Source organism: Macrobrachium rosenbergii, chromosome 52 (genome assembly GCF_040412425.1).
Source record: "Macrobrachium rosenbergii isolate ZJJX-2024 chromosome 52, ASM4041242v1, whole genome shotgun sequence".
In the NCBI taxonomy this organism is placed as follows: domain Eukaryota; kingdom Metazoa; phylum Arthropoda; class Malacostraca; order Decapoda; family Palaemonidae; genus Macrobrachium; species Macrobrachium rosenbergii.
The window spans coordinates 26,000,379-26,134,599 of NC_089792.1; the positions used below are offsets into that span (position 1 = coordinate 26,000,379).

The 134,221-nt window shown below is 36.7% G+C and overlaps 1 protein-coding gene across 3 annotated transcripts; it reads left to right on the forward strand.

Moving 5' to 3' along the window:
* The first annotated feature begins 38,716 nt into the window (after positions 1 to 38,716).
* LOC136833761 (potassium voltage-gated channel protein Shaw-like) lies at positions 38,717 to 121,055 on the forward strand. Of its 3 annotated transcripts, none has more exons than XM_067095993.1 (6): positions 38,717 to 38,981; positions 40,472 to 40,588; positions 46,786 to 46,920; positions 54,232 to 54,426; positions 67,684 to 68,566; positions 120,495 to 121,055. In XM_067095993.1, the coding sequence occupies exons 1-6, from the start codon at positions 38,922 to 38,924 to the stop codon at positions 120,908 to 120,910; spliced, it is 1,806 nt and encodes a 601-aa protein (XP_066952094.1). In that variant the 5' UTR covers positions 38,717 to 38,921; the 3' UTR covers positions 120,911 to 121,055. The 3 variants fall into 3 exon arrangements, with proteins under 3 accessions (XP_066952094.1, XP_066952095.1, XP_066952093.1); XM_067095994.1 differs by lacking the exon at positions 120,495 to 121,055 and adding an exon at positions 115,000 to 119,246; XM_067095992.1 differs by lacking the exon at positions 120,495 to 121,055 and adding an exon at positions 112,716 to 113,427.
* Positions 121,056 to 134,221: the final 13,166 nt, after the last annotated feature.

The following is a 134,221-nucleotide window of genomic DNA, read 5'->3' on the forward strand; positions in this document are numbered from 1 at the left end:
GCGTATTAAGTGCCTAATGTTGTGAAAGTTTCAGGCACAGGAGGCTCATCCGCGATTACTGTAGTTTAATTATGACTGTGACAGTGACTGTTGTATTATTTTTCTCTGAGATGTGACAGTGACTTTATATTGTATTATCAGTTATTCAGTGGATAATAAATATATAACGAAAACAGTTTGACTTTAGATTGTAAATGAGCCGTTTATAGAAACCATTCGAAATAATCCCCCAAAAATTCAAGATAACAGGACAACAGACAAAAAGAAAACTAGACGATCAGAGCTGTACGGTGGTACTTCGCGTTGCCTCCTTTGTCACAGAGCACCAGTGGACGCAGTTGATGGCGGTTTTATTGCATCAGATCCCATGCTATTTAAGCCTTTTATTATGCTCGCTCTAAAGCTGCGGACATTTTCTGTTCGTTTCACGTTTTTGAAAAGGGGGAATTGGGGAGCGGTGGGCCTTGATTCATGAGCCGTGAACTCGTTTTCCCCGCCATTAATATTTGGGACCAAAGAGAGTAACGGAACCCGCCGACTCTTTTTTTTTTTTTTTTTTTCCAATCACATTTTGGGTTCATTTAGAAAAAGTATATCTAGTTATTTTGCCATGGTGTTCATATTAAGAGTAATCTTTTTCCATTAATTTTTCAGTATGACTTTTTCTTTGATCTCCCATATTTTTTTTAATCACTTTTAAACTTCATAACTTCTTACCAGAGAAGGAAGGGACCATTTTTGCTGATTGGGAGGTTTAAAGTCACATAAAAAAATGTAATCTTGACGTAAATGGCTTGAATTTTTCGTTCGAGAATTCTTAACCCTTTGACTTACTTCGTTATTCAAACCCTTTCTATGTTAATTTCTATGACAGTTTGTGGTTTTGATTAGTTCTGTTTATATTGTGATCTGTCTCCTTCATACGCAGCACATACAATTTTTAAAATCTTTTATTTTGTTACTCTTAATTCCCCTTGTTTTATTTATTTTTCATTAATATTCTTCTTTATCTGCCATGATTTATGACAAAAGATATAGTATTTAAAGAGCTTAACATACTGTAAGACATCAGATGCCTTAAGATAAAGAAAACAGCTGGACGGGGCAATACTAGTACAGTAGAGGACTGCTGTCAGCAAACACAGCTGTTAATAAGTGTCTTGCCGGGGCAATTTTGTTTGATTAAGGCAGTCTTTCACGATGTGAGAGATTAGAAAATACTGAATTTTTTTTAACAACCTTTGCTACTTTCTCGCATGGCCTGGTCTTCTTTTGATTATTTAAATCTTTTGAATTTACAAGAATCATTAGTAAGCGAAAACTGATGAGCGGATATTTTAGTTCCTTATTTTTCTTCCGAGATATTGTCTCTATTCTCGTGTCATCGGCAGGGTCGCAAAGATGTGACGTTGCGGGGTTGCATAGAAGTGGTGTTGCGGGGTTTCGTAGATGTGGATATTATGGTGTGTTCAACCAAGAAGGAGTGCCACAAGGAAGTGTTCTAAGTGTAACCTTTTTCGCCTTAGTAATCAATGGGGTATCAAAACAATTCCCGAGATGTAACTTATATTCTTTTTGTTGATGATCATTTCGATATCTTTTGCGGCAACAAGGATGGCAGTAGTTGAACGTCGCCTTCAGCTCTGCATTGATGATATAGTAAAGGAGGCTGAGATGAATGGTTTCAGCTTTTCAGCTGAAAAACGGTAATCATGCACTTTTGCCGCATAAGAGGATTCTGTCCTAATCCAGGTTTGGTCTTACATGGGCAGAGAATTCCATATGTTGGTGAAATAAGGCTTCTTGTGTTGATTTTTGATAGCAAGCTGACTTGGATTCCACATCTGAAGTATATCAAGACAAAATGCTTGAAAGCAATGAAAGTGCTGTTCTGTCCCACACTTCGTAGAGTGCAGACCGAACTCAGATGTTGAGATTATACAAACCCTTGGTCTTTTCCAAATTAATTTATTTTTGTGAAGTGTATCCCTCAGCAAAGCCTAATAGCCTTTAAATGCTTAATTCAGTCCATCATGGAGGAGTAGGATTAGCTAAATTGCATTTACATCATCTCCCACTGAGAGCATGCTTGTTGATGCTGTTGAGATGCCTCTGGATCTACATTTCCAACGTCTGCTGGTTCGGAACTGGTACAGATTTCAGAGGCTCCCCAAGTCCTTGACGAGCATTTGTATCAGAAATGAAAGACATTGGCATTTTTATGAAAATCACCCCAAGCAACCTCAACCATTTGCTTTTAGAGTAAAATGTATAACCAGGCAATTAAACATGTCAAGGATTGAGATTTTACCAGCTAGGTATTCGGTTAGCCACCCCTGAAACTTTCCAGAGGAAAAATGGTGTAGAAATGTCCAGCGAGGCAGTGCATTCAATATTTTTAGATCATTCCTCCCAACATGATAAATCCTTAACAGTTTTCACGGATAACTCAAAGTCAGATGCTGGCGTTGGCTTTTGAGTGGCCGTCCCTGTTGCAGAGAGAAGCGAGAAATTATCATCGGTTGCATCTATTTTTACAGCAGAACTACAGGCCTTGAAGGAAATTTTAACTTAGAATGGAAATAGTTTTACTCTATATTGTGACTTTAAGAAGTGTTCTTCAGTCTTTAGAATATTTCAGCTCTTTAAATCCACCGATTTTAGGGACATTGGAATGGCTGCGTTTAGTGAAAAGAAGGTAAAGTTTTGCTGGACCCCTTCCCATGTTGGAGTTCTGGGGAACGAGCAAGCTGATCAACTTTCTAAGTCAGCAGACACCTCCCCAGAACCCAGAAGATGCCTACTACCATCGGGATGTATATCCTCTTGTAGGTCTGAAAATGAAGAACCTTTGGCAGTCCGTTTGGGAAATTATTTTAACGAATCAAAAATGCACAGCATTACGTCATCAGGGTCCCCTTGGTCATCTCCCTATATTCCAGGGAGACAAGACACGATGTTGTGCAGGCCAAGGATGGGACTTACAAGACTCACGGTTGAGTTCTTGATGCCAGGGAAAATCCCCCATTCTTCGATGACTGCATTGTGCCCTTGGCTGTGGGACATTTGCTGGTCGAGTGTCCCAGTCTTGGAAATCTGAGACGTAGGTTCCTCTCTGGATGACGTGACAGAAATGGACATTTTACCTTTGCAACGATTCTCGGTGAGGATTGTAATTTAGAGCAGCTATATATTTTTGTTAGGAAGGCGGGCCTCCTCAACAAAATTTAGATCACATGCATATACAGTATGTGTGTATGTATATTATATATGGATTTACAGATAGATTGTTCCAATTTGGGACTCCTTTTAAACTTATTTGTCTATTTATATTTTAAATTTCCTATTTAATTTTATTATGGCGTTAATAACTAAATGTTGTGACGCCAGTTTTAAAAGCCACAAATCAGTCAATTTTATAATTATTGTTACTTTTCTTCAGTTATAGTTATAGTTCCTCGTTGGACGAGTCGGTACAGTTGTCGCCTAGCGCTCGCTAGGCCCGAGCTCGAGTTTTCGACCGGCTAATGAAGAATTATTTATTTCTGGTGATAGAAATTCATTTCTCGGTATAATGTGCCAAGCTGTAGGTCCCTTTGCTAGGTAACCAATTGGTTTTAGCCACGTTAAATAAGTCTAATCCTTCGGGCCATTAGGAGAGCTGTTAATCAGCTCAGTGATCTGTAAAACTAAGATATACTTAATTTTTTTCCAGTTACAGCCTTAAAGTGCCAACTCCTACGTTTGCTTACGCCATTTGTTTTATATTCTTTAGTTCTTATTATCTTACACTTTGTGTCCGGTTGAATGGCAATTTTACTCTGATCTTTTGTATAACTTCTTCTCTCCCGGACGCCCCTCTCATCAAGATATAATAAATGGCAGCTCATAAGATTACTCGCATTATTTGAAATTATTGTTATGCGGTCACGAAGAAATAAACTGCAGATCTCGTGAAATGTCGTTGTTGACGTTTTCCAACTGGATTAATTTAATATGCCGAATTATCTTCAATTTGACAATCGCGTTTTTGTTTGACATGTGATAAAAGTTTTGAAAGGGATACTTGCGAAGAAAGTTTTAAAAGGAGGTATTACGGTGAAGTTCTCTCACTTATTCCGTCAAGTGGGTATTTTTGTGCCGGATATGTTGACATCTCAGTCGTTTAATAACATGGAGTCTCTCTCTTTCTTTCATATTTTCCAAAATCTATTTTCCAAGACCACCGTCAAGTATTTTTCTATCCCAAGACCGATGCAGCGTTTCTCCTACTCCTCCTCCTCCTCCACCTCCTCCTCCCCCTGTGCAATCCTTCACATTTCACTTACCCCAGTTATTGCATTTCCTTCCCTCGTTTCTTAGGTGTATTTTATATCGTCATTTATATACTTCGTCATTCCCGTCCCTTCCTTTCTCTCCTGACCCTGCACTGCAGCCATCTTTCCTTTATTTTGTTTTGTCTAAACAAGTTTTCCTGGTCTCCGAATCTGAGATGTGACACACACACAAGTTCTGCTAAAACTCCTTTTGAGTTATACTTTCATGCTTTATATCATGAAATTCTCTTTGTTTCAACAATTAAATTTTATTCTGTTTTTTCTTTTATCTTTGTTCTCTTATGTTTCCATACCGTTATTCTTCTACCGCTTTCTTATTTTCTTTGACTTACTATCCAGGCTTTCCAGTGTCCAAGATTTTCCGAGTGTGTACCTTTGTGCCCAAGTTTTCGCAAAGGCAGCCTGGGTATTTTGGTCATCAAACTTTTCCTCATTACTTTTTCTTAACTCATAACCAGAGTACTTTAAGGTACTATTTCTCAACCAACATATTTTACACGTCTTATAATTATATAGCCAAGAGACGTAAAGCTCATGAGATCGTCGTATGATTACATTTATCTCAAATTCATCTCCAGCGCTTGGTCTGTTATAATTACTGTTTTTATCAGATAGTTACTCAGCAAGTACACATTGCTCTGTTCTGTTTTTCTTTACTTCGCAATTTCATTTTCTGTATTGGGTTATTTTCTCTATTGGGTCCCTTAAACTTGAAGCCTCTTGCTTTTCCAACTAGGGTTGCAACTTTGCTTATGATAACAATAATAGTGGTACATTTTCAACATTTTATCCATCCAGCATAGGATATATGATGTTCCATCAACTATTCCTCGTCCAACTCCATGTGCTAAACTTGAGTGTGATCCACATTATTCTCCAACCTTGTTAATGCCCACCTCATGTAATGTCAACTTATGGTGGTTTGACCATTGCATATTCAGTTCTTAAGTAAGTCGCACGCAACAACATTCACTTAATTCATGTCTTCATTTAACGGTATCTTTCATATGACATTCTACGTTGCATTAGTTGTGGATCGTCATCTGCACAACCAGCATGAGGCCCAGTACAGTTATAAATAGAAAGCCTTACAGCTTTCAGACGGCATTGTCATTTAAATTAATAGGTATTATGTTGATGTGCATTTTCATCTTCAATATATATGTAGTCACTTTTTCAACCTCCACATTGCCTGTAACACTTAACTGGAAAACATATTTCTCCACATACTCTTAACCAATTGCTTTACCTAGCACATTTAAAAGTTAGCCATCAGACACCGCACTGTCATTAGTCAGTCACCCGTAATTATTTGGATTTTTATGTTTTCTTATTTCATTTGTTTGATATTTGTCTCCAGTTAGTTTTGTCGTTGTTTTGCCAACTGCGGTTACCTTCATCCATACATAACCACGAATTTTAAATAAAAGAGATAACAGAACTAAAAAATAAAAGGCATGAATTTCTTTCCTAACGATGTGCCTCTTGGTATGTGTATTTCTTCTTCATTGGCATCAATACCTACCTCAAGGTCACACCTATTCTTCCCTTTGTTCTCCCTTCAGCCTTAGTGGCTTCCCCTCCTCATGATTATAATTTTTAGACTCTCTCTCTCTCTCTCTCTCTCTCTCTCTCTCTCTCTCTCTCTCTCTCTCTCTCTCTCTCTCTCTCTCTGTTTATTTTTTTTTAGTTGCTTTTCCGATGGCACTCTTGCTTTTTCTTTTCTCTTTGAACTCTCTCTCTCTCTCTCTCTCTCTCTCTCTCTCTCTCTCTCTCTCTCTCTCTCTGACTCTGACAATAAAGAGAGTTTCTGGCGTCCGACTAAACCCAAAGGAAAACAAGAAACCGCTGACGAAGCACTCGAGGAAAGGAAGAGAATGTTTGTTTGGACTACAGTGAGTCGCTGATGTCGCTGATTCCTTCCCCGGATAATCCTGATGTTTCGATTATGGTGATATGACGGATCACACAATCAAGTCAAATTTTGACGGATTTGGAGTGGCCCCTTTAACCCTTCAGATGAATGGGCTTTTGAAAAAAAAAAAGAGTTCTCTCATCTTGGCGGTACGAGTGGATACTTCTCTCTCTCTCTCTCTCTCTCTCTCTCTCTCTCTCTCTCTCTCTCTCTCATACACATACACACACACACAGACGCTCGCGCGATGTACAATAGCCATGACCACTGATATATAAATACTCGCATTGCACATGAGAATACGAATATTTCTGGAAATGGGGGAAGAAATGTGGACGGGATATTTCTCTCGTTTAGGCGACCTGTTTTGCGGCCTGTTGACATTCCGCTATTTAAAGGATATCGAGAGTTTCCGCTAAAGCTGGAGTAAAGGGGAGAGGTTGCGTCTTTTAGTGTGGGAATGTGGGGAGGATCTGGAGGTTTCTTTGTTGCACAATTGAACGCGAGGAGCAAATAGACCTTGGCTGTGAGAGTGTGTTTGGGTAGATAGGTAAGAATGTAGGTTGGCGACGGGGAAGGGGTTTAGGGCCGTCAGTACCTTCGTCCCTCAGTCTGGCGTCAATAATCGATAAGGCTAATAACGGTAGGTAATAGTGAATGCCAGCTAAATGATAGGTCTTTCCACATTTCTTATAGTGCGCCTCAAAAAGAAAAGGGAAGGGAAGGGAAACACTACAGCACCTGCAATTCAGTCAATGATTATTGGTCGATGAATTACCTTTGAATGCCTCCGACACATGTCGTACCAACGACGGCTCCCATTTTCTTCCCCCGGCGTGTCAGGGTTTGTTTCATTTGGTTGTTGTTGACATGCACCTCCTCTTCGTATTGTCTGTGCAAAGGCCAGTGGGAAGGGTAACATAATGCCTTTATCTTGCCCAGGCATGAATGAAATGGGAAAAATACGAGTATGAAAAAAAAGAGGGGAGTCAGAACTCGAGGAAAGTGGATAGACTGTCTCTAGAATGAACGAAGATTATGGGAATTTGAGACACTGAAGCAGTAGGATAATAAAGAAATATATACGTGTTTAAATCTTATGTTAAGATAATCTCCCCATTACAGTTACCCATTATTTTTTGTTTCCATCCCAATCCAGATCATTTTTTTAAGGAGGGCATCATAGAAACACACGGAGCTCATTATTTCAGATTGTTTTCTCCCATCCTCCTCCTTAACTTTGGTGGGTTTTCTTCTGACTGAGGAGTTTTATGAAAATTTGGTTTTCATCATACTTCAAAAGTTATTCTTTGCCATGGGATGAAAAAGACTGCCGGTACAGCCCATCATAAATCTCCTAATCAGTTAACCCTTAAGGGAACAGCATTGTGATCAGGTTTCCAATTATACCTTTCCCTACCTCCAAAAAAGATTTTTCGTTTTAAAAATTTTTCTCTCTCTCTCTCTCTCTCTCTCTCTCTCTCTCTCTCTCTCTCTCTCTCTCTCTCTCTCTCTCTCGACATAAAGCTATTCTGGAATAAGCAAAGACGGGAGAAGAGTGGCCAGTTTTTGCCAAAACTTCGTCAACTTTTAAGATGCCGAAATTTTATTTTTGAAATAAATTATTCCTTAATAAACAGCACCGTTTATATATTTGTGATTATGAACAACGTTGGAGACGAGGCTGTGTTTTTGAAAGTGAACAGTGAGAAATTTACTGCATGGGTAGTTTTATTTAAGTCAGATGTGAAAATACCATCTTTAGGCTTTATACACAGCTTCACTTTTAATTGTTTGAGAATTAAATTCATAATGATACTTATCAACACATGCAGCTCGATCTGATGCAACGTATTCTAACATATAAAAATCCACTTTGTTACATTTCTCAAATATATTTTCTATGATACATCCGTAAAAAAAAAGTTTGCTAGCGTGCGCTGATGACATATTTTCTTTTGACATCAAAGCGCAGTCGAAAGTGTTGAAGTTATGATTGGAAGAGGTTTATGGATTCATGTTTATAAATATTTTTTCGTTTGAGAACAAGTCGTTTTCCACTGGCGACCTCTTATGGTCATGGGTGATTTTCCTCCTCCCTCCCACCCAGCCCTCTCCCCCTCCCTCCCCTCCCTTGCCCCTCCTTTCTCTTTCCCCTCAGGGAGGACTGTTCTCTTAACTTGCGCTAAGACGTTCTGATAGATTTGGCCATTTGCTAAAATTGCTTGATGTCCATTGAGGCTGCTTTGGGATGTGACAACTCATTTTATGATGTTGTAAAGGTTTATATTTTGATGGGTTTTCTGAACTCTGAAATCTGTACCTCCTTTAATAGTTAATTTGCTCTAGTCGTTACTTTATAGTTTTCCGCTGTATTATTTCTTCCATTGCCACGAAGGCTGTTCATTAAATCAGTTCAGTGGGATGGTTTTTTATTCTTTCCCTCTTTTGGGCTCATTTTTATTTCTTTCGTCGCCTTCGAGGATATTAGTTTTCATTCAGTGGAAGGGCTTTTCAATTTCATCTTCTGTATTTGCCATTCTAAATAGTAGTCTGTACGCTTGTGCTTCGTTTTTATACTTTCATTGCCATTGGGAATACAGTATTTTGCATTTTAATGAATAAGGACAGGATTTAAAATCATAAAACAAAGGAAAAGTTTTTAAAACACTCGTGAAAAATATTGTCAGTTTGACACAGTTAAAACACTCGTATGAAATATAAAGTCATTGTTAAAAGGTACGTGTACACTGTAGGCATTGCTCTACATAGAACTCTCTAAATAGTGTAAAGAGCAGTGAGAGTGGTCCAGCTAGACTTAATCTCCGATTTTGGTAGAGTTCTTGTAGTCTAGCTCTAGTGCTTTAGTGGACAAGAGGTGGAGAGCACTGCTCTAGATCTATTTGTGAACTAAAATAGATTTTTTTTTATCCAGGGAGAGAACTGCTGTTCAACGTGAGTGAAATGACGTCCAATGAAAAATGGAAATAGGATAGTGATCAGACAGTGTCATTCATACAGCAATATAAAAGGTTCTCACAGCTGGAATGTGTCGTTGATGCAGTACCGCAATAACGAAAAGAAGGCAACTCCTATAAAACAAATAGGAAAGACATTAAATATTCCTGAATCAGAAATCACACGAAAATTTGGCATGTGCTCCATCTTCATTTCGCCTGACTATCCGTTTTCTGACTCAATCACTTCTCTTTCTCTTCCTTTTTGCAGCACCTTCGTGACTAATGTCGCAGGTGCAGCAGACATATAGGTGCCTGGACCGCGACATCTCACCACTGAGTCTCTCAAGTCTGACTGAGACTTCCTGGTCAAACACACTCCAATGTACACTAACGGCGGCTGCGATATTAGTCATGAAGGCGTTGAAAAAAGAAGGGAAAGAGAAGTGATTGGGTCAGAAAATGGATAGTCATAGAGCTGGTTGAATTGCTTTATGTTCCTAATTTCCATTGGTGTTAACGTAGTATTGTTTTTAATTGCATTTGTGGATGCATAGATCAGCAATTGAATACCAATTTTGTAAGCTAAAGATTAGAAGTTAAAAGAAAGGAAGTCCTTCGTACGCACCTCACTCTCTCTTTCTCATGTCTCCTGATGATGAATGAGAAACGACTTGTCATATCAGCTTAATATCATTTCCACACGCCTGCCGTGAAAATTGAAAGCAAAACTGTTGGCATAGCTGTCGGAGGTATGGCTTTGTCACGCAAACAGATATTAACGTTCTTGTTGGATGTTAAACCCAAGATATATAAATGATATATATACATATATATATATATATATATATATATATATATATATATATATATATATATATATATATATATATATATATATATATATATATATATCCTCCTATAATTTTTGACATATTTACTCTTCTATTTATCATGTATTATGTGTAATGATGATGATTGTTGAAATGTTGTATGTAGTGTAGTATCAGATCTCAAAAGAGTTAGTGATTTAGATAGCCTAACAGCATAATTTAGAATTAATAATTTCTTTCCTGATAAAAGTGTATTAACAGGAGAGAGAGATTCGAGTTTTAGACCAGATGTGCCATCTGTCACCAGAAAGATCAAGCGAAGGGTTTGTTTCACTTCAGTTGTCATCAGTTCAGATAAAAGAGCACTTTTTTTTAATTCACGTGTTGACAGGTCAGGACTAACAATTGCCATCTGTTTGATCATGTTAGGGTTTCTGTAAAAGCTTTTTCTCATACGAGAAGAAGACAAATGATTTCGTAATGTTAATGTTACAAACATGATTTTCTTGTCGAAGGTTTTGTAATGCATATATGCCCTTTTGAAAACAAGTATTGCAAAGAACACATGGCAGTTGCGTCATGTTTTGTAAGATTGCATTCAAAACGTTTTGCCGGAAGTGACGTCACCTTCCTTTTTCTAGAAGTTTCCTTGTGTCTCACACCCAAAATGTCTTAATGACGTAACTTGAGTATTTCATGTGCTACTGGAATCCTCAGATTAAATCTATTCATTCTGATTTTCAAGACCAATCAGTTTGGTTCCCTTTATCTCTCTCTCAGTCTTAAAAAGAGAGTTATTATTAACGTAAAATATTTGTGGCCACTGGTATTAGTATTAACTTTTGAGATTTGAATTTAGTTAAATTGTTTAATTTGTAAGCGCCATATAAAGTGTGTTTCGTGAATCGAAAGCAGCTGCATATTCTGGGATTTTACAAAGGTTTTCACAAGCTTGTGTAAGGTAAAGTGAATTTTACTTATTATTACCATTGTATAATAAGGTATATTAGGGAAATTTTTGCCTTAGTGAAATTATTATTGTTAAAACTGTCGTGTATATTGTGTGTTCTTGTGTTTGCAATCTCTTGATTTTTGTTTTTAATTTTATATTTTGGTGAATTAACATTTATTCACTCGAATTAAATATTTCTTGGTGATTTACTATTGCATACTTGACTTAATTTTCATTTATTAAGATTTTCTTTTCAAATCTTGTGTAATTATTGATAGTTTAAATTTTGCTTGATTAATTTAAGTTCTTGATAAATTAAAGTTTTATGATTTAGTTTTGTTTAATATTTTAACTCAAGACTTAATTCATTTTTATGTTGTTTTCAAGTAATAGTAAATTTTTCAAATTGTGAATTCTAATTATAAATTTTGAATTTAAAAATAAATTTTTCTATTTGAAATTTTTAAAAACAGTGTTTCATTTATTGACCACCAGTGAATAGGATTAATTATGTGTGCATAAGGCAAAGTGATAAAAAACATGTCTTGTTCCTTTAGTTTTGCTGAAGTGAATTAAGACCAGGGAAACAGTTAAAGCTGTTTGATGGAGTGATGCCCTTTTATTCTAGTATGTTTCTTGTTTAATTGTAGATACCTCACAATTCTCTTGATAAACTTAGTTTGATTTTTCATGTGATTAATGAGTTTTTCAAGGGATCACTGTTACCTTTAGAATACTCAGTCGTAATTCTTATTGTTATGAGAGTTCAGGTATCTGGCTGAAGTGAGGTTTTTGAAATCTGTGATTAGTTGTGTAATAACCAGGTACCTGGTACACATCGTGACATATTATATATACATATGTAGATATAGATATATACATACACATATATACATACATACATACATACATACATACATACATACATACATATATATATATATATATATATATATATATATATATATATATATATATATATATATATATATATATATATACACACACACACACACATACACACATTTTTCACATAATTTCCATATTGAATCAAAATAATGATGAATTCCTCAAAGATATGTCGAGATTGTTTTCCCGAAATAAAACTGCTGTTGATCCTGTTTTTCAATCAAGTCTGTCAAGGGTGCAAAACATGATTGCACCCTGTTTACTTCATGAGCCACAGTTTATCTTGTCGATTTCAACGGGTAAAATGTATTTTGTTATCTTCGTCAATTATTCGTAACTCATAACAGTGATTGCAAAGTAAAACAAGTCTTATGACCAAATATCGTTCTTATTATGACGTTTATTTGTACTTTAAATAAATGATTGTTTCTTTCTTCCTCCGTCTCTTTTTTCCTTCATGGCTTTCAGAAAGTGATGTGGAAGACGTCTCCCTCACCTCGACCCCAACTTAAAATTGGACGTGTGATTTTGTGAGATTTATTTCGGTCCTTAGATCTGGCTTCTCGGGGGCGATTGTTATCATCAGGCATTATTTCCCAATCTTATTCTTTCCTTCTTTAATTGCTTTCATTCTCTTCTTCTTCCGTTCTCTTCGCCGCCTGCAGGGACTTTCCTGAGATCCTCTTCCGATGCATCGCTTCAACTTGGATTTAAAATGAGGTTATTTTACGGTTGCTGGGAGACGCGGAATGTCCTTGCGATGGCTATTATGGCGATTGCCCACCCAACCCCTTTCCACGGACGCCGACGAAGTTAGACCATAGCAGCTCTGCCATTTGAGCGAGGCCTTCTCTTCCTCTTCTCCCACGCCTGCCGTCGGGGACTCCGAGCCCCCAAAATGGTTATCGAGGCCGTTATACCCTGGCCCTCCGAGGTCGGGACCTGCATCTTAAGAAGGCCCAAATCGGTCTGGGTTTCTTGGTAGGAACTGATGATCGTAAGGTGCAATGGCTGGTCCTTTGAGTCACAGCCTGAGCTGGGGAAGGAGAACTTTCCTTATTGTCAAGTCATTTTACCCGGAAATTTTGTTGGGTCTAAATAATTCGTCCCTCGAGATGTTATTACTCGAAACAAGGTTCTGCTTTTCTGGGATGGGGATGTTTTGAACGCTTATTAAAAGCTTTTTGGCGAACTAGATAGGACATTGTATTTATTCCGAGAACGTTACGAATGCATGTCATTGTAGTGGACTTGCTTAATAGCAGTAGAAATTCATTTATGTATATACATATATGTGTGTGTGTGTGTGTGTGTGTGGTAGAGAGAGAGAGAGGGGGCGGGGTGGGGGTGTGGGGAGATTTATGTAGTTATGAAATTTCATTTGAACTGTATTTTACGTGTGATTAGATAAAATGTTTAGCTCTTGACAACTTTTGATGGAAACAGAAGAAGTTCCTACACCGCTTTACGTTCTCTTTATGTTTCCCGACATTTACGAAAGACCAAGAATATGTTGTCTTTAAATATTTGATTTTGATCCTTCTGCTGCCAGGCTTTTGATCTCTCCTTACTCCCTCAATTTTGCCAAATTTACATGAGACATCACTCGTGGTTAAATCTCACTCCTTTCCTTGCCTTTCTTTTCTTCAGGTCAGACTTACAAAAGGACATCGGGCTCCCCTTGTCGTTGGACTCTCCCGTAAAGCAATTTGAATGGGAGGCTTGAGATGTTGCTGCCGAGGCCTCATGGGCGCGTGCGCATTTGTGTGTATGTTTATGTGTGTGTGTGTGTGTGTGTGTTTGCGTGAAGCGGTTTAGACGATAAGAAAGTTTTTGCCCTCGCAGTTTTTTTAGTTGATTCAGTCGCGAGAGAATGAGTAAGCCTGTCACTGTTATTTTATTAAATGAGGTAATGGATGGATGGAGTCTAATTATTCTTGCAGACTATTCACTCCCAGAATGGGGAAATCTCTCCATTTCTCCTTTACTTGATTTATTTGATGGTCTTATATTTCAAGAGGCGCCTGTGTCTTCATGTTAGACGCGAAATTCATTAACACATACACGTCCTTCTTGCAGTAGCCGTGATAGATTTGGTTACCTGTCCCTGCCTAGATGAAATAGATAAATGTATATCCAGCTATACAGGATTGCATTTCCATACGTGTAATGATAAGGCATCTGTACTTTTTTATAATTTGAGATATAATGTAAATCAACCATTGCAGCATATTCGAACAAAATTGGTTTACGAAGTCAATGTCCATCTGCTTCAGTTGGCTAGTATTATGCAGACGTTCGATTTTCATTATCAGGGGACTGAAATAAGTAACTAGATTCACGTACGATTGGGTTCTTGGCAGGGCTGACCTTAATTTATAGCTTTCCCTCCTCCACACGGGTCTTATGGATTGTCTGGACTGAGATTTTCTTTTACAACGTAATGATCATCGCTCTTGACTGACATTAAAGTGAAAGCACGGACGCTTGATTTTCCAACCCTGCAGTATTAGGATTGAACTTGATTATTCTGCACTGAAATAAAAGTTCTCAGTGAATTTATAGGATGGTTTTGGTGATTCATTCGTAGTGTGAATTGTTTCAAGAATTAAAACAGCAGTGTTGGTTGCATAGTCCCTCCACACAACACCCAAGTAGACAGTTACTCATAAATTACTCAAAAGATTAGACTTGAAATAACGAAAGTTTTGGAAAGATTGGGCAGTGTTAGGAAGAACCGTCGAAAGGTTTTGTGATAAAATATATTTTGGAAGCTTTGAGAAAAAGAATTGGATGAGACAGCCATCCTTGAGGGATCGATTGAAAATTGGAGGCGAGATTATAGAGCTGGGGGAATCGAGGACGGGAGACGGCGACGACAATGACTTGATGATAAGTTTTTCCGTCAGCCAGTCTTAGCTTTTCAGTGCTCCGTCTCCGAAGGCCTAAATTCGAAGCTCCTCTCTCCTCTCTCTCTCTCTCTCTCTCTCTCTCTCTCTCTCTTGTATGATCCTGGCTGTTATCACTTGCTATTAATTGTTAACATCAGGCGAGCACTTCGCTTCGCACCTGCATGGTCAGGTTTATGATATTCATCTTACCACGTAAACTGATACGAAACGTTTTAAACATTCAAATCACAACTCAATCTGATTCTTAATTTTGATTTCATGGCATTAGCTGTATAAAGAAATGTTCGGGCTAATGGTGATGAGCGTTAGTTCGTCGACGACGAGGGTTTCATGCACAGTACATTGCCATGAAGGGTTTTCATGATTGTCCCTGTTATTTGGTATATTCGCCGTTAATTACCACAGTCTTCTCTCACCAGTCATATGGGTACACAGTTGCCGATATTTACCATTGCTGTCGTTACTCAGTAAATGTCATTACTCAGTAAGTCGTCGTTAATCTATGAATATCATTACTCACCAACGTTGTTGTTTATGAACAATAATGTCATTCCTTTTTGTCGTATTCACTGTGTCTTCGTTATTGTTATAATGTTATTCAGTGGCGTTATATCAGATTTTTCTTGCTGGGTGGAGGCGGGGTGCGCCAAAGGTTTAGAACTTATAGTATAGGTGTGGTGGCGAGCGAAGCGAGCCCTATGAGCTGGGGTTACGTAAGGTGGTCGCTGTGAGGCCCCCGAGGAAATTTCTGGAAATTTGTGCGCATTTTGAAGCCTTATAAAAGCTGTACTGAGTTAATAAAGCAGCAAACAGGTGTGCTACACCTGTTATTATTATTATTATTATTATTATTATTATTATTATTATTATTATTATTATTATTATTATTTCAAAGGCTAGAGGGGCAAACCAAGTCTTGGGGGCGGCCATCAGTGTTTTGAGGGGCCAAGTGCCCCCAGCCCCAAATGACACCCTGATGTTATTGTGTCAGTTCCCATCGTTATTTAACAGTAGTGTGTTATACATTAAAGACATCATCGAATATTAGGTTATGATTATTTCAAACATTATTTCTTTCCTGCACATTCCGTGATCATATGTTCCAGTTTGCTCTGGTTTTAATCAAGTACTGCAGTTAGAAACTCGCGTCATAATGTTCTCTTCTTGTTAGCTTGATTCGTTCATGTGTTGAAAATGTTTTGTTTTCATTCGAAAAGTTAGCCTTCTGTCTTACTTTATCCAGTCTTCCTCGTCGTGTTTTTGGTCCTCGTTTGAAGTGCTGTTCTTCTTGTAAGTCGTTCGTCTTACCTTGGCAAAATTGTACTTCGGTGGGACTCGTCCAGCCTCAAATGGAATGTTGTACTCTAGTTCGTTCATTCTTGTTTGATATATAGTTCGCTGCTGGAACTTATCCAGCCTTCTTTAAAATGCTGATGTTTATTGTGACTGGTCTAACTGTGCACGAGTGGCTCTTCAGCAAAGTTCGCCCAGCCATTCTTAGAGTTCTTCATTCGGAGCGGTCCGGCCTCACTCAAAATGTTGTTCTTCTTTTGAACACTTCCAGCCTTGCTCGCAGTTGGTCTTTAATGCCACTCATCCAGTCTTGTCTGACATGTTATGTAGTTTATGCGAGCTGAGAGTTCATATGTTAATTATGTTGGAAATCATATCGTCAGAGAAGCAAATTGTAAAGCCCAATTCGATCTTGTGATTTTTAAACTATTTTTATTCACAGTTTCTTTTTCTATTCGAGTGTAATAATGAGCGCAATGAGAGAGACAACCAGCGACAACCAGCTGCCCGCCCGACCACTGGGATATCCCAGATGGCTGCAGGTAGCACGCGATCGAGTCATTCGATCCACAGGTTAATGGTAACGTGGCGTGTTTTGGGGGAGGGTGAGGCTAGGGGCACAAGTTAAAAAGGGAATAAAGACTAACGAAAAACCTAGAAACCGCTCGGTAAGGGCCAGCATCATGATTTACGTGGGTGTGTGCGCGCGCGTGCACGTGAGCGGCCGTGGAAAGTGGAAACAGGCAGTAATAAAATATGAAAAAAGGTTCTGAGATAGACAGGTAGCATACAGTTACAACATACAAGCTAAATCAGCTTTACTTTGCGAAGGTGAGATAGACGGGTGTTACAGTATCATGAAAGTGGCGTTAAAACTGACGTAATGAAGACTTGGAAGTGGAATATTAGAGAGAAATGACAGTAGTCAATAGAAGTTTTTTTAGCCACGACATGTTTTTACGGGAAAACAAACTGTAGGTAGGTTTTATATATAAAATATCCCCATTCATCGATATGTCTCCCTCTTGCGTCCTCGGTATTTACATGAAGCGTACATGCCGATTGCCCCCTGCTTCACCCTTTGGCTCTCTCTCTCTCGTTGCCTCTTCAGCGTGTGTGTGTACATGTAGTGCACAGTACACACCTTCCCTTGTCAACGCTCGTCCTGCAGTTCATCTTGCTTCCCATCCCCCTCCACCCCCTCCCTTTCCATTGACTAATGTGCGCTGTCCGTCTTGTGACGCTCCTCCCACCCCCATAACCCCTCAGAGAAGAACGTTTCCAGCGCTGCGTCATTTCGGTCCCCTAATTAAGTCTTCCTTGACAGTTTCTTGATGAAAGATAAGGCATATAATGTAGAGAAATTTCCTGTCGTTTACTTGGCTGTCGGTTGGTATATTTGTCAGCCGCTTCCCTTGCTTATGTTTGTTGGGGCTTTGCGCCTCGCTGTGTTCTTTGTATTATTTTGTTCTCCGTCTTATACGTTAATTTTTCGTCAGGTCAAATAGTTTCGGAGATACGTTAATTTTTCGTCAGGTCAAATAGTTTCGGAGATACGTTAATTTTTCGTCAGGTCAAATAGTTTCGGAGATACGTTAATTTTTCGTCAGGTCAAATAGTTTCGGAGATACGTTAATTTTTCGTCAGGTCAAATAGTTTCGAGCACTGTCACTCTTACTTCTTTAATTTAAAGTATACTTTTGATAGAACATATTCTTCCAAAAAGTATACTGACAATCTCGTTTTTCATCTGTAACTCAGGAATTATATGTTCCTACATGATTTAAACAAAATGTAAATATCAAGTTGCTACATTAAGAAACCCAGTATCGTCGTGATTGTCACTAGAAAAGTATGAAGTGCGCGTTGTATAGAATAATTAGAAAGCGCATCGGATTTTTAAACTGTGGCATATAATGATCACCATTATTACTATATATGCTTCATGATTTGTAAGCTCTTACAAAGTTTCTTTCTTCTTTACAGGTATGGAGGAGAATGGTGGAGACAAAACTCCATTTTTAGGCCCAAGGAATTTTGGTAAGTGTCATGATTTCAAAATAAATGGAAGAGATTTTATTACATTTTAAGCAAGTTTTTTTTTTTATCGGGGAAAACAGCCTTGGCATCCCGTATCAGTGTTATGAATTAAAGTGTATTGTATTTTTATATAAATATATATATGTATATGTATATATATATATATATATATATATATATATATATATATATATATATATATATATATATATATATATATATATTTTATAGAATAACAAATAAACTATTATTTAATTATCATCTCCATCCACATGAAATCTTGAAGAACCAACGACAGAGTGCCGGGTACTTTCGTATAATTCGGTACTCCTAAGATATATTTAATATGCGAAAGTTCTTGTTACTCTGCCTTTTTCCTTTTCAAGGTATCTTGTGGCTGAAACTGATATGTATATATAAATATATATATATATATACATATATATATATATAAATATATATATATATATTTATATATATTTATATATACACTTTTATATATATATATATATATATATATATATATATATATATATATATATATTTTATATACATACACACATATTTATATATATATACATACACAAATACATATATTTACATATACACATTCATACATACATAATTTGTATATACACTTTTTATCCTAACAGGGGAGGCTTTAGAGAAATTGCAGCACAGTCATCACTGCTACATTCTTGCTTTAATTGCTGAGTCATGGGTGGAAAATTCCATAATATTACATCTACATCTAGGCATATGCATTGCTCACCTCTGTTTAACACTCACACTCTCACTCCTTAGGTATTATGACCCTGTGTTTCCAATGCCTCTTATCATTCCGTCTACCCAGTCCTTTCTAGGCCCTCGCCTCTTCCTTCCAAGTAATAAATACATTTACCCAACGTATTGTCTTCTATTTTTTCCACATGACCAGACTTTCTCAAAACATTGGGACCTGTTCTTCCACTTACACTAACCATTGTACCGCTCCTGTATATTTCCACATTTCATTCCCTTTCAATTCCTATTTTGCCACATACTAACCAAGCAGCTTATCTCAAAAAATCTTAGCAACTGCGCACTTTTTCTCTTTCATTTGCATTCATCATCCAGACTTCACTTCAGTAACATAGAGTTAAATCATCTGTCTCTTCATAACTCTGAGTTCCACCTTGGGTTCCAGAGACAATCCTTTACTCATCCCAGTCTAATGTAGAAACCCTGCAACCCTTTTGCTTCGTATAATATGTGGTGTATCTTTTCTTTTGTCCTGCCATTATCCTTATATTTACCCCTTAATACCAGTGCGAATCAGCTCATTTCAATCTTCTAAAATCCATCTCCTGTGTCCATTTGCCCTCATGACTTTATAACTGCTCACTTTAATATCAGCTTTCTCATCTTGCAGATGTTTGCTTACTCTTTTACTGGCTTTTAAAGTTTTTCTTCACTATCTCCTTACCAGTATGATCTGCAAACATCAACCAGTCAGTGCTCTGTTCACGACTCATTTTCTTATTCTGCAAATTTGTGCCTACATCTTTTACCCTTTCTCTGACATCTTGTATCACTCCATCCGTTAAGATATTTTGAGCTGCCTTCAGAACAGAACACACCTATGTGTCAGACCCACATTTACAACAGACCAACCACTCTCCCACTTATGCATCCTAGGATATGCTTCTATTTGCACATACACTTCCAGTTGCTCTCAAAAGCTGATCTTCTGTACCATGCATCCCCAGAATCTTACACATTGCCTGTATTAGTTTTGTCAACAGGTTTTTCTAGTTCCACAAATGGAACATACAGCTTTTTCCCTTTCAACATTTCACATATCGTCCATGACAAGCACTTAATCCACACGCCATCTTCTTTGTCTTAACCATCACCGTTCTTCCCCTGTGAATCCTTCTTCAGTCTGTCTTTCTCTCTGTACGAAAGTCTTACCATACATCTTCCCTAGTGTATGAAGTAAAGTTTTTCCCCTTAAACTCTTTACGCATATAAAGTGGAATAATTATTCTTTCCAGCCATTCTGTTAGATCCTTTCCCTCGTCTAGACCTACTTTATAAACTCTCGACAATCACGACCCTAATATAGCATCCCACATTTAATCTCATCAAATGCTTGTGCTTTTCTACCGTAACACCTTTTAATTGCCATCTTTATGTCAGCAGTAGTCACTTTCACAAGTTTTTTCTTAAGTTACACTAACCTTTTCCAGTAGTGTGGCATTCAACTCTGTCTTCCATCTTCACATGTAAAACCTTGTCAAAATACTCACTCCACTGACAGACTTCCACTAACCTTTTCCACTATTGCAGCATTCACCAAGAATCTTCAGATTCTCATTTGATTGACCCAGAGTTCATTCTCTCTCCATTTGCATCATTTATTATTAGATATATTTTTAAATCTTACTGTATGCGTTTCTCTCTCTCTCTCTCTCTCTCTCTCTCTTCCATATTCAAGAATCTTCAGATTACTCATTGATTGACCCAGAGTTGCATTGACTCAGACAACAGCTCTCCATTTGCATCATTTATTATTAGATACATTTTTCATTAATCTTTCTGTATGCATTTCCTTTATTACAGAACAACTTATTCTCCCTAACTATACTGATCACTTTCTCCCCTTTGTTTTTATCTCTTGCCTTTTTCGTTTTTCACTTGTTTCAAGCTGATCGACTCCTTCCAACCTCATGTCTTTAACCATAGTCCATATTTCATCCTTTTTTTTTCTTTATATGCCTATCTTATCTTCTTTCGATCAAACTCACTAGTCAATAGAGCTTTGGGAAAGCTTACTGTCAAGCTTTTTTTTTTATCGGGTACAGGGGTTCCTTTTGGCTGATGTAATAGCTACCCTTTTGGCTGATACAGAAAGCAAGTACATCCACCAAAATGGTTGCCAAAGGCTTTATGCAGTAACTTTAAGCAGAGGAGGAGCTGCTGTGTCTACACCATAGAGTGCTGGTTGGAAAATAGCCCACCATTTTTATTCCAAGCAAAGCTCCACAAGACTTTCTTGGTCTTATTCACCGTTGGAACCCCCATATCTCCCAACATCACCAATACTCTCTGTCGCTTAGCTTTGTGTTTAAATCTTGTAGTACGCCACCGTTTTATGTTGTCCAAATCTAGCTAGTCACAGATTCAGACTCCCAAAGATCTGCTGTACTACCACTTCCCTTCATTCTCCACCATGCAGCCAACCCACACAAAATAACTTTTTGTCTCTCACATTCCTACACGCACTTATCTTTCAATTATGCCCCCACTAAGTATCAGAAGTTCTAACTATTCTCCAAACAGATCAGCTATTATACATTTTTTCTTTTATCATCATTTGATGTGCATATTTAAAGCCCCATGATTTATTTTGTAGTTAGTACTGACATGAAAAAGGAGTGGCCAGTCGGAGTTACAATTCAAAGGAGTAACCTGACTATTGTGCCATTAGTGCATGAATATTGAGCTAGTACTCCTTGTAGGGAGACAGACTAAACAGGCCTATATTACAGAGTCATACCTTAACCGTCATACATACATAGCATATATATATATATATATATATATATATATATATATATATATATATATATGTATATATTGTTTGTCAATTGTGTATTTTCTCCAGCTGTCCAGTATCATAAATTCTGTTGGTGATTATGGTACCACAACACAATAATGCATCTCTGACTCAAGTTCCTCTGAGTCGAATATGCACCACCATAGTTCTTACTTACAGTATATTCTTTCCTTTCCATACTGGCCCAATATGTCATATTTTCTTTGTCCATCCAATGGAATTCATCTGTACCTCATTTTTATCAGTTATACCCTCCGTCACAGTGTACAATCTTCCGATATGGTTTCTCTCTCCTTATTAATATCTTTCCTTTTACCTTGAGAACATTTTCAGTGGCGCATTTGTAGCCTCTTTTTTTGTAGCTAATTCAACTGTTTAACATCGTATATCGTGTGTACGAGAACAGTCCACCTAGGTGGGTATTATTCTTGGATATAGCTACTGCTTTTAAAAGCTACTTGAGCTCTTCATGGAAATACAGTAGTCACTTTTTTTTGTCACTGGATGACTTTATATCATCTGTTGCTGAAGAAACGCTATTCAAGTCCTACTCTAGCCAATATTCAGGTGAGCAAAACAACTGATGGACTGGGCAAGTTTAAACAGTCAATTATTTTTTTTAGAATGATCTCTTGCTGAGTTTCTTCCGTTGCATGCTGGACTAGTGGGTAGTGCTCAAGGTGCTAAGAATATGAAACATTTCATGGCAGCACTTATGTTTCGTGAATGAGAGAAAAATTCCTCATTGCATCCTCATAATTTTACCCTTGGATACCCAATTTTCTAATGCTGAATCTAACGAATTTGACTCACTCTGAAGGGGGCTCTTTTAGGATGAAAATGTTTATGGCAGTCGCATCCCCTTACACTTTTTTTTTTTTTTTAGAGGACGCAATGAAGTTTATTGCTCTGCTCTTGTGGAATCGTCATACATTTAATTTCAGTGGGATGATGAGTCTAATATTCAAATTTTGTGGCGACAGACACAGACCCAGAGAGCTTGAAGGTTGTTGATGAAGAGAAGTAATGTTGCTCTAATGCCGCAAGTTTTGAGCCAGCGTACGTAAGATGATCAAATTTGAGTAGGCATATTATTTCAGTGAAGTAACCATAATGATTTGAGCCTTAACGCTCGTGTCACTATCCTTGGGACAGCAGATCAGTAATTTAAATCATGTATTTCACCTCAAAACTTGAGTAGTGTTTCACCCAGAACATCTACGATTAAGCTACAAAATATTGCATCAGTTCACCACCCTTAGTGAAGCGAACTGTACTTAGTTTAAAAAAGGAAGTTATATAATATTTTTTATAATCATCTTATTTGCTAACTTAAATTAACTTTCTTTATTTTAACAGAAAGATCTTTGAACAGATGATAATCGGATAATGTTAGATATGCCAAACTTGACCAACTTATGTTTTATTTGCGTAAAATAACATACTTTCAGGAGAAAGCTCTCTTTACAGATGATACGTTGATACCACAGTTGGTAAAACTGTTTATATCTAAACAAAATGAAATATTTCATAATGATTCGGACAAAATACTTAAAAACTGACATAAAACAATGAATTTTCTTGCAGTTTTATTTTGATTTTTTTCATTGATTGTAATTTTCATATAAAAAAATTCTCAAACTAACTAACATAAGGACTAAGATCTGAACGATGTATTTCGTAAAGTGATGCAGTATTTATGCATCGTGATTGTCCCATCTCTTCACTGACCAAGTTAGAATTAATAGAGCTGATTTTTACCATAAGTGTGCAACTGATATACCAAGAAATTCCGGATTGATTTTTACAAAGATTCTTTTGGAGAACAAAGACTCTTACTTCAAGGTGTTGCTGTCACTCTCAGGTTAGCAGGTCTTTAGTGTGATTTGTAAAAGGAAGTGTTGTGCTTCGGAACTTCCTATTTTTGTGTTAAATTACAACCTTCCGGATACAAGTTTTAATTTTGGGTGTCACATCTCTGCTATCACTTTGCATTTTTTCTGTCGGCAGAGATTTCTAATGAATATCAAATGAATATCCTAACCCAAGCATCGCTATCCATTTTACTTGTTCCTTTAATTTGTTGTGGAGGCTGGTCATTTCCACTCTTACAAATAATTTTGAGACATTTTCAGTCATTCACTTGTCTTGTTTAATAACTCTCTTTCCCGAAAGATGTAGAGAGAACTCTAAGGTCTCTAATATTCATGTAGTTTTATGTACGTTCCTGTCACGTTCGTCTGGAGATGCACACAGGTATGTGCATGTGGCTCGAAGCATTGAGAATGATTGATTTGTTTATGGAGAAGCAAACGAAAGTTCACTTTTGCCATCACCTACGTTTATCCAGTGGGCGTTGGCGTTGCTGCCATCCCTTTTGGCCATTGAATATTATCGCCTCTTTCGACAGTGTTTACCGTATCCAGAGAAGAATTGAGGGTCGTTGAGGTAAACAAGGTCCCCTATACTAAAACAAACATCGATTGTTTATCTCTCTCTCTCTCTCTCTCTCTCTCTCTCTCTCTCTCTCTCTCTCTCTCTCTCGCTGTAATTTTATAGCAGGGTCTTACCTTCAGTAATTCATTTCAATAATCTGGTGTGTAAATTATTATAATTCACTCCAGTTTATCCATATTTATTTTCATTGCGTAAGGCTAATTCCGTGATCTTGTAAAAAATAAATCTATTGATTTTATGGAAGCATAAATTTAATCATATGGGATGTTCTTAAGACGGAAGCCAGTGAAAAAAAAAATTATTTAAAAAAACTGGGCTAGAGAGCGATGTCAGATAATGAAAGTAAATAAATAAACAAAGAAAACAAGTAATAACATCGCTTAATACGGAGAAGTGGGAGTGTCTGCTGATCTCAGAAACTGAGTTGAAAATCATTGATTCATATACATAGGTAGATATTACCGAACCTTTAGAAGCACGTGAAGTTCTCTGCCTCATTTTCTTTCTTAAGACTGGTTCCTGTCGAGAAGCGCAATGCACATCATGTACCCTCCGGCACACTGCTTTCATTATGTTTTTCGATAGGTACCATTACCTAAAATAAATGTATAAATGAATGAATGGATCAATAGATAGATAGCTAAAAGTGGAGACTGATAACATGCCACTTCTTCAGGTTCGGTAGTATATGTCTGTATATAAGAATCAGTGGATTTCGACTCAGTTTCTGATTTCAGCAGCGGACATGCTAGCACTCTCCATGTTCAGCCATGCTAGTTATTTTTTTTTTATTTATGTAGTTGTTAATAGAGGGTACTATTAGGCGTTTTTAGCAGACGTCATCCAGTTGACTAAAAAGCAAATAAAATCGAAACTAACATCAGAAATGTCTAGACGGTGGCTGTCCTGGGAAAATTGTCTGCCTTTGCCCATCAGATACAAAAGACCGGGGAATCGATTAACGAAAGATATTTCTGTTTTTAGTAGAACTTTCTGCATCTTGTACTTAATTAGAATGTTCTCCTCAGCAATTTTCGAATGTAAAAACCATAGTTTGAGGGTAAATGTCTCCATTCCAATGTGTGTGTACGTGTGGAGAGCGAGGGTAGGAAAAGCCTTGCAAAGTCGAAAGAGGCTTTAATCTGCCGGTCGTCTCTTCGGAAACTTTTCCAATAAGATGACGCACCACAAGATGACCTAAATGACGTGTAACGCCAGTTCGACTGCACTTAATGGTATCCGAACATGGTGGGCGGTCGTTCACGTCAGCGAGTCTTCTGAGTGTTTCTGTGAATTCGGCGACGTTGACAGGTGTAGAGCAAGTGTCAGATGTCTTTGCAGTTCAGTCTGCTGTCCATTGTTGTGATTCCCTTGAGGGTAAAGGAAATTATGTTGGTCTAACCATTGCAGCCTCGTCTCTGTGTTTTGGTCAAATCGATTTCGCGGGAATACCAGAGTTCGTCGTTTGACAAGAAGAGATTTCCTGATGTGACCACTGGCACTACATCAGCGACATTTAATGGTGTAGTGACTTTCACCTTTCCCAGTGATGAATTAACTTCCCTTACTTTAGCAAAGAACGTTCAAGATCATTCCAAATGGAATTCTCTCTCTCTCTCTCTCTCTCTCTCTCTCTCTCTCTCTCTCTCTCTCTCTCTCTCTCTTCATTTCCAGATTCTGTAAAAGTGATTGCTCATTTTATCTGGGATGATAGAGAGTATATCTGATAAAACACATTTTATATACACGATTTCCATTGTTATAAGTTTCAAGCCAACGAGAAGACGAGGTATGATGATTTTAATAAAAGAGATGGAAAATTACTGCTATTTTGTTGGCCAAACTGAGTAAAATGTCAGAGTAAGTTTATGAAAACTGTAATCGTATCACTCACAGTAAAAACTGTATAGTTTGTATCATAAATAAAGGATGAGGTGAAAATGAAAAGTAAATAAAATCCAGTTTTAGAAGAAAGAGTGATATGGAATCCGGGACACGTATAGTTAAGAAATGGTAGTGTTATATCCTCCCTTTTTCACGGGTTATTCATTGCATCTCTTTGTCTTTCCTTAGGATATTCACACTTAAGGTTCCAACCGCAAAGCCCATTCCTAATACATCTGACCTGTCTTCGACTTAAGGGCATTTTATGATAGATTTATTTGCTATGAGAAAATTGACATTACAACTATCATGACCATCGACCTCGAAAAAAAAAAATAGAAAACTTACCAGTAGAATATATGTAAAAAATCTAAATGATGAAAATTCTCACATATGAACATTGTGAAACTCCTGGAAAGCTGTCATTATCCTTTTGCGATTACATACAAAAACCTAGTCATATCAGCGGTAAAAAAAAATAAAATTGATAGCAAGGCTTTAAATCTATTGAAGTGGCATTACTTGTAAAACTGGCTTCCTGAGAAATTCTCTCTGATTATCAACCTCTTCTTTTGAGATCTGGTTGATTCGTACTTCTTTTTTTTTTTTTTTTCCAGGGGAAGTTCGTTCTGTTAAATCTTTTCTTGAGTTTCGTTTAGATCCGCTTTCACTTCGTCTCGTGAAACTCTTCTGAAGACGGTAGAATGTTTGCAAGTGATTGTCCTTTTATTTCGTTCGGATCTTTGTATCTCTTGGTACTGTGACGTATGAAATAATATTTTCTTGGGAAATATAATCAGCTGATATGTCTCTAGTTGTTTATATACTGCAGTATTTCTTTCATGGTCGTATTCCCAAGACATTCTGTGTCAGACTTCTTTTTTTTTTTATATGGAGATTCGTGAAGCTGGCTTATGTTATATTATGTTCTGCCATATTCCTAAGCCTTTTATTTTATGAATAGAACTCATAAATCATTGGCTAGATTGTGATAATGATTTTAGTTATACTTTTGTAGAGACCGAAGTTTGATGTTATTGCTGCAAGCTGTTATGCGCACGAAACAATAGTAAGAATTTGAAATATATTTGGCATTCTTGTCACGCTTAGAAATTCGCAAAACAGCATGAAAAGGAAAGGTTTAAGTCGGCAAGTAAATATGACAGGTAATCAAGTGGAAAAAGGACAAATGGAAAAACGTGGCTCTCGGCCTGACATGGAGAGACGCGTAGACAGAATTAAGGAGATCGCGAGGAGAAGAGACAAAGAGGCGGAAATGGAAACGCTGTGAGATAACGTATGTCAAGATACTATCAAATAACTCCCCCCTCTCAAAAAAATGAAGTCATAATTGCGAAATTTCGGCCAGTTTCCACTACGTGTCTTCTTGCTGGTCGCTCTTGGCTAATTAAGAACAGTGTCAACACGTCAAGAAGGGGAAGCGACACATCACGAAAAGTTCTCCACCAATCTCAGCATTAGATTGCCGATGACGTCACTTTTTCCTTTTGGATCGGTCATTTCTGTGTGTGTGTGCACGCGCGCGCGCGGCCGTGTTTGTGCGTGTCAGAGAGTAGAGGGAAGGAGGAGGGACAAATGAGCAAGACTTATGTGCACATGAGATTTCTGAGATCAGGTTGCTAAGGAATCTGTTGGTAATTTCGCTGATGAAAATTCGTGTGTGTATATGTGTATGTATATGTGTATGTATATATGTATATATATATATATATATATATATATATATATATATATATATATATATATATATATATATATATATATATATATATATATATATATATATATATATATATATATATACACATGAATTTTCATATATATACATATATATATACATATATATATATACATACACATGTATACTGTATATATATATACACAGTATATGCGACTCTCACGCTCTCACAAAAAGCACACCTAGTGCACCTACACGCACATATTTCAGTGCTTATTAGTTTTAACTTGATCATATGAAAAAATAACAGTCAGTTGCTGGGCGCTGTGGCTTCGAATGTTGTTTGTTTTCATGGGGCAGTAGGCCATTCCCTTTCGGTAAATTTCAAGCAAAACTTCATTACCATTTATATTACATATCTCTCCAGATATCTGGCAAGTTGTGATGTATTCTACCTTGCAACCGCATTCCTGCCACTTCATTAAACTGTAAAACGAAACGAGTTTCATAAATAACCCTTTCTATATTTCATTAAAGAGAGTTTATTGCATTGTAAACACTTGCGTTTTGTTGAATGAAGGACACGACTTCCTTAATAAAAGGTTAGTCCCTTTATTAAAAGCATCACTTACCTAAAGTTATGCATTCAGACACAGCTGTAGAAACGCAAACTCTCTCTCACTCTCACTGTGTTCATATATATTATATATATATATATATATATATATATATATATATATATATATATATATATATATATATATATATATATATATATATATATATATATATTGCAGTTCATCGTATCCTTCTTTTTGGGTATCTGAAATAAAGATTAATCGTGAACCTGTCATGTTTTGTGTGTGTCACTACCCTATCATTAGGTTACATTGGCACCGAAAAGGAACAAAACAAATGCCGGGTAACATGCTTTGACAGAATATTTGTTTACTTGCGAAGATGCAGAAGATTTGTTTGAGACCTTCTCACTCTTCACTCAGTCCCTTTTGATGTTTCATCGTGTTCAGCAGCTATTTTGTGAAATTGATAAAGAAGACAAAGGAAGACACCTGTGGTTTTATTAAAGGGAGGCTTGTTGGAATATAAGACATTTTTGTATTGAAAACATGACAGGACAGAATGATAGATTAGGGAGACTAAAGTTCGTTGCTGAGCAGCTGGATATTGTCATAATATGATGATGAAAATTGGTCTGAAAGATCCTTAAAGCTATTGGATTAATGTTGGGAAGGAGGGTTCAGTCAAAACAGAGTTAAAGTGGCATCATTGAAGGAAAGTTATAAGGTTATAAGGCATAATCAGCTGCTGTTATGAGCGTGAAAGTTGGAAGCGTTTATGGTTTCAAAGATAAGACTTTGACACAAAGATGAATATGAAAGTGGCAAATGATTATGTAGAGTTGTTTGTTCTGTGGACTTTATCTATTGTGAATACATATTCTATTGATTGATTAGTTTAATTAATTGTAGATTATACTACACATGAAAGAGGACAGTTAGATGAATAGAAGAGCAAGATGAAGTTGCGATGATACGTCAAGTTGCAGTATTTGAAGAGTTTAGTAATGTTCACGTCATGGCAGAAAGGAAGATAAGGATAAGAGGCTTTTATAAGTGGAACAACAAATAAGAAACTGGTTGTTGTCACCATGACAAAAATGAAAAACACTGAGCATTTACAGGTTGTAAGTGAAAGTGTAGGTCCAGAGTTAGAGGTAAATGCACGCAGTGAAATGTTTCAAGAATCATGCAGTCGGTTGAGGACAGACACTTATTAATATAATTTACAGGTAATATAGCGACATTCAAAATAACAAGGAAGGTTGGAGGAAGTGCGAAAACCTAGTAGGTGTTAAGATGTGTGCTCAGAGAGGACCTAAATATAGAATGGTTCAAGCCCAATTACGTAATCGATAATACAACGAAAATTAGCGGCGGATTGTGCAAGAAAGTTGTGCATTAATGAACGGGAAGTATTTTCAAAGGCTATTAAAATATCAAGAGCGGAGCAAAGGCAGAGTTGAAAAAGAGTGAGAGATATTGAAGAATGACCAGGTAATAAAATAAATAACGTTACAGTTGGGTATGACTAAATTTTGGGGTTGGGTCAGGGTTTTATTTGACATGTGATTCAGTTGTTGGAGGTTGGTGTTGGAACAATAAGACTGGTTCATAGGAGCATTAATTTCATTGGTTAAAAGAATAACATTATTTTTGTAGAGGTGCATAAATTTAAGTGATGTATTTAAATTCAAGAGTTTTAAAACGCCTTGCCGTTGCTAATTTACCATAGAAAGTGTTTGGAATGTTGCTTGTTAAGGAAAGAATTTCCGATGACAAATAGTACCATGGGAAAAACCTGTTTGGAGTTATGCCAGGAACTCGTTTTGGAACTGGTGACTGGTTTAAGTAGATTGTTTTCAAAATCTAGACAGAAGAGAAAATTGTGTTAGCCTGGAGGACTGGCGGAAAAAGAAACTATCTTGTGAGGTAGCGTCTTGCAGGGCAAAACTGTTGCGAGCGATCAGTGACCACTGGCCAGACCCTGATGCTTTACGCTCAGATTGACACTACGTGTGAAAAGTGGAAAATGTCATTCTGTAGAAGAGCGACCGAATTGAGAAAGCGGAGTTTTTGTGTTAGAGACCGAAATCACCATTGCTGCCACTAATTCATTCACTGCAAAAAAAAATATTTTGATAAATAATGATTATTATTATTATTATTATTATTATTATTATTATTATTATTATTATTACCGTAGCCATACCGGGAAAATTACAGTAAAATAAGAGTGTCGAGACAATAAGTCGCGAAATGTCATCCAAATTGACGTCATTATAGCAGTCGAAATAGCAAGTCCCTACTTTAGGGACGTTACGTACCATCGCAAAGCTTACACCAGGTTATCCCGGGCCCATAAGGTCAGAAAATTTAAGTAAATGATAATAGAGGGTCTCCCCAGGCCGAACCAACAACAAGAAATATAAAGGCCAAACCAGCACCTGAGGAGCAAAGTTGTTTTAAATTGGTTGAGGACTGGGCATGATTGCCTAATCCATCAGTGTATTTTAGAAGGTAACAATGCTTCCATATTATGCTGGCTGTGTTTACTTTTTTTTTTTTTTTTTTTTTTTTTGTGTTAAGCAGAGTCTGGTGCGCTGTTCCAGATGTGATCATTGAAGGAGCAAATACTACCTAGATGATAAGTATATAACATTTTAAATATCACTGAAGACGTAGGTGATCTTATGGTTATCTCTGAGATGCAGAGATTTTAAACCAAATATATACGTATTATTGCATTTATGATGCGACAGAGAAAACCCTTTTACGCTCCTTGGTGCCATTAGGAAAGTCTTAATGGAAAAGGCCCTTGATAACCGAGATAAGCTCCAGCGCTTTGTCTTTGGCACGGGAAATATTAATAAGTAAATGTATAACGATAATATGTATTGCTTTTTATATGTCATTATTATTATTATTATTATTATTATTATTATTATTATTATTATTATTATTATTATTATTATTATTATTATTAGAGTGTCCACTCCATAACGCTATGTATACCATAAATGAAGAAAGGAATAAAAATCATCAAGAAATGAGTAGTAAAAATACATTTTTAAATGACAATAAATATACTTACACTAACTAAAAATAAATAAAACTGAATGCAAGTCACTTTTAACAACTAAATAAACAAATTATTAAGGCAAAGGAAAATGTCCTGAGAATATGCCCTTCATCAATGGCACCGAGACGTAAGACTGGAAGACGGGATTATGAGGAATAAAGATCGGAAGTCAATTAGCCTCGAAAGCAATAAAACTGACCCCTTTCGCCTGAACTGTAAATTTATTGTTCATAGCGACAATCAGCATGACACCAGGTTGGCTGAGGTTAAGAACAAGTTTGTGAAACGGCCCCAGGTAGATGAACCTTATTTATAAGAACAAGTTTGTGCAACGGCCCCAGGTAGGTGAACCTTATGTGTAACATTTAGAATCATCTGAATGCAATAGTGAGAACAAAAGGGGATTTGAAATTCACTGAGGCAGAGAGGAGAAGTCGGTGGAGGGAGAACAAAAGCAGATGTGGAGTTCAGTATATATAGTCTAGTCACATAAAGAGCTTGAAGTTACATTTCAAAGAGAAAGCTATAAACAGGCCCTTATACCAGGCTGTAGGAATGGCAAGATCAGTGACTAATGTTTCTGTAAAGTTCCTGAAAGAGGATGATCACTTTATGAAGCTTATCTTACCCTACACAATTTTGTTGATGAACAAAGAGAAAACTGGTATACACTAAGAATTCAAGAGGGTCAATAATTAATAGAGTCCCGAAGACAACTTTCGGTAGATGTAAGAGCACAGAGATGATACTTTGAGTAGTCATTTTGTTAACAGACCGTTTTGCATGTCTGATGCCTATTTTTCGTCAAAGCTAAAGTGACTGAAAAATTACAGGGTAAATATCATGAGCAGAATCTCTGAAAAAAAATGACTATAAATACTGAAATAGTAGAAGGCATATAGTTGGTAAGAGGCTGAATATCAGAGTCAGCTGTAGTGCAATCGTCAGGGAAGGTAGGAAGATTTAAAAATAAAGCATGTTAATTTAGTAAAGACAGGCTTTGTCAGCAAAATGTTAGTGGAGGAAAGCCAGATTCCCAGAAATTTTTGCAAAACTGGTAGAAGGTGTCAGACTCTTACGTATCCTCTCTACATAGTGAATTTTTAACTCTGTAAAGAATGGTTTTGCAACAGTTAACAGTTTACCAGAGAGAAAGCTTAGTGGAACCACATCTTGTATGAAGCTAAAGGTTTACCAGGAAAAGCACCTGTTATGTCCTGTGAACCAGCCTCCCAACTATCATCTCTTTTAATGTATTTAGCTGTCCAGAACGTGAAATGAAGGATGCGCCAGCATCCCTGGCCTCTCTGAAGGTTATAGCCGGGATTCGGTCAATCCATCTGATTTTCTCCGAGTCGTTAGCCATGGCTGTATCTAACTCCGTCACTCAGTCTGAAAATCAAGAAATGTAAAATGAAAAATAGCTTAATAGAAACTTGAAATAATGTACTTGGAGGTAGGCTATAGCAGAAAACTTCATAACTTTCCATTTGTTCTGTGGAGGGGGCCTCTAATTTCTGAAACACCTGCACCCTGTTATGTGTAAACCCACGCTGTTCTTCCTGTAAAGTCGTTCTATCTCATATATATATATATATATATATATATATATATATATATATATATATATATATATATATATATATATATATATATATATATATATATATATATTTTATATATATATATATATGTATGTCCTCATATGTATGTTGCATACATAAACTTTTAATGGCCCAATTCAACGAAGAAATGGTCTGAAGAGTTTCTTGCTTGTTCTGAATGTGAATTCCGAGCCTGCCACTGGTGAGGAGAACGTCCTTCTTCGTTATAACGTACTTTTTCCCATTTTCTATATGGGGTAACCTCCCGATGATGTCGTGTCTAGCCAATAATATATATATATATATATATATATATATATATATATATATATATATATATATATATATATATATATATATATATATATTTGTGAGTGTGTTATGTTGTGTTTGTGTGTTTGGTATATATGATGTATGTAGTAACTTATTTGTTTTTAACGGTCACTTAATTACCGTAAATCTACAATATTTATATCATATACATATGGGCTGCCAGATATTCCAAATTTTGTAACGCACTAAACAATTACTATTATGAGGCAGCAAATGGTCAATTAGTTGATCCAGATAGGGATGGAATGCTTCTTTTCTCATCCGTTCGTTTGTTTCCATCAAATGATAGCAGCTTGTAACCTAATATCGACATTTATTGCAAAATGGCCTTAAATGATTCCTCTTTAGTGTGATGATATTGGAATTACAGTCATCAGTATTTCTGGCAGAGACATATAAAGACGGCCCTACGAATCGGATAGCTTGAGAGAGAGAGAGAGAGAGAGAGAGGGGAAGGGGAGGGTTCCTGACTGGTAAGGGGAATTCGGAAATGCCATGTTGTATTATGATGAAGAGGCTCTATCCGGGGAAATTAGGTAGCGGTAACAACGTACGAGGAAATTTTTCGGGTTTTTAAGTTTCTCTCTTCTCTCTCTCTCTCTCTCTCTCTCTCTCTCTCTCTCTCTCTCTCTCTCTCTCTCTCTCTGCATGGATGCTAAGACCACAAACTTATTTCTCAGCGCGATGAGCGTCTGGCGGGGCGGAGGGGGGAAGGGGGTGCCCTAGCATCCATGCCCACGCTCTTCCATTGCATCTTAACCAAGACCATAAATAAGGATTCCAGAGTAAGATTAGTCCAATATGGAGATGGATGGACATGAACGTATCCTAAAGTTAGAGACAAGAAAATGCTAAGCTTGCTTTGTTGGCGGGTGGGCAAACACGGCTACCAGGATTTTAGGCTGAACGAAGTATGGGATTACAGGTAGATTTTGTTTGCGTTCGATAAATTCATTGCATGACTTCGCCTCCTCCGGCAATAGTGATGAATGGAGCTCATTTCGCTCCAGTCCTTCTCCTCTTCATCACCACCAGCCTTTTCCCTCCCTCCCTTCTTTCGGATTCCCTTATCGCGGAGCGATGCTATACGTTTTTTTTTTTTTTTTTTTTTTTTTTTTGACACGTTCACTCATTTGCTAAACCCCCAGAGTGCTCTAAAACCTTTTCATTAATGTTATAGTAAGAAAATGTCTTTAAGTCAAATACTTGTAAATTGAAGCCAGAAGTATTGGGGGGGTAATTGGTCTGAAAATTAAGATAGTCCTGCTTCCATGTTCCACCCCAGTGAAGAAGCTCAAATCTTAAGTCAGATTATTGCAAATCATCTATCTTTATATAATAAAGTGCATAGAGAATCAATATATTATTTTTCCTCCATCGACGGTAATCTGCTGGCAATGACCTCTTCCTCCAGACTTGTCGTCATCCAGGTACTTTGCTCTAACCTTCTGGTCGGAATGTGACGTGGCAGGCAAGGTCTAGAGACCTTGGTCGCAGGTATCGGAACGTGGCGTCTCGACTTGCACGCGTATTGACGGCGTTTCCGACGGCTCGGGAGCTCGTGTGAAGGATGTACTCCATTATCGTTATCGCAGACATTCATATCATTCTTGTAAATATCAGTTCATAGTCTGTGCTCCTTATCAAAAACACACTCAAGTGTCTTTGGATTGATAAATTAAAAATACCCAGTTACATTAAATATAGCTACGAATTATGCATCAGTTACCATTATGGAAGATCTAGTTTAATGAACAAGAATTTATGTAACTGCTTTTTATTTGTGTGTAGGTTTTATACCCAATTTTAAAATGCGGACGGTCGCTGGATATGCTCCCTGAAAATATCTTCCTCTCTCTCGCTTTCTGTGTGTGTGTGTGTGTGTGTGTTGTGTAAGGTGTTTGATTGGGCTTAACTCATTGCTTTAAATGATGAAAACGAAATTTTACTATGAGGAAAGTTACATTGATTAAAATGGGTATTTTGTGAAATGACATTACGTTATAGTTCATGGATGTTTGATGGATTGGTGTACGCAAGTTCTTTCTTCAGCTTAGTTTTAAATGGTGTTTTTGACAAATCATAATTAGAGAAACAACACGAAATGTTATGTTTTGGAAAACTGCTGAAGAAAAATTTCATCTCTGGCCAGTCTTTCCAATTCGAAATCACCAAAGATTTGCCAAGAATTTTTCATTAATCAGGCTGTTATAGATGGACATTGCTAGATTCTGCGATTACTAAATGGCTCACGTTGCTGCATAACTGCCACGTAAATCAAGATGATACCAAACGTTATTGGGAGCTACTGCCTTTGAAGACACCATTAAAGAAGCCATCATCATTATTATCATCATCATCAAATTGATTTTTAGAGGGTGCACTAACGGGCCTCATTCATACCATTACGTGGAATAAATATTATTTATTTGTAGTTTCTGTTGATGTCAAATTTTATGTTATACTTGTTCTTGAAAAATATTTATATATATATATATTGTATCTATTATATCTATATACAGTATATATACTAGCTGACTAATCCAGCACTGCCCAGGAAAACTCTGAATTATAATCAATAGTCCTCTCTCTCTCTCTCTCTCTCTCTCTCTCTCTCTCTCTCTCTCTCTCTCTCTCTCTCTCTCTCTCTCTCTCCTGTTAAGATAGTTGCTTCAATTACATTGCCCAGCATTTTTGACATTTTATATTTCACCCCGTCTCAACCCCATTCCTATCGAGGCTGAACTGGTACTTAAAGGTGCATTGGAACTGTCACTATTCATCTCAGCGACGTCGAAAACTGTGGATTAGACACAAATATCCGTCGTTTTCGATTATTTTTACATGTCACCCCCTTCCCACCCCCACCCTCACCCCTATGGTGCCAGTGATGTCTTACCCCACAGTATTCTTTTCCAGATAGTAATCATATGTATGCTGAAATGAGGTATGATGAACCCGTAGAGCTTGTTTAGTTACTAAGTCTACAGGCAGAACCAGCCCTGTTTCAGGGAAGCCCTTCACACCCCAACCCCCTTTGGTGCCCTTTGGTGTAGTGATGTCTTACCCCCCACAATATTCTTTTCTAGATAGTAAGTCTTATGTATACCAAGTTTGGTTGAAATTGCTCAATGCATTTTAGAGTTATCCTGGAACACATCCATTTTTATATACAGCATATAGATTTATATGCATATTATTTATGTATGTATATATGTGTATATATATAGACAGGTAGATAGATAGATAGGCAGATAGATAGACAGATAGATAGATAATCTCTTGAATATCTCAGAAGTGTTGCCATCCTCACACTTCTCAGGCAACTTATTCGGTAATCTGTGTCGTGTCCTCAGGAGTCCGATTGCGTATTTTATAGCCGTGTGGTTGATATCATCCTCATTCAGATATTAAAACATATTCTCGTCTGTAGATGTCTAAATATGAAAATTGTGGTTAGACTCTTGGCAGCCAGAAATGGGAGAACTCAACTAGTTAGTATAGATCAGATCAGTCAATAGCCTTTACAGTAATAGATTTTGCAACTATTTCTTAGTGCAAAATCTTCAATGTAAGTGGTTAATATATTTTGCATTATTTCTTACCTCATTCGGTGTCAGTGGTTTATATATTTTTTCCTGTGATTATTTGAATTTCACCCAATCATCCTTTCTTGTTTAAACTCCGTCTTCTGAAGAAATTTTTCATGCTGTAAGACCTCTCAAAATATTGTAGGTTTCGTGAAAACTAATGCACTCTTACTGGAGTTTCATTATTTCAATTTTTCAGTGACTATTCCATTACCATAGAATTATAATTGAAATAAATGGAAATCTTTTGCATTTATTTTATTTATTTATTTTATTTATTTTTTTTTGGCTAAACTACTGATTCATTTCACTGCAACCCTAAAGTGGTCTCACAAGCACACTTGGTCTTTTTGTGAAAGAACTCTTGCTGATAGTTTCTTGAACATCCCAGGTTTCATTTTTCGAGTGTAACACCTTCACGATTTTAAAGTCAATTTGTGTGATTAATTGTACAAATTGCATGAAACAATTTCTCTCTCTCTCTCTCTCTCTCTCTCTCTCTCTCTCTCTCTCTCTCTCTCTCTCTCTCTCTCTCTGTGTGTGTGTGTGTGTGTGCCCGAACGCAAACGCATAGTTGTGTTACTTTTTCAGCAACGGCCTCTCCATAAGTGGTAATCATTAATTTTATCAGTTAGGTTTTACGTATGAATTTCATGGTGAAGCTTACTGTTCTATTTACTTGCGTAAGGATGTGTTAGTAAGATGTAGACCAAGTTCAAAATTTGAGAAAAATACTAATTAGTTTGAATTTTTTCCGTTCAACCAAAAATTCGAATAATCAGGGGGAAATGTATAAACCAGTTAGCCTACACTGAATGGAGTAGGAAATAATTTGTGGGGTTAAATTTATTATACTTTAATGTCAAACAGTACTCCTCATTGCTAATCACTGTTGAGGAGAATGGTAATATATTTATACTGTTTATCATCATCCTCTCTCCTCTCTCTCTCTCTCTCTCTCTCTCTCTCTCTCTCTCTCTCTCTCTCTCTCTCTCTCTCGTAATCCCTTGACCAAATGCAAGCTTTCCATCTCCTTTCCTCTCGCAGCCCTTTTATCATCTAAGCAGAAGCGTGATCTCGTCATTCTCCATCTTCTCTTCGTCGTCCTGTAACTCCTTTCATGTAATTCTCAGTTCTCTCATCTCCCGAGGCTTCTTCTCCTTCTTATTCTTGGAAAGTTGTCCACCAGACGAAACTTTAGCAATCAACTTTGGTCTTACAAGAAGTGCTGACGACCCTCTAGCGACCACCGAGGGAAAACACTTCGAACGGGAGACACACTCACCCACATCGTCTTTGGGTTGCAGAGGCATTATTTTATCGGCTTCATTGCGCTTAAGCACACACTTGCATGCACACTCTTAAAGGAAAGTCAAATGCACATGCATATGCTCAGTCAGACAAAAAGTTGAAGAAGTTCACATAAATTCTAGTTCATAGTTCGGGAATTCCACACGATGGCATTATTTTCATAGACAAAGTTGCCTAACTGTTTCGTTGAAGCTCTCCAGATCATATTTCTTTCTTTCGCTCCAGCAATGGATGCAGTGTCTCCATTTCTCATATGTCAGTTTAAATCTCTACCCAGTAAGAAAAAGAAAGAAAGATTTAATGCTTTATTCCGTTCACTCACAATGCCGGAGGAAAGGCTTATACATTACTTGTGCCTATTAATGAGTTAATGTAGCTGAAGACTTCCTCATGTACTCTTGAAATAATTCCTTGTCTTTATTTTTCCCCAACAGGAAGAGAGTGGGTGGTGGGGGGGCAGATCGGTCGCTACCACCTGACCCACTCCCCCCCTATCTCCTCCCCTCCCAAACGGCAACATCCACCCCCATCCTACCCACCCGCCCACCCCCAAGCTAAAAAGGCGTCGTTGTGGGGTATCACACCGAAGCAGAAGAAACCAGCCGAAGGAGAGGCGGCCACAAGTTGATCAGCCATGGACTCTGAGAACCGGGTTGTGCTTAATGTTGGAGGCATTAGGCATGAGACCTACAAGGTAGGAGAGCACTGAGGCCAGGATGGGGATGTCAGCTTTGGACGAGCTTTTCAATGATTTTGTGATGAATGTCATCGTACAAATAATGGTGGTCGCATTTCTGTTGTGAGTGTGATTGTATGATGAGACCCAGTCATGATGTTTTCATTTTTGGTTATGATATGCATTTTTTTTTTAATCTGCTATGATTAGATATTGATTTATTATAATAATTTTTTCCATTAAATTTGAATAAATGATGATTATTGAAGTTTGATGTTGATGACGAGCCTGTCAGTGATTGCAGCGGCGGTAATGAGCGGAATTCAGATGATGATTGTTTTTGAAGATGATGACAGTTAATGAACATATATTGGCCATCGGGTGCAATGGCCATGGAACTGTTGATTTGGATAATTGCCATTTAATTCAGGGATAATATTGAAATTTGATGATGGTATTTTTATGATTACCACAGTGAATGGCGTCGATAACTGATGAGTGAAAAAGTTGGATGAGGAAGTTTTAATTGCTGTTAGGAATCATTGGTAGTTTGATTAATTTGTTTATTTATTTGTTGACTGATCACTACTCGGTTATTGTTGTCGTACTGTCAGATTATGAATTTAGATTTTGAGCTCATACTCATTCAAGTTTCATCGGATTAGGGCTGAAACAGTGAGCTTTATATTTTCTTTGAGGTGATGGGCCATTCATTTTTAATCCGTATGTGCCGTGTGTGTGTGTGTGTGTGTGTGTGTGTGTGTGTGTGTGTGTGTGTGTGTGTGTGTGTTTGTCCGGGGAGTTGTTCCTTTGCAGCACAACTCCAGTTTGATTCCGTGTAGAGGGAGAGTTCCTGTATTTCATTCCTGAATTCGCATTCAAGGTTTTCAGTAGAAAACTTTTCCAGCAATGCCAGGTAATGGAGAAGTTTAGGAGTGCATTTTGTAAAGCTGTTCTATTTTCTTGATGAATGTGACCCAGTAGATTCTGTAGAACCAAATATTTAGGGATATTTAATTTATTTTCCTTAGTTTATTCTTCACTGCTACACTTTTCCAACTTGGATTGCTGTTTGGCGTGTATTAATAATAATGTTGGAATATTTATAACTATCTGTGCTCCATTACAATTTCTTCCTGTCCATGGTGCTTTTTAGTTATAATCAGAGTTTGTTTCCCGTTTTCCATTTGAGCTGCTCTTGATTTTTTTTACAGTGGGCCATTCATAATAATACTGAAAATAACACGTTGCTGTGATTCCATAAATTCAGTTTGTTCTCCCAGTTGTGCTTCATTTGCAAAACATCGGGGTTTCCCTTTTCATTTATGAATTGGTGAATGCCAAATAACTTGACTTTTATATATGGATATATGAATATCTATGCTTATAATTTGTTAGTGCACATAGTTTGATAACAGTGCCTTCTTTTGTCTGTACGAATGCATGTACGTCATTGTTTGTGCATGTGGTTAACATTGCAACATTTTTATTTGAATTTTATCCCTCAGGCGACGCTGAAAAAGATTCCTGCCACCCGTCTATCGAGGCTTACGGAAGCTCTTGCCAACTATGACCCCATCCTCAATGAGTACTTCTTCGATAGGCATCCTGGAGTCTTTGCTCAGGTGGGTCATTGATGTTGATTTTCATTCTGATCTACGCTCCAGGTTTTTTCATGTTTTATTGTCACGCTTGTTCATGAATTTATTCATTTGTCGGGATGAATGTTTCCAATGGTGAATTTTTCCTTCCCGTGCTTTGTCATACCTTCTTTATTAATTTACACGTTAATTACAGAGACCGTATTTGTTCCTTTAATGTAAACAGTAGTCAAGGATGATACTGCCTGTACATATTCAACGCATAAGCCAGTTCGTAAACGCGCTGAATATTGAAAAAGCTCATTGACATCGTTGTGATATTACCACTGTTTTTGTTTGTTCTCTCTCTCTCTCTCTCTCTCTCTCTCTCTCTCTCTCTCTCTCTCTCTCTCTCTCTCTCTCTCTCTCTCTCTCTCAAGTGAAAGGAGATTTTTAACATCAGTTTGCAGCATAAATCTTCCAGTCCTTGAGATCTTTGTTTTTCAAAGGTAGGAGACTGAGTAACATTCTCTTGTACTTTTCATTCTTGAGACCACAATCGATGACGTAATCCGATTTTTTTATAGTAATCAGGATTATCATTAGCGACATTCCTCTGGAGTCCCTCTCGGTTAAAGGGCCTTCTTCAGTGATTCTTTCTAAGACCCTTATAAGTTAGTGGGGTCCTTGTTGAAGACCTTCCTTGAAAGCTTTGGGTAGGGGAATCGCTGTATGCAGTAATCCTTCACTTTTTCTTTTTTTTTATTTAAGTGAACGTGTAACGTTGACAGTCTATGAGTTTTCAAGTCAAACTTGGTCTTCTTTGTTTTAAGATTAACTGGGGCGTTTTGTTTGCAGCAAGCATGATTCTTCTTCACCATTGTGCTTGAGGCATAAATTATATATATATATATATATATATATATATATATATATATATATGTATGTATGTATATATATGTATATACATACATATACACATATATGTATGTTATGTATTATATATATAAATGTATATCTATATATATATATATATTTATATGTATAGTATATATATACACACATTTATATATTTATATACATATATACACACACATACTTATATATATATATATATATATATATATATATATATATATATATATATATATATATATATATTATATAATGTGTGCTTGTGTATGTGTGTATATATGTATGTATGTGTATGTATGTATGTATGATTTTTGTCACGTGTACACTCGTGTATGTTAATATTTACAAATATTTAGCCTCAAATATCGTTTAATATTGAATTCACTATAACATGGAAAAACTTACACCCGAGGGAAATTATGACTGAAAAGTGCATGTGTCCCGGACGGAATTAGAACCTGGGTATTTTGTTTAGGTACAACGATAAACAGTCAACTGTTAATATTCGGCTATTAAGAAAAACCAAAGGCCTAGGTTCGAATTCTGACCTGGGCAAATGCACTTACAAATTATACAGCAATTTCCATGGGTGCAAATTATTTACAGGCCCAGTTCCCAGTATATATATATATTATATATATATATATATGATTATATATATATATATATATATATATATATATATATATATATATATATATATATATATATATATATATATATATATATATATATATATATATATATATATATATATATATATATATATATATATATATATATATATACATACATATATGTGTGTAAATAGAGGCAAATGCCACAGAAGGAAAAATGATACAACAGAGTGGTTGCTAGGCCTGTCGATACAATGGTCCTTTACTAGCAGACTGATAAAAAACATAAAAAGTTTACAAAAAAGCTTGTATAATTGACAGATGACATGCAGATATCCCTGAGGATGAGGATTCTAATGAACAGATGCACCTGGAATCCAAGACAGTTGAAGAATTAGTGGACCTAACAAAACAAAGACAAATCTTGAGAGGTTTTACAAAGGATTAGGCCCAACTGGCTCAAAAGCAGAAGGAGTCAATTAAAGGATTATACAGGGGAAGTGACTAACCACTAAAAATGACTTTGGAATGAATAGGCTGATTACATGTTTATAAAAGTAAAACACATTTTCTCCTTTTGGTAAACTAACAGTTTTTGCAAAATGAACATTTTCAAAAACTATTAAAAAAATCTATTAAACATATGAATACATAGAAAACATATATAAGGTAACTAATTAGTAATTAAGTCAGTGATTTTATCTTTGTCTTTCTTAAACATTTTACTAATACGGGGGTCCAAATAATATATGCCAGGGCTAAAGAAGTAAGCTGTATAATTGCATATTCTAAAAGATTTCATGAAGAGAAATCTTTTGATCTGGCAATCAGTGAACGGGATCAGTTGACAGTTCAGTGATTGCCAGATTGAAAGATTTCTCTTCACGAAATCTTTTAGAATCTGCAATTATACAGCTTACTTCCAGCTGTAATTTCAACCTTAGCCCTGGCATGTATTATTTGTACTCCTGTATTAGTAAAATGTTCAAGAATGACAAAGATAAAATCACTGACTTAATTACTAATTAGTTACCTTATATGTTTTCTATGTATTCGTATGTTTAATAGTTTTTGAAAATGTTCATTTTGCAAAAATTGTTATTGTTTACCAAAAGGAGAAAATGTGTTGTACTTTTATAAACATGTAATCAGCCTATTCATTCCAAGGTCAATTTTGGTGGTTAGTCTCTTCCCCTGTAAAATCCTTTAATTGACTCCTCCTTGATTTTGTGCCAATTGGGCCTAATCCTTTGTAAAACCTCTCAAAGATTTACTTTTGTTTTGGTAGGTCCACTAATTCTTCAGCTGTGTTGGACTCCAGGTACAGCTGTACCTTATAAATCCCCATCCTCAGGGATGTCTGTATGTCATCTTTCAATTATATGAGCTTTCCTGTAAACTTATTTTTATATTTTTCATCAGTCTGCTAGTACAGGACCATTGTGTCGAAAGGCCTAGAAATTACTCTGTTGTTTCATTTTTACTTTGTGGCATTTACCTTTATTTATACATTCATCACGTTCTATATTCGTGAATCAGTTATAGATATGTGTGTGTGCACTTAATTCAGTGGGAGTGAAGACTTTAGTTTAGAAGTTAAAGTAAATATGCTTTAGGTATGAAGTATTCTTTAGACAATTTGCAACTGGTTTTGTCCATTCTCGTACCGATTGCTATTGCGCAGATGATATGGATATCCATGGATTATTATAACTCCACAATCTTTTTGGGAATTGTATTGATTTTGCTTATATTATTGTTGTTTTCTTGTTACTCTGCACTCATTTTGAGCCTCAAAGTTTGGTCAGATTATTCTTATTCTCCTTCTGACCCTCACATTGAATAACTTGGACAATTTTGAAGTTAATGCCGATGTTACCTAAACAGTAGATCATGTAGAAGAAACGAAAATACCATTGCAACTCCCAGCCCCTATAACTGAAGTAGATAAAAAATCCATACCTACATATATATATATGTATGTATGTATGTATGTATGTATGTATGTATGTATGTATGTATGTATGTATGTATGTATGTATGTATGTATGTGTGTGTGTGTGTGTGTGTGTGTGTATGTGTACTGGTCCTTCAGAATCTACTAAATGATCTGCTTTGTGTTTTTCACTTAACACGATCTGAGTCCCAATGCATCAGAGTTGCATTTTCATGTGCCCAAAAGTTTAATGTTTCAAGTCTTATTCTTGTGCACTGACCCTCAATTACTGTTGCAACTTAGAAGATGGGACTTCAATATAAGATGGGCAATGACGGATAATGAAACTTCGTAACCGCCCTACCTACGTATATCATTTAGCCTTTCCCTTCCACATGAGAAAAAATAAACTATTGAACCAGTTAGATAACTTTACATTTATTAATGATATATTTCTGGTTGAGTTCTATTGCAATGAGATCGGAAGTTTCCATCTGTACAGTCGTGTAATTGTTATGAATACTTGAATGGTGAAAATAGAAATTCTGCTAAAACCTGCAAACTCGAGGGATTTTTAAGATCTGATATCCATAAAATATTTGAGTGCATGTATTTCATTGTTAGCTGCGCATTTCTAAAATGCTCTTTTTTTTATTCAAACTTAATCTGGTAAGGCTTTAGTAATTTCTGGCCTCTTCACTAGAATAAGGAAACCTGAATATTATTTGCTCTCAGGTCGAGCGAAACCCTTTGAATAGAATTCGTTCAGATATGCTCAAAACTAATAGTCACAAAGTACTTCAATATTTGAAGGATCTTTGTCAAGAAATGCATGTATGTATATCTTTTTATTTATTTGTGTATAAACAAAATTTTTCGTGAAATTCAGGATACAGTTGATATTTTTGGACCCTTTACCAGCGAAAACATATGGCCAAAACTTTTCCGAGAACTCCAAACGATTCCAGGATTAAGCAGCAAACATTTTTTTTTTATTATTCAAACACCAAAACTAAATTCAAAGAACATCATTGAATGACCAAAGCTCACTGGAGGAATGGAAATTTATGGAAATCTAGAAAACTAATTATTTTAAGAAGCAAGTTTTACTTTTGGTTTGGAATGTGCGTCGGTTAGTTTGACGAAGAGAAGGAAGCTTAGATGATGATGGAAAAGTAAGTGGAAATGGAAGAGTTCCCCACCTACATATCATCCATATTGGTTAGAGGAAGGAATAAGAAACATTAAAGTCGGTCATTCTGGGAAACTCTGGGAATTTTCGGAAGAGGGGCGAAACAAAGGGACCGAGAAAGTCGAAAGACGATAAAAGGGAGAGGAGGAATTCAGAACGACTCCAAGGAAGAGCCAAGTGGAAACATTTCAATAAAACAAAAGATAGATTGGAAGTGGGTCTCCGATAAAAAGATCCATGAAAGATTTACGAGAGGAAAGGTAAATGAGGAGAAACGACTAACACACCAATGAGGCCAGACAAAAAAAGAAATAATAATGGACATTGCATTTCCTTCATTGTGTTGAAGGAATCAAATACTTTTAGTTCTTGCAGTCATAATTATTATATTTATTTGTTATGTAAAGGCCTGGGCCAACGACTATAAATAAAAGAAATAAAAAACTAGGCCTAAAGCTGGAGATTTCCTTTTACGAATTTATTGACGTATTCTTTATATTGTTATTCTTCACTTGCTTTTGAACGAGATCATTAGCAGATTCAGTTAACTGTTATTGAGCTTGATGCGTAATTTAAATCCAAGTGCAAGAATTAAAAGAAAAATACTTAGATTTAAAAAGCATTTGTATAAACTCTGAAAATACTTGTCGAATTTAATGTTTCGTGTTCTGGGGTGAATCGCCTCCCGGATTATACAGGCAATTTATATGTGATTATAATCTTCTTGTAAACTTCTTATAGCCAGGATTCATTAGATTTTCTTGCCACCTTTCTGGAACTTCACACCAGTGGTATCTTAATGGGGCAAGGACTTGAAATAGTGTAGCGCTCTTCACGTATTTATTTTTAGGCATTCATATACATGAGCAGTGCAAACCATTGTTCTTGTCTTCTAATTTGAATTCAATTTTTTTTTTTTTTAGAATACTTGTTTTGCCAGTAATCCTGATGCCTCAGTAATGTTAAATCGGCGATCACATGTTGATTTCACCAGTGACTGGATAACTGGTGTGTTAAGGAGCTACTAGTTTAAAAACTTTGGGACCCAAAGCCTGCCGACTACATAATGATTTTATAATTACATATGGCCGAAAACAGACCTACATACCACTACTTTAGGATAGTTTAAGAACCGTTATACCTCATTAGTATTGTGATGACATCCGAGGGCTTAATGATTTAGAGAATTTTATTGCCGCCTCCAATGCACCATTGTCATCACACCAATTATTTCACTCTGATGTTGAGCCTGTGTTATGTATGGAAACGTAATTATCAAAGTTCCACACAGAGATTTCAGATACTGTCGCATTCTGTACTTTGGTTAACGTATTCCTGAAATTGCCATTAAAGTTGACAATTTCAGGTTGCCGCCCGCAGCTAACTCTTAATATCACGGCACGAAGCGTTTCATTCCCAATGCACGTTCAGACTTTAGATTGCAATAGATAATATTCACTTCGCTTTTCTGTCCTGACCACAGCTAATGTCGTTGTAACCCATACGTTTCTGGGTATGACAAGGAGAGAAAGAAAAATACAACAGAATGCCCCACCAACTAACAATTTCTCTTCATCCACAGGTCCTCAATTATTACCGAACGGGGAAGCTGCACTATCCGACGGATGTCTGTGGTCCCCTTTTCGAGGAGGAGCTCGAGTTTTGGGGTCTTGACTCCAACCAGGTCGAGCCATGCTGCTGGATGACTTACACAGCGGTGAGTTTGTTTAATATATATATATATATATATATATATATATATATATATATATATATATATATATATATATATATATATATATATATATATATATATATATATATATATATATATGTATATGTATATGTATGTGTTTGTGTGTGTTTTGTAGTCATTTAGTCATGTAGCTACAACAAATTTTTTCGATATCAGTGTTTTGTTTGTGATGGTTACATCTTGCGTGTCAGGATAAATTGCAGAAAACAATATCTTTGTTTCATAGTCTTACACGTCAAATATGATTTAATTCTTTCAACACACATGAAAGAAATGGACGAAGAACGAGTTCATAACGCGCCCTCCTCCTTTTTTTACTACACCTTTTAAGCAAGAGTAACTAATATTTTGCTTTATGATTCAAACTTCATGAGTGCTCTAATGATACGCTATTACTGTGTGCTGTAATATCGATGCGCGTAATAGTAATGTTCTTACTCTAGTTGAAGGCGATGATGATGATGCTAGTTCTGTCTCGTGAAAGGAATAATGATAAGTAAATTATTAACATTTTAAGAATAATGGTAGTACTGCAAGCATTCACATGTTCTGCATAATGAGTACTAATATTGAAGTTGTGCAAGTTTGGGATTTAAATTACGTTCCGATTTTAGATCAGTTCAGTTATCGCCCTGTTGCAGTCGGAGAACCATCGTTCATAACAGTTTATCAGTCTCTTTTGAGTAATGCCATGGTCATTAAAGACTTCCTTCGAGATCATTCGTAAATATGTAAAGACATTCACGAAAGAACCATTAAAATATCCATGTCTTCGTCCCGGATATCGAAGATTTATTATGCTAACAGTTACGATGGGTCCCCAGTGAAGTTTGACCGCGTACTGGGTTGCGGGAAAATGGCCTTAAGTTGTGAATGCCATATTCCGTAGCATCCCTTCTTTCACGTCTGCCTGGCTCTCGTCATCTTCAGGCCTCAGCTTCTTTTCCCATTCCCTTTCCCTGTCCATGGAAAGGCGATGCATGAACAAGGAGCTGAAAAAAAGCGTTGACAGCACCGAGAGACTTCATAGATCTTATGCATTGCGCTCGTGTGTTTTTAACTCCATGCAGCAAGTTTTGCAGATGATGCTCATAGGAGAAGATATTTCCTCTTTAAATTTTCATGAGGCTTGGCAGAATGGATACATATTATGTTTGTAAGTTAGTATGTTTTTCTTTGAGAAAGTGATGGTTTGTTTTATTTTTTTATAACATATTTATACCAACAATTCAAAATTCAGTCTTTTGAAAGTTTGGTTCGACTCGTCAGTTAATTAAGTAAAAAAATTTATTTGAAAACATAAGTATGACTTGGGGTTTACGAAGGAATTTGACTTAAACAAAAGATATTCTCTTGAAATTAGAATAAAAAAAGGTTCGGAATGTAGTGTGTGTGTGTGTGTGTGTGTGTGTGTGTGTGTGTGTGTGTGTGTGTGTGTGTGTGTGTGTGTGTGTGTTCCACAACAAACCCAAAGCGTTTGTCAATAGTTAAAGTGAATTAGAGAGAGGCGGGGTGGGGTGTGAGTTAAGATCTATACGTATTTGCATTTTTTGCGGAAGCAGAAAAGTGGCGAAGAGGAAGTTGGAGGGCGAAAAGAAGTTCGGGCTCACTCGCCCATGTCGAAAAGAACCATAGGGAAAGAATGATGCTGTAGTGGAAACGTTAAATGGAGCGCTTCTCCCCAAAGCGTACGATATTTCGTTCAGGTATCAGAGTTGTCGAAATTATGGCCATGCAGAAAAATTTGTGATAACACTGAGCGGTTCATTGCAGCTGTAACCAAATACCTAGTCCAAGCCGTCTTTGAAGCGAAACTAAACTGTGCAAGAGATGCTAAAAGTAACTAAGCTCTCTCGGCATGATGTTAACTCCATCCCTGTTGTCACTCGAAGGGGAAAAAGCATGACATTAGCAGTACCAAACATGTCGACTTTGTATAGTTATCCAGTTAACCACCGGTAGGACACTTAAATTTTTCAAGCATAGGGAGATTTTAATTGGCGTGCTAATGATTGTAAGCGTGTTCAGTGACGATGCTCCAAACTGCCTCCTTGTTATAGAAACGTTGATTCTGGAATGTGAATGGTTCATCCGTTGTGCTATACAAGAGCACGAGAAGTGAAAACTATGCCCATGAATATCAGGACGTGATGTCAGTTGAGGAGGAGAGTGGAATTCACGTTAACTGAAGCAAAAAATTAGCGTAAAACTCACCTTCTCGTAGGCAGGAAAGTAAGTATTGAATGACGTATAAAAACTGAAACTGGTACCAAGATTTACGTACGACTTAAGAAATGAAAGAGCTCCTACGTTTTATTAGAATCAATGTGATTTAGTTTTAAGCTAGACAAATGGGTCACGATTCTCCTGAAAAACTGAAATTTGGAGCAACGCAGATATACAGAGTTGATAAATGTAGTAAGAAAGGAACGGATGGGAAGTAAAAGGCAAAAAGCAATGCAGTTTGATCCTAAGGAACGCACCAAAGACCTTTTATTTACCAGGTGAAGGGTGCCTTGCAAGGCACCCTACTTCTTAATCTGAAAAGCAGCGAAGAAGCCAAGAAAATTCCTAAGCACCGTCTGAACAATCGACATCTTAAGAGGGACCTTTGCAAAAGCAGTACCTCCTCAACCAAATGATGTAATTGTTGATTATAGATTCGTACTTGTCAAGTGAAAATACCAAGAATAGAAAGACACGTGGATTACTTATGGTTTTTTTAAACTGGATAATTCGACTGCAAAAGAAAACTCGCATTTTGCTAGGCCTGTTCTTTTTAAAAGCCTTTCTGTTTTTAACAAGAAATTTTCGACACGGGAAATACAAACATTTGTGAGTCTTTCACGTTCCTCAAAAACACTATTCGCTCTCTAAAATTCATCAAATTTCTCTCCAAGGTTTGTGAATTACAAATCCTTAACTTTTTCTCCATTATTCTGCTCCTGTTGACTTTCCGCTATTTCTGTGTACTTGATTAAGTGTTCTCTGTCACTTTCGACTGGTAGCGACACCTACAACTCTTTAAAAACTTTCTTAGCAAGCATCATTATTATGTTAATGAGGGCATTGGACGACATTGTGTGCGTGGCACCATTATCTTTAAGAGCACCCGTCCTTTACAAATGGCTGAACGCTGTCGCTGCAAATTTCAGTTGGCGACTTCATCTGATAAATTTGTTCTTTAGACGCTATCAGTTTGGTCATTCATAATGGCAAAACGGAGAAGTCTGGTGCAGCATGCCTGTGTCAGGGGTGGCCAGAATGAAATGCCTGTCTATATCGCCGCCATCTTTTGAGCAAACTTGCGGTAACTTTGATGGTTTTGCTGGAAACGTCTTGAATAGAAGCCTGTCGACGGAATCGATGATGTACTTGATGTCCTAAATTTAGCAGCAGAACAGCGATGGAATTGTGAATTTTGAATAAATACATAATTGAGAAATAAAAGTACTTATTAGCCAATATTATGTTGCGACTGTAATACGGTTTAGCTGTTACTGTCAATAGTAGTAGTAGTAGTAGTATTAGTAGTAGTAGTGATGTTTGCTGTATATTACTCTGATATATTTATGATAAGATCTTTGTTTTTCTTAGTCACTTTCTCAATTTTAAATCTTAGGAGGCTAAGAAAATACTTTGTTGCCAAAGCATCTGTTATTTATGCGATGAAGTTTTCTTGCTGTCCTAAAACGTGCAGTGTGCTTGAACCTCTCTTCAAGCTTGTACAGATGTCGGAGTCTGAAGCCCAAATATTTCTGTGGAGATTTTCTCTTTTTATTGGTGTTAAATGATGTCAGATTGTAAACACGATATCTTCTGCGTTAATTCTGATGGTGGGTTTTTTTTCTTTGTTGTGATTATAGGCTTGGAAAAATTGGAGCTTTAATCCTTGGCGTTTCTGAAGAAGTTACAATCATAACGTTAGTCTGTTCAAGTGTATAAGATCTTAACATCGTAAATATTTTAGACAGTTTATTTAGTTTAAACAAATTTCCTGCCAGGGAATAAGTATAAAAATATTTATAAAGTTTATCTTTATCACTACTAATGTTCTACAATTCTGGATGGTACTATATATCAAGAGGATTTTGAAATTTTCACAGCTTGAAAATCGTGTCATTTTCTTGTAAGTGTAATATTTGCCAGCATTTTTATTGTGGCGATACAAGAGTTGCCAAAAGTTGTGAAGGAAAACCACAGCATAATTGCGGTAGCTTTTAGCTTGCAAAATTAGACTTTCATGGATGTAAGAATAAAAGTTGAGATTTTGCACCGTGCTCTGTGGTAAAGAAGTTTTTACCATGGCAAAAAAGATTAGCTTTTCATCTCTTTCCCAATTAGGTGGATTCCTTCAAAAATCTACCCTTACGGATTTACAGCACACAGTCCTACATTTTTCAAATATATTCATTAAATTTTGTAGTTATTCTTTTCTTTAACCTGATTACATGAATATCTAATGAATATATCAGTTGACGTTATTGGGATTTTAAGATCGTCGATTATTGACTTAAGAATAAGAATTTGGAGTGCCTGTTGTCGTTCTGCCAGAGGAGTAGTGATGATTCTTTCTAGCATTCATTTTCGTTGTTGGTAAGTTTCGTTTGACTTTTGTCCTTGGAGGTTTGTACTTTGCTGTCGTTTGTGAGGTAACTACTTGATTAAGTTGAATCTTAAGAATGTTTGAGATTCGGACTTTGGGCAAATGCTACTTTGATGAACTTGCTGACATAAGTCCGTCTTGACTGTATCTTTCTTTTTGTCTTATTATTTCCGTTTTTATTATTTTATTTTTCTTTGTTATTCCTCTTTTATATGTAGTCTTTACTTCACAATTTCTCTTTTCCGTTCTGGAATTTATTATTTATTGGGTCCTTGGGTTTGTAGCATTATGCTTTTTCAATTTTAATAATAATAATAATAATAATGTGTTTTTTTTTAAACTTCGTATATTCTGTCGCCTTTCTCAGGAAACGCCTGTTCAGATAAGTTGAAATTATACAACGTTATGCATGTTCCAAAATTCAAAATGATTCTAGCCTGAAATAATGATAGGCTAATCTCCAATCTTTGATTTTTCCCCAAGGTTGCAGGATAGATCTTTGTATGATCGTGTATAATTACTTGAACCATTATTTGTTGATAGAATAGAGTCAGTTAATACTTATTTAGTATTTTCAGATGACTGTACTTAAAAATTTTTACTAAAAAGATTTCTAGTGATATACAGTGCAGTACGATCATTCAACCCACGCATAAACATTCCCATTTAAAAATGGATGGACAAAGTTAAAACATTCAGAAATGATGCAGCACAAATTTTACCCAGAAAACATATTTGAATTTTTATGGGTTTTAGAAAAATTGCCAAGGAAGTGGAGGTTGTATTGTGTGACGTTTAATACGGCTTTATGATGAATGGGGAGAATTATGATTGTTTAGGCATTTAATGAGTGTCCCAGTCTGGTGGAACGGAATCATTTTTATCAAATAGCCAGGTGTAATTATAAAAATGTGTGTATTAATAATGTTATCTCTTTTATCAAAGCTGGTCTTAATTATTTGAATTTGTAGTAATTTTAGATGGTTTATCTGATCAAAAGTTCTTTTCAGAATTTTATATATTTATTTAATTTGAGCTAGTTTTTTCTTTTGTTTTTCCTTTTTAATAAAATTTATTTTATTTTAATTTTACTTTTTTAATACTATAAAAATGAAAAGATCACACTTAGTTTTAGAAGTTGATCGGGAGTTTTAGAAGTTGACCGATGTACAGTATAAGGATATCCTCTATGATTGTTTTTAATGCCCTTTCGCCAGTGCTGCATAACAGTGAGCTCGTCATTTTGTAATTCAGAGTTAAAGGCACTCCTAAAATGCACTGATGTTTAAATCTCTCAGTATTCCGGGATCAGAATCCATGCTAACAACTGGGGCTGACTTGATTTTTCGGGGTGAGGTAGACAATTGAACCAAATAGCCAAAGGCTTGTGAATCGACCACGACGATGAGGTTTATAGCAGAAAAGTGGATGTGTGTTTTTGGATAGAAAAGATAATCTGGCAAATAAGATTCCGTTTTCAGTGATGCAGAGGAATAGATCAAAATCAAGTGTAGCCAAACAAAACCTGCAAAAAAGACGTGATTATCTTATCGGTGTTGTCAATGTAGGCTGCTGAGGGAAGTGCAGTGGGAAACATATGCAAGGTAACGGAAAATAAGGGCATAGCTTTAGACGTGATGACATACATCGCAACGCGAAACATGGGCTTGTAACTTCTTAGGTCCCTTTTTTTCCTATCTGCACTGCCCAAAATACCAGGATCTACTTTTGACCCCATTAATAATGAATTTGTAAGCTACATTCATTTTTGGTACCTATGAAACTGGATTATCATCTATTCTGTCGTTTTTTCATCCCAGTGGTATAATTATTATCATCATCATTCTCAAAATGTTTGTACACCAAAGGCTTTGTTTTGGTAGTTTTAGGTTTGGAAAAGGAATACTAAAAACAATTCAGTCCTGCTGAAGCAGCTAGGTTATACACACATCATAAGTTGTAACGTTCAGTGAAGCACATATTTATTTATTCAGTAGTCCCAGTATCATAAAGTTACAAGCCTCATAAATGTTTGCAATTAATGGCGTTTGTTGGTCACCACGAACCTAGATGAGTGTGTAGTTAACAACATAATAAACTGACATTTATGTTCTTAGCTATTGTTTGTTTTTATCTTGAAAAGATCATCGCAAGTGTTTTCGTTTTCATCCCTTCCTTGTTTCAAGTGAAGGTTTAAGGCATGCCTCGAATTTTGTAAATGTATAAAGATTGTGACCAGTTATATTTTGATTAACCTTTGACCATTAATAAGAAAAGAAGCTTTGGAAGAAGCATGTTGAAAGAGACTGAATAGAAAACAAAGATTTTGTTTTCATTTTAATCTTTTCACATCGGTAAGGAAACTGGATAATTCGTTTTCACACAAGGAACTCTTACTGAAATCTACTCGCAAATGGATCATCGGGAAATTTAATTTCTCTCAAAATCGCTGCATATTCTTAACTGAACTGTATTGTCAATTTAAGCATTGCACTTACAGTCACCATACTGCTTGTCACCGTGGCCTCGAAACACATTATGAGTGAAGTACATTGGGGTGTTGGTGAGAATGCTTCTAATATAAAAAAAAAAGGTAATTGTTTTGACAGAGGTCTAGCACACTAGTTATTTGCCAGTATTACAGATTATTTTCTTCTTCCTCGCAGCATCGAGACACTCAGGAGACCCTCGCAGTCTTAGACAGGTTAGATTTGGACACAGACAAACCAAGTGATGAAGAAACAGCCAGGAAATTTGGCTTTGAGGATGACTACTTCAATGGGACTCTCAACTGGTGGCAGAAGACTAAACCTAAACTGTGGTCGCTCTTCGACGAGCCTTACTCCTCGCAGGCAGCCAAGGTATGTGTTGTGTAGCAATAGAAAACCTACAATAAAAAAATAAATCTACTTTTTATCTACTGGGCATAATTGTACGAGAGGATAGTTTAGCATCTCACACTCCATTTAACAAACAAAAAAAGTTAATAAGCGTAATATATTAATTGTTTAGATAATATAGTTGATTAAAATATCAAAATAACTTTGAGACGGACACGAATTTCCATGACATAACCAATTTTCTGTATCCTAAGAGGAAAAACAGGTATTTAGATTGAATAAGATAGAAGACACAAGGACAGTGAAATCAGAATGACAACTTTTAATGAAAATAATAGCCCCTGAACTTACCAGATTTCTTTACTTGCAAGCTACATTATTATGATAGTTTTTTTATAGTCTACTTTTTATGTGATCCATTTCGCTTTTAAATCAATTGGATATAATGATATTTGTAAATTGCAGTTTACCCTAGGCTATAAGGTATATGGAACTACTGAGCAGGGCATAGGAATTTTCCGTTGTAAGGTATCCTTTAGAGTCTTTGTTACTCTTGAGAGTTTCTATTCAGGTGAAAGCCAAACTCCGAGCATCTGATATGTAGAGGGGCTGTTGCAGTAGTAAAAAAAAAAAAGGTAAATTTGCATGATGGTATAAATATGCATATAACGTATTGAAAGATTTGTAGCTGTTAAATTCTGTGCTCCTCTGAGCCTTAGATAAAAGCAAGGTTAAATCACCACTAACAGTATAATTCATTATCAGTTGCATCAACATACGAAGCCTTGAAATTTTCGATCTTTCATCTTGAATAGTGAGGATGGCGTATGTTAATCCACCAGTTATTATAAATTGCAATGGATGTATGTATGTATATATATGACTGGGTTCACTAAGGAAACATTTTATCTTTTAACTGGTTTTCACTTTTACCACTTCACTACAAATCAAAGCAAAGCTAAAATTTAAATAGCAATAGTTATTTTTGGCAGGGTTTGGTTTAAATGGTTTTCTTTGTATCTCAGCTACAAAACAACCTGTCACTAATTCTTGGTATTAGTTCCTTATGCTATTGGTGGTGCCTTATTGAGTAATTGCTTTGTAACACAGAGTAGGCAAGGAACTTAATGCTACTACGGACGTATTCATCCATGTTTTATCCTTCTTCATAGAGAGAGAGAAAAAAGACAGGATATAAATGTTTATGGTTTATCAGATGCTTGAGTAGACTACCCATGTGCTTATGATCATAAAAACTTTTTCTCTAAATAAAATGAAATTATCATTGCTATAAAACTTGCTGTAAAAATGACCAGTGTATGCCACTGGAAAGATGCATAATAATAATACAGTATAGTTTGTGTCGCAAATGGCAAACACCTCATTTGGCCACTCTTTTGACCCTAGTTTAATTAAACATCCCTGCAGCCTCCCTTACAGATTGACTTACTGAGCTGCAAGTGGAAACAAGAATAAATTCATTGTTGTAGTGTCTGTAGTAGCAGATATAAAGTTATCCAGCAAGAATTAGAAATGGGGTCAGAGAGAGGATTTGTCGAGCCATACTCAGTTTCAGCTAGAGGAACTGAACTTAATTATGGGCTCCCCCAAGTCAGAGTTAATAAACAAAGGAAGAAGACCCCTTCCAAATAAAAGATCATCAAAAGGGGTGTGATGAACAAAAAAAGCTGGCTTGATAATTATCAAGCATTAGTTAATTTAGAAAGTATGCATTATCTGAATTATAGTTGAGGCAGAATACATTAATAACAGTCTAGGTACTTAAAAGTATAAATAATAATGACAGTAGTAACAAGTTACAGATATTAGAAAAAAGGGTGCAAAGAAAGTACAGATGAGAGCAGGTGTGGAGGATTGAATCACAAGCAAAATCATTTATAAGAGGTAGTTTGAAGACCAGTGATGAAAAGGAGGATAGACGCTGCATATAGAATAGAATCTAAAGATCGCTAATAGAAACATGGAAATTTTATCGGAATTAAAAGTAAAAACAGGGTAAATTACAGGGAGAGATGATAGAGCTATAAGACAGAAGTCTGGCTAACAGTGATTTGTGCAAGACAACTTGATGCTCCATACGGTAGATACTAAGAATGATGACAAGAGTTTTCATAACGTACTGCATCATTAATTAACAAACATCAGCAGTAGAAGTCTTAACCATTATATGAAAAAGTTAGATTGAAGTTGTTTGAGAGGGGTAAAATAATTTTCCATACTGCATCAGTGGTAGAAGTATAAGCAGTAGTTTGCAGGGTCAAATTAATCTCTCTCCTTTTTATTGAAATTTTATCTGTGAACATTATGAAAGGGAAGGTAAAGAATCATTTATGATTAAGCTTTTGACATGAAACCTCTGATTTCAAAACGGCAGCTACTTTGTAGAAAGTACTGTAGAGGATAGGATATAAAATTAATGAGGAAAAAAACAAAGGAATCACGATGGAAGTGGAAGAAAAGAAAAATCTGGACCAGACAACTTTTCATTAGGAGTAAGGTCACATGACATCAGATTTCTTCTTCACGCAAGAAAATTCTTTCTTCCAGAGCTGATAAGTTATATTATTCTCACCAGATGTAAAAGAGGTGTAAATAAAGGGAACAGAAGGTTCCCGTCCGGTCTGTTTATTATTCTCACCAGATGTGATAGAGGTGTAAATAAAGGGAACAGAAGGTTCCCGTCCAGTCTGTTGACCATATATCCAGGAAACAAGAGCAGTCATATGAAAGAGTAGCAACTTTGAACATCTGAAAAGGGGGAGAAATATGCTTCAATGTAATTCCATTTTATCATGAGTTGACAAAGCCATCTCACGGGAGAAATGTTGCAAGATTTCTGAAATATGTAGCGTGACTGATGGTGAAAAATAACTCTTATATAGTACTTTGAATTTGTTGTCAACTTAGGAGCTAGCAAGTTTCAGGTCCTTGTCACTTGGAATTATGAAAAGTACTGTAAGGTACTTGTCCTTCATCACCTTTAGTTGATCAACTCTATCTGAAGAATCATTTGACCATTCATTTATCCTGTCGGTGGTATAAACAGGTAGGTCATTCACGTAGTAGTTTGAAATAAAAAGTCCAAGAAACCTCTACCACTGGGATGTATCCCTTTATCCTTATGGGATTACTATGTCACTAAGACTGTACCCACAAGTTTTTTTTATGTAGGAATAAAGAGCATCTCACCATTTAGAGTAGATTATAGTATTAAGTAAAAATAAGTTTGCAAAATATTTTCCTTTTCAGGAATATTTTAGATTCCTTGAAGTTCCTTAGCACCTGCTGTCTGCTGTATATTTTTTACAGTGTGCAATAAGTTTAATCTGGCTTTGTAAATATATTTATGCATTTGCACGAGTAACTTATGATAGCAGTCTTAAACCAACCATTATTGATTACAGTACTGATTACAGTGAGGCTTAAAATTTGACATTTTAAGCGCTTAAAGGTTAATTGTTCATTCCGTGGACTATTTATTTATTTATCATTTCGAATGTGTCATGGGATTCTGGGTTGTTGCTTTACTACATTTTAAAAGCTAACAGTTTAAAAGGAGTTGTATGCAGTGTTTTATTGACCTTATCTGATGGTAGGCTATGTACCATCTTTCAAGGCTTTTTCAAGAAATAGGTTATTTCAGGTTCAGGTAGGAGCAATAATGTCAGATGTATTCAGACAAGAAAGCATGGAACAAGGAAGTGTCCTAAGCTTAACCTTGTTCGCCTTAGCAATCGATGGAGTATCCAAAATAACTCCCCGAGATGTAACTTATACTCTTTTTTTATGACCTTTCGATATCTTTTGCAGCAACAAGGATGGCAGTAATTGAATGCCGCCTTCAGCTCTGCATTGAGAACATAATAAAGTGGGCTGAGGTGAATGGTCAGGTTTACAGTTAGTAAAACGGTAACCATGCACTTTTGCAGTGTAAGAGGGTTCCCTCCTGATCCAGATTATAGTACTGTATTATTATTATTATTATTATTATTATTATTATTATTATTATTATTATTATTATTATTATTATTATAATTATTATTATTATTATTATTATTATTATTACAGGCGGTCCCGGTTTACGACGGGGTTCCGTTCTTCTTGCGCCGCGTCAGAACCCGAAAATCGTCAGTAAACCGGAAAATCGTCGAAAATCGTCAAAAATCATAAGAAAACCTTACTTTTAATGCTCTGGGTGCATTGAAAACGACGTAAACTGCATTATTATTGAGTTTTACATAAAAACCTTCAAATTATGATTATTCTGCCGTTTTGGGGCCAAATTTCTTCCGTCGGATCGGCGTGCACGACGCGCCGTAACCCCGAACATGTGTCGTAAGCGGGAAATAATTTCTGATGAATATATTTGAAAAGCGTCAGAACCTCGGAACGTCGTAAGCCGGAACCGTCGTAAACCGGGGACTGCCTGTATTATTATTATTCAGAAGATGAACCCTATTCATATGGAACAAGCCCGCAGGGGCCATTGACTTGCAATTCAAACTTCCAAAGAATATGGTGCTCATTAGAAAGTAAGAGAAGGTAATGGGAAATACAAATAGAAATCTCACTTATTAAGAAGGAAAAATAAATTAATAAATTAATAAATAGATAAAAACGTATTAAAATGCAAGGAGAATAACATTAGGGTAGTAATGCATTGCATCTGCGCTTGAACTTTTGAAGTTCCAATTGCACGACATCCTGAGGGAGACTATTCCACAGTCCAATGGTGTTAGGAATAAAGGACCTCTGGAACTGATAAGTTCGCCAGCGAGGCACATTTACTGGATATTGGTGCTGCTGTTCAGCAAACATGGTTGCTTTCGGCAGGAAGAGGGGATCAGGATTCAATTGTGAAAGTGAGAGATCTGTATTAAAATACAACTTATGAAAAAATGACAAACAACAGACCATACATCAGTCTGTCCATACATGGGCAGAGAAATCCTTATGTCGCTGAAACAAGGTTTCTTGGGTTGATTTCTGATAGCAAGCTGGCTTGGGTCCCACATCTGAAATATATTAAGACAAAATGCTTGAAAGTAATGAATGTGCTAAAAGTTGTGTCCCAAGCAACTGCATCCATTTGTTTTAGAGTGCGACATGTAACTTGTCAATTAAACATGCCAAAGAGGGAGACTTTACCAGCTAGGTATTCAGTTAGCCCCCTGGAACCTTCTAGAGGTGAAATGGCATAGATATTTTGATTTGACAAAAGCAGAAATGTCCAATGTTGCAATGCAGTCAATATTTTTAGACATTCCCCCCAACAGATAACTTTATGATAGTTTTCACGGATGGCTCAGAATCGATGGCCTTCCCTGATGTAGAAAGAGCTGGGAGATATCAACTGCTGCATCTATTTTTGCAGCAGAACTGTATGGAATTTGAAAGGCCTTAAAGGAAATTTTAACTCGGAATGGAAATAGTTTTACTATATATTGTGACTTGAGAAGTGTTCTTCAGTCTTGGGAACCTTTTAACTCTTTACACCCACTGATTTTAGAGACATTGGAATTGCTGCTTTTAGTGAAAAGAAGAGGTAAAGAAGTAAATTTTTGCCAGGTGCCTTCCCATGTTGGGATTCTTGGGATGGAACAAGTTGATCAACTTACTGAGTCAGCAGTCACCTCCCAGAACCCAGAAGATACCTACTACCATATTGGGATGTCTATCCACTTGTCGTTCAGAAAATTAAAAAGCTTTGGCAGTCCCTTTGGGAAAATATTGAAATAAATCACAAAATGTGCAATATTACGTCACCAGTATCTGCTTGGTCATATCCCTATATACCAAGGGAGACAGAAACAATGTTGTGCAGTCTAAGGATTGGACAGAAGGCTCACTCATGGACTCTTGATGTCAGGTGAAAACCATCCATTCTGCAAGGACTGCATTGTGCCCGTGACTGTGAGACATTGCTGGTCAAATGTCCCAGTCTTGGGGATCTAAGACATAGGTTCCTCTCTTGGTGACGTGACAGAGATGGACATTTTATCCTTGCTACAATTCTCGGTGAGGATTGTAATATAGAACGTTATGTATCTTTGCTAGGGAGGCAGGCCTCCTCAGAAATTTTTAATCATATATTATGTAATTTTTTTGTATACCAGTCGACCATCACTAATCTGGCAATTGTTAATCCGGTTCCATTACTAATCTGGCACTAATTTTGGCTAGTGCAATTTCAAATTTCCCGGATCACAGCATCAACCTGCCACTGTTGTTTGTGAGAGATATTTGTATGCGTATGTACGTACGCTACGAACATGATTGCGTTTATCTTTTGTGTTGTAAAAAAATTAGAAAATGCAGTAAGAAATATAGATGAGAATAGCATAAAATATAGATGAGAATAGCATGAAATATAAATAAGAAAATCATAAGCATAACAACACGAAACAAGCTGTAGCAAGTTCTGCAACACCAGCGAATGAGTTTGTGTGTTTGTAAGTACTAGGCGCACATGATTGCGTTTATATCTGGGGTTGTAAAAATAAGAAAAATTATAAAATACAGTAAAAACATAGACTAGAATAGCGTAAAATATAAATTTAAAAATCATTAACATAGCAACACCAACCAAAACAAGTTGTAGCAAGTTCTCCCATGGCAGCTAATGAGTTTGTGTGCTTATATGTACGCTACGTACATAATTACGTTTATCTTTTGGGCTATAGAAATAAAATAAATTAAATATATTGATGAAAAAAGCGTAAAATGCGTTCATACATACCCCTCACAGACAATTACGTTTATCTTTTGGGTTTTAAGAATAAAAAATTATAAAATAAATTAAGTATGCTGTATATACGAGAATAGCGTAAAATGCGTTCGTACACACCTTACGCACAAGATTGCGTTTATGTTTTGGGTTGTAAAAATAGAAAATGGGAAAATCCAGTAAAAATATGATTGGGAATGGCATAAAATAAAAATTCAAAAATAATAAGCCTAACACCATGAACCAAAACAAGATGTAGCAAGTTCTCCAACGCCAGAGAAAGAGTTTGTGCGTTTTTGCATACCTGCGCAAACAATTGTGCTAATCTTTTGAGTTGTAAAAGAAATACAATAAAAATATACGACAGTAGCATAAAATATAAATTGAAAAATCATGAGTGTTACAGCGCGAAACAAAACAAGCTGTAGGAAGTTCTCCAGTGCCAGGGAATGAGTTTGTGTTTGTACATACTCTACAGACACAATTACGTTTTATCTTTTGGGTTGTTCAAGTAGAAAATTAAAAAATCCAGTAAAAATCTAAATAAGAATAGCATAAAATATAAATAAAAAAATAACAAGCGTAACAACAGGAACCAAAACAAGCTGTTGCAAGTTCTCTGATGCCAGAGAATGAGTTTGTGTGTTCACATGTGCCCTACGCATGTGATTGTGCTTATCCTTTAGGTTGTGAAAATAGAAAATTAGAAAATACGGGAAAAATGTAGATGACAATAGCATAAAATATAAATAAAAAAATCATAAGTGTTACACCATAAAACAAAACAAGCTGTAGGAAGTTCTCCAGCACCAGCTAATGAGTTTGTGCGTTTGTATGTACCATACACACACGATTGTGTTTTTATTTTGGGTTGTAAAATTAAGAAAAATGATAAAATACAGTAAAAATATAGAGAATAGCACAAAATATAAATTAAAAAATCCTAAGCTTAACAACACAAACCAAAACAAGCTGTAGCAAGTTCACCGAAGCTAACGAATGAGTTTGTGTGTTTGTGCTTACCCTGTGCACACAGTTGCAATTATCTTTTGGGTTTTAAAAATAGAAATTGAGAAAATATAGTAAAAATATACATGAGAATGGCGTAAAATATATAAAACAAATTCCAAGATGGAGGTTGGAATCCTGACAGTCCGTCACCTCAAGACATGTAAATGTGCATAGTTGCAATTTCCAGCTCCTCACTTTGGAATTGGCAGTGATGAACTTTCTTGTAAGTGAACAGATTTACCTGTACAATTTATTTGGTGTATGCTTCGTTAAAATTTAACTGGATTTTCATTTAATGTATCCTTTTTCCTTATTAACCAACTTGTACTGATTTACAGGGTATTTTAGAAGTAGGGTGAGGTGGTTATCTGTTGGGCTAAGCTTATTCTAACCTAAACACTCTGTAATCCAGCAGATTCACTAATCCGGAACTTTGCAGCTCCCAGTAGTGCTGGATTAGTGATTTTCGACCTATACATGTATATATAGTATACATGAACAGATATGTATATGTGTATATTGTCACGAAGTGTTCCAAGTACCTGGTTATTACACAACTAATCATAGAATTAAAAAATTTACCTCACTTCAGCAAGCTACCTGAACTCTCATAACAATAAAATTACAACTGGGTACTCTAAAGGCAACGGTGATCCCTTAAAAACTTACTAATCATGTGAAAAATCATTCTAAGTTTATCAAAACAAGTGTGAGGTATCAACAATTAATCAAGAAATATACTAAAGTAAAAGGGCATCACTCCATCAAACAACTTTAACTGTTTTCCTGGTCTTAATTCACTTCAGCAAAACTAAAGGAACAAAACATGTTTATCACTTTGCCTTATGCGCACAATTAATCCTATCACTGGCGGTCAGTAAATGAAACACTGTCGTAAAAATTTTAAATACAAATTTTTTTAAATTCAAAATTTATAGTCAAAATTCACAATCTGAAAAATTTACTATTACTTGAAAACAATACAAAATTTAATTAAGTCTTGAGTTAAATTACAAAGGTTAATTTATCAAGAAATTTAATTAATCAAGCAAAATTTAAATTATCAAGAATAACTCAAGATTTGAAAAGAAAACCTTAATAAATGAAAATGAAATCAAGAATGCAATGTTAAATCATTAAGAAATACTTAAAATGCCAAATAAATACATGTTAAGTCACCACTACATAAAATATGAAAAATTAAGAGATTGCAAATACAAGAACATACAAAAATACACAAAAATTTACCAAAAACAATTTCACTAAGGCAAAAATCCCTTAATATACCTTATTATGCCATGGTAATAATAAGTAAAATTCGCTTTACCTTACACAAGCTTGTGAAAACTCACAAAATCACCCCAAATGCAGCTGCTCGAGATTCACAAAACACACTGGTTTTCGTTAAGTCTAACCTTCTGGCCAGCCCTAGGAGAGCTGTTACTAATTTATACACTTTTTACTACCATTATCAGATCTCAAAAGCTAATGTTAGTATCAATGACCACACAAATGTTTTACATTAATAACTTCTCTCTTTTGAAGTAAGAGAGGGAGGGAGAGAGAGAGAGAGGTATTACAATTAATGCAACAAGCACGGTATCCGGTCTTATAATGAAAAGAACCCTGTCTCCAGTCAAAGAGCAAAACTTTCATGGAACATTCTAGAAAAGAAACGTGACATCACTTCCTGTCACATGAGACCCAATCAGAACAATGCAATCTTAAACATGACACAATTGCCATGTGCTTTGGTGCAATAACGCATTTGTATTTCTCAAAAAGGCACACGTGTCTTTACCAGAAAATTGTATGGGACAAAGCTTTTAACGAAATCTTAACACAGAACAATACATATAACATTGTGAAATCATTCGTCTTCTTCTTGTATGAGACAGAAATCTTACATGACTTGACTGTTATCTCTCGCGTGTCAACGTGCAAATCTAACAGGAAACAAAGTGCTCATCTCAACTCAAAACAAAGTGCTCTCAGTGACAGCTACAACATCTTGTCTAACTTAAACTCTCTCTTCTGCTACTACGCTATTGTCAAGAAAGATATTATTAATTCTAAATTATGTTCTTAAGTTATCTAAATCATTAATTCTTGTGAGATCTGACATTACACTACATATGATATTTCAACAATTATTATTATTACACAGAATACATGATAACTAGAGTAGTGAATATAACAAAATCATGGAAAGATATAAATTTTAAAGATAATATCATGAGAATATATATATATATATATATATATATATATATATATATATATATATATATATATATATATATATATATATATATATATATATATGTGTGTTGTGTGTGTGTGTGTGTGTGTATTCACACACACACATTCTCACACACATTCTCATATTTTTATATGAAACTCTTTTGAAATTTATCTATTTATTTATTTATTGGTTTCCTATGTAATTTTATTACGGCATCAGCAGTGAGCTAGATATTGTGACACTGATTTTAGTAGCCATAAATCAATCAATCAGTCAATCAGTTGCCTTCCTTGCAAGCAGTTTATTATTTCCACTTATTGCTTACCTTCTGTCCAATCACATTATTACAGCCACTGACTGCTTGCCTTCCTTGCACTCAAATGATTTTTTATACTGACTTCTTGGCTTCCATGCAAGCAAATTAGTATGTCCACTTAATACTTGCCTTCTGTGCACCCCTATTAATGGCCATGGCCTCTGGCTTCTTGCCTTCCTTACATTCAAGTGATTTTGTAAATTCTGTCCATTGATTGCTTACCTTCCATACAAGTAAGTCAGTATGTCCACTTATTGGTCACCTTCTGTGCAATCACAATATTATGGACCATAGACTTCTTGCCTTCCTTGTAGTCAACTGAGTGCTTGCCTTCCATGCTATCAGATTATTATTATTCCCTTTTATTGCTTGTCTTCTGTGCACTCATTGTTACAGCCGCTGACTTCTTGCATTCCATGCAGTAAAATTATTTCATCCATTGCCTGCTCTCCTTCCATGCAAGCAGATTATTATTTTCTTTTATTACTTGCTTTATGTGCACTAACATTCTTACAGTCACTGACTTCTTGCCTTACTTGCTGTCAGTATATTTCACCCACCAAGTGCTTGCCTTTCATGCAAGCAGATTATTATTTCCTTTTATTGCTTGCTGTATGGGTGCTCATTTTATTACAGCCACTGACTTCTTTCCTTCTGTGCAGTCAGTTTTTTTTTTTTTTTTTCATTGACTGCTGGCCTTCGATGCAAGCACAACTCTATTTCCTTTTATTGCTTGCCATCTATGCACTCATAATGTTACAGTCTCTGACTTCTTGCCTTCAATGAAATCAAATAATTTTGTACAGTGAGTGCTTGCCTTCCATGCAAGCAAATTATTGCTTGCCTTCTGGGCCCTCACATTGTCACAGCCACGAGTTCTTGCGTTTCTTGCTGTCAGATTTTTTCAGCCACTGAGTGCTTGCATCCCTTGCAAGCAAATTAGTATGTCCACTTATTGCTTGCCTTCTGTGCACTCATATTATTGTGACCACTGACTTCTTACCGTCCTTGCAGTCAAAATTTTCCCATACATTGACTGCTTCCCTTTCTTGCAGTCAAATGATTTTTTCCACTGACTGTTCTTCTCCCATGAAAGCAAATTAGTATGTCCACTTATTGCTTGCCTTCTGTGCATTCACATTATTACGGGCACTGACTTCTTGCCTTCCTTGCTGTCAAATTATTTTGTCTACTGGCTGCTTGCCTTCCACACAAGCAAATTATTATGTCCACTTGTCTTGCCTTATGGGCATCCACATTATAATGTCCATTGGCAAAAAGCCATCCTTGCAGTCAAGTGATTTCATCCACTGCCACCTTGCGTTACGTGCTCGTAGCCGGGCAGAATTCTTTTGAATATACTGCTCAGCATTTCTCAAGTATATCCTCTAGTCGTATTAATACGAAGGTGATAAAAAAAGAGCAACTATGTTTTTGGTATGTATTTTTATATGCAACAAATTATTCTTTCATTATCAAAATTAAATAAAAATCCAACCAAGCTATCAAATATTTGTATGACTAATTGTGGTGTGTGAACTGTGGAGTTTTCTTGGAGACTTGTTGCCATATTAGCATTTTTACAAGGTAGTACCAGTCATTTTTTTTGCTTCCTGAAAAACAAAGAAAGGCAAGTAGTATATTTTTTTAACTAAATTTTTGTAAATGTGTTAAATGTCATTTTAGTATGATAAGAAAGTGGAACTCTTCAGGATATCTAAGTTTCAACATTTTTAGAACTGACAAATATTAGGTATGGCAACAGCAGTGCTTATCTGTGCTAGTAGAGTAATAGGACCAAGTTCAGAACGGTGGTACGCCAGTAAATGGTAAATGAAAATAGTGTATAGTACCAGCCCCATGGGCATGACCATCAAAACATAAACAAGGACTTTAGATATCTGGTAACAGCAAGTGTGGGTCCAGAGCATTCCACCAACAGGGCAGATGTTAGGTCATGCCTGAATACCTGCTGTAGTTTTAAATGCAGACAGCTGTTTGGTGCAAGAAAAGCTAAGTGGAACAAAAAACTAAAATTCTTTGTCACTAACCTTAAACCGACTCCTGTGCTATGAACACCTGTACCCCTTTGCATTTTGTTCATTCCATATTGTAGTCTCTGTAGATTACCACATAATTGATGAATGTAAGAGGTACTGGTAAACAATGATAACAGTATAGCTTCCCATGTCCTTTCGGGATCCATTATAATTGTCATATACCTTCTGTTGAGAAGAATATAATAAGAATAGAGAACACTACAGAACTGATTGCTGTTGAAACAGCAGTTGTTTTCAACAACACTGCACTTGGAGACAGACTCTCTCTCAACAGTAATAATAATAATAATAATAATAATCTTTAGTAGCTGCCATTGGTTACCCATATAGTAGTTTCTTTAATAAAGGGTATGTAAAATAAGTGTTTGTATGTTAGAATGCAATGAAATATTTTTAGATTGTTTGTGTGCCTTCATGTTTTCATTGTGTGAGTGTTACTTAATGGAAACCATTATTATAATAGGTGATATAAATGTTACAGCATATGGTTTTTTGAAAGTGACATTTTTAATTGTGTTTACTTGCAACTTTTTTTTTGTGAATATTAGCTAAGCATAAATTGATACAAGGAGTTAGTCTGTTACTTTAGTCATTAAATGATCATAAATCTTCATTTAAATTCCATCAAAGTCACCACTGAAGTAAATCTACTACAGAGTATGTACATCTATAAGCAGAGTTTAGTTTATAGAATAAAATTACAGTATTGCCCTTGCTTTCTGCAATTTTCAAAGAGGTCACCACTGCTTTGCAATTGAATTTTTGTAGGCATTGCTTAAACTTTGAACTTTGGTACAGTAGCACTCCTTTTAAATAACTGTGTATCTTTGAAAATCTAAAAGTATTTTTTGTAGTGTGATTTGGATAGAGTAAAATTAAGATCTTATTTTTACTTTAGGTAATTGGTGTCATCTCAGTCTTCTTCATCTGTGTCTCCATCCTGTCCTTTTGCCTCAAGACACATCCAGATATGCGAGTTCCTGTTATTGAGAATGTCACTGTTACAACTGCAGAGAACACTACTGCTTGGACTCTCGACAAGAAAGCAACCAATGCCCATGAGGCCTTTTTCTATATTGAATGTGTCTGTAACACTTGGTTTACCTTTGAGATCTTGATAAGATTCATTGCTTCACCCAACAAGTTAATGTTTTTGAGAGCCTCAGTGAATATGATAGACTTCATTGCCACACTGAGCTTCTATGTGGATATACTCCTCCAGAAATTTGCTTCTCATCTAGAGAATGCTGACATCTTGGAATTCTTTAGCATTATTCGTATCATGAGACTGTTTAAGCTTACACGGCATTCATCGGGCCTCAAGATCCTAATACAGACTTTCCGAGCATCAGCCAAAGAGTTGACCCTCCTTGTGTTTTTCTTGGTGCTGGGTATAGTGATCTTTGCCTCTCTTGTGTACTATGCTGAGAGGATACAAGCAAACCCACACAACGATTTCAACAGCATCCCACTTGGTCTCTGGTGGGCTCTAGTCACTATGACTACTGTAGGTTATGGTGACATGGCACCAAAAACTTATGTAGGAATGTTTGTGGGTGCCCTGTGTGCTTTAGCTGGTGTGTTGACAATTGCACTACCAGTTCCTGTGATTGTTTCAAACTTTGCTATGTACTACAGTCACACGCAAGCAAGAGCCAAGTTGCCTAAGAAGAGGCGAAGAGTCCTGCCAGTGGAGCATGTTCGTGTTGGACCACCTATAGCAGCTGCCCCAAAACGAGGAGGACCCAATGCCATGAATCGTAACCCTGGACCTAAAATGGGTAAGTCTTAACGTGTATTACAAGCAGTTTTCATCATTAATGATCATCTTCACTTATACCATCATTGAGATCATACTGGGATTTTCATAGGCATCATCAGTCTCACCATATCCTTTCAGAACCTATCGAGCTCTATCCTTGCCTGCAGTGACCTTCCTGATTTCTTTCCTTGAGAGCAGTAAGTAAAGTGCTCCCACAAGAAAACGTGTTCACAAATTTTACAAAAAACAATACATCATTAAATTTCCTTACCAGTGTATGATGCTTTAAAATGTTAGCAACATGCACCAGAATATTATTCTGGTCAGTTAGTTCATACACTGAAACTTTGCCATGAATATCAATCGTGGGTGGAGTAGGGGTGATGGAATTTTTATAGTTTCCAACTCTTTGTTCCTACTTTAACAAGATATTCTTATGGCGTCTTGGACTTCTTCAGTTTGAACAACTAACACAAAATCTATTACCAGAATTGTATAGATTAATTAGTGTAAATGCTCCATCCCCAACTTTTTTCATTCTAATCCACAAAAATCAGATTCTAGTACTTTCATGAAATCTGAAAGTAACAGAAATAAAAAACATCAATCTACACTTCGTGAGTACTGTTGATTTATTTACTGCAGACCTGACCCTCTCTTGATGAGCCTTTTTTTTTTAACCTTCTTAAGTTTCAAGTACAATTTTAGTAAGTTACCCTTGGTCATTTGTTTGCCGTTCTTCCCTTTAGTATGCATCCTATCTCCAGTTTGCATAGTAGTTGATCTGCTCTGCTGCTATCACCCTCTCCACCAGTGATAATGACCACACGCTTTGTATGACTCTTTCCTTCCCTTTGGATGTTAGACATTCCTTTAGCTCCCTTACTTAACCCACCTATCTCTGAATGCTTTTCTTCATAGCTAGCATCCTACGCTGTTCTAGCATGTAATATGGAAACCTAAAATGCTCCGTCCCCCTTCCTTGATCCCACCACTTGCCACCCGATCAGACACGGGGTAATGCAATTCTCAGTATACTCAATATCCTTTTCTAACCGTCCTTGAAAGAAACCAAGTGCCGAAATATGCTACGCAGTAATCATGCTGGGTGTACAGTACTGTAAAGCAACAGGTATTCTTCCTTAGGTGACGCCTGGTGGGTTCAAAGAAGGTCTGAATGTTATGGGTGTCTGTTATTGTTGTTTTGTAGTGTTCTGTGTGTGATCTCTGTCAAAGTGCTCTATTTTTGTGTCACTCCCACAGTGTCCTAGGAAGAGGCAGTGGCAGTGATTCCCTTACTTTTAAATAGTGTTAATGATTTGAAGACAGAATGTATTTTTAAAAACCATCAAGAAGCATCTGTTTCTTGCAGAAAACACAAATAAGATTAGATACCAGATACTGCTGACACATGACCTTATGCACAAATTGTTCTCTTATTTATAGGAACCATAATATGAAATGTTACTTTAAAAAATCATTAGCATTTTCTCCTCTCTTATGACTTGTAACCTTTAACCTAAGGTATTACTGTGTGTAGATCATACCTGATGTGCAGTTGACCTAATAGAGACCATGAAAATTTTGCCCTGTATGGATTTGAATCAGAATTGGGTATCCAGTCAATTTATTAAAGATGCACAAATTCTTTCGTTCAGTTTCTCCTTTTTGCTGCAGATAAGTGTCATTGTTGCCCTTCAAACTGAATGATATTAAGCTAAGTATTCTACATCAGGTCTCATGATGCTACTGTCTTGCTGGATAAGGGACTGAATGATAATGATGTTCTTTTTGTGTGACATGTTTCTGTAGTCTTTGATACTCTAACAATGAATTGGATGTATAAGAAAGCCTTAAAGTTTTGTTATTAAGAGTATTAGCTGGTTTCCAAAGTATGCAACAATAACATTTTTCTGTGTCCATGAGGACTACAGCTTAAGGCATTACTGGTTTCAAAATAGATTTTTGGGATGATGTGGACGTTAATGTGTCACAAATAGTTGATCAAGTCATAAGGAAAACTAACAAGTGTTTTAATTTGAAAATTTGAGTAAACCAGAGTCAGTGATTCATTTTATTGTTAAATGATTGAGATTGGCTTCAGGTAAAACATTACATATTTCAATACTTTTTTTTTTAATACACTGCTTGATTTAGTAAAGTTTTGCGCTATTTGGTAGTAATATTTTTTTTTATTCCAGTCACCAGACATTAATTAAAAAGAGTACTCAATACCTTCCTTAAATTGTATGATGAAGGTAGACTTTTTGGGCATTTTTGAGGGATGACTCCTTGAGTTTTGCAATTTACTTGGTGAACAGATTCTGAAAATTTGTGTATCCAACTGCCTATCTGTTACGTATAGTTTCAAAAGGTTGTGTTGAACCTACAGTATGAGTAGAGGACTGTTGTCACTTTGCTTCAGAGGAAATTATGATTGAGTTTTACTAAAATTAACCTGTGATCATGAGGGATAATTATAAAAAGTTCTCTTTAATTTAAAGTTATTTAAATTTCTTGGTAATATTTCATCTTATTCAAGGTTTGTGATGGTATAGTAATTAACCACCACAGTTTTCACATGATTGAGATAAGAAAATGATGTACTGTATCAAGTACATTTCATTGTTTTCCTGCATTAGGTAAGATTTTTTATTTGATCCATTAGAAAAATGTGATTTGGAACCAGCCCTACTGGATATTCTATGTACAGTCTAGTTCCTTAAGTGTTTTTTCCACTGGGCTCTACAACATTCGGTCTCAGTGTGCATCAACCCTTTTATGTAGTTGTACTGGTTAGTCAACATAATAGTGAACCTTTTACATATAGCTACTCCAACTGTCATAGCAGATCCTTTGTGGTGAATCCTTAAAGTCTTAGTGCATCAAACCTTTTGTGATAAGTCTGAATTAATATGCATAGTAGCCATGTGGTTTTGATTTCTTGCCAGTGGATATCACTGATATGTCTGCCACTGTTAGTCATCCTGGCTGATCTAGTGCTATGGATTTTCAAAAGTGAATCTTTGAAATGCTCCCCTAAGCTATTTCTCTTTGTCTCTTTTTTATCATTATTTATCTATATATATATTTATATAGAGAAAGGTAGAGAGAGGACTATTAGAACAAGTTATATATGTTCAATATTCCCACTTCTATTCAGAAATTTTGTTAATTTTCCCCTTATGTGGTCTTGGACTCATCCTACTTTTCAGCTATACTTAAATCCCTTCTGGACTCTTTCAGTTCATCTACAGTATCAATAGGAGTTTGAGATCATGAGAATTTTCATTTTAGCTTGATGTACTTTTGTAAAGCACTCTAGTATGTCAAAGTTTCAGTTGTTGGTTGGCACATTACTTGATAAAGTGCAATAAAATGCCTAAAAATAGTAGACCAGGTATTCCATTATGATGTGATGATACAGTATTTGTAGGAATAGGTGAAAAATATAAACAAATTTACACAAGTTAAGTTTGCAGTTTTAGTGAAGAGAGCAAACTGATTAGTTAGTTGACAGTTATAGTCAGTCTTATGTATTTTATTTCCTGCATTTAGTACTAGTATTTCTTTGTATGAAAAGGATATGTTTAGATGTATTCATTGTGGGTCCCATATGTTAGCATTCTTAATTAGGAATACAGTACAATGATGTTGCCATCTTAAGCTAATGAAATTTTGATGTCTTTTTACAAACTTAATTTGTGGTTTCATCTTAAATAAGGTGATATTTTATGTCAGAATCAGTGACCTTGGTGGCTTGATATTCATCGTTTTATGCATATCAGATCCATATTTTTATCTAATGTTCTCAAAAGGGAGTATAATTATGTCCACCAGTGATGAACTGAAAATTTTCAGAATTTATCACTTATTTTAGAACTCATTTGCTACAGCTATTGATAAATTAGTTTTCCCATATAGCTTCTTCCCATTCATTTATATATGTTATGTTCTGATTGTTCACTATATTTTGAGGAGAAAATTGAGGATTGAAGGTTGGTGTAAGATATGCTTAGAAGAAATCAAAAGAATAGTTTCTTGTAGTACACTTTGGTACCCTATAATTAAGCCCTACTAAAATGTGAGAATATGTGATTTAAAAGGCCCTATAAGATGATTTAATTGTTTTATGTAAACAGGAACCTGTAGTTATTAATAAAGGTAAGATGGAGTTTATTTGGATATGTAAGTTAGTGCAACAGTTTAGAGTTTTTACATTTGTAGAGTACAGCAGATGGAATAGTTGACATTATGAGGCATGGAAGGTGATAATTTTCAAAAAAAATTCTGAAACTAATAAGAACATTAAGGTTTTCAGTGCTTCTGAAGGATTAATTTGATGAATTTTAGTTACCTTTGGGAATTGTTTTGAATACATTAATTAAGTATTACAGTAGTTTTGACTGTATGAAAGGCAGTGTGCTTGTCATTTTCACAATAAGTTCATTTCCAAAAACCCATTGATAGGTATGTAATTGGATAGATTTAATATTCTGAATTATTTGGCTGTAATTTAGAATTCCATAGAAATCTAATGTTCAATAACAAAGTTATTCTATTTGAAGAACTTGAAATGGGTTTCAAAATATATACTGTGCTTTAGCCATGAGGAGTCCCAAAGTTCATGAATTAGAAAGGAGAAAACTTTTGCAGAAAGTTTTTGTCATTTTCATAAGGAATACTGTTATTATTTGATATATAGTTTTACCTATTGTTAAGTGTCAGTCATCTTAGTACTGTATGTGTGAGGTTTCCCAAGAACTACTAAATTTTGAAGTTTTTATAACCAGCTACAAATTGCCCATAATGAGCAAGTTCATTACACTGCTGGGTGTGCGGGTTCCGTTCTCAGTTACTACTCTGTTGGTCGCGAAGTTCAAATTGAATCCATGACCAGTGAACAAGAGGAATTTGTTTCTGGTGATAGAAATTCAGCTATAATGTGGTTCATTACACTAGTAGCTTGCTTGGGAAATTATAGCCATGTTTAAGAAATTAGCTCATTAAAAATAAATTTTTAGAAATACTTAAAATAAGTTTTTAGGAATAGTATATTATATGGTTTCAGCATTGTACTCCCTCAAAAACTAAAGAAATACAGGATATTTGTACAGTATTGTAAGGAAAAATACATGCATCCAAATACAGTGAGTATGTTTAACTATAAAAGTTGCTTAACTTAAATTTCTGTTCACAAGAGCAATTAATCATTAGAAGAGGTCTGTTAGTAGCCATCGGTACAATTATTGAAATTATTGATGTACAGTACTGTAGCTTTGAATGAATGGTAGGTAGGATATGGGTACAGCATTGCACTTTCTTATAGACTTTTTTTTTAAATGTTCAGCCAAACAAGAAATCTTTGCTTGTTTAGGGACAAAGCCCAAGTGCATGTATCCATATAGAGAGAATTCAGAATGTTTAAGCTTGATTAATTCAAAAGATCCTGTTTGATTTCCTAATCACCATAACTAAATGAATAGCCATTTATACACCAGCCTGATAACCCTCAAAATCCTCAATCAGTTAAGTTTTCAATGATTCAAGAACATATGTTAGAACATTCTTTTTTGTTTACTTTATGATATTTTGTCTAACATTTTGTTTGGTTCATTTAACTTCTAGCAAAAGAAGACCAAACATAATTTCTTTCATGCCTTATAAGTTTCAGCTCCTTATCCTTTTCTTCTCATTTGTCACTCTCATGCATATAGATAAGGTTTCATTAGATGTGTATCTCCCAACTATTTATTCTGACAGTTATGGTATATGAAATCCCAAATTCTATGGTACAGTGTTATGAGAATTTTCTAGTATTTGTATGTATCAAAAGCAAAATCATTTTTTTTCTCTTCCACCTAAAATAATTACTTGAGGCAACTAATTACCCTTTGTAGTGCAGATTTGCATTCAGGAAATGCATTTTCAGTCTCAATTTAATGAAATGATGTGTTTGTTAAGCTTAATGTATGCTGATTAAAAGTGTAAATTTTCTCATTACAAACTGGATTGAATTATTAATGTTAATTTATTACATAAGATGATGTTATATACGTATACTGTACAGTACTTACAAAACTCAGATCTTGAATTTATCTTGATTTTTGAAGAATGCAACAAAAAGTATACAATGGTTCAAATACCCTATATGGTACTGTGCTCAGTTGTGTAAAATGGGCAGTATACTGTTATTGTACTGTCATTGCATTTTCCAAATTTCTTAATCCATGAAAGTTCAGATGATGCAGAAAGAAATTGAGATTTATAACTACATACCAAAATGTTTTCATATTTCCCTGTAAGTTCTGACTAGTGGATTTCTGTTATTTATTAGGGTTCCATATTAGCCTTTTTGTTAGTAGCTTAAAGTATCATCTGTTTGGTAAAATTTAAAGACTTTAAAGTAAAACACTGTATCATTTTCAGTAGCTCTGCATAAATCTTAAATAACTTCCAGCACTTCAGTCATAGAATACTGTACTGTGCTGGTGTTGTGTATCTAAGTAAGAATTTAGTGTTTGTGTCATGGATGGCTTTACCACAACATCAGAAATGCCTGTGCTTAAGTAAAACAACCTTTATTTCATATATTGAGGTCCAGCCCAACTACAGTATTTATCAAGTTCTGTTGTACATCTAATGATACCTTACCTAATATTCAACTAATGTGCTGTAAGAGGTGTATTTAGTGTTGAATACCATGAGCTTAATAATAATAATTTCAGTGAAATATCAAAACATTGTGATTTAGTGATAATATGCAGTCATTCATGTTATAGGGTTTTGACCAAGTAAAACAACTTATAGTAGTGAATACTTTGAGAATGATGATGCTAAACTATTAATATAATATGGCAGTTCTGTGCTAGTCTTGACTCAAAGCTTTGTTTGGAAAGTAGTTTTACATTTTTACATTTTTATATATATATATATATATATATATATATATATATATATATATATATATATATATATATATATATATATATATATATATATATATATATATATATATATATATATATATATATATATATATATATATATATATATATGTATATTATATAGATATATGTATATAGATAGATAGATATATATATATTATATATATATATATATATATATATATATATATATATATATATATATATATATATATATATATATATATATATATATATATATATATATATTATAAACCATGCCATTTTTTTACCCCAGTGTTTGCAAGACTCCTATTATATCAAACCCCAGTGTAGGTAAGGTAAGAAGGGTCCAAGACTTGCAGGAAATGTAATGTTTCTCTTACAGGGGGAATATTGTCTGATAATTTTTAGTGACCAGTGAGAAATTATTCAAATAGTATGCAGTTATGATAACAGCATGCTGTGTAGATTTTGAAGTGTACTATATGATTTCTCTCACAGACAAAATTAATATTTCATCATGGAATATTAATGTGATATTTCTCATGTGAGAATTTAACTGTTTTTATCATAGAAACATTACTTAATATGGACAGTTTTTTGTCCTTTTGCTCTGCACAAAACAATATTCTGTCATTTCTTAAAGATATATGTGATGTTTCTATAATGAAAATTTTGTCATTAGTTCTAGTAGACAAATCTGTATTTAGCGTAGGTAGTGTACACTTTTAATACCTCCATCAGATTCAGGGGTTTCAGAAACTAACTGAAAGTTTTGAAGTGGAATATTAGCTCTGTTATGTTAAAGCTGGAGTGACTTGTGCTTTCAGGGTCTGATATGTATGTGGGTGAGTGGATGTTGTAGGTGTTTGTGAATCTGATGATTTGTCTGACATTTTGGTAATTGTACAATAATAATCATAGGACCAGCATCAACCTCTGAGCAAGTCCTTATTACAGTGGTTTGGAAAATTCTGGAATGGTTATGAAAATACCTTTGTGTTGCTTTTAATTCCCATGCTTAGCAACACATTGTAAAACAAAAGTTAAAATAACGCTAACATCTTTTACTATAATTTTTGTTTTTACTCTCAAATAAAGGAGCTTTTGCAAGAGATGCTAGCAATATCATACTAAACAATTTTTTTAGCTTTATTGCAAGATTTAATACTTTATATGAAATTTTTTAAATATGGTCATAAATAATGAAAAGAACAATGAGGTTGCAGTCATCTGCAAAAAGAAACTTATAACTGAAACAGTTAGTTTTAATAATAATTGAAAGCTGTTGCATATCACGTAACTAACTCGTCTTGTTATGTATGTAGTACAGTATTTATTTTGCTGTTGAGTCTTTTAGTATCACATACAATTTAACAGATATTTTAGGCATTTACGATGTCCCAACTGAAACTTAGCCCTCCCATGTTGTTTAGACAGAATTGAAAAGCTTGTAAGTTTTATTATATTCAGTATGAATGATTACAATTTCATAAGAATTATGCAGTTGTTCAGTTTACACGTTCATAATCATACTTGAGGCCTTTGGAATTTAAATTAAAGATGTGGCAACTTTATTTTTGGGTGAAATATTCTTTGATATAACATGGTCTAGTGTACCTTTGTTGCTACGAGAATACAAACCATCATCTTTTATATGGATATGCTGCTAGAAAAAGTTGGTCTCATCACTGAAGCTTGATAACAAGATAGTTAACTAGTAGCAATTGAGTGAGAGGGTGGGGGACCCTCCCACTCTCTTAATAAATAGTATCACTTCTTCAGCTGCCCTATTGTACAGATACCCTAGAAGCCTCACACATGGGAAGACTAGCTTGTTCATTTGTCCTAGTTTTCACTGTAGTAAGGATGATGGTGCTTGATAATTCTTTTAGGAACAGTGATCACCACAGATGACCTGGACATGGTTGTATTCCTGATTCAAGCCACCCATGACTATTGACCCTCATTCTTTTGTACTAATTGCAGAAGGCAGGAGTATACACCATCCTTGAATTGTGTAAAGTTTATTTCTTGGTGGCCACCCACCAGTGCAAAAGTATTGGGTGAGGAGGAGGAGGTTGAAGAAGGTTCTGTCAAGACTCTCACACCTCCTCTTCCCCATTCTGTGCCAGCCTCAGGCCCCACTGCTTCTTCTGGGACTGTGTATGCCTCTTGTCCCTTTTGTTGCTGAGGAAGCTAAGCAAGGACCAGTTTGTGATCAGATGAGACACACCTTGGTTGGTGTGGTAGCTAGTGTGATATCAGTTCCTGCTACCACCACAGCTCCAATTTCAGTCCCTGCTTTTGTTTTATTAACTCTAAGATATCTCCAGGAGATGAAGGAGCAGCTGAAGGCAATGTGGCCTCTTAGCATTTAAAGGGAGACTGTGTTGGTCTTGAAGGACCCCATCTATTCAGTACTTGCTTCCTCCACTGAGACTGAGTACACTGCACTCATGGATGCTCCTGCTTTAGTTGCTCCAGCAACTTTTGTTCTTGTCCCTTTGGAGATGTCTGCCTTGACTTTGTCCTTGGCAAATGCAGAAAAGAATATGTTGGCCTTAGGAGCTCAAATAGGAGCTACCTTGCTTTGCCTTCCTTCTCTTCCTTTACCTTCCTCCCTCTCTTCACCTTCATATCAGTGGAACATAGGAGGAAGGCATGGAAATCAGCACTCTACAAGAGGGCTTAGAAGTCTTTTTATGGCTGTCACTCTTGGGTGAGGAGTGTTGGCAATCCCAGCACCTGTTCATAGCAACAAGCAATTGTTGGCATTGCTGGTAGATTGGTGCATTAGTTCACTTGTGACTAATCTCCATTACTTTAGTCAGCTCATGCTCAAGCCCTAGTGTGCTACCATGGTTGTCCCCAGTCAAATTCATATCCTTCTTAGGAGAAGTAGGTGGACCTTACTCTTGCTGTGTTTCTGTTTCTTCACAGAAACATAAGGAAGAGTGCACTTCCCTGGACTAATGGCCCCCATACTTCTCCAGAACTATCTCTCACCTCAAATTGTTTTTCCAATTGTGAATATAGCCATGCTCCTGTGCAAGGCACCAGACCATGTGCCATACATGCTGGGATAAACTTTCATCATGTGCCACTCTGCCTGGGACAGGAACAGTGTGCTTCTGCTCACCTCAATTTCAGTGAGACAAGGTGCAGTATCTGGGATTTATCATGTCCACCCATCATGATCCATTGGGCAGGGGCAAGGTCAGACCACAGTTTCTCCCACAAGTCTGGTAGAGGATCTATCTCATATCTCATGCCATCCTGGATCCTGCCAGATCTTACAGTGCCTTGCCCATGGAACCCATGTAGAATGTTGGAGAGGAATTCTTTTTAGGTCATTGAGCTCATTTCTTAGAGCATTGGTCTCAGGGAAGCAGTCAGGATTAATCCTTGGAACCTGTGTAGTCCATCAAACTACCTTGAATTTCACCCCAGAATCTGCACTGTTGTTTCAGTTGCCCTGGTTCCTGGGGTGTTGTTAAGGAGGTAGATTCTCTGATCTGTAGATCAGATACCTGCCCCATACAGGTGGACCTGTCCATCTGTTGACTTAAGAATGACCTTGATGCTAAGGGGGAACTCTTTCTCCTCTACTGTGGCAGGAGCCATGAGGTTGGTTACCATGACTTCATTTCAGGCTACATCATTGTTGTGGCTTATCATGATGGCAGACTTCATCTTTTCTGGGGTCTCTTCAGAGAAGAGACCCCAGAAAAGATGAAGTCTGCCATCCTTCAAAGAAGGAAAGGTTGTTTTGTATTGGGAAAGGACATTAACTCTCCCCACCATAGTCCAAAAACCTGTGGGTTAACCTGGTCTTGAAGAGGTGTGCCAATACTCATGCCTTTTTTCCAATGGATTAAAACCAAGAGTGGGTTCATGTTTCAGAATGGATCAGTTCTGGGTTCTTCCCCACTCTTCTCGAAGATTAAGGTTGGGGCAGGGGTAGAGAAATGGAGAACTTATGCTCAGACTCCATTATCCACAGTGTGCTTTCCTTCCAGAGTCTTTTTGGACCCATGACAGGAAGTTTAGTCATGCCTTTGGAGGTGGATCAGCTATTTGCATTGGGCTTTTGGAAAGGCCAATCCTCATTTGAGGGTAGTTTCCAGGCATTTTTCTTACTCAGAAAATGGTCAGGAGTTTTCCCAGTTTCAGTCCTCTAACCAAGTTTCAGCTCAGAAGATAGGCAAGGGGAAAAAGAAGGGAGGAAGATGCAGTGGGAGGAGAGAGTCACTGGTCCCCTCTCACTGCCACAAATATGGGTTGCCTATCATGCCTTGGGCAGTGTGGCAGTGATTGGATACCAGAGCCTTTTATTGTCTCTTGTCTTTCAAGGACCAAAGCCCTTCCCTTTTTCATGGACCAATCCCATTTCCTTTTTACTCCTCAGGACCAGCCAGGTGGTCTCTCACTCTTATCTATTTAATTGCAGGCTGTGCTGGAGAAGGATGTGCTGGAAGTTGTAGATGTCTACTCTCCAGGCTTCCGGTCTTCGATTTGTAGTGAAGAAGGCAACTTGGGCTGGAGACTGATGATTTACCGCAAAATGAGTTTGTCTGTTAAACACTGTTGGTAATGGAAACCTGATATTCTATGCTGACTTCTGTCAGTGGCTCAACTTTATGCTTTTGAATGATACATTTTCAAATATTCATTCATCGTGGTCTTTAGAAGTACAGTGCCTCTTATTCACCTACAATGGACAGACTCTCAGAGTAAAGTACCTTGCTGTGGACTATTAACACCCCAACAGGTGTCCATGTGATGTTCATGCTGGTTCTAGTTTAGGCCCATTCTCTCAGGATATGTCCATTACAGTAGCTTGATGATTGGTTGATCCTGGCATCTTCCAAGGTGCTATTGTTCTGGGATCAGAATCAACTTCTCTTTTTGTCACAATCTGGGGATTGTGATAAACTTGGAGTCATCCATCCCTTTAACCAAACAGCAAATGAAATATCAAAGCAGGCTGATTGAGATTCAAGCAACAAGAGTCTGTTTTGCAGACCTTGGATCAGCAGCTGAGGGAGGTGTTATTATAATGCTGTTCCTGTCTCAACAAAAACAACCAGCTCAGCTTGTGCATTCATTATTGTTCACCTGTTATCATTGGAGAACTTGTGCCTCATGAATGTATCCACCTGCATTTTACTTCAGTGGTCCTTAAGGCAGCATGGGTCACTCTCCATTGATTCTCAAATACTCCATTCTTTCAAACCAGATTAAGAAGAAGATTGTGCTTGGTGCTTAGATGTCAGGAATCTCCTTGTGGGTGTTCCACTGAATTCCTTCCCTCTGGAGAATTGATCAGACACAAAGAAAGAGGATTGGGGCACATACTTGTGTGACTTGCTCACCTTGTAGTATGTGTGGACTTGAGAAGATTCTCACCTTCACCTTCACATTAACATGCTAAAGATGAGAACAGTAATATTGACTCTGCAAGCATTCCAAGATCTTTGGTGGATGCTGGGTTATGTTAATTAGCTAAAACACATTGTATAATGTCATGTGTCAACAAGCAGGAGGGTGAGGGGACAGTCTCCCTCTAACTCTGGCAAGCAGGTTCACTAGTAGGCTATTGACCATGACACTGAGCTGTCAGCTACTGTAATGCATTCAAGGGTCATCAGAATGGATCAGCAGATCAGTGTAATTGCCAGGGTCAAGTTGGTGATTCCTACACCCTCACCGAGAAGCTATTTGAGGTCTGGGAAACCGTTATTAACCTAGTCACCACTTGGTTAAACAGTAAGCTGTCAGTGCTCTGTTCACCAGAGCTGAATCTGTGAGCTGTACTGCGAAAATGCTTTCCAACACCTTTGGGGCTACCCTCTTGTCTTATGCCTCCCAGCCATTCTACCTTATCTGTCTGATGACCAACTGAGTGCTGGTTACTCCCAGTCTCGGATAAATCTTGATTCTCTTTACTAGCCATAAGCTGATTGTTGCTCTTATCTGCTGGCCTTTCTCATTGAGGCACTAAGAGAAATACCCTATTGCCCAAATTGCTTCCGTGGCCACATTTGTTTGTTTTAACTGATTAAAGTAAACCATCTATCATACTGAACATTTATTATCACCATCTAGTATCTCCTATGAGAAAGAGGCTTTTCTCACAGGATTGCACAGAAGATGTCTATTTAGCAAAGTTGGAACATCTTTCTTAGGTGTCATCAGAGGCATATCTCTCTAGGAGTCACATTTCAACAGATTATGGAATTTCTTGTCTACCTCAGTTAAAACTAACTACTGTACTCTGCTTCTGCACTAAAGACTGTGACACAGTCTTTCCTGGGTCTTCTGACTTAAGGGCTTGGACCACTCTGCCATGGTAGGGGCTTCCATGTCCTTGACGAACTTTGAACAGTCCAGCACACCCTGTGGCCTCAGTTCTTTAGAGTAGGATGTGACTCTCTTCCTTTCTCTTCTTATTTGGGCACCATATGAACCCTTGAGGGAACCCATGGACAGAGAAGTTATGTTCGGAACTGTTTTTATGCTAGTCATAGGGTGGGTAAGAATGTAAGAAAATTGCAGTCTTTCTTACTTGGTGTGGTACTATGAGGTATATGGATCCCCATTTATTCTCTCCCATTCCTAAGTTCATGGCATAAACTCATTCCCTGGCAAGAGGTATGAATTTTTTTATCTTGTTCATTTGAAACTTTGTAATTGAGAACATTTGAAACTTTGTAATTGAGAACCAAAACAAGATTCTGTCCTATCTAGTGCAAGTTTTAAGTCACTTTTCAGATTTGAACATTTTATGCCAATTGTGGACAAGTGTTTGTTAGTACTATAAAGAAGTATCCAAGAACACCATCCCATCATGACTTTGAGAGGTCATCAAGCAGGTGTACAAGTCATCTAGCAAGGGAGACAACTCTACCTCAGGCAAGGACGTAGGAAGTTGGGAGGAACGCCTAGGTGTCACAGGTACTGTATTGAGTTCAGGTGTTGGTGGCACCAAATCATCTTCACCCCTTACTACCTTAGGGAATCACTTCAAGTCCTTAGATACTTTCTCATTAGAATCTGTGGTAGTTGCTCATCATATTTTACTCACCCATTGCTGAAGGAAATAATGATGCTGTTCACCGAGTGAGTGGGTGGGACCCCAACCCCTCTGAGTGAGTGGGTGGGACCCTAACCCCTCACTCGCCTGCCACTAGTTAATTACTGTGCCATATTATCAAGTTTCAGTGATTATACCAGCTTTCTCTATGAAAAATGCAAATTATCTTCAGAATTTCTAACTTCTCTTTTAATGATTTGCAATAAACTTACCCATACGTCACATCTGTTTGCTGTGATATTAAAAATATAATTGCCATTGGTTAATGAAAAGAAGAATGAGAGGGTGAAATAAGATATTTTGTAACATAGTATGTGAACCTAGTCCTTGTAAACAAGTTAATGCTAGGAGAATTTAAATCTGTTTCCATTATTATCCAAATAAAATTGCTCCAGAGATAAAAGTTAGTCATGTGATTTCCAGTTATGAATTTCTGGATACCAGGCACATGTTCAGTGAAATAGTGAAACATTATTGTAATTTTTTGTTTTAACTGATTAAACTAATCCAGCTATCATACTGGACCTTTATATTATTGATAATTTTATATTTTTTAGTTAAATGTTTATAACAGATATTTCCATTTAGATAGGATAAAACAACTAAGGTTACTAACAGAACATCTATGTAGGCATTTTAAAACAAAAAACATTGATACTTACCCTAGTTTCAAAAACAGACTGAGATAAAACAGACTGAGATTTTCAAAAACAGACTGAGATCTTGCTTTTTGTTGGTATCCTGACTTAGGATTGAATATTAATCATATTGATTTACGCAGCACTTTTAAATCTTTTGCTGAAATAATTTTTTCTTTAAGATTCTTATATCATATGTGGCAGCAGGTCCTCTTGAAACAGTTGAGGAAATTCATATGGTAATCCAGATTTATTTAAGTACCCAAGTCACATATTAATACTTGAGTTATGGGCAATTTTTTTATCACCCAGCAGTTACTGTATGATCTAGTAACTGAAAATGCACACTTTTCATTGAGATCCCAAGAGTAAGTGGAGTAAATACTGTGCGTGACATTGTTGTGAAAATTGAAAATTTTGGTGAACAGTAATTAAATTTTGATGTGTATTTTGACACTAGAGGTGAAACATTCTTGACTAATAAAATAAATTTAGATTTCAGTAATGGAAGCCACTACTTTTACTTACATTCGCTTTCATGTGCTTCATTTGTCTTGCCAGGGTTTATTTCAAAGCTTTTAGAACCTTTTGAAATGACATCAACCATCTCTTTACAGAGGTAAACAGCTTAGGGAGCATGGTAACCCAGTACACAAGATTTCTTATTTCATAAAGGGGACTGGACTGTCAATCTCCTAGTTACTGTACTGTATATCATGAAGCCTACAAGATATACTTTTATGACTAGCAAAGATTATTATGCTATTTAGTCACCTTTCTTCTGTATTACAAAAGGTTTGATGTCAATTGTAATACAAAGTGATAGTTATTAAAACTGCAACATGAAGTTATTCAGGGGAATGGTAGAGGTAACCCACCTATATCATAATTTATAAGTTTTTTGAAAAATATAGATGTCTATAATTAGGAGAAGTTAATAGAATGTTCTGTTAGAGGGAAGAAAATAAATATACTGTAGTGCTGAGTAGCAGTATCTCTTCACAGTATCTGTTACATTCAAAACAGTTATTCTACAATTATATCTCTACTCTGAGCCATGTCATAGGAAGAATCACTCTGAGGGTACCTTGAACATTGTTTTGTGCACAAATGCCATTGGTATTTTAAACAAATTATATTGGAAATTTTGCTGGATAAATTTACATATCACATAATAAAATGATATAATATACAGTATTTGTATCTGAAGGATTTTTGGCTGAATGTGTTAGGTTTTGTATTTAGAAATACAGTACTGTATTTGTTTGCCTTAATTGCTTCATTTATTTTTTTTTCTTTAGTTTTATAGACATTCTTCCAAAAATGTATAAATGATAGTACAGTAGATGCATAAGGTGTGTATAAAATTTATTCTTTAAAAGTGTCAAACTCACTTCAGATATTTTCACCAAAATGTGTACCAGTTCACCCTTCAGACTTGGAGGTTATCAAGCAAGACCTTATTACGAGATGATTTTCAAGTAAGGCAAACAAGACAAAGAAATAAAGTGAATTACCTAATACAGGCAGTCCCCGGTTATTGGCGGGGGTTCTGTTCTAAAGGTGTGATGATAACTGAAAATCGCTGCTAACCAGAAATCGGCGTCTTCGGTGCTTTTTCAGCGATTTTCGGGGCTTATTGGTGCTGAAAAGCGCCGATTTTTGGTTATCGGCGCCTCTGTTAGGTATGTATCGGCACTGATACCCAATTATCGGCGCCGATTTTCGTTGCTAGACAAGCGCCATAAAACCAGCTTCGCTGTTAACCAAGCCCTCTGTTAACCAGGGACTGCCTATATGGCTATGCAAAGTCCAAACCTCTTATTTTACTTACACCATTGAGTATAGTGCAGTGTTAACAAGGAGTTAAGTCATCAGTAGGCAAAGAACTGTCATATCTTTGCCAGATAATTATCCCTCACATGGTGATCATCATTAATATATCACAAACATCAATGCTTCATTGAATTTTGTATGATGACAATATATGCATTATCATCTTTTTGTTGTTATTCAGTAATCTCTTCAGTTTCACACGTTTCTTGGATAGAAAGTTGTACCAGCATTGTACTTGGTACACTGCTGATACTTGGTACAATATGCATTGGCAATAACAGTTGCATTTTATGTTGAATTGTAAGAGAAAATGAGATACAGTACTGTGCTTATGTAGGACATGACACTAGCTTCTTCAAAATGTCCTCTAGGCAAGTTATTAAGAACACTGAATAGCATTTACGAAGTTTGCTTTACTGTACTTGTGGTATTTCATGGTACACCTATCACAAATTGCCAACAGATTTTTTCTCAATTTTACATAATCTAGTTTTAGGATAGTTACTGAACATTTTCAACAGTTTTTCTCCTTGTCAGTCTACTGTTTATTTTTTATGCCAGACAACCTTTGTATTTTATGGTATTGTCCTTATTTGGTAGGTAATTTTACAAGAGAAACAGTGATGTGTTATTGTCCTTTGGGTTATTGTCTGTGCATTTAATTGTCAGTTTATGTTTACAGTATACAGTAGTTTGCACAAGTACGTATAATAAACCACTTAGATTACCTAGTATAATGCAGTCTTTCATAATGCTAATTACTTGGAAGCTCTCATTCTATCATTGTGAAGTACACTGCACAGTACAGGAGAATTACATTACTGGGATCCCTCTAAGATACTCCCTTGCAAGTTATACCTGATACTGAGTTGTTTCCATGTTCCATATGAAAAAAACTTTAAACTATTGTACTTTTGTTTCAGATTGTGTTCATGGTTCACAAAACATGTGCTTAAAATAGCTTATCCCTTTCTAGGTGGCTATGCAAACAGTAGAGCATGCAGCAGTGCTGGCCATTTGTGTACTGTTTCATAATGCTATTAGTTTAATGACATTTGTTGCAAATTTGTTTGTTTTTCTTATTACAGTGATGCAACATTGGGATTTTACCTTTGTATCTGGGTTTAATGATTTTTGCAATGCCTGTTTACAATAGAAAGAAAGGCCAATGCCTGTTTACAATAGGAAAGAGGTTCATAGGCCTAACTATTGCTACTTGTGTAATAGCTCCTATTGCATATATAAGGAACAACATAAAAATGCCATGAACTCAGTAAAAAAAATTGTCTCATGCAATGTGCAGTACTAAACAGGTCAACCCTAATGCTTCAATCAGTAGTAGATTATGGGATTCATATACTGTATGTGGATCTACTACAAAGTCAGCCATACAAACTAGAATAAATACATAATGGAGGAATCAGAATAATATGTGCAGGAGCATTCAAGTCATCTCCATGGAAATCTGTACAGATTAAAATTGGCATGTCACTTTTATCCATATTTTGTGATCTCATACCTATTTAGAGTGCTATTAAGATACAGCATAAGAATGTGACTCACATGCTAGAAAGTTATTGTGACCAGATGGCTGTCTTCATAAATAATAGTTCATCACAATTTCCCCACAGGAGCCAATCAACTCATTGCACTTTAAATGTAAATTCTGTATAACTATCCTTCTAACAAGAGAACATCCTTTTCCTTGGTTGTTTTATAAAACCAAAATGTGTACTGTGCCCATTTTATTACTTTTAGAAAATTCATGCACATACCAAAAATCACAAACACCGAAAGGTCTGCTCTTTGCAGTGTATATTGCAGAGTCCAAATCTCCCACTGGTGCGGAGTTTGTGCAATATCTCCAGATAGCAAGACTAGTAACTTTATTTACCATTGCCTCTGTTTTTATTATAGAACATATGCAATCTTTTCTACTGTTAAAATTGTCAAATACACCATCACAACATTCTTGTAATTTTCAGTTTGTAATATTTGCTGGTTGTAGAAGTGAAATGGAAGCAAGTAGAAATTTAGTAACAAAAAAATTCCCTTGTCCAGTGAAACTTGATCAGACTGGGCTGATAGAATGGTTAGTGTGATGATGGTCTTATAAAAGGCATTTTGCTTGCTAGAGGGGCATTTTATGTACAAAAATAATGTATGTATTTTTGGGCTGTATTAATAATACAGTGGTATATTAGTCTTGCCTTTAGACTTGAAGTTAGGACATCAAAGGCAATATCTTCTCTAGAAGGGACATCAAGTAAAGGACAACCTAAATGCGTTGGTGTCCCTTTTGAATGGAAGTAGGAGCTCGGCAAAAGGGCTCTACACTCATGCTTTCTACAGAGGATGACTTTGATATAAATATCCTTAGTAAGGTGCTTCAAGCTTGCATATGGGAAGTATGACATCCTTAGTAAGGAGCTTAAAGTTTGCATATGGGAAGTATGGTGTGAGATACTTTTCCACAGCTAAGATAAGATAAACCATTAACAATATACCATTTGAGTAATGCAGGCTGTTTTGCAGTGATTCATTGGCAGAAACACAGAACATAGCCTCATTCCAACTCAACATATAATACTGTATCCAGATTCAAATACCTCTTGGTAAAAAAGCCTGATTGGGAATACCTGTTAAATATCAATATTTGATTTATATCTGATGAGGAATCAGTTTTGGTCTAAATACCTGTCTGACAGGAATGAGGTTCAACTTGATATCCATGGGTCAATATACTTCCCAGAATTTAGAACTATCAACAAGTATTATTTTGGGAGCCAGTTTCTATAGGTGAAAAGGAAATTAAGGAAAATGTGAGTCAAGAAGAAAAATAATTTTGCTGATAAATACCATGGGTGGAGAAAACAGTAAGGACTGCAGTTTGAAATAAAACCTACTTTTTAGGCAAAGCTCAGAGAAGAAAATTACATAATAGAATCCTATGTGCTATGTTAAAGTGATCTGGAGAACTGTCAACAACCATGTCCATAACATTCGTTGTCCAGTTTGAACCAGCGACTACAAATATCTTCAATAAATAGGAAAATTTGATTTGTCTTTTATACATACTGAGAAATCTAAATATCACCATCAGAGTTAGGAAGCCCATCCTCAAAGATTTTTTTTATTAGTAAGTAAATGGACCCAATGTAAGAGATAAAAAATCAACCTTCACAGCAGCCAAGTCTCTGAATCTCTTGACACAGAGCCTGTGGCTTAATTAGACAATTTCAGAGGCTTGGAAACATTTTGATGGCATGAGAACAATTAGGACATAAATAGGAATTGTGTTCCTTCTACTTGAGCCCTGTGTTAGACTAATTAAAGATAGAAACATACCTCAGAAATCAGGAAGTGCAAATCTACAGGGTTGAGGAAAGGAATGCCCTGTGGAAGAACACGAGAGCTTATTACACTTTTGCTCCTTTATGAAATCCCTAGCTGATTAGTCCTCACATTTACAGTTTTTGTAATGTTCTTACGAAAATAAGAGCAGTATCCCTCAGTCTCCAGTTACTTATGAGACTTTTGTGGGTTTACCATCTTGGCTGAATATTTCACCTATCCATCCTTTGGAAGATTCTATCACAATCAATGGATAATGATTCTTCACAAATAGCAATTTATAACAGTCCTGTAAATGGACATTTTCTTGCAATATCTCTAGTGTCCTCAACATCTTCCTGTATAAGGGGTAAGAAGACTTGCCAGTGTTGTCATTCAATATTTTAGATCAGTGTTATTAAAACTCAAGAAAATCAACAACTTCATTTAGCCAATTCATTTAAAACATACAGACAGTCAAACCAATGGACCTCATTTAAAGATCTTGCCATCACAACAGCCTGTCTCTGCATCTTCACTAACTCCATCAGAGGCAAGATTACAAAACCTATCGGAGAAAGCCATGCTTTCCATTGACTGATTAATAGTTTCTGTCCTTGATAAAAACTTCAAGAGTGAATAATTCATTCATTGATGAGTTTTTTTAGTGCTGATCCTTTGCCATTTTAACTGGGAAAGTCTTTAGAGAGTACTTGGAAATAATGCTCTTCATTTATGATTATGGTGTCGTACCATACAACCTGGCTGAGTGCTGTCTCATCATCAACATCATTATCCTTGTTCATTTTTGGAGGCCCTCCTTTTAGGTCTTATAACTGGTTCTTCCATGTCATAACTGTTTTTGAATAGACAAGTCTTTAGGTTCTTAAATGTCTATAATTTTGTATCTTTTTAGATCTCTTGTGTGACTGATGGAACAGTTTGGGTACCAAGTATTCATAGGTTCTTTGTCCCAGTAGTATCTTTTTTGCATCTTGGTTCCATTATTGTAAATTTGTTCATGTTCCTATGTGCATTATGTTTTGATGGTATATTTTTTTGGAGGTCTTTTACATATTCTGTATTGCTTTACTATTTATTGCAGTGTACACATCATATATATCTTATTTTTGTATTCAATTCTTCCTTCGATAGGTAGCTAGTGAAGCTCAGTAAAGCTGGGATGACCCTGTCCTGTGAGGATTAATTCTTTATTAAATTGGCTGCTTTGTTGATTAAACCAAATTCTTCATAAATATTTTGGCATATCATTATAGAAACTTAGAGCATTCTAGTTTTAATAAAATTATGTGCAAGCATTTTTATTGTATATATATTTAGGTACATTGTATCTTATGGAAGCTGTATTTTACCATTTTAAGAGATCTGATACCTGTACATGGTATCATATGGGGACTACATTTTTAATTATATAATTTCTTCAGACAGTCAGAGAATATTCCTCTGCTTGTTAGATATAAGTTCAGACTTTTTCATGATTTTGGAGCTATCTTGTTAACCATAATATGGCTCTTAAACTTTGTATTGTTAACATTAGGATAAATCTTCTGGTGCCACTGGATTTATTCTAATGTTAAATATGAACAAATGACAAATTTTTTAATTAATTTGTATTTTTCATAGCTAACAAACCTGCTGTCTTAACATTAGGATAAATCTTCCAGCGCCTGAGATTCTAACAAATCATCAATCTGTCCAGGACATGACGGATCAGGCAAAAGGGGGGGGAATGCATGAAAAAGCATGTCCATTATCTCCTAATGTAGAGACCACTCTGCCCTTAGGACCTGACCCTGATGACTTAGCTTGTTGGCCACTACATTCCTTTTGCCTGGCATGTAACTGGCCGTGATGCCCACTGAGTTGTCGAATGCCCACTGATGCAACTGAGGTGTCATCATGTGAAGTTGATGCAACACTAGTGTTGTCTGACATTAGAAAAACAGAGTGCCCTGTCACCCTTTCCTGAAACTCCTGAAGTGCTAGGAAGTCTGCTTTCAGCTCTAGCATGTTGGTGTGAAGTTGCCTGTCCTAAGGACTCCACACTCCGGAAGTCAGGAGATCTTCTAGATGTTCTCCCCAACCCTCGTAAGAGATGTCCAAGAACAGGAGAAGCTCCAGAGGGGGTGAATGAAGAGGCACTCTTATTGTCAGGTTTTTGTCATCCAACTACCACAGAAGGTCGCTTCTTACTTCTGTCTACAGAAGGACCTGAAGCTGAGGAGAACCCCCTGCTGGGGACCAAAATATTTTCAGCCTCCATTGAAGGGATTGAAGATGTAGACGGCCATGAGGAACCAGCTTCCCAGTGACGTCAAAAGGCCTAGAACTACTCACCATTGCCATGCTAGCTGTTTCTGTTCAGATTGGAAGAAGCCAGCTACTGTCCTCTTCTCGCTCCTTTGGTCTGATGGGAAAACTCTTGACGAGGCTGTGTGTCTATTACCATTCCCAGGTAAAGAACCCTTTGACTGGGCTGAAGATTGGACTTTTCCAAATTTATCACAATGCCTAAGCTGCGACAGGTAAAGAACCCTATGACTGGGCTGAAGATTGGACTTTTCCAAATTTATCACAATGCCTAAGCTGCGACAAAATTGGGGAAGATGGTCCCTGTCTCAAATTAGCTTCTCCCGAGTGTTAAGGACTTTGAACTGGAACACAAGTAGAAACTTCCAGGAGGAGGAATGGATTGGGATCTGGAAGTAAGCATCCTTTAAATCTAGTGTGAGCATGTAGTCATTGTTTCTGACAGCCACTAAGACTGTTTGAGGAGTCTCCATCCTGAACTCGGTCTTCCTGATGAAGAGGTTCAAAGTTGAAAGGTCTATCACTTGTCTCCAATCACTAGTGGCTTTGTGGACTAGAAAGACTCAGCTGTAAAAACCTGGGGAGGACGCTGGACTTATTCTATTGCTTCTTATGGCCTCACTTCCTCATGGAGAGCTAGGTGCTATGGAGAGCCCTGAGCATAAGTAAGCTGAAGGAGAGGATGATCACAGAGGGGAGGGGCGAAGTCAAAAGGTAGTAGATATCCTACCCAAAGGATGCCTACCACCCTCAGCTCTGCCCCTGAAATGCTGCCATATAGCCCAGTGGCTCGCCAGCATCCCCCCACTGTTGGCAAAGAGTTATTAGGAGGGGTGCCAGCTCTACTGTCTACTTCCTCTGGCCCCTGCCTCTAGCTCCTCTTCCTGGCTTGGAAGAGCAGGACTGAAAGGGATGCTGCTGGGAAGGTTTCTTCGTTGTTGATGAAGCAGGTTGAGAAGGCTTGCTTACAGGAGCTGGTCTTGAAGGCTTCTTGGGAGGAGGTTGTGGTTTCTGTCTTAGGGCGTTAGAGCAAGAGGGACAGGCTGATTTTGTCACCACTCGAGATTTCCTGATTGGAGCTTTGTAATTTTTTCTCCGAACTTGCACAGGACGAACTGGGGAAGATGAAATCACTGTAGCTTTCCTCTTGGTATGAGATTCTTGAAGATAAGAGGCAGACGGACAAGGCATATCACCAGCCGGAACTCGTACATGTACAGGAGAGTCATGGATGTGATCTAAAGACAACAGAGAAATGTAGATGGTCCTTTGCTTGTTGGGGCGAGGATCAGCAACAAAGTCTTAATCTTCCAACATCTGACAGAGGAAGACTGAACAGGAAGAGAAGACGAAGAAGAAGAAGAGGGAGATCTCTGTCATTTCTTCTTCAGAACTCATCTGTACTTCTCTCAAAAGACCAAGTTGACTCTGTCAAACACAACCTGAATGAGAGAGTCCACAGATGGAGCAGCAGCAGATGATGTCATTACAGTAACTGATGACAACTGTGACATCACAGGAGCAGACGAACTCTGTACAGGAGCTGGGTTAGGAGTTGGTACCAATGGGAACTGTCATGGTGGCTGAGCAGGAAACCCGAGAAGCTGTAGCCTTAATGGGAGGCGACCCAAGATGATGCACAGAAAGGTCTAATGGCATCATACCAGGGGGAACAACGCGAGGCCCAGCAGAGTGAAGGCCGGGAGGGCTGGGAACTGTCATAGCAGCTGGCACTGGAAAGCAAGAAGACATGAAGTGGGATAATGGGCCTTCTAGGTTTGGTATCCCTGATAGGCTTAACGAGGCCCAAACGTTAGAAATCTTCTGTGCATCTGAACCTGAAACAGACGAACAAGATGGTGCTGCCTCCACCCTCCTGGTGGGTGGGGAACTTTCCTACCCGAGAAAGAGGGGGCAGCAAGAGGAATTAAATCTCCTAACCCCTCTCCCAAAACTTCCAAGGACAAAGCAATGGAAGAATGGGAAGGGGTAAAATCTTCCAAGGAAGAAGAAGCAATTGGAGGAGGTCTGGCCAAGGGAGAAGCAGAACAATGAGGAACTTGAGAAACATCCTTCGATGGCGTCTCCGACTTCCTCTTATGTTGCTGCTTCTTGGCAAAGATCCTCTGTTGCCCAGGAGACCAAGAACGACACTAACGGGAAGGGTTAGTTATGTTAGATCTGCATCTACTATAAGTAGAATGGGGATTGGTCTCAAAGGAAGCAAGAAAACATAAACAAGGGTAGTTTGTTACACTGGGACATTTTGTGTGCTAAACACACGCACACAAAAACACAAAATATCACTATGACACAAAAATCTCAAACCAAGGAAACATGGGCAAGGAAGGAAAAACCGGCTTTAGGGAGGAGAGTGAAAAGTACATCCTCCTGTGAAGGTGGTAAGAAGAAAACTAAATACGTCAAGGGGTTGAAGATTAAGTCGCTGTCTGCTTCCTCCCTCATCCCCATGACTGATGCCAGATGCCACCAGTTCCTTGCATAAGCAATTCTTATTGTTTTTTACCAGTTTCCAGTTGGTGCCAGAAGATTTATCCTAATGTTAAGACTGCCAGTTTGTTAGCTATGAAAAATACAAATTAATAAAAAAATTTGTCATTTTAAGTAGTGAAGGCAGCAACTTGATTATGCTTATACTTAAGGAGGCAAGCAACAGCTGTTATTGATGATGGTTTTGGTGACCCTAGAATGATTTTATCTGCTATCTCACATTATGCCAATGATGTTATTTATGTTGCAGTGATTCACTCCCCTCAAATGTATAGTGAATAAATGAAATGTCCCATTTCTAACCTCTGGACCCCGACAGAGTTAGAGGCTGAACTTAAGCGAACTAAAAGTTTATTGAGTTGTGATCTACTACGCTCTCACTCCATGACTTACTTTTTCTATGTGACACTTTACTGAATTAGTCAATATATTTCACAGTACGTCAAAATAGTTGCTGTTATCTTCAAATCCAACATGTTTTATCACAGAACTGATGATATAAAATCTAATACTGCCAGATAACTAGGTTATTATTTGTAAGATTTCCTATATAAGCAGAGACAGTGGTCTTCATGCTGCATGCTTAAGGTTTTGCCTTCTGTCCTTCCAGTAATAGAATATTCTTTTCTTGTGTGAATATAACCAGTATCCCAAGGTCTTTGAGTCAAGATTGTTTAGTGATTGATTTCCTTTTCCTAAATCATTCTAACTAATGTTTACACTATCAAGGGAAGGTTTCCTGTTTGGCAGTCTTGCATAAGATCTTTTTGAACATGTAACAGTCATTAACCCCATTTTGACTGTACCAAAAGCTGTTGTGGACTGCAAACATTTTAAGACATTGTAAGCTTTGCAGCTTTGTTGCTGAACTCAAGTTTAGCTGGCAGGTTCAGCTGCCTCTCACAGAGTTCTCTCTCAACCACAATGCCTGTATGTCACTTGCATCACCACCATATGGATGAAAGATCACCCATAGCTATGGTTTGCAGGCTGTATTAGAACAGGTCAGAGCCTTCTAACAGAGTCAGTTGTTCATCTACATCCTGTGTCCTTACAATGGTGCCTAGTAGATGAGCATGGGTGTCACATCCAATCTCTGGTGACTAACAAGCAAAATATGGCCATGCCCCACAGGCAAAGACTATTATAGTATCTCATCTCTGTCTTTGTTCTCTTAAGAGCATAAGGTCATCTTTTACAAAATTGGTAGACACAGATGGTTTTTATGTGAAACTGCATTATTCATTGACTAACTACTGCCATACAGATACAAAAAGCCAGAAAGTTCACGATCATCTCACTTACGCTGAAGGCTCAGTACTGTTCTCACACCTAACCTTGGGTGACTAACAGACTAATTACGGCTGCACCCACCGCTGTAAGATGGTCAGGTAAAGAAACCTCTTGGAAACAAACAACAAACAAGCAAACATAAGGCTCAAGGTGATCCCAGGTGCCTTTATCCCCAAGATCTCACACTGGCTTGACGTCTAAGACAAGAGGATTGAATATGGCAACCTATGCATGTTCTCCCTGCTGCCACCTGCCTGTGCCCATTGAGTCCTTTGCCTATTCAGCACACCAGTTGGGGACAACAGCAAGGTCATCCCTGACACTGTACAAGTTCTTGATACTCAATATCCAAGTTCTCCCTGCTGCCACCTGCCTGCTCCCATCGAGTACTTGGACTACTCAGCACACTAGTGGGGGACACAACAGGAGGGTTATTCTTGGACAAACTTGAGCCCCTCCTGACCTTAATGCCTGTGGAAAACCCAAGAAGATTAACCTGGTTAGGGAAATATGGGTCTGCTGACTGCTGCCAACATCCAGTTTACCCAACCCACAAAGAAGGAACACTAATGGTGGACCTCCTGAAAGAAAGGTGAGTTAACAGTCCACCAAGGCCTCAAAACATACCACCTGCAACATCTGCAAAGCCAGAAAGGACCAAGACCAGGACCAAGATAACAGCAGAGGGAGCCAGGCTACTGCCATTCAAAAGTGCCTTTCCAAACAGAGATAAAAGGGCACCCCCCACCACCATCCTTTGCATATTCTATCACAACAAGTTTGACAAAGCATTGAGGAACTGCACTCCCAGATGCAGCTGGGAAAAATAACAGGTAGGGTAGCCACTCAAGATAATTACAGTTACTGCCACAACCCAACCTCACTAGATTCTACATCACTGACCAAGATACCAGCAGGAAGTTCCTTGTGGGCATGAGTACTGCCTGCAAATCCAGTCTCAAGTTCCTGGCAGGCACAGGCGCTGCCTTCAAATCTATTCATGTGACATTAACAGCAGACCACCAGAGGCCCCCAGACACTGATGTATGACTTGTGGCCACCAACAGCAGCTCCTCACCATCATATGGCCATCAGACCCTCACCATTTACTTCATGAAGATAAAATACAAGTGGGTACTTTGTCACCAATGTCCAGACTCCCCAGCTCAGCACCAACTTCCTCAGACACTTCAAGCTACTTGTAGATGTTGCCTATTGCCACCTCCTGGACTTTGCCTCATTCCAAATAGCACCACTCACCATTGGTCACTAGCAACCACCTGTCAGTTTGATAGGTTCCATGGACCTACGCACCCTCCTACAAGAATTCACCAGCATCTTCAAGCCCGAGCTCAAACAAATGCATGGGAGACCAGCAAAGAACAGCCCACTCCAAGTGCTGCTGCTTGTCCCAGGAGAAACTGTCTGGTGCAAAAAAAAAAAAGCCTTCAAAAAAATGGAACTGTTAGGTTTTGGCCAGAAAGGCCTCCGGTCCATGGTCCATCCCACTGCATATGGCAAAGAAAACCAACAGTCATGAAGTGTCAGCAAGTGGTATCCGCCTCCAACACTCCAAAGTGTCAGCTATCAGAAAATGCAACTCAAACCAACATCAAAGAACTACAGGAATTTCCAGGAATGATGAACTACTACCACGGATTCCTCTGAGAAACTGCCAAACCTTGGTCCCCCTTCCAACACAGTGCCTTCAATGGTAACAGCAAGATTCTCAACTGGGGCACTGCCCACTGTAATGTCTTTGAAACCACTAGAGATCCTATAGTAAATGCAATCATTCTGTCATTCCTCAGCTCCTGGGCAGTGTCCAATGAAGGAATTTGATGCCTCTCCCATGGAAATGGTATTAGTGAAACCAGCTGTTTTCCTGGATAACTCTTCCCTATGCCAACACCAGCCAACAAAAAGAAGACCTATTAAGACTGCACAATTATCAGAAAATACCACCCAAGAAGACATATACATACAAAGGTACAGAGAAGCAGTACATCCCAAGGAATCTATGGTACATACTTTCCAATTTGTATTCCTGTGAAATGATGCCCACTCACCCCCTCTGATGCTGCCATAGAAATACCCCTACCCAATCCTAAAGTGGAAAAAATAAAATGTTCACCATACAGCTATAGACACAAGGACTAGGTCTCCATCAACGGCTAAAACCAGTTTACCTTGAAGATGACAACATCACCCCCACCTCTTTTCAGCCTGTAAAGTCTGGTCATTGAACCCAACCACCAAGAAAACTTGATCAGTGACAGGACTAAATTATAGAAACAGCCTAGTATCTTAGCATCTGGAAAACCCAACAGCCGATTAAAGATGTGAAATGGTTGTCTGCTTATCATATGAGTATACAGTACTGTAATGAGCTTTTTGTATAATATTTCATTTAATTACAACCTAGTAACTTATTAGAATCTTGAAAAATATTTTACCAAGTAGGAATATGGAACAGTTGTGCCATTTGTATCTTGTACCTACATACAGTATATTACTGTATATTACATGTATTAGTTTATATGTAATTTTATTCTTCTGTGGCCTCCAGAAAGGTATCAATTCCATTGTGAAAAAAAAAACTACCCATCCCATGTATCTCTTGTAATAACCTAGGTGATTTACATTTCTCTATTCTTTGTTTCTTTTATTCAAAGATGTTTAGTTTACTGGGACAACTTCCCACTTCTGACAGAATTAGGTTCTGACAACCACGTTGTAAGTCCATTTCATTGTAAGTCTGATTTAATTCTGGATAGTTGGATAGTTCCTGTACATTATTCTAGGATCAGTAGGTCCTGATTGTTTTTATAATTATTATTTAACTAAAGCATATACTGTACAATACAGCACAATTTACAGTAAATGTGCACTTAAAAGAATCCATTGTTTTATTGTTGATTATATTAATTGTGACAAAACTCATTTTGATATGAAAAGCAGTGTTTAGTTTATTTTGGAACATGAGTAGTATATGAGTAAAGTTTTCAGTACAATAGAGTACACTCTGTTTTTATCATATTATAACATTCCATTATACCATAGGGTATTATTTTTTTTTTTTTTTGCCTAGGTGGTAATGGAACGGGGAGTCCTTGTGGTGTGCTGGGCTGTTGGAGAATGTTGCACAGCAAGGTTCTCTTGTTTTGGACAGTTGCTGTGCAGTTAAAGTAGCTTTAGACTTGAGTTTTGATATTTTTGTTTGAACAAATAGGTACATATTCTCTTATTTTCATTACTATTTATCACTGTACAGTTTACCATTTTGAACAGATATAAACATTTCTATTTCATCATTTCTGTTACCTACTGTTCATCAGTTGTATCCCATTGCTTATTGTTAAATTTTTACATTATTTGCAAAGAGAGATTCCAGGCACTTGTTAACCAAATTCCATGCACATTTAGCATCAATGCCTTTTAGGTTTTTTACTGTTATGTTAAGATTCTGTGTTCGGCCACAAGATTGTTGTGCCTTTCCCAGCAATATCTCAGCATAACTACCACATCAAGAAGACCCTGGTTTTCTGCTGAAGCACCTATGGGGTCAGGACTTACCATACTGATACACAGTGAAGTCAAATTTGTTCTAGCTCGTGTCAGTAGCGTTTCAGGAATACTGCTTCTGATGACCACCCTGTACACTTGGAGATTTCTTCAAAAGGAACATTTCTGGAGGAAGCCAACGATGTATTTTACCTTCCAGATGTCATGCGACTTAGGAAAGGAGTGAGGGTCTGCCTTTTTAATGAGGGACACTAAAATAATTCTCACCCCATGTAGAGAGAGTGGTTTGTTTGTGCTAGGGTGTAGAAAAAGCGGACAATCTGGGATGTTTTCCGTGATATGTAGGTAAAGTTTGAGTGCTTGAACGGGGCATAATGTCTTATCTGGAAAACTGATTTCCCTTATCAGAATAGGGGATTTTCTCTTTAAAGGGTTCCCATTCTTGGCCAGGAATGATGGGCCAGGAGACAATGATAAATGACGTTAGATGTATGAGTGATGTCAAGTTATCCCCGTCTAAGAGAGCCCAGTTCACTAGTCTGAGCTCCTGATGCCAAAGAAGTCAAGAAAACCATCTTTTGGAGCATGAGTTGTAGCTGCATTGAGGGGATGACAGAAGTCTATGCACCTGCTTTGGGGACCAGGTAATGGGAATCCTTGCAGGGGCTGGTCTTTGCAATGCAAAAGACTGGAGAAGGGAAGTAACAATTTCTGTGTTAGAATCAGTTCCAAAACCATAAATCAAGGGTTTTGACAGTGCTGCCTTGTATGCCATGATTGATGTAATAGCCATTCACTTGTCTTCAAAAAGATATGTAAGAAGAAAATATAGAAGTATTTCAACAGAGATCTTAACTGGGCTTTCAGCATGGATGTAATCTAACCACACTTTCTATACGGACTGGTATTATCTGAGTGAAGATGTCTGTAGTTTTTGCACTAGGTGCCTAGCAATGTTGGATGAAACCTTCACGGTAGACTAGGTTTAAAAAATCCACACATGAAGGTCTCGGCTCTGAGAGGAGGATGCATAGGCAACTTTCCCTCCTACTGTCTGGGATAGAAGAGCGGATGGTCATGTAATATAAATCTTCGCGTGTTCTTTGAAGCAAAAGGAACCAATGACCGTTCAGCCAGTTTGAGCCTGCTGAGTAAGCTGTTCCATTGAAAGATAATGGTTTGTTCAAAATCTTTGAAATCTGGAAGAGTGGAGGAAAAAGGTATATCGCCCTCCATTTGTTCCAGTTTTGTAGGAATGCATCTCTGCTATTGCCTGACTGTCCAGGTACTTATACACTGGAAGTTGATGGTTCTCGCATGTGGCAGACAGGTCCATTTCCGGATGTGGAAGCATGTTGGCAGTTAATTGAAAGGAGTGATTGTCCAACATCCACTTGGTTGAGGCTGTTATATTCTCTAACAGAAAGTCTGCTATTACATTGAGAGACCCAGTGAGGTGAATTGTGGACAAGTACCACTTCCTTGCTTGCACCATCTGTAGGATAGATACCATTACTGCATTGAGAGGGGCTGAGCATGAGCCCAACCTCATGATGCAAGACATTTCAGTCATATTACCTAGAACCAACAAGATGTGGGTTCCTTTTGCAGATTTCAATTTTTTGAGGGAGAGAAAGACAACCATCAACTGCAGGAGTTGATATGACACTTCCTCAGAACAGGTGACCAACTTTCTGCTACCTAACAATCCCTCAGTGGCCTCCCCAAGATGTCAAGGAGGCATCAGTGTGTATTATTAATCATACAGACAATGAAGTCAGGTTGACCTGTTTTACCAGAGACCCCCCTCCAGGTCCACAGCTAGAGTATTTTCCCAACTCTCTGACTCCTCAAATGAAGATAATCGCAAAGCTTTTTTTCTTGCATGTGAGAGCCAGACTTTGTTTACATTTTTTAGTTGCAGTCTGAGGATTGGGTCTGCCATAGATGCAAACTGTAACAAGCCCATTATTCACTCCAGATGTCGTCTGGAAAAGCTGGCTGCAAATAGTATCCCAACAAAGTCCCAACCACAGAAAACGTCTGCTGAGTGTAAGGGGGGACTTGTTCCAGTTTATTAGAAAACCCTTTGACTGGAGTCTGTTGACTATCACTGTCAAGTTTCGTAAGCACTCTTCTCTGGTGGGCCCCCAGATTAACCAATTCATCTCAGTAGGCTACAATTTGAATCCCTTCTTTCCTGAGTTCCTGGACCAATATTGCTGTTAATTTCAAAAAAATTCTTGGGGCAGTGTTTAACCCAAAAGGCATGACTTTGAATCTATGTTTCTTTCCCCATTCGAAACCCTAGCAAAGGGCAAAAGGGAACGGCAATAGGGACATGCCAGCAGTATGCATCTTTCGGATCTATAGAGATGGTCTAGGTCCCTTGCAGAATGATTGAATGTACTTGGGCAAAGTAGTCATCTGGAAGCTGTGGCAAACAATGTGTTTGTTCAGATTTGACAGGTTGATGATCACCCTTCGTTCAGAGGAATCCTTGGGGACGCTGAAGAGACATGCTTGGTGAAAATAAACATGTTTCTGTATGGCTCCCTTTAAGAGGGCATTCTGCACATATTCTCTCAAGGAGGGTTTGGTTATTGGAGAAAAACCCTTTAAGGGTAGGGGAGGATGAGACCATTTCCACTCTAGCCCATTGAAGACAATTCTGTGTCCCCAAGGGGAGGACTTCCATTGCATGTGGTGCTTTAGAAGATGACCCCCAACCATGTAGGTCCTATTGGGCTCCATCTCTTCCCTTGCCATTAATAGGCAGTCCAGGAGTTGATTTTCCTTTTCCCCAGTAGGAGCGTCTTTGTACACTTCGAAAGGGGTGCTGTTGCTGCTGTTGTCCCTTCTTCTGTTGTTGAAAGGATCCTTTAGGAGTGACTGGAGGCTTGTATGGCTCTGAGTCATGCCGAGCTTTCTTCAGCTTAGGAAGAGGAAATTCTCAAGTGCATTGCTTCCCAGGTTCCCCTTCTCCAAGAAGAATATATATTGTACAGTTCTGTTGTCAGGATCATACAATTAGTTGAGCAATAACAGACTCCTCAAAAAGGTCCTTACAGAAGGGGGAAGAATGTAATAAGGAGGTTACATTTGGGGGTGATATATTAAAGCCTGCCAATGTTTCCTTTCAAGCCTTAATAGGACACTCCCCATAAGGCCCTGCATATGCATAAGTGTTTTGGCTGTAGCAGCAAACATTGTTCTGGAAAATTCTGGAAGTTCTAATGGAAATTTCCAGCATAGTAGTAGTAGGAGTTAAGACATTGAGGAAATGGAGCCTAGCATGAAATTCATCTGTGGCTGTTCCATCTGACATTTTTCTCATAGAGCCCACATAAAGTGTTTTGGCTATAACAGCAAACATTGTTCTGGAAGATTCTGGAAGCCTTCTAATGGAAACACCCATCATAGTAGAAGTTATAATATTGAGGAGGTGGAACCTGGAATGAAATTCAACCATGGCTGTCCCATCTAAGATGTTTCTCATAGGGGTTCCAAATTGCTGAGCAGCCATGTCCAGAGGGGGGTTTTTTCCTCTCAAAAGGAAGGAAAAGTATTGCCCCGTCCTTAGTAGAATTATCAAGAATTATCAGATACTGGAATGGCATAGACAAATGGCTTTATTTCTACCATTAACTCACACTTCCCAGTTACCACAAAATTCTGAAAATCTGCTTTCACATGACTGACTGTTTTAAAAGTGAAGGGACAGAAGGCTGGGGCTACCCGGAGAGCATATTGGTTCTCTAAATTTGTTGTAGAACTATGTTTACCATTAAACTGGAAAAAGGTTTTCTTCTATGGCTTTCATTGCTATACATTCATTGGTAGGATAACCATTTCCTTCAACGGCTTCTGAATTCCTATTGAAGGAGGGACCAAGTGCCATTCAGTACAGTATTAAGAAAAGCTGCTCTGTCCCAAAATTCTATGTGTTCAACTTCAATCAGTTTTCCTTTCATTAATAAGGTATTTTTCATCAGGTGAAAGGATACACATTGAGTCATCATGCTATGGGTTATCAGTATCATCAGGGGTGGATGTTGGTACCCATAATACCTTTTGATTTGAAGTTTTATAGCCTGAAATGAACATATTATTACTACCAGTCAGAACTCTGGAAGTGGATGAGCTGTCTTGTAATTCCTGTTCAGTTTTCAATGGGGATTTAAAAGAACCAATCTCTGCCCGGGCAGACTTTGCAGCCACTTAATTCTCTCGTTTAAAGGCTGAGAAATTTTTACACATTACCTCTAATTCAGTATCCAGGACTGACCTGTTTTCCGCTTAGGAATCATGGGTAGTCTCTGATATACTGATGCTCAGTAGCAAGGACATCCTTGATCCTGCTCATAATATCCTCCTAGAATTCAGCAAGTACAGTAAGTGGATTTCCCTATCAGGAGTGCCTGTATGATCTGATTATGCCAAAGCAGTCATAACAACACTGCCTGGGAGAATAGAAGTTGTGGATAAATCAATATACCCCCTAGAAGATACAGACCCTACAGATGAGGTTGGGTGGACCTATCAGGATCTCCTTCAGTATCTGAATGCTGCATGGGAGAGGGAAGATTCTCATTTGAGGTATCTCTCATGTACAACAGAAGGCTGTGTTCCTGGTCCTTCAGGATTCAGAATGTCATTTTCAGTGGCTGTATCCACTTCATGTCTGATATCCGTGACATCTCTTCTAAGGTAAGACTCCTTCTCCATTGGAGGAGTCGACTTGGGAGGTTTCAGGATCCAGTGCTTATTAAAGCAAGTTCTTTCATTATTAAAGCTTGTTGCCAGGAGCATGTTACATATTTCACACATGTCCGGTGACCAACCAAATTCAACTTTATTCCTACAAGGGCTGTGTTCGTGGTAGGTGGTATGAGCCGTACCCACAGGCAAAAAGTGGACCAAGCAATTCGCTGCAGCACATGTGGGTCTTGCATAATAGTGGCCCTGTAGTGATAGAAGGAACAAGTGTGTATTAAAAATTACCTGGTGCTAGCTACATACAATCACTGTACATATAGGCAGCGCACTTAACATAAAACAGGCTGATTTGGTCACAAGTATGTAGCCATAGTGTACTGTTAGGAATCATAACAATGGGTTATGCCTATAAGACAGTAGTAACGTATTGAAATACTCATAATTACTGCCATAACTTTACCAGAAAAGTATTTTCTCTCAAACGTTACATCACTTGGTTAGGACAACGCTAACCATATACTATAAATCCTGTTTTTATAGTATTATGATTATGTTTACCGGGATCTACTTGTAAGACGCAGGTAAAACTACAGGCTACATTAAAAGGTACCTTAAAGGAAAAATGATGCCAAATTTTTATAAAAATTTTTTTATATATAAACCAGTTATGTGTAAGTTTAATTCGTTTTCCCAAGCTTGTTATTATGAAAATGTAAAATTTAATAATCACTTAGGAAAAAGCATCTGTCACAAGAATATTCTTAAAGTGATGTCACTGATGGCAGAGTAATGTCTATTAAAAGTAGATCCACCAAAAGAATATTTGCTCAATCTTATGACAATAGTGTTTGAGGAATACTACTTCTGATGACCATCCTGTAAACTCAGAGATCTCTTCGAAAGAAACTTCCAAAGAAAGCCAATGATGTAAGGAATCCTCCTTGGGGACATTGAGATGTGCATGGTGACAAATAAACACCACTTTCTCTATGGGTTCTTTTAGGAGAGCCTTCTGCACATATTCTTCCAAAGAGGGGTCTGGATTTTGGATAAACCCTTGAGAGGAGGGAAGGCTTAGACTATTGCTATCCCAGCCTATTGAAGATAATGCTGTGTCCCCAATGGGAGGACTTCAGTTGCATGTGAATCTGTAGAAGGCAACCCCTAACAATGCAATTCCCATTAGGGTTCATTCCTTCTCTTGCCCTTAATGGGCAATCCAGGAGTTGGTTTTCCTTTTCCTTGGTAGGAGTGCCTTTTTCCATTTTGAAAGGGATGCTGCTGCTGTTGTTGTTGTCACCTCTTCTGTTATATGGCTCCAAGTCATCCAAGCCTTCTTAGGCTTAGGTAGAGGAAACTCTTGGGAGTATTGTTTCTCAGGTTCCCCTTTTCCCAGAAGAGCATATATTATACAGTTCTGTTGTCATGCTTGTTCAGTTAGTTCTGCAACAACAGACCCTTCAAAAAAGGCCCTGACAGAAGAAGGAAGACTGTAATAATGGAGTTACATTGGGAAATGACATGAGGGAGCCCGCCAATGCTTCTTGTCGAACCTTGATGTGACACTCCATAAGGTCATAGAGTGCTCCTCATAGGGTCCACATGAGTGTTGTAGCAACTTTTGCTAAGCATCCTGGAAGACTTTTGAAGATCTCTCATAGCTACTTCCAGCATAGTAAGAGAGGCTATGGTATTAAGGTGGAGCCAGACATGAAATTCAGATATGGCTGTCCCCTCAGAGATTTTTCTCATAGGGGTCCCAAACTGCTGGGTAGCCACATCCAGTGGGAGCTTGTCTTTCAAAAGGAATGGCAAGTGTTGCTCGTTCTTTGTATAATTACAGTATCAGGTACTGGGATGATGGAGACAAATGGCTTTATTTCTGTCATTATCTCTTGCTTCCCAGTCCCTACAAAGCTCTGAAAATATTCCTTCACATGATTTATTGTTTTGAAGGTGAAGGGACAGAAGGCTGGGACCATCCTGAGAGGATATTGGTTCTCCAAGATGATGGATGTGATGTACTTTCCATTAAACTGGAAAAAACGTTGCTTCTAGGGCTTTCATTGCTACATTAATAGGAAGGATAACCATCTCTTCACCTGTTTCTGAATTCCTACTGAAGGGGGGACCAAGCACCAGTCTGTATTGGGAAAAGCCACTCTGCCCAAAATTCCACATACTCAACCTCAATCATAGTTTTCCTTTCATTTGTGTGGTATTTTCTGTCTGGTGAAAGGATGCATACTGAGGTGCCATGCTAAGGGTTATCAGTATCTTTGTTTGGGGCTGGTGTCTGTGCCTGTATTAACTTCCTATGTTGGGTTTTATAGTCCGACATGGTTGTGGTATTGTTACCAGTCAGAGGTATGGAAGTGGGTAGGTTGTCACTCAGTACCTGTTGTGGTTTCAGTGAGGATCTAAACAACCAATTCAACATCTTTTAGGGCTTGGGATTTTTATTACCCTGTTTGCAGGACATAAGTATGTTCTGTGAGAGACCCAGTCTCTGTCCTGGTGGACTGTGCAACCTCTGTTCTTTCGTTTAAAGGCTGAGAAATTTTTGGACATAACACCCAATTCAGCATCTCTGATATACTGATGATCAGTAGCAAGGATATCCTTGATATTTCTGAAGGTTTCTTCTTGAAATTCTGATAGACAGGCAAACAGAATTTCCCTGTCAGGGACGCCTGCATCAACAGATTGAGCCACGGCAGCTGTGTAACTATTGTCTGGCAGGATGGAATTCCTGGATAAAACATTATACTCCCTAGAAGGTACAGGCACTTCAGATGAGGTAGGGTGGACCCTATCAGTGTCCCCCTCAGTATCTGATTGTTGCTTGGGAGAGCTCAGATACTTATCTGAGGTACAGTATCTGTCTCATGTAAAAGACAACATTCATTGTTTATGTCCACTGGATGTCAGATATTGGTAACATCTCCCCCCAGGAAAGACTTTGTCTCAATTGGAAGAGTCAGATTGGGAGGTCTGAGAATTCACTGCTTTGGAGTATGTTTTTGGCACAAACATGGATTCTGCTCAGAAAGGGATGGAAACACTCTGCCAGAGCACTGGCAGAAAGATGTAGTCTCCTCCCTATGAGCCCATAGAGATATTTAAATTTAGCTCTTTCATAATTTAAATTTGCTACCAGGAGCATTTTACATGTTTTACACATGTCCAGTGACCAGCTGAATTCTTCTTTATTGCTACAGGTGCTGTGCTCATTCTAAGTGGTATGAGCCATCCCAACAGGCAAAAAACTTATTGAGAAATTCACTGTGGAGCAGGTGACCTGTGGGTTCTGCTTAATAATAGCAGTAGTGATGTACTAAATATTCTTCTAAACTCAGTTAAGCCAAAGACTAAATGGATACCCATAAACTGTTATAACTTTGTTTATCAGGTCAGCTTCTAAGCACCAGGTAAAGGATATATGCTACATTAGTTGGTACTATAGCTAAAATTAATCACAGTATTATAATTATTGTACTAAATATGTATAAAATCAGTATCTCTTAAGATTTTAATTTGTTTGTTAAAGCTAACCATTATGAAAATGTACACGTTTTATATTCCAGTAAAAAAAAAAAACAAGCATCACAAGAGATTTTCTTAAAGGGTGCGATGTCACTACCAGCAGAGTAATACTCATCAGAAGTAGATCTGCCTAAATGTATTTCTTTTACCACTTGAAAAAAAACCTGTAATAAACTGGGGAACACTCTATATCATAAAATTCATTTACAGTAATTTAATTTTAAATTACTACAATGGAAAAAAACTAAGTCAAGCTTGAAGGGGCACATTTATTATTTTGTAACCAAGAAGTTGGGTTGACGCAATTTTCCTTTTTCGCTGTAATCTTGAATTATCTCTAAATGTTGAAAAACTCATGGATTAATGAGTTTCCCCAACAAAATTGTATAAATATTGCTAATTATCACTTTCTTAATAAGGCAAAGGCAGCATGGCTCTTTTGGCATAGCCTAGCACCTAGTTCCAACTCACCTCATGGGGGACCTCCAGCTACCAATTTTCACAATTATAAGCCTACCTGTTAAAATTTTAAGGAAATAAAACTTTTAACTTGGTCTTAAGACTATGCACTTAACTCTCCTCAGTAAACATCTTTGACATGTTGACTAAACAAGCACCCGGAAGCAAAATTCTGGAGCACAAAACTGGGGTGACTGTCTTGTGTTACAGACTAGTGAGTAATGAGGGAAAATGGCCAGCCACCAGCCTGCACGGTGTTGCCACATCTGTGCAAGAAGGATGAAGGGAAAACCGAGGCAGTTGCTGTAAGCAAGAGACAGAGCCCTCATTCCTTGCATCCTTTATACTCTATCACTATGCCAACAAGCACTATTCTGGCCAAAACCAATCATGAGAGAATTCTTTGAGATTGATTGTTCTGTCTTAAGGGGCCATTGGGGGACCATGAGAGTAACTCCTTTGAGGATGAATAGCGGCTATACGGTCAAAAATATACTTTAATGTTATTACCATTTAGTTTTTTTGTACATTATCATCATTATTCCAGTTGTAGTAAAAATGTTTATTTTTTGTTGACAGTTTTTTTTTATTGAGCTATTATTCATATGCCTTAAACCATTTTTAGAGGACTCTGCAACCACAGACCTAAGATCCAGAGAAGGAACAACTGCTAGCTGTTGTGTTCTTGCCTTAGGTCTGTGGTTGCAGAATCCTTGAATAGAGATCTGGCATGTATTCAGGAGTGGAGTAGGCTTTGGGACATGAAGCTTAACCCTTGTAAGATTCAAAGAATGATAGTTAGTTGATCCAGAACACTTTTGCCTTTACATCCTGACTGACATTCAAATGGTATGGTTTTATGTGTCTGTGACTCTTTTAAGATTTTAATTTTAACTTTTGATAAGAAATTGACTTTTGGGAAGCATAAAAGTATTATTGCTCCCCTGTTTCTCAGAGTTGGTATCTTACAGAAATGTTTTTGAATGTTTTGTGATGAAGTTATTATATTTAAGTGTTTTAACTCTTTTCTTCTTCCTTGTTTGGGGTACTGTTCTCCACTGCACTGTAACAACAAACAGCATCTGCACTCTTCTTTGCCTGATGTAGCTGTTTTTGCTCTCAGCACTAGACAGGCTGCTGCTGCAAACGATTGGGTTTAAGACAACTCAGTCTGCTAGGAATTTTATTATGGCTACAACTATGTGGAATAGTGTACATAGTGTAGTCGTGGAATCTTCTGATCACCAAATGTTCCAAGACTCCATCTAGTGGAGCAAATTTATTCCAGCATTTCATTTAGCTTTCTCTGGTATCCCTGAATTCAAATGTATTGGTTTTATTTTCCATGCCCTCAGAAATTATTTTTTATTTATCAAAACCTTTTCTGCTGATGTAACAAATGTATTGGTTTTATTTTTCATGCCCTCATTATTATTTATTTATTACCTTTTCCTATAACCTGCCTCTCTCTTTGGAGTTCTTTTGGGTTCATAGTCTGTTGACTCTGTCCTTAAGGGTTTTCAGGTGAAGATTTAAAGAAAAAAAGAATATATTTTTTGAATAATCACATTTCTTGTTATTGCACAAGAAATTGCACTACACTATACTATTGTATACTGTTCATACATTTGATCATTTACTTTGCAGTTTTGCATATCTTTGTGTCTACTGTATTTTATAATTACAATATCATTTCATCTTGTATTACAGTGGAAGGTTATAGTATAACAAAAATTTTGATGTAAACAATTGACCATTTATATTTCATTTATTATTGTAATGATGATAGTAATGGAAAACAGCTAAATCTGCATCATTTCATGTCACTGAGTGCTAGTTGTGAGAACAAGACTGAGAGATGTACAGCACTTGTACTGTAGTTTGTGATGGAGGCTGAGCTAGTGGCACTGCCATACTTTCTCATGCCTGACTGTTGTTAATACTCAGCTTGGAATTTACCAGTAGGATAGTGCTGCCAGGCGTACACCTCCCAAACTTTTGTATTTTCCAGACTTTTTTAAAGCTGTTGTTGTGTGTAGAGATTGATTGTTGTAAGCCATATACATCAAAAATAGAGAGAAAGCTTTATGTCACAGGTTCTCAACCTGGGGTACAGTACCCCAGGGGTACATGAGAGGAATTTTGGGGCCCTAGGGTATGGGACAGGTTTCTCAAAATACTTCGGTTTTGAGCATGGAACCTCCTGATGTTTCCTTCTACATACTGCTGTGAGCAGGGATTCTCAGTGCTGTGCTTCATTAAAAGAAGTTACATTCACGTCTTGCAGTCAGAGACGACATAAGAGTGGCTCTTTCAAAGACTGTGCTGAGGATTGACTTGTTGGTAGCAAAGAAACAGGCCCAACCATCTAACTGAATTAGTCTATACTTGTATTTTAATGCAGTCGCACACACTGGCTTCCCTCACAACTAGTTATTAGTAACTAGTTACTTCCCTATGAGTAAGTAACTAGTTACTAAAACTAATTGCGAGGCTTAACAATCAATCAGCATCAGTTCACAGTCGGTGGAACACAATGCCTTCTTAATATTATTTTGTTTTTTTTTTATGCTAGTGACGCTGGTCCACACACAGTAATTTCCCCATGAATAACTAGTTATAAGCTGTATATAGCACCACTACCTCACAGTAACAGTTACTGGAAAAATGTGTCAGATTTATTTCTGCTTTATAATTTTTATATGCCATTCACACACACACACAGTGACTTACCTATCACTGTTACTACTTACAAATTGCAATTATTTGCAAGCAGCACTAGTTCACTGCCACAGTGATCGAAAACTATCTGATATATTTCTGTTTTAGTAAGTGTATTGCATGCTAGCAGCCAGTCACATAGTGTTTCCATGTGAAGTACTAGTTCCTATCAACACTACCTCATAGTGACATACTCTCATTAATTGAAAATTTTGTCTTCCACATGTATAGCACAATTTTAACTTAATAAACTAAGTCGAAATGTAAATGGTACATGACCAATACTGAAAGACTTCAAGGGGTACATAACATTAAAGAGGTTGAGAACCCCTGCTTTATACAGTATGACTTCCAATTAGACAAGAATGCAAATGAGTAGTGAAAGTGCTTCCCACCAAAATAGTTTCACAACTGAAATCAAATAAGGGATTTGTGGTTTTTTTAGTACATACTATCTTTTAAAGTGTTTTTATGTTCCATAAGTGCAAAACTTATTTCATTGGGAGTGCATAATTCCCAGATTTTCTACTTGGATATTTGTGCATCACCTTGGCACTTCTTCTAGTGAGGAATTCACACCTGAGAAGTAAATAATTTTTTTTTTGATTGGTGGTGACATAATGTTGATAACTGCACTGTACAAGGCAGATTTTTATAGCATGATTTAAAGTACTGTAAAAGGTTTGTATTCATGGACCATAAAAAATTAATTTATACCCCATGATGAAACTTTTTCACTTTGCTAAGTAAATGCCAAATCAGGAAATGCTTACAGTAGATATTTAATAGAGTACTGTTTAAAGAGATATTTATGTAGGTTATGTTGATTTTCAATATCTGGTCTTGATAATGTTCATGATATCCTCTTAAAGTGATTCTTCCTTTTATATATAAATATATAGTATATAGACTACTATCATCTAGGCCCAAAGCATAAAAAAACAACAGGATGGTTTGTACATTAAAGCAGAATATATTAGATAGTAGTATAGTTTCCTTAAAACACCATCAAGTTGTTGGTAATACTGTGCTGTACTGAATTTCCATAAAAATAAGATATATTCATAATTTTTTAGCACTATACACTCTAGAAATGAATGGTATGGCGACTTTATGACATTTGATCTTGAGTTTTTTATTTTTACACAGTACTCTTGGTATTGTAAACTGTGACATTTCTTATACTGTGTGTCCAGTAAGTGGTACTACTGACATACTGTCTTGAATTTCCTAAGAATACAGCCCAAATTACTAACAATGAAATGAACAGCAATTTTACACTTGTAAGAATGAAAACCAAAAGCATTAGTTCAATTCCATCTAGGAGGACTGTTTGAAGCCTCTCCAAGAAATGAGGACAATATTCCATGTAAGGATGGATGTGTTTTTCTGAATTCAAAAGAGCTGCTCAAGGAAGCACAGTGATTTTAATGTCAGCTTTTCCATTTATGGTGTTAAGTGCATGAGTAGGCTACTCCACTCTTGCTTATCTGGGCCAGATTGTCTTCTGTGCCTTTTGTTATTGTAGGCCTGCCATTACTTCTGTGCTTATATTTGGCCCTTAAGAAGTGCACACAGCTTTTTATGGTCAGATATAGCCTGGTCCATGTTGTGATTCTTCCATGATATGCTACTCTACTATTGTGTTTATATGTAAAACCCCAAACTGTATAGGGGATTAAATGCAGTCCAAGGACCTTATTCATGGGAACCTTAAACAATGAAATTTTGTTTGCTATCTAGAATCACTGTTGTGATCAATTTTAAGGCAGTACAGGGTTCAGTGAAATTTTAATGGAGAATAGTTGAGCATAGTAAACCAGTGTTGCTGAGAAATGTTATAAAATCGCAGGATAACATAAATGGGAATATATTTAGTAAGTAAAGTAGAATGAAAAAGATTGCAAAGTATTACCAAATGAAAATAAATTAAGTCATTTCAGTGTCAATATGGGTTTTCTCTAAAGCAGTACTAATATAATATGAAAGTTATTCAAATTTATGGTACAAGAATATTTGCATATTGCAGTGCTGTATTACAGACCTGCATTAAAGACACACTATTGTATGACATATTAAAGAAAACCTGAAAATCTTAATACTGTTTGCATGACAAGAAGAAATTTGGTAATGTTTATCATTTTTTTAGTCCATTTTCATGTTATTTTAATCCCGGGATGACAATAGTGAATTACTTATATCATCAATGAAGAATCAACTTTACCATGTGTAATACTGGGAACAGTTTAGGGCCAGGATTCTCCCCAAATTACAGTATTGATTCTGTGACCTTCGACCTCATGTAATTCCTGTAAACATTGCCAGTCTTCAGGTAACTTGGGATAAGTTCTTTGTCACTCAATCTACTGTATTTGCAAATGAAATTTCAGTTTCATCATTATAACACAATTGTCTCACAACTGACTTTAAATGAGGATATTGTAGAAACTTTCTTATGTAGTTAATGCAAAGAATTAGATCATCAGTATAGGTTTTCTTGAATTAATATTGTTAAGTCATCGTTAGACCTAGTGGGTTGGTTAGTACTGAATTTTATCTGGTCATTTTCAAGATACTGTGAAGAATTAATTAAAAATGCTACAAGGCAAGATAATCACTCATAAATTCTATTTTAAACTCTTATGTAAAAATGAGATGTGTCTTTTTCATAATTAGCATTTTTGCTTAATTGCAGTAAGGTATACAGTAGTGATTGCTCTTATATTTCCTGTGAAAATAAGTGAAAAATTGTTGTTGCATGTTCCTATCAAAAACTGTTATGTTTAGAAATGAAGTAGGAACTACAAAAGTAGTTTCAGAAACCCAGAAATTATGGAGCCAGAGTGCTATATGTGATAGTAAGAATAGATAGGCTTCATTCTCTGCAATTAAAAAAGATTAAGCAGATTCTGTCTTTATACTAACATAAGTACACTTGAATTTATTGTAAGATAAAGCAGCATCTCAGTATCCTGTTTCAAAAAACACCACTTAAGAATATCACTGTTACACATGAACATTAAACAAGAAAAACTAAAGTAGTTTTTAGGCCACTGTGAAGATGTTTGGTTTCAGTTTTTGGAGGATTGATGGTGGTACTTGCTGAGAAAGAGGGGGAGAATGAATGTGTCTTTAAAGATATGCTAAAGCAGACGCAATTGCAAGTGTCACAAGGTTAACCATAGTGTGATTGCAAAGGTGACCTGATATCATTTATTTGTTTGGTAGGAAATCGAGACGAGGTGATCCCCATGTTGAGTCTAAACAACCATCTGCAGTTGGGGGGAGGGTGCTGCCCCCCTCCACCTCCCACTCCTACAGTGGGTACCCAACCCAACGCCCTCTCCAACACATATGTGGCTGAACCAACTGCTATCTCCAACACATATATGGCGCTCCCACCCACAAACCTCAACACACATGCAATGGCTCCTGCTGCTCTGCTTAACAATTACAGTGCAGCCTCAGTCATGGCATCCTCCAATTCCAAGACCACCTCCTCAAACAGTGGTACCCAGGTGTCCCCCCTCCGAGGATCCCAATCTTCCCCATTGCGTTCATCAAAAAAGTCTTCGATGCGAAGTTCTAAGAAGTCCTTTCTTGGGCGCCAAACTAGCATAAGCCATAGCTTTCATTCCAATCCCGACGCCAGGAGCTGTGTCCGTGCGGCAGAGATCCAAGCCACCAATCAAGGGTCAGATCTCCATGCTAAAGATTTAGGACATCTCGCGGAGTTCGTCCCTTCCTCCGAAGCTGTGAACACAGCTCAAGGTCCTCTCTCTCCCACTTCTTCGTCTCACGACCAGTCTCTAACCATGCCCCTTCTAACTTCATCCATCTCAGCCCGGTAACCTTCTGCCCCCTGTTGTATATGTTTCCAGATTATTCTCCTTAGTTTCATTTAATCTGTTCTACTCTACCTTATAGTTATATACGTATAGAAATTTCCTTTCCCCTTTTGGGCACTTCACTCCTTTCTGTATGCTTTGATTCTCCCACCCAGTGCTGTGCTTCAAAGATCTCTGTGCCGACTTCACGATATGAATATAATATTACAAAAATACATCATATGATAATAATTGCTCCATTTACTCCTGTTGAGTCCTTCATCTGAACAAGTTTACCTACACAGCAGTTGTAACTGCTTTAAAACTCTTTATTACCCCTTACAGAGAGGACTTTATCTGTTGGATTATCCCATTTTCTTCACACACATAGCAGTTCTCTGCCTACTGGAACCCCCCATCATATATAATACAACAGCTCCACGTTGCCACTAGGGTATGGTTGATACAGTGTCATAAGGAATATTCTGTGTCTTTTTTTTCCAACCCCAACATGATGAAAATTTTCAATTTACAGATTGCATGACAAATCCTTAAGTGTTGTTAAGCCATGTGCATAAAATCTGTTTGTTGTGAGTATGCTCATGTTTAGGGATGTTTGTAATGAGTGTGATTGTACACCAAGCTAATTATTGCGTAGTATTCCCACCTTTACTTCCATATCCTCCGTGACAACCATTTTCCCAATATATCCTATTCATCTATGACATTCATATATATGTTATATATATAGCTATATATATATCTATATATATATATTATAGCTCCTGCTGTTTATATCCTAAGGTGCCTGATAATTAAACCTCTCACAAATTTTAGAATGTTCATATACTAAAAGACTGCTCAAAGTCACATTATTTTTTGAGAAACTTTCATCAGGACAGTAAAGTGAGTGTGACTAATTTTTTTTTTACTTAGCAAAACCTTTTCTACTGAATTCTGAGTTAACTGATTCAGTCCTTGTATATCACCAAAAACTGTTTTTCTTTTGTCTTTGCTAAATCCCTGTATAGTCTAATAAAACTATAAAGTTCTTTCCTTTGCTCTGCCCTTCTCCAGAGAGCTAGAAACTTGTTCTTTGTTTGTTTGTTTGGCTTTTGGATACTTGGGTTTGACATTAACAACAGTTGTTCACTCACTGTTTTCAGTTACTGGGCAAGCACTATGATGGCTTTCTAGTAAGTGAATCCATTGCCATAAACTTTAGATGGACATTTGTTGTTTTATCTTGGCCACCTCAGCCATCCATATGGAGCCAACAAACAGAGTCTGAACAGTATGAGTAAGGATTCTCTGAGAAGGGTATCAGCTTGGGAAAGAATTTAGTTTTCTGCGCTTTTACTGATCTTATTCACAAATTTCACTACTCTTCTCACAAAGCATTATTACTCAGCATCTAGAACTATTACTTTTTACTTCCTGCACATGTCTTCTTGGGTGTCTCTTATCACTCAGTTGTTGCCCTTTTTTCAAAAGGTTCACACTGTAATCCATACCAAGTTCTGGACAACTTGATGCTTCTTCTAAACCTAACCTTTTTTTCATTGTTGATTTTCCCTTTGGTATTGTTTTTCAATGATTTGCTTTGTCCAGAGCAAAGGTGAGTTATAAGTGAGCCTCCCTATTCTTCTCATTTGTACTGACATTCACTAATGTTACTTTTTCAGGCAACGATGCCCCTAATTCCACGACTAATGGTACATCTAAAGGTAGTGACATGCCCTCAAACAAAATTACTGGGTTCTAAGAGGTCCAGCAGCCACACCCAGCCCACCATGGCAGATGTTATCATGTGTAGTGGCCACCACAAGGGAAAGTAAATGGTTGTTTTGTACCATAAGCTGTTGTAACTTGATTCCAAATGACAAAAAAAAAATCATAAAGAATATCAATAATAAATCCCGTAAAACCATCTCCTCCCTCACATGAGTTCCATTCATGGACTAAGAGTTCGTGTCTCGTAACAACAGCCCAACGGAGAACCTTTATCCCAAATGAGCTCTCACCAGAGGGCACTTTACAACCAGATCTATCGTGTTTAAACCTTTAAAAACAGACAAACAACTTAGCAGTTAAACCAAATTATCCTTCCATGTAATACCTTCATACCTTTCATTAAGTACTGTACTTTGCTTCTGTAAAAGTACTGCCTTTACTGAGATTGGTGCCATACTTATGTTAAGAGTGTTAATTGTGAGATGTACAGTGTCTTCTCTTGTGGGAGTTTTCTTATTTTTTCTCTTCTTAAGGAAATTACTCTCAAATAATAGTGGGTATAATATTCATTTTTACCTTGGTATGTGTTCATCATTGAAAAATGCTCTTCGACTGTAGCCCCCAAAGTTATTAGTCTTTATTGTTGTACTGTGCGTTCTTTACACTGTCAAAAAACATCAGTTGATCAAAAGTATGTGACTGTGACTGCACACCCAAGAACACATTTGGTCATAACTTCCAAGAGTTCAGAAAAAATCCTGGTTTTGTTAACTTAGGAAACATAATTTAGAAATGTTGACAACACCTGTTTGTTGGTAGAATCGTACTTACTGCAGATATATTTATGTCTGCATTTTGTGTTCCTGGTTACTTTCTATACATATTTTAAGAAGAATAATTAAGTATCCTATAAAGAGTAAATTTTTTTTGTTTAATGTTCTTAATTATTATAGAAATTATGGTACTGTATACATAAGGACTTACCTTGCAAGGCGTTAGAAGTACTGTAGAGTATGATGAATAAATGTCATTAAATTTTTGAGGTCACATCTTTGTTAGGACACTACAAATGTCATACCCGAAGAGTTTTCTGTTTCATTGAGTACTGTAGGCCTCAGCAACAAAGCTTTCAGATGTTTCAAGTTTATAAGTGAACTGCTTTGATAATTTTTTAGTTAGTACTAGGAAATAATCACTAAATTATATACAAGTTATGCAAAAATGAGTACTGAAAGAAGATAGGGAAAGGGACAGTATGATGACTATTTTTTACCCTTATAGAACTTTAAGGAAAAGGTTATGTTGGGAGTTGCACAGTCCCTTGATGAAATTATTTACAGCTAAGTACAGTAACTGGAGAATTTAATTCAAAACATCAGTTTCAGTTTTAGAAATATAGTGGTCTTGTTTTGATTAAGTACCAAGGTAAGGTATGTCCTAATGCTCAAAGGCATACTAAGTGCATAAAAAGTACCTTGTACTGTATATATTTCTTTTATTTGTTGAATTTGCACAGGCTTTAACTGTAGTGAAAGGTACTTTTACTTCTTCTGCTGTTTCCACTTTGATGCACTTTTTTTTTTTTTTTTATAAGGTATGAATGTTTGTGTAAGCTTAGCATGCAACTAAGAATAAAGATTTAAGTGAGGTTTTTTTGACCATATTAGGTCCTGTATGACAGAACTGCAGGAGTGTTCATAGTCACAAAATGCTGTAGAGTAAAGCTTAAGGTGCTGCTGCTGTAAATGATATGTCAGCATATGCTTTGTAATGAAATAGTGTGTTAGGATTAAAATTCAACATCATCAAAGTTTAAAGAATTCAGCAGCTATCCTCTTTGGAGTAGAATAGTGGATTCCAGCATTTATTAGACATTCATTGTGAATGATCATTGTTGTAAGTAATGCAGTGCTAAACAGATAAGGTTTTATAGGATTCATCTTCCACAGACACCTCAGATATCCATTTGAAATGCTGATGTTAATTATACATTGTAATTGTGCATTTTTATCATTGAAGCATTATTCACGACAGCAGCATTTTAGATGGTCAGCCACCTTCTGTTTACATAAATATTTTAAAATAGGCTGCTTGAAGCTCATATGATTTGTGAAGTGTACAAAGCTGTTGTAGGTACATGCATTTAAACTGTTTATTCATGTCAGTCTCTGATTTTTTAGGTTACTTTTGGATGTTTTCTATATTCAAAAGACAATGGTTGAAATATTGTACTTATTTTTTTATGGTGCATTAATATTGGAACTACATGGAAATATTATAAGGCATTAGAATGTAAAACTGATCATTTCCATGTTGCTGCCTAAATTTACACTTCAGTAATTATCATTGTAGCCTAATAAATAAAGTTTTATTTATTGCAATGAACAAAATTATAAACAGAAAATTGTAGATTTCTTTTTTAGTACAACAGTAAGTACCCTGTGATATACATCTCGGGATCAAGTGATAGTCAGCATAGCATAACAGCAATAGCTCAGGTTTTGAGTTAATTACTGTACTATGATTTTTTTTTAACTTTCAAGTGGGTTAAATTTTAAGTTTTGTTAGAGGAAGGATAGATAAATTGAAAAAAAATATTTACCACTTCCATATTACTCTCTTAGGTAAAAAACCTTTTTGACATGATACATAATCATGATTGAGCAATGTCTAAAGATAGAGTATCAATACTCAATCATTATGCAGTTCTATGTTAGGCTTTTGTTGCATCTTGCACTATTGCTGTTGCTTCTGGAAGTACAAATACAGGGCTTGTTTCCCTTTTTTCAACTTGAGACCATTATCAAATGATCTAGAATACAGCACATACAGTTGCTGTATTCTTTATTATTTGGCTTTCATAGATAGCAGTAGAAATTAACAGACTCTTCTCTTAGTATTCTGTCAGATTTTAATGCAGTATTTGGAATTTTTTCATTGTTTTGTGGTGTATTGATGTATGGACAGAGCCATTAGATTATGAATGAAGAATTGCAATTTTCCGAGTACTGTATTTTGAAAATATGAACGTAGATCTTAATGCCTTGCTTATTTTTCAGGAAGATTTTTCTAATAGGTATCTCAACATTACAGAAATTTGGACCCAATAGGTAAAAAAATTCTCAGATGTTTATTTGGATGGTAGATCATTATGATTTAAAAAACACCTTCAAATCAATTCTAGTTTTGTGGACTGTGCTTCTTCTCTGGAGTTTCTTTAAGATGAACACTTATAGGTTTATTTAGTTGCAGATGCAGATTCTTTTTTTGAATATTTTTTTGTATGTTTTGGCACTAAAGAATAGATCTTCCTTGAGTATTACTGTTTTTGTTACTGACAAATATGAAAGAATATGTTTGAAACCATCTCAGTATTTTAACAAAGTCTAGAAATGTGCATTACAAATGTTGTAGTTCTTTTGTAAGATAAATTTAAGGACTAGATAGCTAATGCAGTCTCTTGTAAGAAATGTAGTTTTTACATGAAAGCATTCAGAGAGCTTCCAAGCTATTTTAAAACTCTGTTCTCTTCAGTTTTCATTAATTTACATTCATTGTGTTACTGTGTTGATTAATGTAAACAGGTCCCCTGAGAAACACTGTACATGCTCATAACATTTTAGGGAGAGTTTCTTCAAGGTACTGTGCTGCCATCTTACAGTGTAGGAGCCGCATGATTTTAAGCACGCCTTTATCAGGTAAGATTAGGATATCTCATGAGTTTACTTAATTATTATTGTGTGAATTCACATGCTAATGAATAACACTCTATAATTTAAGTATGGCACAGTATTGGCATCGTATTGCGCTACCCTATCATAGAACTGCTGTTTTCCCTGTTAAGTACTGTACTGTAGTCTTTCTCTACTAAGCACGATAACAGGTAATAAGTCTTCTTCAGAATTTACAGATCCTATTAGAAAATCTGCCAGTCAACCATTACACTTCGTTGCTCTTAGGCAACCCTGATCTTTGACAAAACAAGATTTTACTTTTAGTGATTAATATTTTTATCCTTATGTTATGATTGATTTACTCACAAAATTTGCTAGCAGAGTTATAGCTCATTAAGAGACTTATAAGTGTTACAGTACATGGTAATTATTTTCTTTTTTGTGATGATTTACAATTTCTTTTATTCCTACCACAGTTACTCACTGAACTCTGTAAGCATTGGCATTAAACAGAAAAGTAGGAAGTACAGTATTATTTCTTCCCGAGTGGGAATTTTCTTATTTCAAAACTAGTTTACACAAATTTACATGGTAACACTGTTTTTCCACACTAAATTAGATTGAAATTAAATATACCTTTGATAAGCTTAAAGATTTATGCAGCAGTTATCATAGAAATAAAAAGAGAAACTGTGTAAAGTAAATTTTAGAAAAGTACTCATGCACTCCAAGGAATAGGACATCCTTGGGAACAACAGCAAAGTGTTTTGGCATTTTCTAATATGGCAAATATTACTTTACTTCTAGAAATGATTCTGTACGTATTTGTGTGGTGATTACTACCCTGACTGTATAAATTTGAACATGAAAATATTAGAAACCTCTGATCTTATCAAGACTACTCACATCCCCTTTCTTTTACACATGATTCATTATTATAAGCATTTCTAGAGGATTGCCGAGAGTTGCAGCACGGTAATGATTTGGGTTTTTCAATTATACCATTTGTATGATTCCTAAAAATTTATATAACTGTTGTATTATCTGGACTGGTACATTTTTTTGTATTCCTACACTTGGCTCTTCAAATAGTGCCTGAAAAGTGTAGCACTTTAATCAGTGAAATACTTCCTACCACTTACTCTTCTCTGTGAGACAACGAACAAGAAAATCTCCACCAAGATAGGTATCCAGTATAAAAAGGAAGGCTGCCATGTCCATATCTATCGTTTGTGCATAGCCTTATGTAGAATATCATTTGGAACACCTGAAATCTGTCTGCATTTTCTCATGGTTTAGAAATTCAGATCCATTTTGTCTTGCATTATTTTGTTTTTGCTGCTTACAGTGACATATTGTTTTTAACTCTGTTTATAAGAAGATGCACACAGAGAGTATTGGGTATTGTAGATATTCTTATAAATGTATATATATTTTATATATATATACACATCAATACATATACAGTATATAAAATATCATACTTGTAATTATGTAATGATTTAGCCTAGCTAGTGCTGTACAATGAGGAACCCAAGCTAAGGCCCCTGCCATGATGCAGTACTGCTTCTAGTGTAGATGTGGCATGTGTGGGAGGAGAAAACCTCTCAGACTAGATTATATGTATTTATTTTGATGGAAATTGATGTCTTCTGATTTAACAGCCATTTTGTTCATGTATGTCTAGATGTAGCAAGTGTGGCAGCATGCTGGCAGCGCGGCTGCAATGTGTGTAGCGCTAACACCACTGTATCTCTCCCTCTCTCTTACAGTCGGCATGGGCATGGGTCTGTCTGTTACCTTGAACCCCAATGGCGTAGGCTTAGAGACGGCCCTCAAGGCCCCACTATTATCCCAGACGGGGGCATGTGGGGGTCCCACTGCCCCTCTTCAACCACTTTTCCCTATTGCCACTATGGCGCAAGTGGCTTTAGCACAGCCAGCCCAGGTCCCCTCCGCTGCTCTTCCCTCCAATCCTGCTCCGTTACAGTTACAAGCACCCCCTCCTACTTCCTGTCCTCAACATTCCCCATCACCACCACCATCCCCAACACGCCCTCTCTTGGGGTCCTCCTCTGGCTCCCTTGGGGGCCTTCGTGGACCAGATAATGACCAGACAACTGGAACAGGGGAAACTAGTCCCCATGGATCAGACTCCCCTGGAGGCCTCACCCCAAGCACCGTGTAACCTTCAACAACTGGACGAGCAACTGTTATGTGAGTCACTGCCGTACTTTCATGAAGATATTTTGAGAGGGATTCATTAAGGAGGAAGTGCTCAAAATAGTCTTGCTTGACTAGCAGTGTTTGTGTAAAGACCACAAAATATAAATAGACTACAATGTTTCATCTATTCTAGAGTGAAATAAACAGATGTAAATGAATGCTAAAAGGACTGGCCAGAGAAGAAGGAGAACTAGTTGCCAAAAAGATTAACACGTTAGGTCAAGACGCTAGATGCATCCCCTGCCAGCGAGAGTGTCCCATAACAGACACTGTACTGTGATCCTTTCATGTTTATTGTATGATGATCTTTATAAATTATTTTCATTATTTTGATGTTCTGAAGACAATGATACTTCGAATGCAAACTAATTCTACTACTACTGCACTGTTTGCCTGCATGTTTGTTGACACAGGATATTAGCACCATTGTCTCCTTTTCCACAAAGGACCAAAACTGGGAGTGATCTTCATGATCTATTCATATTCACCTGATTTCCTGATGAAACAGATAACACCAAACTTGTATTGTCCACAACATTTTTTTTACTTGTGATGTTCCAAGGGTGAGTCGGCAGTATGTGAAGTTCAGCTTAGTGGGAGAACCTCTTCTCACCTTCCCACGCGCTCTGAGCTTTAGTGTTATGAAAGGATATGTGCTGTGCTCATACCCGCTCATTGATTACCACATTTTCAATGAATAGAAAATAATTCAGTCTTGTATAAACATGATATACAGATGTTATGAAAATGTTTTCCAGAATATAAATTTGCCATGTGCATAGAATTATTGTATTCTATTATGGACCATCTAATAGTTTTATGTAAATATCTCTATGAAAAATGAAGTTTTTTGAAAACTTGTTCACTTTCTGAAAACCAGTTGATAAAAGCAAGCAATGTATATATCATATATATATGTATGTGTGTATGTAATAAAAGGGGGAAATATTTAAATCTGTGCACAATACCATGGTATGCTGGTTCAGTAAACAGTACTGTACTTGAACTTTTAACTATAATGAATAAATGAAAAGTATTAGCTTACTTAAGGGGAAAATACATGAGAGGGTATTCAGAGTTAGTTTCAAAATTAAATACCTGTATTAAAATAAGAGAAGTTCCCTTTTACACTTTGGAGTTCATTCATTTTGACCATCAGCCTTGCAATGTGCTCTTGTCTTTAACCAAAGAAAATTGACTTGAAACCCATGACATGTAGGAGTCCAGGATTAGTCTAAGCAAAAACATTGTCTTACCTATGTAGACAGTTTTTGAGTCTTTTTAATTTAAGTTACCATTGCTATGTTCTGTCACTAACTACCCTAAGCAGCAATATCCATTGCAGAGAACTCTCACGTGCTCATATGTATCAGTTGGAAAACGTTCTATTTTAATAGCAGAAAAGATGCTGTAACAGGTAACTAACTGTGAATTAGCCCATGTATCCCACAAATTATATATCTGATTCTGAGGAAGGTATTTTATGACTTACAGTCCATGGAGACAACTTTTATTTTATATTTTAAATATGTCTTTAGTGATTTTAATCATTATATTTTTCTTGCTTACTCCATACCATTTAAAGGAGTGGTGAAAAAAGAATGTCCATTATTATTATTATTATATTATTATTATTATTATTATTATTATTATTATTATTATTACAGGTATTATTATTAATATTACTGTTTAGTAATAACTGTTTTATGGAATATCTGTTTTATAAATGGTTAGTGCCATCTGTTTGCAATTATACAAATGCAGTATATTTTTGTTTTAACTCAGTGGGCTTCGTAAGTTATACATTGATAATAACATACATTTGTTTAATATATATATATATATATATATATATATATATATATATATATATATATATATATATATATATATATATATATATATATATATATATATATATATAGTGTATATCCTCGACTGTCCTTGAAAAGGATCTGTTCCAGAGCCACAACGTAAGTTGATTTCACGAATCCATAACTGTAAATGGGTGGGGTCCACTGTATATATATATATATATATATATATATATATATATATATATATATATATAATAAGTTTGTGTATGCATGTATGTATATATACCTATATAATGCATGTGTATCTACAACAGTAAACTTAATGCAGTGGATCACTCACTATGTGAGAGTCAAACAAATAGATCCAGAGATGAGCAGTGACCAAAATCATTGATATTTGCATTCCATAGGTTCCAAAAGTAATGTCAAGAAACCACCTGGACTACCTCTTCATAAGAACTCACTAAAATGTGTAGGTCTCAGAACTAATATACCCAGAGTTTGTTGTCATGAGCTAGATCAGTCAGAAAATCATCCCCACCAAATAATGTTCCAAATATAGACTCAGTCTTAGTCCTCAGATACTTATGAAATTGAACTAATATGCAACTCAGTTTTTTATGAGGGGCATATTAGAGGTTATACTTGATAGAGAAAATTTGATACATTTTGCATGGTGCAGTTTCTGAAGTCCAAGTTCTACTGTTGATGGAGTCAGTCTCCTCTGTTTAAGAAACAGAGAATTATAAATCTGTAGAGAAAGACCTTACCACTTCATTGTCAATGATTAAAGAATTGACTAAAGTTTCTAAAATTTATATGGATGTGAAATTAAAGAATGGTTGTAAAATGGAAACAGGTAGGGTGAAAATTATTTGTGGTAAATCTTCCAAAGTATTGCATAGTATGTAGAGAAGAAACTTAGATAAATGATGCACAAAACAGTTAGCTATATCCAAGCCAGCTTTGGAACTAAGAGAAACTACATCCATGTCTGGTATGAAGCCTTTTGTGAAGTAACGTTTTTACTATTACTACAACTTTTAATTGGTGAGGTTATTTTGAAACAGTGTAGAGTTGTACTGCAAACTACCTAAGTAAAGATGCTAGAAAATCATCCTATGGAAGTTTCTTCCCAAGCCTGCTACTAAATTTAATTCTGCCTTCACTGGGTACTGCAGAAAATTAGTAAGGTTTTTAAATTTATCCAAGTAGAATCATTATGATAGAAGTAAAAAACTAGAGTTTGGAAATAAAAGCTGTTGGGGCTGCTCATTACAGTAAGAATTCTCTAGTGTGTGCTAGTATCTCAGTGATTCTTCAATTTGCAGCCAAATATACCAAGACTGAGCCATTTCTCTAGAAGAATTTAAAAGAACACTTCAGAGAGGCAGTGCCATTGCAACAAGACAAACTGTATCATTCCTGGTTGCCATGATACTGATCTGATCAGAATAGCTTAATATTCTGATATGATCATAATATTTAGCTTAAGTAATGTTTACTCAGTCTTGTGGGGCTTTTTATTTAAAATGTCCAAACAGCACACACCAGTGGCCAGGTTAATGCTACTAGGCAGGTTCTGGCTGTTTGGACCAAAGTAATCCATTAAAAGAACATGGTTTTATGTGACAGTTGCCAAGATACAGAAATTATTATGAAGCCTGTAAATGTCTTCCATAGTAGTCCATATTGTTTACTGGAGAATTACCATACTGGCCTCCAAATTTCTTATCAGGGGTGCTGTATAGAACTTAGGCATGATTGTGTTGACAAGTTTTAAAGGTTTAGAAAGGACTTCCCTGTCTTTTATGTAAGGTCTGGAGATCTAAGACAAAACTGTCACCAATGTTCTTAAATAGAAACTACATTTTGTGTTAGTCACCACATTGCCACCAGTTAAGCAGTTTTGTAGTGGTGAGAACAAATGGCTGACCTTGTTACTGCCTCTTTCTAAGGCTATTTTGTCTGGTCTTACTATCCTGAGACATGAGAATCGTTGTCAAGTACAGGAGTCTGCAAGTAGCCATTCTTGTAAAGATGGAGTCAAGGAAGTAACCTGTGAAAAGGCATAATGTTTAAGGATTATTGTTTTCTTTTAGCCAGCAATAATCTACATAAAGAGGAGTGCAAATATTTTGTTGTCATGCAGTATGCCTTAGCTCATAGGTAATATTTTGCATTTAGAGGAGGCTGCTCACAATCAAGTTGGTATCATTGAAGATCATTCATTTTAGTTGATCTCCTTTTTAGTAGTTTTGTAAAGTACCACCATTATGTTGCCTCTAAGTATTTTTAGAATTAGTAGTAATCCCAACAGTTTCAGACATTTATGTGGCCATCCTGAAGAGCCAGGGGCTAATAACTATCCTTCCTACTTGGTAGAGTTAAAACCTTCTCTTATCAAATCATCTGTGAGAATATTAACTGATGGTGGTTGTTCTCTGAGGGGCAGATCTTGAAAAATTAAGCTGCTGTTATCCATGTTACTTGTTGCTTGATGATGGGGGGGGGGACCATTAACTTCCCCCACTCCTTTTGTCCCCCTTGGATGGAGGCTCGCTCTTCTTAAAATTTTATTAGGATTTCTTGTCCAAGGATGGGAGGTTAGTGGTCCTTCATGATGCCTCATGATGGAGAAAATTTGAGCTTCATGACTTAATAAGAATTTCAGTCTTTTTACAGTGGGTTCTCGCCCAAAGGTTCATTGTGGTGTCTATCCAAAGCAAAACATTAAAATGAATCTGTACTGTGCTCTTTGGAACATACTGAATATGCTTTGCAGTACTGTATCCCTTTGGCTCTGCCTGCATTCCTGTTTATACTTTGTAGGAATCAAGAAGAGAAACAACTTCACATCAACATCCTGGAACTGAAGGCAGCTTATTTAGCTCATCAGGATTTTCAGGATCAGGTAACAGGACATTCCATGGTCTTAATGTCCAAGAATACCATGGTGATGGCTTACATAAACAAAAGGGGGCCAAGTCTCTCACCATCTTCATGATTTGACAGTTCATTACATCAGTGGGCAGTAGACCACTTGGTGGTTCTGTCAGCCAGGTACATTCCAAGTAAGAGGAACGTAGTGGCAGACAAGTTGAGTCGTCAGAATCAAGTCTTTGGGCACAGAGTGTTCATTATTATACCAAGGAGTGGCAGAAAGACTGCTCTTTCTTTGGGGAAGGCCAATAGTGGATCTTTTTGCCACCCATTTCAACAGGAAGCTGAAAGTATTCTTCTCAGTAGTTTCAGACCCTTGGGCAGCAGCGGAAGATGCACTTCAACATCCATGGGATAACCTGGATGTTTACACCTTTCCACCCTTTTGCCTGATTTGTCAGGTGATCAACAGGGTAATGACATCCCAGAACCTCAGAATGACTCTGGTGGCTCCCTTGTGGCCACATGCCGAGTGGTACCCCACCCTTTTAGCTCTGGTGACCGAAGTACCAAGAGAGATTCTTCCTTGGCACAACCTTCTTTGCCAGCCTCACGTCAAGAGGTTTCATCAGTCCATCAAGTCCCTATTTCTTCACAGTTGGAGACTATCCAGTATCTCTTGCAAGCAAGAGGCTTTTCTTGTAGGCCAGCATCAGAGATGTCTGGATATCTCAGGAAATCGTCAACAGTCGTTTTACCAGGGGAAGTGGGCAGTTTACTATGTTTGTTGTCATCAAAGGGGTTTCTCTTCGGTTGGAACTTCTATTCAGCAAATAGCTGACTTCCTCATTTTCCCATGTAGGGAGAATCTTCTTTCTGTGTCAACTGTTAAGGGCTATAGGGCTGCTTTAGGGCTAGTTCTTCATCTAAAAGAAGCAGATCTTTCTTCCTCATGGGAGATCTCTGTGCTTTTATGAAGTTTTGAGCAGTCCTGACCCCCTAAAGAACTCAGGCCTCCTAACTGGGATTTGACGCTGGTTCTTAGCAGCCTTACTCTTGCATCTTATGAGTCCTTACAGGGTTTGTTGGATAAAGGTTTGACCCTCAAGACAGTACTTCTACTTGCCTTATCCTCAACCAAAAGAGGCAGAGAGCTTCATGGCCTCTCTTTTGAGGTGAAGCACTCAAGGGGCAGAGGTTCGGTGGCTTTCAAGTTTGTCCCAGAATTCGTGGGACAAACTTGACAGAACCCATCAATCCCCGATGACAGGTTCGAGTCCTTTTTGATTCCGTCCCTTGCAGGTTTCATTGGTGCTGATCCCAGTGAAATGCTTTTATGTCCAGTTAGGGCAGTACGCCATTACCTAAAAGAACTCAATACCTCAGACCTGAGTGTCAAAGACTTTTTGTTAGTACTGGCCGGAAAAAGAAAGAAGTGTCCAAGAATACTATCTCGTCTGACTACAAGAGGTTATCAGAAGTGCATACAGTTCTTCTTCTAATGTAGATGGCAGCTCAGTGCGACCTAGAGCTCACGATGTCAGGGTTTTCAACCCCTCCATCACTTTTAAAAAGAATCTGTCAGTTCAAAGGGTTTTGAAAGATGGTACATGGCATTGTTAAACCACTTTTACCTCTTTCTACCTAAAGGACGTTACACGCAGGTCCTTGGACACTTTTTCCTTGAGTCTGGTGGTGGCTGCCCAACAAGTTGTTTAACTCATCTAGTGGCCCTTGCAGGACAGGTTATCTCTAGTCTAGATGTTGGTGTGAAAGAGATTGTGAATGCAGTGAATGGCCTACTTCCTTTCTCCTTTTCTTTCTTTGCTTCTGGCATGCAGCAGAGAGAACAGTCTTCGGTAGCTGGGTCTGTCTAGATACATTGAGAGGGCTGTCATTCTGTTTCTCTTCATTTCATTCAATGAATGAATCTCAGAAATAGAAGCGACTTCTATCTTCTCTCTATAAACAAGAAAAGTTTCTTCAGAGATCAAGGGTTAACCAACTGGTTTTTGTCTACAACAAATGCAAATCCTCCCTTCCTTCTTGGCACACTGTGGAATGGAATTCCCATTGTGTCGAAAGCCCGGATGACTGGCTATTAGGGAAATTTTTCCTTTCAGTCAGAGGCATTTGACTCCTTCCTATCCTCCAACAATGGCCAGGAAGTGAGCCCAGGTGAGCCAGACCTCCAGTCGGTCATAACATGCTTTTCCTCCCACCAATAAGTAAGTCTCCCAGTGTAAAGACCAAGGATTTTTATTCATACAGGAACAAATCACAAATTTTTAATCAATTTGTATTTTCCTAAAATTCAAACCTGAGGTCTTTACATTAATGGCCCACCTCAGCCACCTGTCATTCAGTTTCCTGGGCTGGAAGAATACTGATGCGTCACAGGATCCTTTGGGGCGAGTAAGATGAGGCCCCTTCCACTCACTGACCCCCATTGGATGATGCTGTGTATTACTCTGCCATACCTTGATCATATTGCTTTTTAATTTTTTATAACTGGTTTCCAGCTAGCACAGGAGGAAATCCCAATGTAAAGACCTCAGGTTTGTATGTTAGGAAAAATACAAATTGATTAAAAATTTGTGATTTTTCATTGATTTCCCTGAGGTCTAGTCTCACTTAGCTGTTTAAATTCTTTAACTTGATTCCATTTAAATTTCTTAGTTATGAACAAACTCACAATAATGACTGCATTGCAACAAGCTTTTGAATTTACAGCACCTTCTCCATCATACAATATATATATATATATATATATATATATATATATATATATATATATATATATATATATATATATATATATATATATATATATATATATATATATATATATATATATATATATATATATATATATATATATATATATCTATATATCTATATATATATATATATATATATATATATATATATATATATATATATATATATATATATATATATATATATAATTTTGTGAAATTTCCTCTCATTCCATATTGCAGTGAGCCCTTTCCACTTTGAGAAATGGTATATATTAAGTATAATAAAGCTAGTTCGACCTGTAAATTCTGCTAAGCCTGTAGCACTGGTCTTGTTGGCTTTGGTAGGAATCCCCATTCTGAAAAGTCCCCTTTATTAGGTGGTTGAAGAAGAGACCAAACTTTCTTCTGAAGAGGAAATTTACTTCTAGGGCCTCTTCCATGATATTTGAGTATTCAGGTAACTCCCATGAAGTGAAGTAATTATTATCCTTGCCCACATGCAACATCCGTAATGCCTAAATATTTGGATTTTTCCATATTGTCAGTGGTAAAGTGTATTGAATGTTGATGTTTCTTAGCAATACAAAACACTGGGGCCTCCATATCCTTTTGATTGGATTTGGGTCTCACAGTTTAGTGTAATTAGGTCTTTAGGATCCTTTTCATTCTTAGAGGTATTTTTATACCAAATCCTTGAGATTTAGCCCATCAGTCTCTAATAAATTTCAGTTTATAGTAAGAACATTCAATACAATAAGTAAATAGTTTACTATATCCCAAAAGGGCTAAGAAGTATATAAAAACCTAACAACTCTTACTATTCCCAGGGCATTTGGTAGATGTGCACAAATCACTCTGTAAATCTAAAGTGCCTGGTGTAGACCTTGGATCTTTAGACTGATGGGTTTTTAAATTGTTTTTATTTCTGTATATATTTTTGTGGTCACTTATTTTAACAATAGAAGAAATTAATGGATCCAAACCTCACTTAATTGTTAAACTATCTTTTTATAACCAACTGCATAGGAATTTCCAAGTACGGACCAGTATTCAAGTAAATATGCATACCAAGAACTCATGAACAGTGAGAGTTTAATGCTAAGGCTAGTTGCAGTATTAAACAAGTAAAAAATGCTCAAAGTTTCTTTGGTGCAATCAAGTTTTCTGTGCAGCATATAATGCTGTATGAAACTTTCAGTCATGGCCCATGAAACTCGGCCACAGTCTGGTGGTGGGATGTGCTAGTTGGTGCCTATTCAGTGCTAGAAGTACGATTATGGCTAACTTTAACCGTAAATCAAATAAAAACTACTGAGGCTAGAGGTTTGCAATTTGGTATGTTTGATGATTGGAGGGTGGGTGATTAACATACCAATTTACGCCCTCTAGCCTCAGTAGTTTTTAAGATCTAAGGGCGGACAGAAAAAGTGCGGATGGACTGATAAAGCCATCTCAATAGTTTTCACGTACAGAAAACTAAAACGACGGGAAAACGACTGGCAAATTTTAAGACGTTAAAGATTTCATGAAATAAGAATTCAAATTTGCCTGAGAATAAACAAAAAGACAAGTTAGAGTTAGAGTCTGAATCACTAAACAGAAAATTTTAATTTTTATGGAAAAATATGGGTTACTAATTATTTGGTCTTTGATGGTAAACATTAAATTTTTATATACACACATGCATATAGATAATATATATACAAATGTGTTTAGTAAATAGATGTATAAATTGTATCCAAATTGCAATTTTTATGGTTTGATAGGTATTTATAATTTTTTGCTTTAATCCAATACAATTTGTCAGTTTTCCTATATTTTTGTAAAGACAGAATGTAACCTATCATATTACTTGCATATTTTACAAGTGGTAGAGGATCTGCCCCGGATGGTGCTAAAATGTACATTCTTTAAAGGCAGATATCCCACAAGTGCAGCCTTTGAAGTGCATAATTCAAATGATAATATGTATTTAGTATTTCAAAATAGCTTAAGGAACATGCTGTTGATACTAAAAACTAAAAAGCATGTCAAGGTAACATATGAGCTGGGTTTAGCATGCCAGATCGCTTGTTTACTCTACACAGTTGAGGCTTATTCATTCTCTCATCTGTGCAAAAGAATTTATACTTGTTTTTGTGCTGTACATGAACCCTAAATGTGAAAGTGTATATAATAAATACAAATGGAGAATTAATGAGTTTTAGCTGTGTAGTGTTTTGATATTTATTATTTTATATTATTACAGTTATTATTATGATTATCATTATTATTATTATTGCGGATGTGATGAAAGTATTGATACACAAAGTCAAGTACTAAGCTTGTAGAAAAATGCATCTGTTATATCGCATTGATTATTGCAATTATGCATTGATTATTGTAATTATCTGCTTAATGTGATTATCATCATCACTGTAGCTAAACTATATTTTCACTTAATTACTGAAATTTTCCTGTTAGTCTTTAATAGACACTAGGTTTGAGTTATTGAATATAGGCTAGATAATACTGCCTAGTCTGGTCATCATATGACTATATATAGAGTAAGTTGTAAGACACATGTACATAGGGTCGGAGGAGTTGTTTTGACAGACGTAGCCACCTGACATACGAAAACTTTTGTCCTACTTGATCTCTGATAAAAGTTAATTGTTTGTTGCAAAGATTAAGATAGAGGTTGAGGAAGGAAACGATTGTCAAAGCAGACCAACTCCAGAAGTGGCAGCACTTCCAGGTCTCTATGTAGGCCATTGATGTTGTCACTTCAGCCCATTCCTGCATTGTTACTAATTATCTCTTCATAACATAGCCACTTAATTTCCCTCTAGATATCACCTTGGCTGCATCACTTGGCGAGTAAACGGGGGGCACCAAAACCTGGCCTCATTACGGGCAGCCTCCGTAGCCCCTCTAATTGTAAGCTTCATTATGGTTGTCTTAGAGTATTGTTTCTCAAATGTACCTCACCTTCTCTGACTTGCACTCACACGTCATATTTTAGTGCAGAATTCCTAAAGCATAATTTGAGATTATGACAATAATGCTTGTACAGTATATTTTTTAATATTGGTAATCTAGAATCAAATAACATAGTATATCATGTTATTGTAATGGAACTTTGTAATGGCTGTTACTAATAGCAGGTTTTTATTTGAAGAAACTTTGAAGTTTTTGCCCTTTGTTGAGGCCTGCACAGCCCTGTTGTGTTGGGGGTGACTGGTGCCCCCTGAAGCACGCTAGTGCTTAGCCTGGCACAGTTCCGCGCCTCCCAGCTCCACGCCTTGTTAAATCCTAATATAAGGATAGCAGAGTATTTATTTTGCAATCATAAACCTTTGGCCTCTCTTCTGCTGAGCTTTGATTGCAGTAGTCTACACTTCTCTGTTGTTATATGTCGAAAATTTTATACAAAAGAGCATTCTCCATATCACTGAAAGAAGAGAGACCCTTGTAAATTTTTATTCTACGTGATAGTCCTGAATTAGTGTCTTAGTTAATGCTGTTATACCGAAAGCCAAACAGCTTTTTCAGTAAGTGCTAGAGTGGACTAGATGATGATGCTAACTCACCATTACACCAGCAGTTAGTAAAGCACTACAATGATGCAAGGCTAGCGTGATGCAACACATGCAAAGAAAATAGGGCTGGGAGACGTGTGCTGATGCCTCTACTCTCCTTCACACCCTGCATGTTAGAACTTACGGGACCAAACAAAAGTCAGACGGTACACAGGGAAGGTGCAAAACTACAGATTGAGTTTGGCTTAGTTGTAAAAGGTGTTAACAGAAACAGGAATATACAGTAATCTCATTTACATCATTATTTGCACACATTCTTGATAGAACTACTGGTACACTGGAATGTACAGTACTTAAAATTTTTAAGAATTATTTTGGGTTTCGATATGCTAAAATTATTTTTTAAAACATGCAAACGGGGAAAATCTACATCTGTTTCATTCCCAGCCATCATTTTTTAAACATGAATTTTACACAGTACTGTACTTCTCTATTTCACTGAAGTTCATAATTATAAACAGATTGATTCTAATGGTGTAAATGGATTAAAGTATCCTGTACATATTGAGAGAGGGCTTCAATGGGTCTGTATTCACAACAGTGAAAATCAGCATTATAGGAATGCTCGCAGTATAAGGTAATACTGTTAGCCGCGGTATTTGAAATTCAAAATGAAGCGTTATGTAGTACAGTATAGATAATCTGATTTTTAATGCATCTAGGATTTTGGCTACTGGGCAGTGTATGGTTTATGGGCAAATATCTTTCGTTGAGAAATCTGTAACTGTAATTTGAGACTTGTAAACCTGAGATTTTCTTCACAGACTCAGTATATGTGCATCTTACTTCCTTTTGTTTATAGATTTTTATTCTTAATACATACTGAAATTCTAAAAGTGATAGCAAAGATCAAAATATAGCGTGAGACATTTTTAAATAAACCTATTCTGATAAAATAATCTGAGAAGTATATATATATATATATATATTGAAGTGCCATGTTGAAATTAGTATCCTTTGATTAAATATTTGATCTCATTTCTAGAAATAGGAAATGTTCTGTATGCCAGTCTTGTATGGTCTTTTATGGAAAATTTGTAACCCCTTCCCTTTCTTTTTGCTAAGTGCAACCTAAGGTTAATTTTCGTATTTTAAGTTTAAATCACAAGTCCCAAATTGAACTTGTAGCCATTTTCGTCACTGATACTGTTTCAGCGAAAGTGAAAGTTTGAAAACTTTGTCTGGTACATTTGTTGTGTATTGGATGCATTGGAAGCTTTCAATTTGTCATTTAATTTACAATGTGAAGTGAAATCTATTCATTGGTTTGCAGGGACATTGCTGTTAATTACCAGGCAATTAATTGACCAGTTTAGTGAAGAAACCAGAACAAATATACCTCCTACTGAAATGTTTGGTCTTGTATGATAATCTGGAAGTGCTGTTTTGGTTTTGAATATTGTTTTTGAAATGCATTTTGAAAGCTGAAATAAATCTGAGACAAACAAATTGATTTTCATGAAGGTATAGGGATATGTAATTTAACCAAAAACCAAAGTTTTAGTAATTGATGCAGTTCTGTATACATTGTACTGTATTGGAATAGGGTCATTGTTAAAATGTCTAAATTTTTAAAAATCATTAACCATAATTGTAAAATAGTAAAACCTTCAATGGACAGAATCAAAAATAATAATTGTGTGATACATTGTATATCTTAAAACATTTATTTTATAATTTTGGGGGAAAATATTATAGATGAAAACTTGGATCTGCATTGCCCTGGGTAGGGTTATAGACTGACAAATTTCAACTTATTATGAAAAGTACGCTATCGACTGGAAAGAAAATTGAGATAAACTAATTTGTTATTGTTCATTCTTGAATTCCTAAATTCCTATCTTTGACATTTATCTTTTGTACTTTGTATAACATACTTGAGATCATTTGTTTGCCAGTTGGTCATGCACTTATTCAGCGAGGTCACTCCAGAGTTTTTGGATTTATAAAGAAAGCTACCCTGTGCCAGTGCACTATACTTAACACATCGGATCACTGCAGCGTAGTGCAGTAGCCTGGTAAATAATCGTGAATTGCATCCTATTAGCTCGCACACATTAATAAGCACTGCGCACACTGCATGATTATAATGGCTTGGAGTCAAGGTATTAATGTTGTAAACAATCATACGCATATTAATATGAAAGTCAGTGATTTTCGGGTGATACTAAATCTTAGTGACATAAAATTCTGTTTATTCTGTTATTCAGTTCACTCCTACGGTTAGATC

Coding starts and splice junctions, on each gene's coding strand:
- LOC136833761 (XM_067095992.1), top strand. CDS start 38,922: ATGGACTCTGAGAACCGGGTTGTGCTTAATGTTGGAGGCATTAGGCAT. Junction 40,589..46,785: donor ATCCTGGAGTCTTTGCTCAG/GTGGGTCATTGA, acceptor CTTCATCCACAG/GTCCTCAATTATTACCGAAC. Junction 54,427..67,683: donor ACTCCTCGCAGGCAGCCAAG/GTATGTGTTGTG, acceptor TTTTTACTTTAG/GTAATTGGTGTCATCTCAGT.